Source organism: Furipterus horrens, unplaced genomic scaffold (genome assembly GCF_987537825.1).
Source record: "Furipterus horrens unplaced genomic scaffold, mFurHor1.1.pri manual_scaffold_12, whole genome shotgun sequence".
In the NCBI taxonomy this organism is placed as follows: Eukaryota; Metazoa; Chordata; class Mammalia; order Chiroptera; family Furipteridae; genus Furipterus; species Furipterus horrens.
In genome coordinates this window covers 18365174-18509352 of record NW_028327182.1, presented here as the reverse complement: position 1 = coordinate 18509352, position 144179 = coordinate 18365174, and the positions used below count along the sequence as shown (strand labels likewise).

At 37.5% G+C, this 144179-nt stretch overlaps 1 protein-coding gene across 5 annotated transcripts; it reads left to right on the top strand.

Annotated features, from left to right (window-relative positions):
- The first annotated feature begins 36991 nt into the window (after positions 1-36991).
- Positions 36992-139688, top strand: SCEL (sciellin). 5 transcript variants are annotated; one of them, XM_090258303.1, is made up of 32 exons: positions 36993-37130; positions 53006-53067; positions 53739-53853; positions 56574-56633; positions 60388-60456; positions 63501-63569; positions 64143-64181; positions 65251-65331; positions 70536-70601; positions 87176-87256; positions 89664-89729; positions 91714-91773; positions 95548-95592; positions 96760-96819; positions 97125-97184; positions 99187-99246; positions 100174-100233; positions 101400-101459; positions 105145-105204; positions 105827-105886; positions 106752-106811; positions 110476-110535; positions 114457-114516; positions 114659-114718; positions 114860-114916; positions 122604-122666; positions 127660-127752; positions 128411-128482; positions 130964-131038; positions 134297-134405; positions 136434-136536; positions 137937-139688. In XM_090258303.1, the coding sequence occupies exons 2-32, from the start codon at positions 53025-53027 to the stop codon at positions 137951-137953; spliced, it is 2043 nt and encodes a 680-aa protein (XP_090114429.1). In that variant the 5' UTR covers positions 36993-37130; positions 53006-53024; the 3' UTR covers positions 137954-139688. The 5 variants fall into 5 exon arrangements, with proteins under 5 accessions (XP_090114430.1, XP_090114431.1, XP_090114429.1 ...); XM_090258302.1 differs by having other exon boundaries at positions 110473-110535; XM_090258304.1 differs by lacking the exon at positions 101400-101459 and having other exon boundaries at positions 36992-37130; positions 110473-110535.
- The last annotated feature ends 4491 nt before the right edge of the window (positions 139689-144179 follow it).

Genomic DNA, 144179 nt, shown 5'->3' with positions numbered 1-144179 from the left:
CGTATTTCTTCTAGTCTTCTGCTCTTGAGATGACCATGCTTTGAATAATGGAAAAGCCTAGAACTTTCAGGTGTAATATGACAATTGCTCTGGGCTAACACTAGTTCGTGGGAGGGGGAGACCGGTTCAGAGCACCATTGTGCCCTATCAGTCAGAGTGAGGGCTTCGGGGGCCAGGTAGTAAATAAGGTTTTACACTAAAGCTACCTCAGTGGCACCTGGGCTCATTTCTGTTTCTTTACTCTGTTCCTGATTTTATGATTGAAATGAAAACTCTCAGCAGCCACAAAATACCCTTGTTGATTTTCTGACACATGGAATAAGGGTAATTATGGTAAGAAGGGCTGGGTGGAATCCCCTGGAATTCTTCTTCCTAATGTTTTTTTTTTTAATACTATTCATTAATTTATTCATTTATTCAATAATTTTTATTGATTGCCTGCTGTGTGTGAGACACTATGCACTGGTAATTTATTAGTAACAAAACAAAAAAGAAAACTGCCTTAGTGGAACAAAAATACTAAAAGAAGAAGACAAATTAGTAATTGAAGTGTATGCTAAGTCAGGTAGTGATTAGTGCCATGGGAAAAATAAATCTGGAATGGGGTTTGGGGGTGAGTGGAGAGTTTGCTTCATTTCTCAGAAAGCAAATTGGGATTAGAATCAAGGGTATGGGGACTGAGGTGGGGGTTCTGGAGCTCTTATGGTGACCAATGTAAACATAGATTAAGGGGATAATAAAATAATATATAATGCCATATACAAAAAATAAAGTAATTAAAAAGCCAATTTCAAATGGCAGTAAGAATCAGAAAGTCACCAGCAGGGACTTAAAAGATGCAGGGTCATTGTTTCCTATCTGATCTCCATTTAGTTTGTCGATGCGGCAGATGCAGGAGGCAGACGGGTGTGGGAGAAAAAAGTGTTTGTGTTTCTATATTAGGATTTAAGCCAAGCATGCAACATAGAGAAGCCAACTCATTGTAGGTGATCGGTAAATACCACATTTTATCTTTGAGTCCTCATCCTAACTGGTACTTTGAACTTTGGCACAGATCATTTTGATCTTAATTTTAAAGTGCTGAGCAGCTCAGCAGGTCTCCATTGAGTGGTGCTAGAGAGTCAAGTACTACATAGTATTTGACTATTCTCAGCTGTAAGCTTGATTGATTATTACATTGTTCATTTCATGAGTGGCTTCCCTTTCCACTCAGTTTTATCATCATTAATCAGCAGGGTAGCCTGTTGGGTGTTGGTGTCTAAACTGAAATTAAAATCTGTTCAGGATGGTTTCATGGAAGCTCAGTACAGCAAGAGAAGAATGATTTATGCAAACGTTTATCTTTCAGTGAGTTTGTTTTGAGAACTGACCTGGTTTGATTATATAGAATGCGTTAGCTTTTGTTCTTGAGCTGAGTAACTGGATTTGAGCACAAGCATCAGAGTACAAAAAGAAGATTCCCTCCTATTTAATGTTGCTTTGTTAACGATATTAAGAAAAATGATGTCAGTTCATGCTTCTGCAAAATATGGCAATTGTCCTGAATTAATCTACAGTAACTTTCTTTTATTTTTGTTGTATTTTTTATTGTTACAAAATAAACATATTTATTACAGAAAATCTAGAACACCCAGAAGAGTGGAAAGGAAATGTATTAATTTGTTATTGATGCATGAGAAATTATGACAGGCTTAGTGGCTTAAAACAACACATGTTTATTGTCTCCCAGTTTCCATGGGTCAGGAGTGTGGGCACAGCTTAGCTGGGTCCTGTTCTCAGAGGCTGCTCTCATGGAGTTGGTCATGTCTGTGGGCTCATCTGAGGCTCAGGGTCTGATTCCAAGCTCCAGTGGTTGCTGGTAGAATTCATTTCCTACAGCTATAGAACTCATGGTGGCTTGCTTCTTCAAGGCATGGGAGCCTCTCCTTTAAGGAAAGTTCTAGGTCTTTTGTCAGAGGGCTCATTGATTAGGTCAGATCCACCCAGGATAATCTCCTTTTTGATGAACTCTAAGTCAACAGATTCAGGACTTTGATCACCACTGCAAAATTCCTTTATTTTTGCAAAATTCCTTTATTTTTGCCAAATAATGTTGTCTTAATCACAGATAGGGTATCTCATTATATTCATAGGTTTGGTCAAAACATGGGTAATCTCAGAATTCTAGTACCACAGGAAAAAAATTCTCAAATTATCTCCAATAACAATCTCAAAAATTTAAGAAATTTATTTCTCATGTTTTTACCCACATAGTGTTCTTAATATAGCTGGTATTAAATATTGCATAACATTTTTCTTTTGTATTACTGAAAATTTTAAATATACATGAAAGTAGAGAGAAGATTAAACTAATGAACTCCATCATCCACGCGTATCAACAATAAGCATCATTCTGTAGTGCGTAATATTTGAAGTATACTCCTTTATCATTATTATATCATAACAATTTCCCCAATTTATTGAAACAATTTCAAAACAGCATACATTATTCTATTTAAGGAATTTTAGTGTATTTATTAAGTGCTGACTATACTAGGGTATGATAGCAAACAAAAGAGATATTGCCCCACCTTCCAGTAAAAGCAATTTTAATATAGTGTAATGTGTATTACTGTGGTACAAACTATTAGTGCTATGGGAGGAATAAATACGAAACCCAATTTTGGGGAATCACAGGAGGTTCCCTAATGGAAGTGTTACCTAAACTGAGATCCTCTTAGCTTTCCAGCTCACTTCCTCTAGTGCAGGCTCTGGAACCTACCATTGATTATTCCTGTTAGATTATGACAATCCACTCATTTCTTTCCTCATGACTTTTTTCACTAGACTTGGCTTCCATGGAACGTCATTATGTACTTATTATAGAACTGAGATAAAATTCATATAAAAATAATATAGAACAAAAGTGTTACAGAAAATGTGGTACACAGAAATTGTTTTGCTGTTAAGAATTGAATTGTAGAAATATATATATTATGTAAAAATTATATCCTTTCATTACAAAGAAAGGATAAATTCCCAGTAGAGGTCATGAATTGACTCTGACATTATTTAATAATTTAATTAGTGAAGAACAAACTATATGAACACATTGAGATAATATTTAAATTTCTTGCTAACATGAAGAATTAATAGTATTGACTATGATAGAGAATACTATAAGATGACTTAAAATTCATGTTGCTCCAAATCTTACAGCCTAAGAAAACTTGACAAAGGTTTTCCTGAACTTTAGGAAAACTAGGTTTTTCTAAAAATTTACATGACGTTACTAATGAGAGGTGAAAAATAAAGTTTTCTAAATTATCAGAAATTAAAAATTTTCTGAATGTCCATGCTAGAGGAGAGACTACATTATTTATTTTTCACTCAAGATAGTGATATTACAAATTTATTGTCATATATAAAAAGTGATCAGAATATGCAGCCCAAAATGTAAAGAATTATATAGATTATAGATATATTAAACAGGGGTCAGGCAATTGATTACTGAAAGCATTGTGTTGTATTTCTGGATTTTTGTGATGTTTGCAATATTTGTCAAATTTTTGAGATTTTAAGATCATGGTTCATTATTTGTTGTAAAGATATAGTCATGTCTATATCTATATCATGCTTTTGTGTTTTTTTTCTTAAAGAGGACGCCTAGACTCTAGTCTGCATTGTCTCGCTGGGCTTACTGCAGTAGCCCGGGGGGAGGGCCCTGCTCCGCCACTGCTCCCTTATCCCCTGTTCTAGGCACCGTGGCCAGAATGATGATTTTACTAACATTTCAGAAAATATCATTCCTCTGCTCAACCCTACACCGATTTTCATTCTCCTTTGAGTAAAATCCTAGCCATATCGAATTCCCCAAGAACCCCTCCACCTCAGGTCCTCTCCTGTCGCTGGTCTCTGCCTACAGCATTCTCCGCCACAAATCTACTGAATTGGTTCTGTCATTCATGCCTTTAAGTCCTTGCTCAGAAGTCTCCAACTTAGGGAGAATCTCCCCTAGCAAAGCGCTCAAGGTAGTAACTGTGATACCTGGTACTCTCCGTTCTCTTCCCTGCTCCATTTTCTTCCTCCCTTAGCTTCATATGGTATACTGTATACAGTATTTTACTTTTTTATCGTTTGTTGACTCTTTCCTCCACTGGAACTTAAGCTTCATGAATTCATGGTGTATTGTTTGCTGCTCCACATACACAGTCTAAATGGACACTCAATACATATTCGAAGAATGAGTAGAAACTACAGTACTAGAGCAAAAGAAAGGAAACCTTGGTGGGGGGTGTTGTCCTGGGATGATGTTTTCTGAAAAGTAGAAGATAAACAATGTCCTAGCAACAGAAGGGCAGGACTCACACTGTTATGTTCGCAGCACATCTACCCCCACTGAATGGAAGTTCTAAAAGTTAATCCTTGTTGTTGATCATTTACTTTCAAAATTTCATTACATATTAATGAATATTTTTGCCATCAATCTTACACTGCTTAAGTATTATTTCCATAGACTAGAGTTCCAGAAGTAGAATAATTGAGATGATAATCTGAACATTGTAAAGATTTAAAAAATCAAAAGACTTGATTTGTGTATCAACCAGGGTTCAGTCAGAGAACAGAGCCATACAGAATAAAAGCAAAATATTTATAATAAGATATTAAAAGGCTTACAGAAGTTGAGGAGAGAGTCTAGATTGAGCTTCCAGGAATAATACTCAATGCCATACCCGGAACTAGGCCAGTGAGGGGCCTGGCACCTCTTCTAGAAATGGTCAGGAAGCCCCCTGTGGAATAGAAATGTGATCACCAGCTGTCAGATGCAGAACTATACTCTGCTGGCTAAAACCCATGCCAACAGTGGGTAACCCCCATATTTGATATCCATAAGTGAAGGGACATTGGCAGTTCTCCTCACTCTGTCATTGTAAACCCAAATGCCTCCACATTTATGCTTGCAAAAAAAAAGAAAAGCTTGTCTAAATCTCACCAAGGGCCTTGACTTGTACCAACTCAAATCATATTAGAATTGCAGCTGTGAAGAAATCTAAAAAATGAACTTTCAACTTTGTGGCTTTGGCAGTCTAGCAGGTTAGAAAGCTATTTTAGTCAAGAAGGAGGTAGGAGTGGCTGTTAAGTACCAATCTACCACACCCACAAAAATATATGCTGTCAAATTGCTTCTAAAAAAATTGTACAGGGTGTGGTCCCATCAGGAAGGGGCCTGATATGGGCAAGTGCACATTTCATTGCACTGTACCCTATAGTTGAATATAGTGCCGTAAAAACCTTTGCAGGAGGTAAATTTTTGGGTAAACTACAGAAGAACTACACGGCTTTGGCTGGGCATTTTTTGATTACTCATGAATTTGATCACTTTCCAATATTTGATAATAAGTATTGTTTTATTTTTGAAGTAATTAGTCACCTCTTTGTCATGAATCTATTGTGTTCTTAATATGTTTTCCTAGGGAATTTATATGTATATTATTTTTACTGAGGCAAAATATACATAATATGAGATTTACCATATTAACCATTTTTAGTGTACAGTTCTGTGGCATTAAGTATATTTACATTGTTGTGGATATGCTTTAAATGTATTAACTTTTTATTGAATTGGTTGTAAATGTTTTTCCAAATTTGTCATTTAATTGTGTCACGTACAGTAACTTTGCTACCAATATTTATAGCACTTATATTTTTAAATGATTTAATTTTTAAATTTAGATCTTTTAACTACTTTTTATCTATGATATGATCAAAGTTCTACTTGTTTATATATAAATATAAAAGATATATTTATATTTTAAGCAATGATTATTTTAAATACTATAGTTTTATAATATATTGAAATATTATATACTATAAATCTTTGTTTTCAAAATTTACTTTTATCTGCTTGTTTATCCTGAGGTAATATCAAAACTTTAAAGAATTACCTGCCAGTTCACTTACGCTATGTAAACATGCATACTAATGCTCAGCTATAATTTTATAAATCTTAATTTATCCATACAACCCTTCTGACTGTTTTCCTTTGCACTTGGAGAGGATTAGCAAATATTATGAAAGTATACATTTTCTGACAAGAAAGATTCTCAGCTGCACTTTATATGGCAGTTGCTCTCAGGGTACATATTTATGAATTGCTTTCTTTTCTTTTCATATTACTAGTATTTTTAGTTTGCATTTTAGCATCATGGTTCCTTGAATTCCGCACACTTGGCATTTCCAGGTTAAAGAGGACTGGGATGTTATTTGGATGATTTGTGCCAACACAACATTGGCAGCACTTTATTTTAGGGCAAAACTTAATCTACCTAAATAATGAAAAATTCATATTTTAACTGATCTGTTTTGCAATCACAAAAAGTTTATGATGCAACATGGATATTCTGCTGGGGTGCAGAAAGCAGGGAGATGTGAGTCTAGGCAATTTATTTTAAAGCTTGTATAAGAAATCCCAGCCAGTGTGGCTCAGTTGGTTGGAGCATCATCCTGTAACTGAAAGGTTGTGGGTTCAATACCGCATTCGGATGCAGACGATCCCTATCCGGGCACGCGCAGGAGACAACCAATCAATGCTTCTTTCTTGCATCAATGTTTCTCTCCCTTCCACTCTCTAAAAGCAATGGAAAAAATGTCCTTAGGTGAGGATAAAAATAAAAATTTCTGTGAGATTTTTAATTTTTTAGACATGCTCTCATGTTTGAATGGGGAGGTGACACTAATATTTATTTATTCAGCTCACATGTATCCATTGAGTGCCTAGTCTGTGCTAGCACATAGGGCAGCAAAAAAGAGGCACCATTGTGGCTGGAAAACCCTGAGCAAGGAAGCTTTGACTTCAGGATACTTGATTATTTGTTTAAAGTGTGAAATTCATGACAATTTTGTGGACATAAAATTTTATGTTTGTTTTAAGTGTTTTTACTAAAGCATCGGCCAAAAATACATCAGATTTTTATAAAGTCACTACCCTGGCCTGGGCTCTTATGCCATTGTACAACACCTAACTTTCTGCTTTATCTTTTCCTGTTTCATTGTTAAATTTTCTGCATTATCTTTTCCTTCCCTCTACATTTCAAAAATATTCATGTGTGCATGTGTGCAGACACACATACAGACATGTTCAGCCTTTATTATCCAAACCTTCCAATGCCTTTTTATCTTCTCCGTTGAGGCAGGAAGTATTTCATTCACCACATTTCAAGCTATATATTAAACAAATGTATCTCTAACTTCCTTGCATATGCATTATTTCCTCAGTAAATTTTCATGATTTCTTATCAACAGTTTTGAGTTTATTCAGCTTACTTTAACTCCAATATACATCATACTCTCATTGCACTCTTGAAATTATAAATATTTCTTTTGTGTGCATATTTTTCTACTTTCTCTTCCATATTGGACCATAAATCTTTAAAAGATTCCATTTTACCACAGACAAGAAATATAGTGATGTAACTATTAGTATCTCCAGATACTATGTTTACAAAGTACCAAAATGAGTCATATTATTTTATTTAGGCGCCTCTCATTTACAAGGAACAGATGCATTAAGCTGCCCCATATAAGGACATAATTAGGGATTTCATGGGAATCTGAGAAAAGGAGCTCAGGTACAGCTGGGAACTGGGTGCCTCTTGCGTATCACACTTGTTCTCTCTCTGTTTCTGAGTCTTTCTCTCCAGGACTGTTCATTTCTCTTTGCTGGTGTGTTGTATATTATCTCCTATATGTGTACACTAAGCTGCCTTTATGTGAAACCAAACTTGGCAGCAAAGTCATATGGCCCAGGTTTCAGTCTTGCTTTCTCACTTCCTAGCTGTGTGGCAAGTTTTTGATTCCTTTGTGACCCAGTGTTCTCGTTAATAAAACGGTGGGGGTAGACAGTTGTTCATCACAGTAATTACTTTGTAGGGTGAGTAAATTAAGTGAAATACACGGTAAGTGGTGGCTCTTATTATTTATACATCTGATTCTACTTCCTTAGAACTTCAGTTGCCTATGGCCTACCATGGTTGTCTTGATACTTTCTACAAGATAGCTGTGATGCTGTTGCTAACTCCGTCCCATGTGCTCAAGAGAAGAGTTTCTTTGGCTTAGTTCATCTTTTTGCATTGTTATCAGTTCTTGGTAAGCCAATGGATTGGCTAACTTTTATGGAAGTGCCACGCTCTGGTCCAATCCTACTATGTACAGAGATCTGAGGTGGGACAACCTGTTCTCAAGATGACTGCAGTCTCTCCCCAGCTGTGATCAGTCAGTTTCCCAGTTTCCAACCAGTGGACACTGTCAATGTGTAGTGGCCAAAGATTTAAGTGACTAAGTTGATGCAAATAGTGACTGAAGTTTTAGTGAGTTTTTACAAATCAAACCATGATTTTCACTGACTTTGTAACTTCAAAGATAGAATTCATGGACATTTTACTATTACTAACATAGATCCTTTAAATCTAGTAAAGACACCAGAGTGTTATAGAAAGAGCAAAAAGTTTGGATTCAGGTAATCTGGATGAGTTCTGGCTCCTGCCCTCAGTCACTGGTTAATTCTGGACAATGAGTGATCTCTCTGTGAGCATCACTTTCTTCATCTGCAAACAGGGACAAAAATCTATCTCACAGAGTACAAGATATCAGTTATAATAAATACATGACTTTATAAGGAGTAGCTTCCCTGGGTAGTGCCTTTTCTGAAAAACTCAGCATCAGAACTCAGAAATACAAAGTATGTCATGAGCACAATACATAAAAAGCCTTTTTAATGTCTGTATTTGCCAGAATCAAAAGGCTAGCAACACAGAGAAAAAAATCAATGGTAGAGTGAAAATAACACTAAAGTATAAGATATTAAAGAACAGCAGCTCAATACTGAGCTGGAAATAATAAAATTCCAGCAGTTTCCTTAGATCAAAGACTTGAGCTTCATAAAAGAAAAAATGGAACTGTTTTTGAGAATTTGAATATATTGGGCTCAGGCATAGCAGGGCTCATTCTTACTAACCTCACTTTAAAAATTACAAAATTAACTTATTTTCTAATATCCATATTGTATATTAATAGGTCAATCATAGTTATGTACAGGATTCTGATGGAAGAACAACTTGTACTAACTGCATGAGTGTCTAAAGAGTGTTATTTGAGGGGTACAGATCGTTCCATTCCCCAAATCCTCTTTAATAAACTGCTCAGTTTGGTATTCTCCTCAAGAATACACGTTTTAGTTAGGCTAAGGATTTATATTTGTGGAAAATGTGATTATTTGATAAATAATGCCAACTATATTTATTTCACAAATATTCCTGAATGAATGGGATGTATTTGTAGAACAGACTCACTTTAAGTCAGGCTGCCTTCTTTTGGATTTCAGGTCCATGATTTACCAGCTCTGTGACTCAAACTTTTATCTTTTAAGATGTGTGGTGGGGGTAATTAGGGTACTTCATTGTCATGTACTTCATATAGTTGAATGAGAGTTATAAGTATATATAAAGTCTGTATAAGTATCAACTCCTAGTATGTTAATAAGATGAGAGGAAAACTCTGGAGAATGGAATTATACCTTAGCTCTTTCTCACATCAATGCCTGGATGTAGGTGTTCATGGCTCTGATGGCAGGCAGCTCTGCTTCCTGAAATGCACGAGGACTCAAGCTTTTCTCCTGGGGCTCCCCCATCTACAGTCCCCATTTCCCAAGTCATGCCAGCATGTCCTCATCCAGACATTGGGAATGAAGAAAGGAAGCAGAGCATGTTCCCATCATTTAAGGACGCTTCCTGATATTTCACACAACACTTCACTCCCATCCCACTAGCCAGAACTTAGTCACAGGGCTATGTCTATTTGTAAAGGAAACTGAGAGCTATATTCTTTATTCTGTACAACCACGCGCTAAGGAAGAAGGGAGACCAGCTATTTTGGGACAAATAGTAACCTTTGCCATCCTGGGTCTAGGGTGACTATGAGTCAACCTCTAAAATAAGATACAATGTAATATGAACTTAAATGTTCATTTATTTCAGCGACATCTCTAATTGCTCAGTTTCCTAAAACATAGCACTTAATAATGATAACAAAAGAGGCTCATTTACTTCAATCAGTGAATTAGAAGTTTAAGCTAAGCAAATGTAATTTTAGTGATCTGCTTGGCTTCCTAAATCCATGTTTGTTAAATTCCCATAGCAGATCCCCAATAGGGTTATGTACATGTCTGATTGGAGGATTAATTCTATTATATATGAGAAGAAATGGAGAAAAATCTAGGTCTATGGCATGGATACTCAGTAGCATGACACATGCTATAGATTTCTCTCTTAAGACACTTCACTTGCTTCTAAGCTTTGACATTTTCTTAAAACAAAACAAAACAAAATAAGCTCTTACCTTGAACGTCATTAAATGGGTCCTCTAGGACCAAAGTTCTCATCATTCTTCTGTGGGAACAAGTGCCCTAGGCCTGTCTCTGAGGTCGTGTCAACATCTGTCCCTGATGTCAACCACATCCAGCTTTACACTCACTGGAGTACCCTGTACTGTGCTCCTGGTGCTGAGATACCCAGCTGGTACCCTTGGCTGAACCATTAGTGCCAGGCTGCAAGGCACTACCTGGAGATTTCTGGGCTGCTTGTTCTGCTGGGGCGTCTTTATGCTCTGGGTTTCTGCTTTCCCATTTCAGCCTCTTTAAGGAAGCATATGCCTTTATGTGCCTAATGATCCACATGAAAAGGGAGAGGTTCCCTGATTCATTCTAAGTCCAGTTTGCATGGCGCAAAGCTCCTAAAACCTAAGTACTTATGTATTTGTCATTGTAGAGACACAGTTCAAGATGGAATGGCTGGCAGTGGAATGACACTACTTATGGTGGCAGCAGTTGCAGATTAAATTGGAGCTGATAGATGCCTAATGTAAAAGGATTCCCCACAAGGACAAACATGTACACTTGTCAGAATTTGTCATCATGTCAAGACAGGTACACTTGAGATTATTGGTGATTCAGTCCAAGATAAATAGCATCACTTTCTGCAGCAAGCCAGGAATGGCTTTTTGGCTTGAGAGGGGCTTATAAAAAGGATCATTAAATGTGCTCTTTATAAATATTCAAAAGAAAATGTACTCTTTCCTTTCAGGAAAGGAACTTTCAAGGCAGAGTGGATGAGCATGGGATTTGAATTCAGGGAGATCCCCGAGAACCCTGACCGTCTGCCTTATCAGCTCTGCTACCTTGGGAAAGCTGCATCATCTCCTTAAACCTCAGTTTTCTCATCTCTAAAATGGGTAGAATAGTAGTACTTATAGGGTTATTGTGCATAGAAAAGAAATAAATCATTTATAATAAATAGTGTACTATCTACACATTGCAGGCACTTATAAATATGTCTTCAAAAAGCAAGGAAGATACTAATCTAACTACAACTTCATTGGTGTGTTTAAACTGAGCAGGTGGGGAGTTGCATATCAGATTAAAAAAAAAAATAGTATGATCCTCCATAGTACCCATAGTGCTGTCTAAGTTTAAGGTGTCAGGCATAATGACTGAATTTATAATATGAAATGATTACCACAATAAATTTAGTTAACATCCATCCTATCCTATGGACACTCAAACCAAAAAAAAAAAAAAGTGAAAGAAAATAAATAATTTTCTTGTGCTGAAAGCTCTTAGGATCTACTCTGTTAACAACTTTCATATATATTGCACTCCACTGTTAATTATAGTCACCTCGTTATACATTATGTCTTTAGTACTTGTTTTATTACTGGAAGTGTGCGTGTTTTGTCCACCTTCATCCAATTCCCTCCCCCTAACCCCTGCTTCTGATGACCAAAAAATATGATTCTTGGCATCTTCTACCATTATGTTGTACTGACATTTATTACTGTGGTATTTATATTCTAGTTTTCAGGGTGGTGAGAAATTGAAGGAATATGCCAGCTCCAATAAGGAAACCCCTAGGGAGGTGTTCTGGAATATTTGCATAATTATTACTCCACCAAAATCCCAATTCTAATCTCCTAAATCTCACTTTAAGCCTGCTTTGATTTCTGGAACAACTGGCTATTACCATGTCTGTTTCAGGCTGGTGAAACCTGAAAAGCTCTTGCTTCATTTGACAAAGTAGAGAGATGCATTTCTTACCTGGTATTTCAACAGGTATCAGGTAAAGCTTTGCCACACACAGAGCAGTTTGTATATCAGTATGTCAGCATCCTCCAAGAGCCTGTGAGAAATGCATAATGTCAGTCTCCTCCCCTAAAACTAAATCAGAATATGCTTTATGACAAGATCCCCAGAGATCCATCGAGCTGAAGAATATTTGACACCATGTATTATATTTGTATTTTAAAAATAGTTATGTCATAGTGATGGATCTCACTAATTCTGTCTTTCCTCTCATTCATTAGTCATGAACTTTGGTCTTGCCTCCAGTGAGAAAGTAACATCATGGTTTAAATTACTATATCCCATATTTTGTTCCTTATCTTGGCTTGAGCTGGAATAGTGGTAAAGCCTGCAAGCTCTGGGTTAACAGAGATTAACTTCCACCTCTGCCAGTTACCTCTGTGTAAACTAGAGTAAATCTGTTTTCTCTTCTACCAAACGGGCGTAATACTAATGGTTCTTTCCCCATGTAATCTTGCAATGACTGCCACAGCTTCTAGGGCTAGATAGCAGACTCTGTGTGATCAGTCCATTGCCTAGGGAACCCTGAATGGCTAGCTCAGACTAACCTATAAATGAGTCATAATATTTAGAATTTATGCAGTTTAAACACTCCTATTATTTATGTTTTAAAGATGAGGACAGGTTTTCCATTTTCCATTGCTGAAGCCCAACTTAGATTCCAAGACTGAGTGCCCTCCACGTGCTCAGCACTGTTACCAGCGTTCGGAACACCATGCTGAGCAGGACAGAGAAAGCCGCTACTCTCGTAGAGCTTACCTTCTAGTTATAGCTGTACAAATTGTAAATGTGTTTGCAATATTTTTTTATAACATTCATTTCCCCTTTCTGTTTCAGATAGATGTCTATAAGGCATGGCTGGCTGCGTTTCTATAACTTTTATTTAAGCATACAAACACAAAACCCCAACTAAAAGAAAAATGCTATTATTATTATTTTTTATTTTAATTCTAATAACCCATAAGATTTATGAGAGCTGTTAACTTTGAAAACTCAGGAATAAGTGAAACAAGGTGCAATGTTACCTTGTCAGTCATTCTATTCATATATGAAAAAAAAATTAAGGATCAAATTTATACCCATTCACCTCTGCAAATAAATACCAAATGTACACCAGAACTCAAAATACATATTCTTTGTTTTTACAAAAATAATTTATATGAATAAAATTGACATTCATCTCTTTGTTTTTTTCTATTTTAACAATGGCTGGCTGTTGAAAAACTATTAGCACACACCTTGCATACATACATTTTAAAATCAGGTATTACTTCACCAAATACTTTGAGTAAATTTACTGGGACCCAGTGAGGTTTGTCCTTCCTTCCTTCCTCCCTCACTCCCTCTCTGCCTGCCATCCTTCCTTCCTTCCTTCTTTCCTTGCTTCTTTCCTTCCTTTCTGCTCAGTGAGAATAATCCCCAGTTTGAAGTTTGGTGGGGTAAGGCCAGTTACAAGTTCAAACATTATCACCTTTTTGTTGTTGTTGTTGTTCAATTACAGTTTTTCCCTCATTGCTCTCCCCTGCCTCCCCCATCAGAGTCAATCCCCACCCTGTTGTCCATGTCCGTGGGTCATTTATACTGTTCCTTGATTAGACCCTGCCCCTTCTTTCCCCTGTTACCCCCCTCCCCAATCACCTCTGGTTACTACCTTTTAATATCAAATGAATTCTGAAATTCATATGTGTGTGTGTGCGCACACGTGTGTATAAACATGATTTAAAATAATCACTGTGGTAGACTTAGAAGATGAGGCGTTCTTCATGTAAAATTTTGCTGCATTTGAAGATGGAAATGGACAGCACATGGGAGGGTTAGAGACTGTGAACTCCCCAAAGGGCTTAACGACACGTGTCATCATTGACAACAAAAACCGCAGACGGATTTTCTTCATGGGAAGTTGGTGATGAAATGTGTGCACTAAGTTGTGATACATCTTTTTCTTTTATTTCTGAAAGATGCAACTTCCTATTGGCACACTTAAAAAGGACGCGGAAGTCAGAAATGGGTTGTTGCCTCCTGTTATTAATAACAGTCAAAAATATGTTCTTACATGTAATTAGAAAGTAATTTCTTAAAAAGAATTTAAATAGGCCTTTAATAATGAGCTTGTGTAAGTCAAACCCTTCTCTAATCTGACTTACAACTTCACCATTTTTTTTTCTGCCTTTATTGGAGATAATGGATCTTCTGAGGTTCCAGCTATAGATTTGTTCCTGAGAAATGGGATGGAAATATTGTGAAATAAGATCTAGTCTGCTATATTTTGAAACCAAGCTACCATTTGAAAGCTTTTTCTCCCCTAAAGTAGCAGAAAAATACATTAATAAACTACAAAAAAAAAAATGTTCTTTTAACAGCTTAATGCACTGGACTTCCTTTTTCTTACTTTGTTTCCCTCTAGTGCCCTGAAATGAAAAGTGCAGGAGGGTTTTATACAAAGGCACGTCCAACTCAAAGGTATTTGCTCATTAAAAAGGAGCTAGGGGGTCTGGCTGGTGTGGCTTGGTTGGTTGGAGCGTTGTCCCGTAACCAAAGGGTTCAGGTTCGATTCCTGGTCAGGGCACATGCCTAGGTTGTAGACTTGATTCCCAATCCAGGCGTGGCAGATAGAGAGGAGAGTAACTGATCGATGCTTCCCTCTCCCACCATTCTTTCTCTCTCTCCCCTTCTCTCTCTCTAAAAGCAATGAAAAAATGTCCCTGGGGGGGAGGATACTAAACAAACAAACAAACAAAGAAGAAGGGACTGGGAATATTCACCCTTGAGGTCCCTTTGGGAACCTGGGAGCTATTGCCCCATTCAGGATGATGTGTGGGCAATGCTCTGGAACTCCCTCTTCTTCCCAGCTCACCAGCACCCTAAACACTCCTTTTCCTGCTAGTACTCAGATTTCAAGGGACCAAGCCATGATCATTTCCATGTCTTCTCCTGGCCCTGGTATTCTGTCTGAACTTAATAATTATACGTTTTAATGATATGCAAGTATTAGGTTCCACTTGGAACAATTTTTAGCTTATAGGTTAATATAATCAAATTAATTTATAGGCTTAATACAATCAAATATTCACTTCATTGTACCATAATAATACATAATATTTTTAAAAGGGGAAATTGGATTAATATATGGATTTCAGCGGTCAAACACCTATTTTTGACCCAGAGTCTCCTACCTTGTCATATTTCTGATCATTCTTGAATATCTGAGGCAATAATCATCTGCTTTACCCTTGGTCTTAAAAAAAATACTTTGGGGGAGATTCACTACCTTGTTGATATTATACATGAGAAAGAATATGCTTTGCAGTCACTCTGGGCTACTGCTCTGGAACTGTCATTCAGAGCCACTTAAAATTCTTTTTGGCAGGAAATAGAATGTATATGGCCAAATTTTATATATCTAAAAAAAATATATACATATATATATAAAATTGTTGACCTTATCACATATGTTGCCCATTCTCTCCCTCCCATTTGTTTCCCTCCAGCCAAATGCTATTTTTATAGCTTTTCTAGGGTTTGATTATCTCACAGTTCAGGCTGGCCAACTCCCTTCAATGACAGGTTTGTTCATTAGAGAACCTAGGTCTGACAACCAGTTGATGATGCCTTTGTCCTCTTCTCAGAGAAGAAGGTACTGGACAAGCCAGCAGGGAAACTCATAGAGACACTGTGAGCTTATCAAACCCTGACATTTTGTGGTCTTAAACATATGGCCAGGCACTTCAGCTTTACACCCTTGCCTGTTCTCCATCACATGATAACCAGGAAACACAGTAAAACAGCATCATTTAGATTTCAGTCAATCAATTTCCTAATTTGTTTTTACAGTCCAAGGTAGAACTGCTGTGCAGCAAGCGCCATCCTGGGTATTTAGAATTAGAACAGGCAAGGTTGAGATGAAGTCAACCTGGATGAGTTTTCTTTGGCATTATTTCAAAGGCACTTGGCAGTGATCTTCAAAAGAGGGGGTGTGTTTATCTTTTTTGGCATGGCTTTTATTTTGCTCATTCTGGAGCCCCACCTTTTATTAGGGGTAATATTTTCTCCAGTCTCTCTGGCAGCTGTACTGACTGACGTTGCTCACAGTGCCAAATAATCTGGTCATTTTAGGGGAAAAATGGATAATTTTAATTTTTAGCATTCATTAGAAAAATTATTGCTTTGCAATTCAGAATATCGGCTGTTATGGTGAGAAAACCATAAAGCAATGTGAACACTCCAAAATGCATTTTATTTTGCTTTAAAAATTATTCCAATTCTCTTACCCATTGCCACCAGCTTCACTTTTAATGGAAATAACAAGTGCTAAAGGCAGCAATTTAGGATCTTCAACTATAACATGACTGTAGATCAACATTTATGATGGAGGTATTTGAGAAGAATTCATTTTTAATGTAGATATATACTGGTCAAGTGCATGGTTTTGGAAGTATACAAACTTAAGGCTGAACACATGCTGCACCACTTACTAGTTGGGATAACTCTCTGAGGTTAAAGACTTCAAGAAATTAAGTTTTTTTTTCTTTTATGCCATTCTGCCTTCTGTATTTAGCAAAATTGCCTAACATGTATTTTAAAAGCTCAAATACAGTTAATGGCTACATGAGTGGTAAGGTTTTTTTATGTACACAAAATTCTTTTTGAGTTAGTGTTTGTGTATATAAAAAGACTGATCCATTGCTCCTGTCTAAAGATTAGTTGGTTTCTGCAGTGTATTGTACGCTTGAGAAGATGAAACATCACTCAGAAATCTGACATCCCTTGCTTCCTGTTTCCTGTTTTATTGCTCATTGTTGAGCATGCCAATTAAGTCGTTTCTGAAACTAGTTCTCTATTGACTGTGTTATGACATTTTAAATGAAGAAACTCTCAGGATTCAGAGCCTATAACAGAAAAGCCATCAAAGCTAAGGCAAAAGGTTTTTAATCGTCAGTGGGTTTTCCCAGCACCAAAATTAAACTTGTGTCTTATAACCAAAGAAAATTTTGAGAAGTTGTTTCTCAAGGTCTTTTATCAAATGTATGTATCTAGAATATCTTGAATTAACTCCTTTAATTTCATCGACCTTACATGAGCAATTTCTGTGGGACTGGCCCTGAGCCAGGCATTGGAGCAATCAAAAGCCAACACAGATATTTCATATCCAAAAAGTATATGCTATAATTTAGGCTAGTGACATGAATACAAACAAAATATGATACCTTGCAGTAATGGAATGTGTACAAAATGATGGCAAGTTTCACAACAGGAGGGTATTCTGAGACTGGTAATTGCCTACCCAATATTAATCCTTCCCCTTTTTCTTATAAAATAATTCCAGTTTTATACCAGGTAAAAAAATGCCCAGTTAAAAACTCCATTTTTTATCCACCTCGCAGCTAGACATGGCCATGGGACTAGGTTTTGGCTAATGAGATGCAAGTGGAAGTGTTGGAATTGGACTTCTGTGAAGTCTCCTTAATGTGAGAACAATTATCTGGCATGTGGATGGGGTGAATGCCTGGAGCTACAGGGGCAATATTAAAGGATGATGTGACCTTGAAGATGGAAGCCATGAAGGAGTGCAAGGGAGGAAGGTCACCGATGACACAGCAGAACCCTGAATTGCTTCTCCCTTCATTTTGGGGTGGTAATGTATATCTGTCTTGTTTAAGCCACTGCTATTTTCACACTCCTATTTTCACTTCATTACTAGAATTTAAATACAAGTTCAGATGATAAGGAGCATGTAGTTTTGCTTTGTTTTGTTTTGTATGAGCAAGAAAAGTGGTAGGCAAGGTAACAGAGAAAGTAATGCTCCAACCGATTATTTTAAAGGATAAATACGGGTTGCCCAGATGATGGGAGATGAAGAATACAATAAAAAGAATAATCACTATCACCACATACTTCATTGGATGCTGTTTTCTTTAATGCTTTTTTGTTTGTTTGTTTGTTTGGAAATAATTTCAAACTTACAAAAACATTGCATGAACAAGGACAATACAAAAAACACCTCCTATACTCTTTATTCAGATTCATTTATTGTTAACATTTGACCCATTTGTTTGTATGTGTTAACTCACTCTCCTTATGTATTTTACATTAAATTTCCAATAGTATTAAATTGTATACATCATGATCTTTTACCCCAATACCATTTACTCCTAAGTTTTTCACTGCATATTTTCTCAGAATAAAGATATTATCTTTCATAACCATAGTTCATTCATCAACTTCAGTAAATTTAACCTTGATACAAAGCTTTATTCAAGTGATTGTCCTTATTCATTCATCCCAGTGATGCTCTTTATAATATTTGTCCTTCATCTTAGTACCTAATCTAGGGTCACATATTGTATTTAGTTATCCCGTATCTTTAATTTGGAAGGTTTTTTTTTTCTCCTTATTGAGTTTATTGGGGTGACATTGGTTAATAAAATTACATAGGTTTCAGATGTGCAATCCCATAATACATCATCTGTATGTTGTACTATGTATTCACCGCCCCAAGTCAAGTCTCCTTCCATCACCATTTATTCCACCTTTATCTTCTTCTACCTGCCCCCATCCCCTTTCCCTCTACATTTGAAACCTATGTAATTTTAGCAACCAATGTCATCTCAATAAATTCAATAAAAATTTAAAAATATAATAAAAATACATTAAAAAATAGAACACATTGATTCTTAAAACACTAGTTGAGGAAGACACATGAGCCTGAAATAACCTTAAGTGATACTAGTTCTGGATGTTCACAATCATTCCTTGTCTTTTATGCCAATAATATTTTTAATAGACTAGTCCTCATTGGCATGATGTTTCCTCATAATTAGAGTCAGCTTTTACATTCTAAACCAAACACTTTCTTGGTAATATTGTGTTTGTCTCAAGATATCCCACCTGGAGGCACACATGGCTGTGACTCCTCACCATTGACATTAGTATTAATCACCCGGTGAAAGTGTTGCCCAACTTCTCCCCTGTACAATTACTTTTTTATCACTTCAAACTAATTAGAAGTTTGTGACAGGTGTTTTAAGTCAATTCCAAGTTTCTGATTTTCAACAATATTTCTTCTAGGTCAACACGATTCTTGCCTGATCTCGTTTTTACTATGATGCTGCAAAATGATGGTCCAAATCTAGTGCCACTTTCACATTAACCAGTCAGCACTCAGCATTCTGCCTTAAAAGTGTGAGATCTCCTTTCTCTTTAATTTACATATATATTTTCCTAACAGGAATGCTCCTTATCTCATATTTTCCAGTGGTTTATAATTCATTACTGTACTTAATATCTTGGAGCTCCAATGATCTCCAATTTGATTTGGCAACTGAAGGTCTTTTCAAGTTGGTTCCTTGTATTTGTTGCAAGTCCTGTCATTTTATTTTAGGGCACTTTTTCACCTTCAGACATAACAGTATATTCCTGATTTATTTGTATATAGAGAATCTAGCTCCTTGTGGGTGATTAGTGAGTACCACTTTAGGATGTCTTTGAATCCTCAGCCTAATTGATACTGCAAATCTTTGCAGATAAAGTTGATATTAAATTTAAAGTATTTAGCTTAGCATATATTCATAAAGTAGAGCCCTGGTTCTTTTTAGTTGGAATGCTATTAAAGGACAAATTTTGGAATTAGGTATGCTTATAGTTACTCAGGTGGCTTTGCTTCTTGGCTCTTTCAGTACACAAAGTTGGAAATATGTATATATCAGTATACATATAGCATTTATATATTTGTATATAGGTATATGCATACAAACATATATGTGTGTATTTGCATATATAGGTGCATAAACACATGTATATACACTTTCAACATATTTTAGAAATTAAGAGTCCACATCGATACTTTCGATTCCAATTCATTCCCAAGGTTCTTGCCTTTCACTGTCGCACATTTATATTTCTCTTGTTCCTTAGTGACAACTCTAGTTCTCAACAATATAAGCACATTTACTCATTTCTCAGTCCTATAAAATATCTCAATTATTTCAGAATCACTTCACCTATATCTCCACAATAAGCGTATCTACTAAAAAGACTTTAGAACTTCTTTGCAAATTTTCTACCCCTATCTCCCATCCAATAAATACTGTAGTAATGGGAGAACAAATTTTCAAGTCACCAATGTGGGACTTCTAGTTACTATTGGTCTAAGACCATAAATTTAATGTGGGAATAGTCTTCACTACTAACTTCAGTGTTTGGTATACTTGGCACATTCTTGTTGTTGAGCGTAAATATTCAACAACTGGTGTGTAAATGTGTGTGTAGGTGAGATAGTTTATTGGTAAGGCACTAAGACTATTTACTTTTAAAATTAAGTGTGTCCTCTTTTTCCTTTTCTCTTTCCACCACTGAAAGAAAAATAGCAAGTTGCACCTTAAATGCACAGTGCAAAGTGAAAGAAACCAATCTGAAAAGAGCTGCATACTATGATTCTAACTATATATCAGTCTTGAAGAGGCAAAACTATAAAGGCAGTAAAAAGATTAGTGGTTGGTGTGAAAGGGAGAGGGAATAGGTGGAGCATAGGATTTTTAGGGCAGCAAATCTATTTTTTTATGTGTAATGATGGATACATGACATTATGCATTTTTTAAATCCATAGAATGGTACAACACATAGAATGGCAATCTATGGACTTAAGTTAATAATAATATATTAATATTGATTTGTCAACTGTTACAAATGTACCAGACTAATCCAAGAGGTTAATAGTATAGGAAATTAAGAGGGTAGAATGGGCAAGGGAGTATATGGGAACTCTCTATTTTTTGCCTAATTTTTCTGTAAACATAAAATAAAACTTTAAAAAATGAAGCATATTAATTTTAAAAATAACAAGTTTCACATCTAGAAAAATTCAACTAGAGAAACAGAGAGCCTATATATTATTATGAGCTTTTAAAACATACTCTGCACAGACATTAATTAATTTATCACTTAAGAAGCTGATCTAAATATTGCAAAAGGTGTTTTGGTGATGCTTTTGATCAATTGTTTTTGGGGTTTCTTTTTCTTTCTTTTTTTTTAGAAATTATACAAATTTAGAGATTTTAAAAGGTAAACAATTAGGGTGGGGCAAAAGTATATTTACAGTTGTTTGTATGGGAAATAATACAATAATTAATAAGCAATAATCTAAGAAGAAACTCCGTGTTTTGCATTCTCGCAACTGTAAACCTACTTTTGCCCCAGCCTGTATTTTATTTGGCTTTCAATGAATGATCTTCAAGCCATCTTTAAAATAAACTCTTACAGGTCTGCTAAGGCAAATCATACTGGAATTACCTAGTTTCCTCCTGCATTGTGTACCTTCCTGATAGCTACAGTGCTGGGAAGATTTTTCTGGACTGTTCTAGAATCTGAGTTCAGCCCAGCAGACCCCTAACTCGTACTCTCAGGGCGGTGCCTGCTCCCCGTGAGCCTCCTTGTTCTCTAACTGTGGAGCAGCAGCCACACTCCTGCGCCTGGCTCCTGGGAAGGTACACAGTCTTTATTCGCTTTCTGCAGCCACGGAAAACGTGGCTCAGGTAACAAACTTGAGTCCCTCTGACAGGTGGGTCACATTTTTTACTAGGACAAAGAATTCTCTTTCTCTGTGTCTTCAGGACAGTGACCTCGAGCACTTAAATCAAATAGAAAGGCAGTTGCTCTATGATCCTCAGCAACATTCTGGTACCAGGTATTTTTCACTTAGAGAAAAATTCAAGCATAGCCATGTAGCTGTGCTATGAGGCTACGTGTCCTTGTTGCTTAGCTGCCTCGATGTTCTGCTGTTAGATTCTCTTGGTTCTGAGTGGTAGAGAGAGTAGCAGCATGGAAGGGGCGGGTTGATGGGGAATGTGGTTTCAGGTTGGTTCCAATGTCTCCTGCAGTCTGTGATTCATGTCATTTCCCTAGTAACCATTTCTGGTAACAGCGGCACGACCTTTTCATGTTTTATAGCCTCGCGAACATAAAGGAATATTATTTAGCTATTAATAATGACAGGCTTCTGAACTAATGTCAACATAATAAATGCTAATTACTAACAAAAAAGGAGCAAATGCAGGGCTGATGTGCACATTTGCAGCAATCAAGTGAAATGTAATTTTCTGAGAAGATTGGAAGAGATTTTGAAGAGAGAGTTTAGAATCTACTAATATTTATCAGTTTCCTTTTCTCTATAACAATGCCAAAGTAGCTGCACAGATGTCGTTCTGCAGAAGGTGCTAGTATGTTTCAGTCTTTACTGTACTCTCATGTAAACTTAGAAATATGGAAGACTGCTGTTAGAAATACTTACAGCTTTGTGGTTTAACAAAGTTAAACTTTCGTGTGGGTTTTCTTCCGTGGTATTTGTCCAATTAATCAATTTATCTATCCTGATATATCACTGCATTAATTACTACAGCTTTATAACAAGTTCTTATACCTGAGGGCACAAGTCCTCCACCTTTGCCCTGTCTTCTTATTGAGAAAGGTCTTGGGTATTCTCTCTTGTCTATGAAATCAACTCATCAACATCTATGAAGCACTCTGTTGATGTTTTGATTGGAACTGCATTAAGTCTATAGATTATTTGGGGAAAAATTACTGTTTTTCTAATATTAAATCTTTCTATCCAAGAATACAAGATGTTTCTGTTTTCTTTAGATATTATTTAATGTCCTGAAATTTTTTATAATTTTCTGCGTATCTTAATTTTCTTGCATATCATAATTTTCTTGGCAATCACAATTTAGTAAGAAGCATAATGAGGTTCATCTTCCGTTTTAATCTATGTATATTTGTGAGATGTCTTTTTTAGCTCTTATAGCTATTAAAAGTAAATACTGAAATAAAATGAATTTAAAATCAGATGTTAAAATTATGTGCTATTAATCGAAAAGGATTAATTACAAACTAATATTTTATCGAGAAAAAAGTTTACATGCTATTTACAAAATAAAACAGTATTTATGTTATTGTGTTTTAGTTCTGTGATGTATGCTACTAAGGAATGCTTTATAAAGAATACAAGTCAATCAAATTTCTGCTAAGGAGACAGAAAGACTGGGAGAATGAAGAGCAGAGCTACTGATGGCTTCCAGGAATCAGGACTTGCAGGAATTGCAGGAAATGGTAGACTATGATTCAGCTACCTGTTCACTACTGAAATGAAATAATTCAAGGGAGGATGCCCAGAAGCTTCTGGAAATACCTTACATCTAAAATCAGCCAAAGTACATGACATGCCTTCCAGGGACAGAAGAACAACATTATGATTTCAGCTTTCCTCTCACCTGTCAAAGCTCGTGTGAGAATATAACGTAAAACCTTGCTGTGGGGATTCTGAGACATGTAGGTCCCAGCCTTTTAGCCCTTGTTAATAAGAGATCTGGGGAGGTGAATATTGCTGGGTTAACCACAGCTAATCTGCACAACAAAAAATACACAGAAGTACAAAAACAAAATCAATATATTATATAGGTGGTATGTACTCAAAAAGTTCTAATGCTGGTAGAGATATGCAATAAAAATGTTTTGGGTTGTACTTTTCTAGAGCCCAGCAACTCTCTTACCCCTAATTACTCTCCAATTCACAATCCTTCTCCTTAACATCTTGCTTTTTTATCACATCTTTTAAAAAAGTGACTTCAATAGATTTTAGGACACAACAGATTTATAAGATACATCAATTTCCTCCTCCTCCATCCTGTGCAGGTCCCATGACGTGTAGTTGATCTTTGGCTGTGAGTATTTTCCTTCTGAAAATTAACCTGGGAAATATAGACAGTAAAGGGTACAGTTGAGTGGGCAATGCAAACCACTTTTCATTGATATTTTTGCTCCAGCACACACACACAGACAGCTTTCTGTACCTGAGGCAACTCTAGTCTACTCCCAAAGGGTTCTACCCTTCTACACACATTTTGTATGACTTCTTTCTTCCAACATCCTTAGTGTCTTTTAGTTTGTTTTTCTGGTCTCCAGGAACTGGTTAATTGTTTCATTTACCCCTACCTATGGACAAGTCAGTCTTCCTTATTGAAAAAAGAAAACAAAATAACAACACCAAAAAAAAACCCTTTAGTGCCCCACCCACCCAATGCCAGCATTCAAGGGGGTCATGCCTAGTTCAGGGATGATTCACTGGGCCACAACAATGGACTCCCATTGAGAATTAACAGGAGGCTCAGCCCTTTGCTCAGAGTGACAACTCAGCTCACCTCTTCAGTCTCTCAGATTATGCACTCAGCAGAAGATTCCTTCCCCCCCCCAGTAAAGAAGGCTTTTTACAATTTGTAGGCCAACAGAGCACCTTTTAACCCAATATTGTATTGTGTCCAAAGTAGGCAGAACCACAACAAAAATAGAAGGATAGTGACTGACCTCATGTGGGGTCTACACGGAATCCTCAAGATAAAAAGTAGGGGCTGGAATCAAATTCCTCTCAAGCCTTTGACTTTTCCCATTACTAATGTGGCCTGTGGAAAGAAGTTATAGTTAAGGAGGCATCATTATCTCTCTATCACATAGTGCCCCTTAAGATTGAAAAAGGGTCAAGGGAGAGTCTATTCTGGGCCTAAGGCCTATTGTGCCTCCTGGAGTGTTAGAGGCCCCTGCATCATCCTTACTGGGTTTCCACAATGCACCGCAAATGTCAGGAGCTCTCTGATGTTCTATGAAGGGATGGAGGAAAGAAAAGAGGGAAGTAGATGTGATATTTATGCAAAGGATACTGTGTTAGTTCCATTCATTTCCTGGTTCAGTACAAGCGACATTTGCCAGAGTAAGTTTTATTGTGTTTGGATTTCTGTTTCAATATTTTAAAGACATCAGTAGCAAAGGAAAGCTAGGTGACAGTCATTTCAACGTAAATGTGGATTTCTGGATGAAGACAATTTAGCAGTGTTTTCTTCTAGAGAGGCTGTAGGAAACCCTTTGCCCCTGGCTGAGGAAAGTAGGAAACCCTTTGCCCCTGGCTGAGGAATGTCTCTTATGACATAGCTTGTGAAGAAAACATAGCTGTCAAATTCCTCTGTCTTGCCTTTGTCAGTGTATTTGCTCAGGCCTTGCTGGTCTGGCTGTGAAGGGTGGGTCAGCCCACAACAAGGGCTGCATACCTTCCCTGGGGAACCCAGGAAGCAGCCAGCCATCACATGGCAATAGAAACTTCAGGTACAACATCAGGGTTTGTTTACTGTGGTTAGGCATTTGCCCAGAGGTATCTGAAGTGCTTCAGTGAGATCCTCTTGATGGTAATTTTTTTTAAGTTATTTTAAAATAACTCTGTTTGCCCTCAGTAAATTACTTCAACAACATAACTTTAACATTTCTTGATTTGCCTCTGCTATTTTGGCAAAATACACAGTTGTATGAAATATGTTGGCCTTGTTTCCTTCTAATATTCGCAGTTGACACTCAGGAAGCCCCTGAAAGACAACCCCCCATCCCACCCCCACTGTTTCTCTCTGCCATTGGCTCTGCTGGGTGAGTGAAAGGGGAAGGAAGGTATTTAATATGCCTGTTTTGACTATATGACCCATTGTTTCACTGTGCTAGTCTTATTGTACCTCACTGAAGATTCCCATGGGCTGCCTCACCTAACTTGACTCCAGATTTTTTGTTTCTTACTATCGGAGAAATACAGATTTGGATGAAAGAGTAAAGGACAATAAACACTTTCAAGCAGCTTCATTAGACCCACTAAGAATTATCCTTGCTGCAAGACAGAAGTTTGCTCCCATTTAAACCCATCTATTTTAACAGAGGCAAAATGGGGCTTGGTTGGGAAAGGAAAGACAGAGAGGAAATATATGCTCATAGGTTTCAGCCACCTGAGGATCATGCATTCTGTATATGCCGTTTTCTAAAGTCTGAGATGAAAATTAAAGTGGATAGACCATATAACTTCTTAACTAAATGGACAAGTAATGGTGGCTTACATTGATGCATAGGATTTATGAAGAATAGTACTTAATTCTGTGACATGAACACATCATTTATAAAACATTTTCTTTTTCAAATAGCTTGGCATTTTGCCTGTGATGGCTTTTTCTTTTAATGGTGGAGGCTTCAATTTTGAGACTTCCCAAACATTCATAAAGAAATACATTTATTCAGGTAAGTGTGCATTGAATGTCTCTTTATTTCTTCCTACGTTTTTTATACCTACTTGTTTGACAATAAGACAATAGGACTTCTGGGAAAATAAAATGGGTAAAGTGGGCAGATGCTACTGTAGCACAATGTCATGGGTGCTGGAAAGGCCTGACTTTGTAAAAGAATCATTATCTCTCTGTACACATAGTGCCCTTTAGCCATGAAGCAAAAAAGAATTACAGTCTAGTTTGTCAGGGGCCTTCCCTGGATGCCTAGTGACAGTAGGTGGACACTGGAATAAGCCACGAGCTGCTCCAGGCATCTAACAGAGTAGGAGGGACACCTACGTGGGTCTTCTCACATTGGTGTTGCGCAAACAAACATCAAACACTTACATTTCTCAGCCTTGCTGTGCGGGGTTGGCCATGGGTGTGTAAGTCAAGGTCCACTCCCTGTTTCTGTGTTGCAGAATTAGAGTTAGACTGGATTGACAAGTCAGGTTATGTGAGTGCCTCTGAGGGGGAGAAATTCCTAACCATGACAGCTTAGGTCAAATACAACAGTGGGAAGTCTGATGTTGGCTTCCAAGGACAGAAAATACATGTGCTGAATGAGAAGGCTTTTTCTTGAGGGGATCAGGGGACAGCATGCAGTGGAAAGTGGAAGGGTAGGCATGGTGCCACAGCAGCAGCAGGAGTAGCAGCAGCAAGTAGCAGTTAAAAACCCTGACTTCCCTCTACCATGTGCCTGCTGCGAAACTCTAAGCATGTTGCTTAACCTCCCTGCAACTCAGTTTCTTCATCAGGGAAATGAAGGTGATATTAGTACTTTAGAAAGTTGTAAGGATGAAATCAGATAAGATATAAGTGCTTCTCAGCTTATCTTACATAGTAAGTGGTCAGGAAGTGTTCCATAATTTTGAATGGGCTCTGGTCTTACTTCCACACAGATGAAGTTGTTGGATCTTCAGCAAGTCACCGACCACTTAGAACCTCAGTATTTTTGTCTTGAAAATGAGGCTTTAACTAAGTGTTTAAGATCTTTTTAGCATTTCCCCTCCACAGGGAGAGGAGAAAAAATAAGAGGTATGTTTTTTCCCATAGACTTAGTGGCACAGACCAGAGGCTGACCCAGAACTACCTGCTCCGGTGACTGCAGTCCACTCTTCCCATGCCCATTGGTTTCTTTTTGTTTGTTTGTTTGTTTACCATATTATTTTTATGCTACAACAGTAGAGCTGAGTTTTTGGCTATTGCTTATAAAACTGAAAATAAAATATTGAATATTTACTGTCTGGCCCATTAAAAACAGATTGCTAACCTGTGGCCACAGAAAAAAGAACAAAGAGGAGGGTTGATTCTGAGTTGTATCAGTTATGTTAATAATAAAAGCTTTTTATTTTTATTTTATAACATTTTTATTCTCTTCGATGCTATCGTATCAACCTTTATCTCTATCTGTGGTCAAAGCCAATGGGTGTTACATTTTATTTGCTAATGTAGAATTTGTGAACAAGGGTCTTGATGGTTTTTTGGGAATTTCCCCTGATTGGGAGGAAATGTTCTACAAAATGCACTTTTTTTTTGGTAAAACTCTCATATTTTACACAACAGTGACTTTGGAATTATAGGTCAGTAATGCCTTTTATGTATAAAAACAGATTTAATTGAGTCTTTAGATTGCTTTTTATCCTGCCATGGGAATTTAATTGTTTATTTGAACATTTCCTCACTTTGTTTACTCTTCTTCTTTAGGTATTAGTTGTAGAGCTGGTAAAATTCAAGACATTTTTTTATTAAGACATATGACTGTATAAACATATACAAATTTTTAAAGGAGTGGACTGAGGTGTTGGCATGGGGGAATTATTGTGAAATCAAAGCAATACTAAGGTACACCAATTCCAAAATATTTAAAAATTACTATTTTCTAGGAATATTATTAATATGAATTTTGTTTCAGTAAAGGATAATCCATTAGTTCAAATAATGTTTGGAAATTAAAATGTTTCTAGAATCTCTGCTCTCTTCTGCAAGATTTATACTTTGATTCTACAAAGTAAAGAAAATAGGAGACTGGAGGTGAACTGTGGGGAGAAAAATGAGAGGAAAAGGAAGTGGGTGGGAGGAATGGGTGCAGAAGTGAGTGGGAGAGGCTGAAGGTATGGTCAGTAGGGACTTCCCAGATACTGTGTGTGGAGAGGGAGCAGGGCACAATTTGGGAGAGACTTGGTCAGAATGCATAAGCGGTGAGGGAAAAAGCAACAGAGACATAGACACGAATGAGGAGAACTGTTTGAACCACGTTTCTCTTACCTAGTCTGTCAAAGGCTGAGACACCGAAAAGGTAGATGCAGGAGAAGAAAGGGCGTAATTATTTCATTTTCTTGTCAGGTGTCTTCCATTCTGTGTCCACATGTGTCACATGGTAATGTGAATATGTTACTAAAGAAACAAACAATGAGAACTGGCTAGGTCAGGCCAAGTGTAGCTACTTGGGCTCCTGCCCTCAAGACCCTTCCATTCTAATAGGGAAGACAGATACAAGTGGAGCTACTGACATGTGCGTGTTTGATGTATAAATTTAATATGTATGTGCTCTATATATGTAAATCTAATGTATGCGATACATGCATAAACATATGTATCACATGTGTAAATATTACTATATGGAGGTATGTATATGTGTTTACACTGGGAATACATAGAGCTTAGGTATGTTTTCCCCAAGAGTTAGTTTGAAACTGATACTCAAGCATCCAGTGATCATTTGAAAACATGTCTGTTAAGTTAATATTGTTTATATATATTACTCATCAGTGAAATGCAGAGAATGACTTTAAAATATTGCATATGTTTTTAGCATTTTATGAGATTTTTAATATATAAAATTTTAGATGCAACCCTAAAGCTGTCACCCATTTTTATGAGCATGGATTTTTTTTGTGTTTATTTACTAAATCAAATAATTACATGCATTTTGAACTTCTGTTTACATAAGAAAATGTTTAGTTTTTTTAATTGTAAAAGTAGACCAAATTGTAGAGAACACTGAGAAATAGTAAACATATATGATAGTGTAGTAGATTGAGGAATGCTCTCCCAAAGATGTCCACATCCTAATCCCTGGAAACTGTAAAAATGTTACCTTGCATGGCAAAAGGGACTTTGCACATCTGATTAAATTCGGGTCTTGAGATGGGGAGATTATCTTGGATTATCTGTGGGCCCAATGTAATCACTAGGCTCTTTAAGAGACAGACGCAGAAGGGTCAGAGTCAGAAGGAGATGTGATGACACAGCAAGAGGCTGGAATGACGCAGGGAGGAAGTTGTGAACCAGGGATGCAGGTGGCCTCCAGACCCTGAAAAAGGCGGATGTGGATTTTTCCCTCTGAACCTCCAAAAGGAACCAACCCTGCCAACACAGTAACTTTAGCCTAATGAAACTGATCCCCAGAACTGTAAAATATCAGTGTGGCTTTAAACCGCTACATTTGTGGTAGTTCATTAGAGCAGCAATAGGAAACTGATATGAGGCGTATTATAAAAGGAGAAATAAGGTAGGTTTCCAGAGAGAAACAGAACTCTACCATGACAGATATGAAAACACTGAGTACGGGAAAGATTGGAACTAAGAAGAGAGAAATGCCAAGCTAATCAAATAGTAGAAAATGTAAATAACAAGTTGTCATCTAAAAAAAAAAAAAAAAGTATTAAATATGACAGTTAACACTGCAATACACATGAGCACCTCTCATTCTATTGTTTATAAATAATCCTTTCTCAGTCAAAAGATTAAAGTTTCTCGCTTGATAAGTCTTTTAATGAACCCACCAATAATTCATCAATAAGTTCCAGGGAACTGTATCTTGAGAGGATTCTAGAGGAGGAAAAATAATTTTTCTTCTACCCTTCTTAATTCTCCTACTGGCTGGTCTAATAATCAATTTGACAGGAGACAGATTAACTGGAGAAAATAACCAAATTTATTAGTAGTATTCCAGAACGCCATAAGAATACAGAACAACATAGGCAAGTGAGGCTTATTTGCCATTTTGAGCCAAGGAGAAAAGGGGGTGTTGTTTTGGCCATCAAAGGGAAAGTAGGCAGTTCATAGGTAGATGAGAAGGAGCAAACATTCGCTAAATAAATTCTTGCCACGCCTCACAGAAACAAAGGGACGTGGGGGAGAGTCTCCCAAACAGACTCTGCTGGATTCCTCCCTGTGTGCCTCACTTAGTTCACGTCATGCTAAGGTGACGGCTCCCCTCCTTTAAGCAGGTTTTTCTATGTGAATTCCTCAGACAGGTGAGGAAGGGGGAGGTAAAAGGCTCTTTTTGAGTCTTCTGTTCCTTAAAAAATAACCAACTTACAATAATCAAAAAAAGGCATATTTTGGGATTGCAAACTCTGCTCCCCCTCAGGATGTTCATAAACCTTCTAAAACCCCAGTTTAGTCCTAGACAACTAAGTTTACATTTTTCATTAAAGAGTGGGGTTATTAACTGTGCTTACATTATTCTCAGATACATTTCATGTGTGAATAAACAAAATGCATTAATATTTTACTAATAGCTAATTTTTAGGTAGCACCTTACTAAGTTCCAGGACGTATTCTAAGAGCTTTTTCTGTATTAATGCAATTGATTGTCCCAGGACCCTATGTAGGAAATATTATTTTATTACCCCCATTTTGATGATGAAGAAACTGGGGCAGGAGGAGCTAAATGACTAGCACAAGGTCACCCAAGTAGTCACTGGCAGCTGCTGTATGGCACCTGAGTTGTTCTCTTAAGCACCAGCCATACTGTCTTGACTATAAAGGTCTTCTAGAAATGTGTGTGGCATGCTGGTACAACTCGTTTATCATGTACTAGTTAAGTACTGTAATAGAGGCATGTGAGGTTTCCTTGGAGCAGAATGGAAGGGGTTACCTGCTTGTAACTGGGGAGTAAGATGGTAAGAAAATCTTCACAGAGCAGGTTATGTGTTTGCTGGGCCTTTAAAGGTGAGTGAGAGATTACCAAATGCACAAGAGGCAAGGATATTTCAGGTCACAGGAATGGCCTAAAGACAATTATTAAAGGCCTAAGCTCTATCGTGTGTTCAGGCAACAGCAAGGATTTTTACGTGGTGAGAGCTTTTCTGTGAGGCTGCATGGGGGGAGGTGGTGGGAGATGTGCCTGGAACTGTTGAAAGTAGCTTTAAAAAGCCATCTAGATCAACTTCCTGTTTATCTTTTCTGTTCTGTCCAGTATGGTATTTGCAACGTGGCTAGTAAAACTACAGAACATAACTTTAAATTTTATTTATTTAAAATTTGAAAAATGTAAATTTCAACAGCCACACATGGTTAGTGTCTGCTACATTGGACAATATACGCAGTACTATGTGGATATAAGGTGTTTAAATTTTATGGGACATGGGGAAGCTGTAATGAGTTGGAAACTGGGGAGTGACGTAATTGCGTTTGTTTGCAGAAACATCATTTTAAGCTGTCTTTACTAGGGAGAAAGTTACAACTTGATGTGCGCTGTGTCTGGGACCCACTTTGAACATTTGCAGGGCTTAGGGCAACTGTGCTTTGAACCATGCAGTGCTGTAGCTTTAGTCACAGCGGATTGATGCAGGGTAGGTGTCTGAGCAAACCTGTCCTCTATGGCTCTCCAGAAGCCCCAGAGGTGGCCTGGTGCAAAGCTCCACCTACGGGAACTGAGTGTGGGATGGAGGCTGGCTACCTCAGGCAGATCTCTCTCAGGAGATTTAAAATGATACTCTCAGAGACTGTTAAATTGGTGACAGGTTGGAAAGAAGAAGCAATAAGACAATCAGAGGCAAGGGAACTGAGTCACGGTAAAGAGACTCAGAGTTGCTATTAGCTGCCCAGAGTTGCGCCAAGTAACTAGTGATTCTTTTGAAAAGTAACAAGCAGGAAATACTTAATTGCTAAGAAAGGCTGCTGACACTATATCCTGTCTTTTCAGTGCCCTGAATCTTTATACTAAACCTCCTGTGCTGTGAGTTATGTTCAGCATCTTAGATATTCTACAAAAAATAAATGTAAATGAGTCAATACTGTTTAATATCTATTCTAGCTTTTTTATTCTGCTTCTGTTTGTTTTTTAAACAGACTTGTAATATTTGGCAGTGACCGTGCCTGAACATAATAAAGTCTGGTTAACAGGAAAAAAAAAGAAAGAAATACGCACAGCTCTGACCTGAAGCATACTGATTTATAGTGTTGCTTTGTAAGAATGTACCCTAGAGTTTCAGGATGGTTTGTCAGCATTGTTTACGGATAACAGTGAGACTGATGATTTTTATTTGGTGAGACTTCAGAAGGCAGGAACATGCCTATGTGACCAGCAGGGCGTAAGGAGTTCCAGCTGAGCCTCCATTTGGACATTCTGTTCACAAGTCAGTGGCTCTTTCCTCCCTCCCTCCCTGCCTCCCTCCCTGCCTCCCTGCCTCCCTTCTTTCCTTCCTTCCTTCTTTCCTTCCTTCCTTCCTTCCTTCCTTCCTTCCTTCCTTCCTTCCTTCCTTCCTTCCTTCCTTCCTTCCTTCCTTCCTTCCTTGTTTTCTTTATCTTTTCATTTGAATTTAGTGGTTCTGAATCTGAGAGAGAAAGTGCATCCTGCAAAGATACTTTCCAAGAGGACCCCTGGAGCTGGCAAGTGGCTTCTCTGGTCCTTTACTGTGAGACAGCCTTTAGATGTGATGCTTCTCTTTAAAGTGATCACTGCATCGCATCTCTGTCCTGTAATAAACTGCAGATTTCTAGGTATCATTTTGAGGACTGTGGGTCTTCCCTGTTGAACTGCCACTGTTACTGTGCTTCTGTCCACTGAGTTTTCCACAGCTTATCTCTGACCTTTACGACCTGAAAGAGACTGACCCAGTAGGGGGAAGATTTGAACAGGACGAGCCCAGTTTGCAGGTGACTGAAGTAGTGTTCCCCTCAGATCTTGAGGTTGGAACCAAAGAAGGGATGGTGGAGGTCAACGGGCGGGGACTGTTAGACTGAATTAAGAGGTATTTAAAATTGCCAGTGATGGGCCAAGGACCCGTCACTAATTAAGAGGTGAATGTGAAGAGAGTGTGGGGGGGGGCGGGTTTCAACCTTGGGCAATAAATTCAGCTATGGTAATTATTATTTGAGCAATTTCCATATGTAATTGAAAGAAATCTCTTGTTTTTAAGAGAATAATGAGTGTTACACTGAGTTGAAGAGCTAATTTTATAGTCTTTAGTGTGGCATAGTATAGTCTTTACTTTAGCCAGGGATATCGAAATGTCTGATAAGAAAATCAAATTTATAAAACAGATAAACCAGATTTTTGGCAAACAGTGAATAGCCTTTGTGTATGCACACTTACTGTTTATGGTCATTATTCCTTCATTGAAGAACCGTTGCTGAGTGCTATTATGAGCCAAGAACTGTGCTATGTATTTAGAAGAAAGACAGATTTGAAGGCCTGGTCTATAAAATATTTGGCAATGAAAATACTAGTGTAAAGTGGAAGAATTGACTGTAAACTGAAAAAATCAGAAATGATGATCATAAAATTACAAACTACCTATCCAGATTTAAAAGTAAGCCTTTAATTATAAAATTAGATTTGCGATTTTATGTTGTTCAGCGGAAGAAAGAGCAACTCTTCCCATCTTTGCAGAATTGTTTATTACAGCCTATGGGGCCAGGAGGATTATAGCATTTTTGCTGTAGCTCATGCTTCTCTAGCCATGAGACTAGGAAAATGTAGACACATAACTACCTGAGTTCTGCTGGGCGGCAAAAATGCTGGATTTGGTGGGTATTGGAATGAGGAGAAAAAGTTTCAAGCAGGCTTTCTCAACATCGGCACTCTGGTGGAGAGCCTGGCTGCAAGTCCTGCCTACCCAATTGTACCTCTGTTCCTACTTCTCTCACTAACTGGAGAGAGCAGTGATTGCTCAGATTGCCAAACCGTGAATTATATTCATAAGCAGAAATCTGGAAGATGTTAGGAAGATGACCCAGGAAGGCAGAGTGAATGAATGACTCTTTTTCCTCTTGACTACCTAATTACTGTCCACTCAAACTTCAAAACTCAGTCAATAGCACCTCCAAGGCCCAGGTAGAATTCTTCAGTCTCTCTACTATACCTTACCCAGCCTTGAAAATTTTTCTGCATTATTTTATTCTGGTGTATTATAGCTGTTTAATTTAATGTTCTTCTCCACAAGCATGGTGAATTCTTGGAGAGCAAGCACCAGGTCTCACTAATTTTCCTGTCCCTTGGGACTGAAACAGTACTAGAAGCATATTGGATGCTTAATAGCTGTTAAATGAACAAATGATGAAAAAGCAAATGAGAATAAAATTCTCACATTCTGGAGGCTGGAAGTCTGATATTAGGGTGCTGGCACACTTGGGTGAGGGTTCTCGTCCTCATTCATAGCTGGGGTTTCCTTGCTCTGTCCTTACATGGTGGAAGGGGCTAGAAAGCTCTGCAGGGTCTTCTATAAGAACACTAATCCTACCCATTAGGGCTCTCCACTCTTGACCTAAGCACTTCCCAAAGACCTCACCTCCCAATACCATCATCTTCGGGGATTAAGATTTCAACATACAAATTTGTCAGGATATGGGTGACCACTTATCAGTAAGACCACAGCAGGAGGAAACAGTCCTTTAATAACAATTATTAAATTAATATATGAAAAGTAGTTAGAAAAATGCCTGGCACATTCGAAGTGTTATATAAATTTTGCTATTTTCATTATTATGTAGTAATAAGTGCCCTTTTTGGCTGATTATTTCATTGGCTCCAACACAGAGAAAAAGCACTGTCCTGTTTCAGGAGATAGGGTCAGCCAGCACTCCCCCATCTGACCACTGTGGCAGACATTGCTAATTAACCATGGCTCTCTCCTGCATAAGTCTGAAGCTGTCTTATGAACTTCATGGTATCCCTCCAGGCAGCCAGCACCAAGCAGCCCAACCAAGAAAAACATTTGCCATCCCAGTCTAGGACCTGATGCTCCGAACAGACCTTAAGAACTCCGACGCTCGCAATGAAATAGGTGTGGTGGAGTCAAGTTATTCTAAGTATGCTCAGGCTTCCTAGTTCAAGGCCTGGGTGACACCAAGGCCAAACCTATTTGGCCACCTCCACACACCCATGCCCTTGACTGACCTCTTCACACTTTGAGATTCTTACATTTTTAGCAGATTGTTTGCTGAATGTCTGTTTAGTTGTAAGAAGGTCTGAATTTTTCCCAAGTGTTTGGAATGAGCCCTTTTTTTGAATCAAAGATTTGTTTCTAAATGAAAGGATGCTGGTGTGGTTTAGTGGTACGGATTCCTAGTACGTAAAATAAGAAAAACCCTCAGTTACAGGCAGAAATAAGTGCTTAAAAGCTCAGGAGCCTTAAAGGTGCTCTGAGCAGTGCATTTTACTTCATTACATGGTAAAAAATTATTTTTCTGGTTCTATATTTTATGGAGAACAAAAGCATAAACATTCTATATAATGGAAGTTACTACCTGTCCCTACAAGCCAGTCTGAAATTGTTTGAGCCCTTCAGTTGGCCAAATTAATGCTGAATAATAGCTTTTAATTTATTTTTTCAGTTCAGCCACATCATACCTTGGTTTTATAACTTTCTCATCCAACCAACATTTACAGGCATTACAGAAATTTTAAACATATTTCTAAAATATTTTGCATATATAAAATTCCATAAAAGGGCTGGATAAACACACATGCACACCCATATGTGTTACTTTAAAGAACATATTCCATTTTAGATGTTCAAATCCTTAGCCTAGAATAAGGGCACATTAAGGAACTGATGTCCCAGTTAATCCTGGCTGCATATTGCAATTGCTGTGACCTCCAATTTGAATCTTTTACTTCCTGTTATAGTCACTTGTGTGACTATCTCAGCTGAACCGTAGTTTTCAGAAGCTGTCTTAAAACTAGGAGGGCTGGTTAATTGCTGGTGTGACAGATGAACAAAAATGACCCATGAAATTCTAATTTCCCGACTTCTCTCAGCAATGTTCCAGACCTGGTAGCTTCTTTAGAGCCTCCCCAGCCATCACAGAAGGTGTATTTCAGAAACTATGTATCAGGAGCTCCCTTCTGCATTGTTCCTTCCTCACCAGAAGCAGGTGTTGCCAGCAGAGTCTGCCGCCGTCCCTAAGATGTGAAAGGAGTCCTAAGCATCCTTTCCACATGTGTACATGTACATGGTGAAATAATAAAAGGATCAGAATTCTTATAGTTTAGAATATAGTTTTTCCTCTGTTAGTTTTACAAAATATTCCATGTGTGGAATTTGTGTAACAGTTTCCTTTCACATTTCTGATCTTAGGGTTCTGAAGGACTTTTCTCTCCTAAAGGATCTTGATTCCTATGAGCAGTGTACTTTCTGTGGGTGTTATCTGTACCCCAACCATCAGGCACTATGGGCAGAGAGAGATTTCTCCTACCTTGAGTTTTTTTTTTTTTTAAAGAATCCAAAATAGGTTGGATACTATGCCACCTTGTCAGTGATAATAGTCATATGTGTTGTTAAAAGAGTGATAAAAGCAGCACTTTTTTTTGTTGTTAAACAGGGCCATAAATTATACGAAGAATTCACCCAACAAAGATGGTAGGTCCATGAGTGAGCCTGTTTTAATTGAATTGGTATTTATACAAGGTGACACCCTCTTTCACACCACCCACATCCTCCCTGAATGACTCAGTCGCTGAGGGAGAAGCCTCTGAACTGTTCATTAACACAGTCAGGTAGAGGTGGAAGCTGCACTCGGGAAGCTCCAGGTACACATCAGTTTCAGCTGGAACCACCTGGGGAATCACTGCAGGCTGTTTAGACAAAAAGTCCTGGCTTTCTGCTTGAGAGGTAAGTTGAATTATATTTGCAAACAAAAATATGTCTGCTTTACTTGCATAAGTTTCTCTGTTTTCTAAGCAAATGGTGAAAATTAGATCTTACTGTGTTAACGTTGTCTTTTTTCCAGTTACATCTTGACAACTTTCCAATGGGCTGTTCTGCTTGTTGACAGCTCATTATTCCTTGTGATTTAGATCACATGGCTTTAAACTCCTGGCTATTTTACACATCTGCAGGCATCCCAGAAATAAATGAGAGCCTTTTTGAGTTTCTGTTTGGGAGCTGTCAGCCAGGGAGTCCCGTCCTACATAAGATAGTAAACTCTTTCAGTCACCAGATCAGCACCCCCTGGCCTATTTTCTCAAGTGCCTATAAAAACATTTTTTTAAAAAAGGATCTCCCTGTTTTTATAGGTGATGCTTTTAGTGAAATGATGACTCCTATTGTTTTATAGATAGTAAGTTATATTTGGGGTGTTTTTTTGTTTTTTTTTTTTGACTGCTAAAAACATTACAAGTGACTGAGCTGTGAGAAAGATGCCAAACCTATTCCCCATCCACTCTATTTTCCCTGTTAGGAAAATCGCATATATTGCTTTAATGCACCAAGGAACGGAGCAATTTGGGGTTAAATAGGGTGTGTGGTTTCACAGGGATTCCTGTGCATTTGGTCAGCTTCTCTAAGTTATGCCCTGACTTCTAACTTAAGAATTTATTAATGTGTATGGGGGCAATTTCAATTTCTATTCATATCCTCATCCTGCAAAACCAGTTTTGGAAGCCCTTTGATAAGAATAGAAAAGTTATTTTAGTCAGGCTTTCCTGTATAAATACTAGCTAAATTGACTTGTCTGACTTATGTTCTTTTTCCCCCACCATTTCATTCATGAGAGAGAGCTGCAGGAATCAAATGCAGGGGCCACTAAAAGTTTGCAACTAGCAGCTCTGTGACCTTCAGAGAGGAATTTCCCGTGGTGTCGCCAGGCCCTACTTTAAGTTCTAGAGTTGTCATTGCTTCCTTGTTGACCAAGTCATGTACTGTCTCAGGAGGGTTTGGGGCTCAGTTCCTGAAGGTTTACTGAAGAATTTTATAACTTGGCTTTCAAACATTTATAGTAATCAGATAGCTCAAGTTTAACATTTATGCATTATAATTATACTTTGTATGAAATGTGATCAAATTTAAAACTGGCTTTCACTTCCACAGTTTATAACACATAGTCTTTCTGATATTTGCTGTACTCCAGTGTTTAAAACATCACTTTGAGAAATCCCTTTGAGAAAACAGAGATACCACAGCAGTAAAAATTTCAGTAAAACATTTGGTTGATGCTAAATGTCAGGATAGAAAGGGAATGTAAATAAACAGGCCAGAAATTTTATTAAAATTTTAGTTTTATGTAAATCTTAGATCCAATTGACATCATTTTCAGTTAGGAAAGGCATAGGCTCATCTAGTCTAACTCATGAATTTTCTAGATGAGAACAACAAAATCATAAACATTAAGCAAGTTGTCAAGATCAGAGTAGAAGAACTTGAATGAGAAGCTAAATCACCTACCTGACTTTTGTCTTACTAAAGTTCTGCAATGATTTTTCAAACTTCTTTCACATTAAATATGTAGTAGTAATAACTGAGCTTTCTTCTGCCTTCATAAATGGACTACAAATGATATGGAAGTGAGAATTCTTACCCAGTGATACTTGAAAATTTATTACAGTGTGCATAGTATGACTATGATATTATGGGGTATATTTTTAATGTGTGGTTTATGAAGTCAGGCTTGTTCTTTAGCATACTGATGGGGTTTTAATCTCAGTAACTCTTAGCTCCTCTGTAGGAAGGAAATGCCTTTTATTTCTTTTGCTTGCCTAATTGCTGTGGCTAGGACTTCCAATACTATGTTGAATAAAAGTAGTGAGAATGGGCATCCTTGTCTTGTTCCTGATTGTATAAGCAAGTCTTTCAGCTTTTCACCTTAAAGTATGATATAAACTATCACCCTGTCATATATACCTTTTATGTAAAGGTACACTCCTCTGTACCCACTTGAGAGTCTTTTTCACATTTGGGTATCAAATTTTGTCAAATATCTTTTCTGCATCTATTGAGATAATCAGATGGATTTTTTTTCCTTTTTACTCTTTATTTTGTTAATATGGTATATCACATCGACTGACTTGCTAATGTTGAACCATCCTTGCATCCCTGGAATGAATCCCATTTTATTATGGTGTATGATCCTTTAAGTTTATTGTTGATTTTGGTTTGCTAATGTTTTGTTGGAGTTTTTTGCATTTATATCTTCAGGGACAGCATTATTTCTTTATCTATAATTTTATTTTCTTGGGGTGTTTTTGTATCAGGGTAATGCTGACCTCATAAAATAAGTTTGGAAGAACTGCTTCCTCTTCTGTTTTTTGAAAGAGTTTGAGATGGATTGATATTAATTCTTCTTTGAATGTTTGGTAGAATTTGCCAGTGAAGCTGTCTGCTTCTGGACATTTGTTTGTTGGGAGGTTTTTGATTAACCACAGGAATTTTGACTGCAATACCTGAGACATTTATTTTTCTGGTGACTTTGTAAACAAAACGAAGAGGATATGTTTTGAATGACTGAAATCGTCGGCAGCCGTCCGTCTCGAGAGACGATGGTGTAGCTTCTTAAGAGTCTATCTGCACTGCCGAGAATGGCTGTGCAGTCCGACTCGGGAGTGACACGGTATCTGTCTCCTCCTGTGTTGAATCGACATCTTGCGATGACGCTGGAGTGTCCTCTCCAGTGACGCTGAAGCTACAGAGCCTGGGCAGGGTGATATGGAGGGTCTGCTGTTGCCCATGCAGCAGACCCCCCCTCTCTTCGCAGCTGAAGGGTCCAAGGGAAAGATGGAGTCAATACAGCTTGGCTTCAGGTGCGCCGCAGGAGTTGCCGGTGTTGACTACAACGTCAAACCGCCTTAGGGACTCCGGCTCCGGATTTTCTGTCGGGGTTTACTCCCTTAGCCTTTCCCCTGAAGAGGTATGCCGCAAGGCAGCGGAGGTTTTTTGGAATCAGAGTTTTCCTTCTCTGATGTGCCCTGACTGGAAGATCGAACCAGCGACACTTAGCTCGCAGGCCGACGCTCAATCCACTGAGCCAAACCAGCCAGGTTTGCATATAATTCACTAAACAGTTAACTAAAGCAAACATGACTTAGCTGATAATGTTGCATTTGATTTAGCCATTAACTTAAAGTGTTCTTTGCAAAGAAAGTGATAAAACCTTGTCCAGAAGTCCAAGGGAAATCTTTGTTGGTTTCACTTAGCTTATTGTTGTTATTCTGCTTCTAGGCCATTTGTTGATTTCTTTTCCCTTGCTGAGAACTTTGAAATAAGGGTTTATGTATTCATTGCTGCATATCTGTCTGCAATTGCTTTGTTCACTCTTTACTTAAAAGTCTTTATCAAAGATATTTAAGTGTTTCTAGTTTACTGTTGTAAAAATACATGTGATTTCAGAATTAGGAAAGGTCTTTTTGCAAATGGATGCTTTGTCAAATGACAACTACATTTTTTAGGTTTGCATTATATATTAATTGCTATACTTTTTAGAGATATAAATCATCCTTTTGCTGTGATCATTAATTGGAAGAATGCACTTTATAGCTATCCATTAAAGACAACTGGCTTACTTCTAGACATGAGAACCAATTTGAGTCCTGAATACTCATTGTAATTGTATACTTGAGAGCTCTAAATATCTAAATATTTTATTATGTGTTTCTAGACCCAATTTCTCTGGCCTAAAATGTGATTACATTCCCTTTATATGGAACCTTTGGGAGAAATCAGTGAACTCTAAGCCACACTTTTAAACTGGGATACACGCATCCTGAGAGACTACGGCAGTATTCCAGCAATTGCACAGAAGCTGCAAGATATGCATGGAACATCTACATTGAGAGTTAATTTTAGTTAAAACATTTTGCAGAAAACTGTTCACCTAAAACTCGCCCTCTTCCCTACCCCTTCCCAGCATGCTCTCTTTTGTCTTCAGTTAGAAGTTTGAAAAGAGGCTGGAATCCAGATAGATGTGGATTGAATCATGACCCCTCATTAGCGGTGGGTAACTTTGCATGGTTATGCTTGTCTCACAGCACCAGCAAATGAAAGGAAAATTTGGGGTTCTTAGTGATATATATGTCATATATATATATATCATATGATATAATGTAACATTTTATATTACTATTTCTTTCATAATAGCACTAAGAAATGTAAAAAATCAAGAAAAAAATTCTGCAAGAAAAATGTGGTACTCACATGAAGAAAATAAAAGTATTTACTAAAAGACATAAAGATTTTCTTGAATAAAAGCTCCTTTGAGCACTGGTCCTGGATTGACAGAGTGAATATAACAAATGTCAGCTCCTCCCAAACCATTATATAGGATTCATGCAATTCTAATAAATAGTCCCAATAGAATATTTATCTCAATATTTTGGAACCATACAAAATGATTTTAAAGTTTATCTGAAAGAAATGAATAAGTGAACATAGTTAACAGAACTTCAGCAAAGGAAACTAATCAGGGATGTTTGCACTAGATATTAAAATGGATTATTAAAAAAGAATAATTAATTGATTTCTTGAATAGAAAAGACAACTAAAACCATATTCTAGACTATATGAGAGTTTAATATGTGACAAACGAAGAATCATATATCAGTGAGCACCAGCCATTACCAAAGTAAAGCCATATAGATTAGAGAGGAAAAAAGTGTGAATATTTAACTAATCTCATTTGTCCAACAAATATTCCTCTGTAATTGATTATGTGCCAGATGCTATGTAAGTTTTTGAAATCCAGCTGCAGAGAAGATGATCTTGATTATGCTCTCAAGATGTATGTGTGTGTGTGTGTGTGTGTGTGTGTGTGTGTGTAGGGGGTAGGGAAAGAATATCCAGCCACACAAACAGGCAGTCTGTACAGTGATATTGTAAAGAAGTACCCTTTGCTATTTGAATACTTAGTAGGGCCTGGGGAGGTAGGCGTGGAACAGGCTGGGATGATGTCACTGAATGCTTCCAGGAGAATACCTAATGCATGACTTCTAGTAGAAGTCTTTCCTGACAGAGATTAAGCAGTGAATGAAATGTTTTAGACACAATGAATAACATGAGCTCAATGGCTTAAAGGTGACAAAAAGAATGGAGCCCTCAAGGAGCTGTAATGACTCACTATAGCTGAATGAAGTTAGAATTTGAGTGAAAAAATGGGAAGTGAAAAAAAAATGAGGCTGGAGAGTATGGACTGGTAAACCTTACTAATAATTTGGATTTTATCCTGACAAAAATAGAGCACCATTGAAGAGTTTTAAGCAAGGTGTTGACTGCTGTGGCACCAATGAGAGTGGATTAGAAGAGAGCAAACCTAGAAATTGGAGATGTAGCTGGGAAGCTGTTAAAGTAGTAAGAGTATGGTAACTGGAATTTGTGTCTTGAAAATAAAGAGAAATGCAATCCATAGATACATAGAAGGAGGGTTGTAGGATTTGGTGGATTTAGAGGTCAGAAAGTCTCATGACTGGGTTACAGGGATTTTTAAAGAGTACAAGACTCTGTAAGAGGAAAGGCAGAGAATGCAAACTAGAAAGCTGCTGACCAAAAAAGAAAATCACAATTAGAAGCTCAATGAAAAACTGCGGAAATATAGATGAGTATTTCTGATAAACAAAGAAAATAAGAAAGTAATAAAAAACCCATAATAATAACCAATGTAAAATTAGAAAATATGCAATTGAAACAAAAACAACATTATCATCTATGAAATTATTAAAGAGATTAATAAATGATCATTCAAACCTGGCAAACATATGGGCACTCATGTGGATTATAAATTTCTGTAAAGTTTATGGAAAGAAATTTGAAAATTTGAAAATAGGGATCAGGAACATTTTTAAAGTTATACTCCTTGGCAAGTAATTTCAACTTAATGAATCAATTCAAAGGAAATAACCAGAGATGTGTTCAATGATTTTTGTATGGTTTTGTTGCAAAAAAAGGAGAAGAATTAAATTGTATTAATAAATAGACTTATAAGAAGGAATATTCTGTAATTGCAGAAGAGATAATTTTTAAGTGGTATTGAACAATGTGTACCTGTAGGATCTAATAGGCAAGAAAATAACAATGATTGATGAAAGGTGTCTGATTTTTCTTTGTGTTCTCTTGTATTTTCTACACTCTCTTTAATGAGCATGTGTGACTAATATGATGAAAAAGACATAAAATTGCTTATATATAAAATTGGGATAAAGAATGACCACATGACAGAAATGTTGTGAGTATGAAATATGATAAAGTATTTAAGATAACTAACAGGGTTATGGCCCAAGGTTTGTGGTCAAAATTTGGGTTTTCACTCATTTAACAAATATTTTCAGTTAGAACTAGCAGGTTTGTGAGGGACTCTGATGATAGATAATGTTTATTAGATAGCATTCTTATTAATGAATATTAGGCCAGCGTTTTTCTCAAATGAAACAGGCAACTATCTCAGAGAGTAGGATACTTTATGCTAATATTTAATATTACCATTTTGCAGAAAAATAGCTGGTGATAACATGGGTGGGTGAGGGTCTTTTATCAAAATTAAGAACCAACAGTAAGAAATTTTTATGGTTGGTGGTTCTCAGACTCAGAAAACTGGTAGCATATAGACCTCTGGCTAGCTAAACTGTTTCCTCTGTGTTACATTCTTAACTTTTTCACCATCAAGAGGCAAGTTTTCCAATGTTAAACTCAGACTGTAAGGCCATGTGACTAAAGAAATGGTCAATTTACAACCATTACAAGACACAGGATGGCGGAGGAGTAGGTAGAAGCTACTCTAACCTTCTCCTACGCCCAGTCTGGAATTACAACTTACAACCATTGCAGCAGGTTAAATGAGTCTGCCAGCCTGATTATTTTTGATTTCCTTCTACAATGCATATTTAGAATAAACATGGTCCATTAATTTAAATGGACTTATTGACATTTACTCTTCATGAAGCCCTGTTTGTTTCCTCCTTAGATAATATTTCATGTTCTTTTAGGTAGTAACTAGTTGTTTTATTTATATTCTAGAAGATAATGCTTCTGTTCATTGGTTTGTAATTATTGCATCTCACATATTCTTCTATTGAAAATGGTTTAATAGAATTTGTCCTTTTGAAGTTTTTAGGAGTTTTCCCTATTACCAGTGATTTCTGACATTCAAATGCTAGTGATTTTAGCACTATTATTAGTCTATGAAACCCTCAATACTTTTCATACACAAAGGTGAATACCACCAGGGTGTGTGTACGTATGCTATTTCCAATATTTTTGCTGTATTTCTTTCCTTATTCTTAATTAGCTTTTTAATATTTTCTATCATTATAAACATTTCCCCTAGGTGACTATTTATATTTGGTCTTTTCAATAAAGACATTAATTTACATAAGCTTTTTAGAAGCTTGATAAATTGATTAGAAGAGTTGGGAGCAGTTAAAATATTCAGTTATCACTTGTTCTGATCTCATGAGACTTTAGTAAAATGATCAAAGAAAATCTGCTCCAAATCTCACTCTTAGTTAAGGTCTATCGCGAATCTGTACTGTAAAGGGAATGTCATTCTTCTCACCCTTCCTTTCAGTCTGGTAACTGTGTACCTGTTGGCCCCTTTTTGTTTCCTGGGCTTCTGCGACAGGAACTTTGGTATCAGGCTGGTTTGGGTTAGAATCCCAACGGCACAGTAGCTATGTAACCTTAGGCAAACTACTCACCCTAAAACCTCTCTCCAGAAAGCGTTAGTTTCAACCACTTCCAAGTCCTGCTCTAGTCTTCTACAAAAAGACTCTGACTTCATTGAAACCATTGGTCAAAAAGTTTCACTTAGGTTTACAATGAGAATAATAATAGTGTTTGGCTCAGTGGATTGAGTGTCGGCCTGCGAGCTAAGTGTCGCTGGTTCGATCTTCCAGTCAGGGCACATCAGAGAAGGAAAACTCTGACTCCAAAAAACCTCCGCTGCCTTGCGGCATACCTCTTCAGGGGAAAGGCTAAGGGAGTAAACCCCGACAGAAAATCCGGAGCCGGAGTCCCTAAGGCGGTTTGACGTTGTAGTCAACACCGGCAACTCCTGCGGCGCACCTGAACCCAAGCTGTATCGACTCCGTCTTTCCCTTGGACCCTTCAGCTGCGAAGAGAGGTGGGGTCTGCTGCATGGGCAACAGCAGACCCTCCGTATCACCCTGCCCAGGCTCTGTAGCTTCAGCTCCACTGGAGAGGACACTCCAGCGTCATCGTAAGATGTCGATTTGACACGGGGGGAGACAGATACCGTGTCACTCCCGAGTCGGACTGCACAGCCATTCTCGGCGGTGCAGATGGACTCTTAAGAAGCTACACCATCGTCTCTCAAGACGGACGGCTGCCGACGACGACGAATAATAGTGTCATCCTTAAAGCACTGTGTGAGTCTTACATGAAATAGTACATATAAATTTTAGCTCAAATAGCTATGACTGTCACATGATTCAGAATATCAGGAGTCAGAACAGAATCCTCTTTTGTCTTTTTCTCTTCTTTCTCCTCTATTTTGTTCATTTATTTTTGTTCCCCTTGTTTTCCTTTTCTATCTTGCTTTTCATATTCTTTTTTCTTTTTGCCCCAGTTAATCTGGCTTCTTTGCTCATATAATCTTTCTTAAGAGAAAATTAGTAAGGAATGGTAAAGATATTATTATAAGGCAAGCCAAGAGATGCTTTGCCCTTGGGTGAGACTACAAATTTTTTATGTCTAGAGAACCCAAAAGATGAAGAATAAGATTGTAATTTAACTGGGAGGTGGCCCAGGGAATTCTTGGAATTGGGACTGGGATTGGGCTATGGTAATAGCAGATTACCTAATGGGTCTGTATGGTCCCAGGGAAGTGCTATTATTAAAAAGAGAAATATAGTAAAGAAAATTGAGAAAGATGATAAGGATATAAAGAAAATCTGAATAGAAGACAAAGTTTAAAAATAGGAGATGTTTGACAGTTTCAAATACATCCAAAGAGAACTAAGTATTTATGATTTAGAACTTCAGATGAGGAGTTTCATCTAAAACCTAAAGACAGATGTCTTTGGGCAGAAGTGGTAGGTAGTTGGCCAGAAGTTGCAAAGTTTCTTTTTTCTTCTGTCCGAATTGACTTTGACATCGTGGTTTCACATCAGAGTTTCCAACAGTGTAGTCAACGCTTTAAAGGGAAAGAAGGTTTTTGTAGTTTCCAGCATAATAAAGATACACAGTTTTCATACATATTTGCCCATAATATTCCACATTTAAAATACAGTCGCTGGTGTCTGCCGTTGTTAGTCATATGGACTGGGAACAGCTTTTGGAGGAGCCAAGCAAGATTAGAGTTTCATTTTTCTTGTCAGAAGTTAAAAACTTAATTAGAATGAAACTGAATGAGCACACTTAGAAATAAGCCCAGCTGTCTGAATTAAGGCTAGTAAAGTGTCATTATTTGGGTGTTGAGTAGATTTGAAACTCAGAATAACGTCAGTCCCTAAAATAAGTAATACCTTTGAAGAATAATATAAAATTAATACTTTGCTGCACATATTTCTTAATATTACCTATTTGAGAGGTTTGTAATCTCTAATTCACTCTATAAAAGGCTATTTTTTGACAACGGCATTATTCACAGAAACATATGCTGTTGATCCATTTTTAATATCAAGAAATATCCATGTATAAAAAATACTGCTTTATTGTCTGGGCGAGATGAAAAGAGTTCCACTGCAGTAAAAGTTCTGCGGAATTAGGGGTTGATGAAATAGGGGCTTGTATTTTAGCAGTTCTAGATTGGAGTTTCTAAAAATTGTTCTGGGGCCACCCAGTGGGTTCTCATGAGGAGATGGTTAGGGTAAAATGGCTTATGGGTTCTAAGGAGAGAAAAAAACCCAAGCAGGTGGGACCAAGAAAGGTTGTACAGGAAATGTAGGAGAAATACACATCTATTTGGTGTGAAACATTTTACTTTCTCACAACGATGGTCATTTGCATTAAAAAACTTCTGCATACTTATTAAGCGATTAATGCCTAAAATGAGAATACACTATAGTTTCCTTTCTCATTTACCTTCTGTCATTGAATAGGAAAGAGTATAAACTATTATCAAGCTATCTAACAAGGCTATAGATCCAGGGGTAAGGGAGTGGTCACTCATCAGTGCTGTTCCTCCCAGCTACTCTCCCATTATCTTCCATTTTGGGGGACTCCAAGGCTTTCCGTGAGTGTCTGGCATTGACCATCTCACATGGTTCTTTAAGCATCATAGAGTATGGTGTGCTGAGAAGAGCCCATGGGGCTGTAGTCCTCTATTACTTCTAGTTCCTGGTTGTGCCACTTACTTGGGCAGGCTATTTAACTTCTCTGAGTTTTGGGTTCCCATAATTAAATACAATAATACTCACCTGGGGGAATTAAATAAGATAACATGCATTACACATATGGCACAATCTGAAACACATAGTAGAGACTGAACAAGTAATCCTTGCTGGGAACATCAAACAAATAAACATATTGTTAGAAATAGTATTTTACTAATAAATGAGGCACTGATATCTTATATGTTTTAGACCTTCTATTTGCTCCACAATGGCTTCATTATGGGTAGAAAGAATATTAGGCTTGAGTAAATGAAATATGGAAATATAATCTCTTGAACAAATTAGGAGGTTTAGTTTTCTCTTGCAAGGAGTTCAGAGATTGATAATCCAGGGCTATTGTGGCAGCTCTATGACACTGTCAAGGAACCAGGCTCCTCCTAACTTCCTGCTCTGCCACTGTTTGTGTTGACTTTAGTCCTTAGGGTTAGTCCATGGACCCAAGTTGGCTGTGCCTACCTTCTGCAGGGATACTAGTTTCAAAGAAGAGGAAAGGTGAAGCCAAAAGGCCAAGGGACTTTCATGCAAGAGGCAACATGATGATAAAACTGGGAAGGCAAGTGGGTTTGTTGGGAACTATTCCTAGAAAAGTTATCAGAGACTCTGGGGTGGAGCTAGTGAGGTGTTATAGGATACCCAAGTCTATTAATTGGCAGGAAGAAAGAGGTTAAGAGCCATGTGCTTGTTTGGAAGTCTTATCTCATTTGATTCCACTTAGTTAGGCCTTCTGGAGAATGCCTAGCTACCAAAGGCAGGAAACTATCAGACCCTCTCACAGGATGTTGGATCTGATTGGAGCCAGCCTTAAACATAAAGAGGAGATACCTGCTTTTCTCTATACAACCCTCTGTAGGAAGTGCTGACAATCTGGAGTCTCTGGCATAAAGGGAAAATGGTGAGCCTACTCAAGCTGATTCTCTGCTTCTGTATCTGCACAGGAGGGATTATGTCATTCTTAAAATGCTGTTGTGAAAACTAAATAATATCAAATATAGATTACTATAAAATCATCTGAAGTACTGGTATTGTCTGAACTTTCTTCCTTATCCAGCAGAGCCTAAAGGGAGGAGAATTAAGGTGGGATACCAAGGAAAATCTTAAAAACTACATCCATATAGAAACATACATATGTCATCTTTTATGTCTGTCCACTTTCATCATTTAGCATGTTTCAAGCTTCATCCATGTTGTAATAGTTATCAGTACTTCCTTCCTCTTTATTGCCAAGTAATACCATTATACGGAAATAATACATATTATGTATCCATTCACTCCCTGGAGGGCTTTTGGGCTCTTTTCATTTTTTGGCTGTTTTTAAATAATGCTGCTCTGACCATTTGTGCACAAGTTTTTGTGTTGACACATACCAAGGGCATATCAGGGAGGACACGAAAAGGCCTCTCTGTGAGGGTTTGTCTGCGGAGATTCCTAGAGAAGCTGCCCTGGCTCTCCTGCTTCCAGGCACTGGAGGTAGAAATCATGGGACTTGCAAAGAGTGAGATGTCAGGAGTTAGAGAGGCCCCTGCTGTGTGCGTTCCCTCTCTCACTCTAATGCCAGGACACCAGTGTGCACTTTCAAAGATCCATGATAGGTATGACTGCTGGTTGCTGAAGAAGGAGTGGCTTTGGTTTAGAAGCTAGATTCTGCTTCTTACCACCTTCGGCATGTTAGATACTCTCTCTGAGCTTCAGTTGTCTTGTCTGGAAGGAGAAGGCAACAATAGCTATATTGCGGAGTTTATTCAAGGCTGAGAGACAATGCCTCTGAGGTAAACTGTTCAGAGAAGGTGCTCAACTAATGGACATTTATATTATTAGCAATTGCCCTGTGCAAGTAGGACCATTGAAGACACAAGGGTATAGGTCAGAGACAGTGTGGCCCAAAGTTCTTGAAATGACAGCGCATAGAGAAATGATTAAATCACATTTTCCATAATTACTCTACTGTAGTCCCTCTCTATATCATGGTTCACTTAGCGCGGCCTCACTGTATCACGAGATTTTTAAAAATATTATATTTAATTATTTATCGTGGATTTTTTTGGTATATTGCGGGATTTTGAGGTACTGTATATGTATGTTATTAAAGTTACGTATGTTTAAGAATGTAGAATATGTTTAAGAACATAAGTAGTGTTTATAAAAGTGTGGAAAAGATTAATAAGGGACTGGGAAAGGTTAATAAGGGACTGTGAATGGTTTATAAGTGTGTGGGAAGGGTTTATAAAGCCTTAAAATATATATAAATACTAAAATAAATGTAAGGTTCCTACTTGGTGGATTTTCACCTATCGTGAGGGGTCTAGACTAGAATGTAATACCTGCGATAAGAGGGCTACCATAACAAAGGACCCCAGACTGGGTGACTTAAATAGCAGAAATCCATAGTCTATAGTTTTGGAGACTAGAAGTCCAAGGTCAAGGTATTGTCAGGTTTTGTATCTTGTGAGGCTTTTTCCTTGGCTTGCCAATGTCCACCTTCTCTCCATGTCCTTGAATGGCCCTTCTTTGCCCACACATGTCTCTGATGTCTCTTTGTGTCTCCAAATTTCCACCTCTTACAAGGATACAAATCAGATTGGATTAGGGCCCTTCCTAAAGGTCTCATTTAACTTAATCACTTCTTTAAAGATACTATCTCCAAATACAGTACAGTCACATCCTAAGGTACTGAGGGTTAGGGCTTCAACATATAGATTTTGGGGTAACACAATTCAGGCCACAACAAGCACCTACAGAGCACCTACTCTGGGAACAGAGAAGAGAAAGACTTTGGCCTTGCCTACAAGAAAACCAGGCTTTTGGGAGAGACAGACAAATAAGCAGGTAATTATTAAATGTCTTTTCTCCCTTCATTCTACCCTGTATCTCACTATTGAATTTGCAATGTCTGCAAATGTATCATCACATATACATTCAGCATTTTGACCACCTTAAAACCAAGTTCAATCAGCTATAGACTCTCCAGATCTTTTACCTACTCAGAGAAAAATAATTTATCAGAGCCCTGGTTAGAAACAGGAAATATATTAGCCAAGAACTCAGAAAAGCAAGGCCAGACTGAGGCAAAATGAACAAGTAGCTGAGATTGAAATTTGCCATTACATACTTCTTTATCTCTCTTTCTGCCAAAGTTTTAGCAACTTCAAAACACAGACAGCCAGGGGCTACCCAGACTCCCTGCTTGCCCAGGGCCCAAATTCAAAGCTGCTCCACATCCCTGCCCCCCACACCCAACCACACCTCTCTGTCTTGGTTCTCTGCTTTCTGAGGTAATAGAGGCATGGAGTTAAGAATTATTGAGCACCTACTGTGTGTTGGGCAATAATTAGACACTTTACATGTCATCTAATTTAATCCTCAAAACAGCTCTATTTCATCAGGTGGCTGAACTATATAACATACCCAAGGTGACAAAGTCTGTAAATAGCATCCTTAAATGCAGCTCTAACTTCGGAAAGACCTTCAAACTCTCAGTTCTTAGTAGAGTGAAGAGATGCTTGTCTCTGTAAAGATAAAGCCTAGACTGATTACACTGGTTGTTAGTCTTAGGTTGGGTTCCTTAGATGCAGTACCTGAGGATATCTGAGACTATGCTCTCAGAAGAAAGGAGAAAGGGAAGCGGGAAGGGGAGGCAGGGAAAGGAGCTGAGCAGGAAGTGCTCCCTGCTGGTCTAGCTTCAGCTGGACCCCATGATGAGCTCTGAAACACAAATCACTGCACAAAGGCTCTACCTTGAGGCAAGAGAGTGACCTTTTTAATCCTGTGTCAGTCAGTCACCTGCTACAGGTTGTGGTGGCTAAGGGCTGTTCCCTTGAGCAAGTGCAGCCTGAACTTATAGGCCCTAAGCACCAGCCTGGTAAAGGGGATCTGTCCTGGGCATCAGTATCTCCCATTTCTCACTAACTGTAGGGGAATTTACATTCTATGTAAAGATTCGAGGGAAAATAAATAATGCCTTGATCCAAAGGATTGTATCTTTACTGCTTTAGGTTGTATGACTAATTATTGTAGGAGGTACTTTTGCATCAGAGGATGGGAGATGGGGGATTTCAGGAGCCCCAAGTTATACCTATAAATGGCTATCTGATAATAGTACCTTAAGTCCAAACAGCATTTATTGTTTAACAAAATGATTTTTGTGTACATTATTCATTGACTCATCACGAAATCCATATGGGGTCCATGGCAGGTTTCATTAGCCCCATTTGACAGGGAGACTAAATGTTTCAGTTACAGAACTTGGATGTGATAAAGCTGCACCTAGAACTTGCTTCTGACGTGAGATCGAATGCCCCTCCAACATTCCATACCTTGCCTGGTTGGATGAACTCTGCAAATACAGAATACCCCATCTAGGGCGAGCAGACATCTCTGGTTGCCCAAGAATTTTCCAGTTTTAAAACTGAAAGTCTCACATGAGGGGAAACAGAGGCCAAATTACCCATTGAATAGAAAAGGCAGTGCCTAGGGTCCATGATACCTTGAGGAGCCCACAAAAGGGTTCTAATACTAATTTCTTTTACTAGCAAAAGAAAAATGAAAATAATAATAATAATAATAGTGAAGCCAGTCTGGATTATTATTCATCTTCATACTAACATGGTCATAAATATAATTTTTAAGTGTGTGTGTGTAAAGGAAATTTCTAAAAATCTGATCTGTCCTGGTATGTTATCAGTTGAAATGTATGTTACAGAAAAAAAAGTTAAAAAAAAAAAAAAAAAAAAAAAGGTCCACAAAAGCAAAAGTGCCTAGGATTCACAAAGTTGTAACAGAGCCCTGGGAACCCAGTCAGTTCCAGGCAAGCTGGAACGGTGGGTTGCCTTAACCCCTTAACAGCTTAGAAGTGGTGATTAGCCGTAGCTCAGAAACTTTGGGCTTTCCCAAGCAGTGGTGACCTGTAATTATCCCTGTTTCCCAGATCTGTGACTTCCATGCCTCTAGCTGCTTTCCTTCTAATCACACACCAGTTGCCTGGGTTCCCGCTGGCTTCCCCAGAGGAACCCGGAGCCCTCCTGAGGGCACTGCATGGTGTGCTATCAGTTCCATGTATTTTTTTTATTGACCCAACCAGACACTTATCTTACTCATCTTTTATCCCCAGCTTCTGGCTCAGAGCCTGGCATATCATAGGCAGTCAGTGCATATTTATTGATTGAATAAATGGGTTAGCTGATGGCCTGATTCAGCCAATTATTTGTTCTGTAACATCAGGACACTGAACCCTCTGGGCCTCAGGTTCTCCATCTGTAAAACAAACACGGTGGAAGAGATGGACTCCCGGGTTCTCAGGGGGCACCTTACATCATGTATTCATTATATGAGATCCTGTGACTTTGTCAGTGTCATTATAAAATGTGTCTCGGTAGCAATGGAAGAGTCACTTGTACATTCCCAGGGTCATTGTTGTGTTTCCTACCCCTATTTTTCTTTTAGATCCATACTGGAAGTCAGCATGTCCAATTTTGCCCTAAGAAAAGCATCTCCCACAGGAAATGGTAATGTAGATGATATTTCCCTTACTCAGAAAACTTAAAAATCTGGGGAAAACAACTCTCAGGTCCTAATTATGTAATATAGATACTGAATGCTTAGAAGCAGCAGCCTAGTTTAATTAGCATTGCTACAATTGGGCTGAAGAAAAGAAGTAAGAATGCAACAGCTTTTACTCATATAATTGCATTTCAAAGATTTTTACATTGAATCACTAAAAATGTCCTGTTTTGCATGTGATCTTTTGTGTTTCTGGCTCCCATGAGATCAAAGAATTCAGTTATGTATAATCAAAAGCACCAGGCCCTATTGTATTGACTATTATTTTACTAGGCACTTTTAAAACAGTCTTGTGTGCGTTCTGAGGCCTCCCCACTAAGCCTTGCCCTGGTTTATCCTGGGCCCATGGTTCCACATTCCTGGGTGCCAGATGGGGCCTCTGTGAGCTGCATGGGCAGTTTCAGTTGGCACCTGAGCAGTTACATGTTATCTTTGATGATGGGGTGTGGGATTTGTTGTTTCTTGCTGGTGCATCCTACTTTGAAACAGTACTGGTCTTGCCAACCTAGATTGATGCTGGCCAATCAGATGGGCCTTCTGAGACTGCCAGGTTAACAAACCCGCGCTTCGCTCCATGCCTTTACATCTCCCACTTGTTTTGTTTTCCTGCTGATAGCTATGACGAGTACTACTCAGGGGACCACACAGAGGCAACAGGGCTTTCTTGAGGTGAACAAAAGAAGGACATTCCTGCAGGATAACAGCTGGATAAAGAACCGTCCTGGAGAAAGGTAAAATGGTATGGAGTGGGTGGATGAGTGGCGAGAGAGCTGGTCTCTGTTTGGGAGGCTCATGGCCGTCTAAAAACTGAATACCTTCATTCTAAAACACTTTGTTGCATGGCCTAACTTTTGGGAAGATTTATTAAGCAGAAATTGGTAACATCAGATTTTCAAGACTATTTCTACCATTTCTAATATTCACATACCAAAGAATGTGAGTCGTGAGTGAGAGAAAGTAGGGTCTCGTTGTTGTAACTAAACAGATGCTTGTGGGAGGGATAGTTCTGGTGCATGTTGATCACATCAGTTGAAGCAAACACAGAAGAGTATGATTGTATGTTTAAAAATGTAATAATAATTTAAAATGAAATTACTTAATACAAAAGTGAAATCAATAAATTCTTAACTTATTTTAGTCCCTACTAGCCATGTACCTCAGATGGTGGTAAATTTGGTACAGTATTGCTTAGGAAGGGAAAAGAATTAACATTGAGAGGGTTTTGTCTGCTTTGAGCATTGCTTCAACTATGATTTTAAAGCGATGCCTATAGACATGTCACCTTTTTGCAGACATAGATTTACGCTAGACATTTATCCAGCCCAGATATACATCTATTATGAATTATGTGTATACATATGCACACATTTTTTGATACCCTCTTCTGTGTTAGGCTTGATACTAGGTACTTCACATGTTAAGCATTACTAAATCTCTCAACAATCACACAAATAAGTATTATATCCTTGTTACACAGATGGGAAATCTGAGGCTCAGAGAAGTTAAATAGCTTGTCCAATGGCACACAGCTCTAAAGTTAGTCAAATATAGAGCATAAATTTGGGGTTGCAAATATTTGCACAGATGGGTGTAGTTGAGATTTTAATGTGATCCTTATCTTCCCATGATACCAATGGTTTTTAATCCAGTCAGAGCAATTTTACCCCTAAGGGATGTTTGGAAAGGTTACAAGAGACATTTTTAGTTGCCATCTAGAGGGTAGAGGCCAATGTTGCTGCTAAACATCCTACAAATCACAGGACACTTCCCAGAACAAAAAATTATTCAATCCATAGCATCAGTAACACTAAAGTTCAGAAGCCTTGCATTACAGGATACTTACTCTAAATTTACTACCAAACTGTCTATGGATGGTTATTTGAGGAGTGTACTTGTAGCTGTTAAATAAAAATGGTTATTGATTTTTGTTATTAAAGATTATTTTAAGGGACTGTTGAAGGTATTTGGAGATTCACACTGCCTTTTAGAGTTAACACTCTTGCACAACAATTGATTCCGTTTATGAAGCAACATTTATTACTTCTGTCAGAGCCTAATATGGCATTTCTGTGTTTTCATAGTGGTAGAGTGATATCAAATATAGAGCACAAATTTTGTGTTGCAAATATCTGCACAGATGGGGGGAGATAGAGATGTCTAAGACAAATGATTGTTGGCAGGAATGGTGGCTGTATGTCTGGCAGGCCTCCTTAGAAAGACCCAGGGAAGCCAGCTTGGGTGGTATACCAGCTGCTGAATGAAGGAGAAATTGGCCCTGATGCCTCCCCTGCTCCCACTAGCCCAGTTCTGGGCTACGTGTTATAATTATTCTTCAGGTACAGACATGCCTAGTGTCTGCTACTCTCTTGTAAGTTCGGGGAAGTATACCAAGGGAGATAGAAAAGTTCCCTTGGGATTCTTGAAGGTATGTATTTGCTGTAGCTGTTTCACTGTTCTTTCTTTTTAATTGTCTATGATAGTTTTTTTAATAGCTTTATTTTAAATGGTTTCAGAGTGTTGAGTAATATTAGTGGAGCAGAACCAGGAGGGATGTGGTATTTCAGGTTTGATTAGGTTGACATGAAAAAGGATCAGGTACTTTCTGCCTTGGCTCAAGACCAAAGGCTCTAATACATGTTTTGACATTTCCTACAATTGCATGTACTTTCAGTCCTGCTGTACATAGTAAGAAGGACATGGCTTTGGGGTTTTCTGCCTGAAGGTTTTTTACAGGGTTGACCAATAGGAAAAGCAAAGGTTTGGAATAAAATGATCTGGATCCTAGACCCACCTTTGTCACTTGTTAATCTTTTGGTCTTAGGAAAGCCACAAAATCAACTTTCTTATCTGTGAATTGGGTATGATGGTGTCTTCCCTGCCTAATTCATAGGGTTATTATAAAGGCTATACAGAGCAAACTGTATTCTCATGGTTCAAAAACAAGTTACATCTCCAGTGAGGAACCAACTTCTTTAACCACAAATATTAATAATTATTTCCCTCCTCTTACCAAGGAAAAATATCAAGTCCATAAAATGAAAATATCTAGACATAATGGGATTAATTAAATTTAGAGTATTTTTATAGAGAACTTTTGCCTTTTTGCAGAAAATGATCCTTCTAATATATACAAAGTAGATGGCCTCATGTTCCCACACTCTGATGGAAAATCAAAACAAAACAACCAACACTAATTCCATTGTTGAATCACTTGGAAACCTTGTGGGGTAAATTAGAATAATGATCATTTGTACTGACGAACGTGTTTCTTTTCACCATGCTCTTTCAAGTGGTGACTGGTTCAAATAAATATATAGTTGTGTTTTTATGCCTGAAGTAATATGAACTAACCTTGCCAGAAAGTGTGAGCTGTCTCATGTCTCCCTTATTTAGTGCTTACTAAATACTGTGGTTATTTTTCATGTGACTTAATTTTGTTCTTTCTCTGCAGAGATGAAAACTATGGTAGGGTGGTGCTCAACCGACATAACTCCCAGGATGCCTTGGACAGGTAAGTGTTTCAAACAAGTTACATCATTAACAGAAACACAAAGGCGTAGTTTTGAGAAGACTTGTTCAGAACAGACTGAATATTTGTGGCTACCTTCAAGCTTTCCTTGACGTCCTGGGCACGTGAAGGACACTCTGATATCATCGGGGGTTTCAACAGGGCAAACTCTGTGCTGCTTCAGCTCCAGACTCCCAGAACTACAGCTTGGAGAGTAGAATTACCACTGCCCTATTCCTGACGGGAAAGGGAAAAGGGCTCCCACAGAGACATCACCACATAAGAAATCTCTGAACCTTAGGGCAAGGAACCCTAAAATATAGACGTAACAGCTCCAGAATTCACTTGCTTTCTGGGATAGTACACTTGTTTTTAGAAATTTTATAGGCTCATAGAAGTCTGCTGTGGTCAGTGCCAGGAAGACTAAAGCCAGCGAGGGAGACATAAAGGGGGTTGGGTGGCCCCGCAGCACCGATTTGCATTCAGGCATTACACACAGTGATGACCTACAGTGTGATTTTACTCTGTTAGGTCTTTTCCTTTCCTTCTTGCTTGTCTTAACTGACACTATTCTCTTCACTCTGTTTCACTGTGGTCACATTCACGTATCCTCCAAGGTCCAGCTCAAACAGCACCTCAGTCGTAAAGCCTTCTCTGATTCCCACCTCTGGAAATAGGATTTCTCAGCTTAGAGCTTCCATGTACAATCAGTATATGCTAATCAGTGGGAAATAGACTGACAAAGACAAATTAGTAGGAAAATACAGACAAAACTAGTAATCATAATGATTTAAATAAGCTAAGGCTTATCAAATAAATAGATAATATTCTTATTAAAACACCTTTATACTCACACACATACAACCACACCCATCAGAAGAACCCAATTAATTATCAGACACAAGTTTTATCCGGTCTGGTAGCCTGTGTCACCAAAAGGTACCTAATAAAGGAGTGTGACTTTCTTTTATGGTGTGGTCTTTAAAAAGTTGACATGTTGAATATGTCTGTTTTGGAAATTCTTAGTTATGAATTTTTCTAAACTCTTTTAAACCTGGTCACAACTTTGCCCTGTTGTGAGGGTACTGAGTTTACAACCCTCTACACAAAGTATCTGGTTTTCTGGTTCCCAGCCTTAGTTCATCTGTTTGAATGACTGTTCCATGATTCGGCAGACACTACCTGTGCCTTCTCCTTGGTCATCATGATTTTGAAGACCCCATATCACCAGACAAAGAGAGTCTAATCTTTTGAGTTGAGCCCCCAACGGAAATTTTCCCCTCCATTTTACTGTCCTTTCAGTGGACAATAAAACAAACAGCCTTGTTTGTAATTGTGACCAAGAAAACCAAGCTTCTCAGTATGTTTTAGGCTAACAGGAGCTTAATACGTTCTGTGCTTATTTTATGTTAAACTCTATTGGTGTCCTGAAACTTCCCTGCTGGTGGACAGCATTTTGGCTAAAGCAGCACACAGAGCTTTTAGCTTCAATAACAAAAAATTTTAAGCCTGAGACATTTTCCCTTTGACCTACATCTAGTGTTTCTGAAACTACATTTTCCCAAAAGGGTAGTATAGATTATTTTTTTTCCTTGTACTTGCCCAAATGAAAGTCTGCTTGACACTTTTGGCCCCTCTTGCAAAGGCTGTTTCCACTTTGGTGTTTACCCAGTACCACTTTGAAGCACCTACTATGTGCTGACATTGTGCCAGGTGCTGGCAATACAAAGGTGCATAAGACACCACCCATGACCTTAAGGAGCTCTCACACTCACGACAAGTATGGATCTGTAAACTAAAGTGCTAAATAAAATTTACCATGAGAAGTGCTCCTGTAGCAGAGGGAAAAGTGGTGGCGGGGAGGACTAGCCCCGCCTGAATACAGGAAGTGGCCGTTCATGGGGGTGCTGCTGCTGGCAAGGTGAAGAGGAAAGATTTCCAAGTAGGAAGGGGTGGCTGGCAGGCATAGGGCAGAGAAAGAAGCACTCCGAGCAGGAGTGACAATGTGTGCCAAGAGCTCCTCGTGAGCAGAGACTGAAAATAAAGGAAAAAGGAAATAATGCGTTCTCATCGCCCTCGATAACAAGCTTCATCTTATCACAAACTAGGAAACTTTACTATGTACTTCGCTGCCAGATCATTAAAACATGTCCAATAAGCACAAATGATACCCGCGCAGAGGCCTGCTGTGAGCCAGATGCCGTTGTCAGGTCTGGGGACAAAACAAAGTCCCTGCTGTCATAGAACTTGCCTCCCAGTTAAAGGTGGAGGAAGGAGAGACTGGAAAGAAGTAAACGCAATATAATATGTTCTGTTGTGGTCAGTGCCGGGAAGATTAAAGCCAGCCAGGGAGACATAAAATGACAGTCTGAGAAGAGGCTGTGTTATGGCAGGGTGTTGGGTGGCCCTGCAGCACCGATTTGCATTCAGGCATTACACACAGTGATGACCTGTAGTGTGATTTTACTCTGTTAGGTCTTTTCCTTTCCTTCTTGCTTGTCTTAACTGACACTATTCTCTTCACTCTGTTGCACTGTGTTCACATCCACATATCCTCCAAGGTCCAGCTCAAACGACACCTCAGTCGTAAAGCCTTCTCCGATTCCCACCTCTGGAAATAGGATTTCTCAGCTTAGAGCTTCCTTGTACATTCAAAGCCCCTTTACAACTCTGACCACTCTGTACCTTTGGGTGTTGGAAGGTATCTAATTTGTCCCTCTGGCTCTGTGTATGTTGGGTCCACAATTCATTCTTGATTTTCTCGTGGCCATCAGTAGTGTGCATTGTATACTGTTTACCTCCAAATATTTGCTTAATCACAATATATGACATCAAGTTAAAAATTAAATCTTTACTATACTGTTTTAGGACTTTTGACTCATTTAATGCCTTCGATCTGTGTTCGCTCTGATATGTAAACACAGTAAATCATGGTTTAATTCCCCAATGAGCTTGCTTTCCCTATATCACAGGGTCATACAAGGTATTAAATAGAATATATATATGATTGATCATTCTGATCAAGATATTTCCAGTGCCTTGGTGATCATAATTCATACTATTGAGGCTTCTGTCCTCTCTTTCCTTATGTTTTCTTCTTCCCTCTCACTTTTTGTATCTGGCTTCTTCAACTCTCTCTGCCTTCTGTCTCTTCTCTCCCTACTTCTCCATATCTCTCCTCCCTTCCCTCCTTCCAACATCCATCTGTTTTCTCTTCTCCTGCTTTCTTCTTTTCATTTCTTTCCAACTTTTCCTGTTTCTCTCTTTTCCTTTCTTTCCTGTCCCTCCCTCTCTTCTGCCAGCATTATCTTTCAACCTTGTCCACAGTGCTGAACTTTAAATAAAGCAATTTGTATTTAGCCTGTTGTGCTGCCAAATCCTTGTAAATAAAATATAGTTGATTGTAAGGGACTGGAGTTCCTATTGTGTAAAAATCAACATTGAGAGATACATATTAGTAACTAACCATTTTCATGTTGTGTTGTTTCCCCAATGGGAGTATGTTACATTCTAGTTAGAAAGAGTGAATTTAGAGAAGAATTCCTATATTAGCATGAGGAAATGGGTTTGCCATAATTTATTCTTTCAAATTCAAATTTAGATACTTGAAATATTTGGATACTTCAAATCTGTCTTTTCTTGGGAATATATGTACCTCCTACCAAATAGGCCAAATTTTTACCAAATGCGTGATAGGTTTATAAACTATATGTTCTTGGTCATTTATTTGATATGTCTTTTATTATCTTTGCTACAGGAAAACAGACGAGAGACATGAGCTGAAAGCCACACTTAGCCGGTACAGATCTGATGACACTTTAGACAGGTAAGGCGTTTTGAACTATGTCAGCAGAACGCATGACATATTAAATCCCATTTCTTATACAGCATGAGGTATTTAAATGTTTATTAAGATAAGCTCTGAACTGTGATGTTTTATATGCAGGTATAGAAGGGCTATAAGAATTGAATTATCTTTTTCAAAACTTAAAATCTTTATTCGATAACACAGTTTTCCTAAAGCCTGCTAAAAGTAGATTGATAGAAAAACTTGAAGAAACTGGTTTGAGTATAGGAAGAGTGGACATTGTGTGGAATCTGGTCCATTTAAAATAGAGAATATAGTCATTTTTGTGAACATGAGTTGTCAGTCCTTTCCATCCCAATGATGGAGAAACAATAGTTTCTGCATGACTACTTTATGGAGAGACTATACATTTTAATAACATAATAGTTTGGATCCACTCTAGGATGAAGACATTAGCTCTTTACATTAGAAAGTGAAACTATTCTTTCAGCCCTGGTATTACCATATGGCTTATAGAATGAGTCCATTATGTTGTGCCTGTTGTTAGTTTGCTCTTACAGGGAAGGAAAGGACTCATCTCTATAGAAAGAACTAAGAAACATCTATTCAGGTTGAAGTGTAAATGCTACGAATCACGTTTAAATTTTATGTTGGATAGAGATGCGTAGTAAGCACAAGTGAAGAGCAAAGTTAACACCTTTAATTGGAGTCTAGACACAATGGACACCTGAGTCCACTGATAGTTGGGGTCACTTCCTACAGCTAAAGCTGTGCTATTATTGTAGACAAAAATGCTACCCACTGCGTTTTCAGCAGATATGCTGAAACCTGATATGTAATTTGTTCTGTATTCAGACTGTGCCAGTGTTAATTACTGTAGCAAATGTATGTACTTTACTCATAGGTTTTCATAGTCAGTCTGCCTAAAGGAGGACAGTTAGCACTGATGTCCCTAAGGGGGTGGCGTCTCTCCTGGAATTAATAGCGTTGACAGGGATGAGTTTGTAGAAGTACAACGTATGTATTAGATCTTGTCTCCACAGCAATGTGTGGAGAAAGGAGTCAAAATACCTCTGCCATTCACCTTGGCCTTGCAGGCTGTCCTGTTGCCTTTTTACATGAGATGAAAACACTATTTCTAAGAATGAGTTTGAAAGTGAGATAATGATGCCTCAAGAACAGTAAATATGTGGGAGACCTAAACCCTCGCAGGCTGTGTGTCTGAGAGTTGATGTCGGGTCAGTGGAGATAGACCCTAGGAACATTAGCAGCGGACCAGACCAGAGCACGCTGGCAAAGTAGCTGAGTCCTCGTCAGCCTCAGCTGCAAATTAGAATGACTGAGAGAGCTTTTAAGCTTTACTGATAACTTGTTCCCACCACCTTATCCCCCAAATTCTGATTTAGTTAGTCTGAGGTGGGACATGGGCATTTTTTTGAGCTTATAAAGTAATTCTAATGTGCATCCCAAATTCAGAACCACCAATATAGCCCAAAGCCTTCATTTTATACACTAGAAAAAATGAAGCCAGAGATTACCTACTTTTTTACACAGAAGTCTAGTTGGCATGTTTGGAAAAAATATCCTGGTCAGCTCATTTCCCAGGCAGTGAGTCCCATATCCCAACAGGACACAGGATCAGTGTAGAAGGGCAAGCCCTGTTGGTAGGATTTGTGTCCCATAACGCAAGCCACTCCAAATGCAACATGTGAAATAATTTTAGGAGGAAGTTGATCAAATATATCTGGTGCGTGTATGTATGTGCATTTCAATAATAATGCATTTATTTTAAATGAATATCAATATGACAAAAGTACTAAGTTTACACATGAAGAGTTCCCTTTAAAATATATGTATGTAGGTAAAAAAATATATGAGGTGTTCTAAAGAAACAAATAAATAACTATGTAGCATGTTATATGGCCCAAAACCTGACTGTGGTTTAATGACTCATTTGGAAAAACTAGGTTATAGCGACCTCTAGTGTTTTTATGTGGAAGTGAACGCCCCTCCCCGCACATACATACCTTTTCAAAAAATAATATGGCTGATAACCTTGTTTGGGTATTTCCTGTCTCCAAGACTGATCCCTATTAAACAACCTATTTCATATCTCAAGTTGGAAGAAACTTAATTTCCAAGGGAAGCACAAAGTTAGTTTCTGTAAGTAATAAGACTGTGACATAAATATGTTGGAATGGTGGTTTAGAGTTCTCTCCATGATCATTCATAAACTAGAAGAAATAGTGGAGATGAAGGATAATAACTGAAGGAAGACATGAGGGCTGGCACAACGACACAACAGACTTAGGTGTATGATGCCATGGGGCGCAGCTGAAAGGAGTTTGGAGATAGACTACCTCTTCGTTGCGTGGCCAAGAGAAAGTCATCCACCTTCTCGGGTACTTCACTTCTTTACCTGTAAAATGAAATAATACACTTATATTGTAGGGATGTTCTGAAGAGTAAAGGAAAATGTATAAAGTGAGCAGTAGAGAGTAATAGGTAGCTATTTTTATTACTACAAGCAGTATTGCCTACATAGACTTACCTAGTAGAATTTTTATTAAATTCATTTAATTTTAACTTCGGAACTCACCCTTTATTTAAACCTTGAGAATGTTTGGTATTAAGGTTCTGTTTGTTTTAGATCGATTGTTGCTTTCCGTGTTCCAGAGTAGCAATTTCCCAAGATGATTTTTATTTTATATGAAGGTCTCGTAGACAGCTATAATGTGATGTATTTTACCAACATAAGAGGTACTGTCATTGGCTATGTGTATTATTAAACAATAATGAATATAAAACAGTTAATGAGTTAAACGCTCAATGAGTCAGAATGGCATGAACTTTAAAAATTCCAAACTCTATTAAAATTGCCTCATAAATAGATTTTGCCACAAGTAGTTTTTTATGGTGAATTTTTCTAAAATGTAACAGCTGAAAAACAATTCTTTTTGTTATAGGAAGGTTATGTTATGAAGTTATTCTAGCATAAAAGAAGTTTAAAAGGAGTTTAAAAATGTAATGTTCATCCTCTTTTGTCTTGTTTCTTTACAAAGGATCTCAGACAGACATGATGCAGCTAAAACATATAAGGCCAATCCCTTGGATAACCAACTAACCAATAGGTACCAGTATCTACTAACTTTGGAAAAGGCACAAGTTCTGTATTTTTCTAAGCATTACTGATTTACTTACTATTCTTTAATCCTACTTAATATCTTTCAGTAAATTTTTATCCTTTTTTTTTTTAACACAAAATGTTTGGAGAAAAATATTTTACTCCTGCTCATGGTTTGAGAAAAATAAAATATTGGTGCCTGGCTTAAAAGTCAAGAGAGCTTATTGCTTCAGGCCATCATTTTTACCACATTTATGTTTCTATATAAGTTATCCTGATAGAAAGATTATGAAATACATGTGAATATCAATTTTTAATTCTTATTGCTAAACAAAATTACTGAAAAAAATACTTAATTTTCTGAAAGAAAACAGTTTTTTTTGCAATGTACTAACAAGACATGAAACAACTATAAATTCATGTTACTACATTTATGCAAATACTGATGCTTTCTTTTCTTTTTCTCAGATAATGTCTAACCCTTAATACTTGTAATTCTAAATTCATGGACAATTTCAAATAGATGCAAGTATTAATTCTTCACTGCTGCTCAAACTTTTGCCTTTTCTTTTCTTACCAGACACACGTCCACATTTAGATCACCAGAAGCAACCAAAACGTATGTACTTTTCTAACTGAAGTTACTTTTTAAGAATAAAGTGTATTTCATTGAATGTTATCAAGAAAAACCAGAGCATACTGCCCTCAGGCCAAACTTTAATTGTAATATAGCCGTAGCCCTACCATATAGCAGAGTAAAATAATAGAAAGACTGAAATGGTTTTTAAATTTTCAAATATTTACTGTGTGAACTTCAACAGAAAAAGTTTGCTGACCTCTGTTCTAACCCAACACCAGAGCTTAACCTTTTTTTTCTTTTATTTTTAATCTATATTTTTAGTTTCTTTCCCCAGAGAACCTTTTTTATTTTTTCTTACTCCAGTGTAATTAACTCATTCTTTCTACATTTCACACGCCTCCCCAAACACCCATCACATCTACTACTCAATGAGTCATGAAATCATGGGTTTCTAACAATCTATTTGGATGGAATATATTTTCCCTGGAATGTACTACTGGCAATTATAACCTACCCAAACTAGGTCAATTTTTGAAAACTCAGTTAGTTTTAAATTTGTATTTATATATAAAGTGATTTTCACACTGGACCGAACTTTTCAGTAGTTGAAACAGGTCTGGATCATTTCCATTTTTTGAGGGTCTGTGCATGTTGAATACTAAATAGAGACTTAAAACTGTGTGATTTTAAAATGTTTTCTTAAAAAAAACTAATGCTTTCAATGCAAAAATATTATGATATAATTTTTGCTTACAATAAATATAATTACAGGATTAAAATACATGTATACATTATATATATATATATATGTTTCCAGAGCACACCTGAATTGATCAGTCTAGATTTCAGGCATACAATTAGTCATATAATGAATGATTTCTTCATTCAATTCCTTTGGTTTTAGCGATTTAGACGAGAGCCTATCAATTTATAAAAAGGGTAAACTGAGGAAGAACATTTTTGTTGTTTGTTCTTCTACCTTCAGGTGAAATATTTTGTGGTGGATAGAGGGCAGATGGGAGTATAAATAGATTATACGACCTTCAAAGGTGGGAGAGAATGACAAAGTTCCAGGAATGTGAAGATTTGTTGTTCTTGTTATTAACAGGCAGCCTGGGGGTTTTCTGGGTGCGAGCACCACCAGCACCCCAGCTTCCACCTCTGCTACAACTCCTGTGAAGAAAAAGAGGTACGATGGGCTCACGTGTCAGCCTCTTGCTGATACTCTGTCAGGATTCTTCTTTACTAATTTCTGAACCCAATCGTCTACCGAGGCTCCCAGCGGCATTCAGAAGTGGCTCTGCGCTTCCTCCTTGTTCCCGCCCTCACTTCCCAGGGATCCAAGGCCTAGTGAATTCTGTTGTCCTCAAGGATGCAATCTTTTCTCCAGTTCGCTTAGGGTCAAGAATATCTACCTAATGTTTTGACAGTAGAGCTCAGATATTCAGGTACCACATTTTAGAAGAGTCCTACACAGTGAGTGTCTCACCCTGAAATAATGACCAGTGTGGCAATATGTTGATCCAGAAACCAGCCTGCATTGTGGCTGCCTCTGCTGCTCTGTGGGTTGGGCTGATCCTTCTTCCAAGGAGAGGGTCAAAACTGTATCTCCAGACATTGATCTGTGCTTGTGTGATTAGTGCCTCCTCCTCCAACTTCTCCTATATGGCCTCCCTCATTCTGTCTGCATCGAGTTCTGTTTATCTAGTGAGCGTGGAGAAATAGCTAGACCTGTGGGGGCAGAATGTTCCTCAAGGCTGAACGTGATAGTGAAGGGGATTTTTCCGTGTTGAAGAGAACACAGCACTGATGGAAAACAAGCATGTGTGAACCTCAGTGCATTTAGCAGTCGCTCATTTTCTCTGCCTGCACCTAGGATTGTGCCTAGCATAGGGTAGGTGCTCGGTGTTTGTTGATGGAGCCGCTGACGACCCTGGCGTGGCCATTGTCCTCCTGGAGAGAAAAGGCTGATTCTATTTGTCCTGAAGCTGGAATTCTGTGTGTACCTGTAGAGTCTCAGCAAATGGGATCATCTTTCTCTTGGACCTACAGTTCATATCGCCCTGACCCTTTGCTTGTTAGAAAAAGGTTCCTGAGGTAGGAGAGGAAGTTTAAGGTCAGTAAGTTCGGTCTCGTACCCAGTGCAACAGTCATTCCTCTGACAGCCTAGGCATAGTTCAGGACCCAGGAGTCAGCAATACGACTCTCACTTTTGTCATACACCTTTGACTAGCTCTCATGGGTAACATCTAAGGTGAGATGGGAGTAAATCAAAGAAGAGTTCATCTCATCTTAGTCCAGTCCTGTGGTGCCTCAGAGAATAAAGCTGTTTAAGACTTTTGTTTTGTTTTGTTTTTCGGACTTCCTTATTTTTTAAAATTTTTAAACTAATATATATATACATATATATATATATATTTTAGATTTTACTTATTTATTTTTAGAGAGAGGGGAAGGGAAAGAGAAAGAGAGGGAGAGAAACCTGACTGTGTGGTTGCCTCTCATGCGCCCCCAACTGGGGACCTGCAACCCAGACATGTGCCCTGACTGGGAATCAAACCGGTGACACTTAGGTTCGCAGGCCGGTGCTCAATCCACACCAGCCAGGGCTGTGTTTTTAGTACTTCCTTTTTAATGACACAAGAAATAGTTAAGAGAACAGGTCTTCTCTTAGGAGTGGAACTTCTCTGTTTCCAGACCAAAGTACTTTAGAAAAAAAACCTTTATTGTATTTTTCTTTTCCATTACCATTTAGTCTCCTTATACCATCCTCCCCCCATGTTGTCCGTGTCTGTGAATCCTTTTTCCTGGCCAAGGTACTTTATAACAGCACTGGTTGTCCAGGGGTGACAGAGAAGGAGGAAAATCCTCCAGTCCTGAAACTTCTGAAGCTCAGCTTTCAGCACTGGCTGCAGCCCTGGGTGTCACTCACGGCTCCCTTTTCACGACATGCCACATGCTTTTCAAGTTCCCACTTGCTTCTTAGAGAGGACAAGATGTGGCCTGAGTTCTGGTTGCTAAGGACAAGCTGAGCCGATTTAACCGTGCATTCCTTTTCTAAAAGATAAGCCAGGTTGTTGCCTTTTCCATAGTAAATGCCAGAAAGTCTGGGTCCTCCCCACTCTAAACAAGTACTTGTGCTACAACATTGAAATCATCTTTCATTTATGGTGGAAAATCAATTATTTTATTCGGTCACTTTTGCTGCCTAAGTCAGAAGTCTTGACAATATGGAATATTATTCTGCACAGCACACCATCTTATCAGAAACTTGGCTTCATTTTTCTCTTGATAATAATGGGTATTTAAAGTGCTCCTGACTATTGGATGATAAAGAGAACTCTCATTTTTCTAAGTCTTTCTTTCTTTTTCTTTTCTTTTCTTTCTTCTTTTTTTTTTTTTTTTTTTTTTTTTTACAGTGACCCCATAAGATGTATATCTACTTAAGGGTGTTTAGAAGAGGATAATGAAGGAAACAGATAGGACTTTGAAAGGAAAAACAAACATCTAATCAGATGTTTCTTGCAGACCCTTCAGTGAACCAGCACTGAAAACCTCCAATGTACATATATGACATTGGAACCTCCGCTGTGATTTTTTATACCTTTAACTTGTTTTGTGCAGCAGAATTTATTTATTTATTATAGTTGATGTGCAATATTATATTAGTTTGGGGTGTACAGCAGAGTGGTTTGACACTTATAGTCCTTACAAGGTGATTACCATGGTAAGTCCAGTACCCATCTGGCACAGTGCGTACTTAATACAATATTATTGACTATATTACCTAAGCTGTACTTTACAACCCTGTGATTGATCCTACAACCAGCCGTTTATTTTCCTTTTTATGGGATTTATTGGGGTGACACTGGTTAACAAAATTACACAGGTTTCAGGTGCACAATCCCACTGCACTGTGTGTTCTCCACCCCACGTCGAGTCCCCATCCATCACCGTTTATACCCCCTGTACCCTCCTCCTCCTCCATCCCCTCCCCAGCAATCCCCACACTGTTGTCCACATCCATGAGTTTTTCTTTTTTACTTTTTTGTTCAATCCCTTCACCCCCCCCCAGCCCTGTAACCCACCCCTGTTCCCCCACAGCTGTCAGCCTACTCCCATCTACCAGTCTGTCTCTATTTTGCTGGTTACAACTGGCCGTTGGAACGTCCCAATCTCCTGCACCTCTTTTGCTCATACTCCCCACCCCCTTCCCATCTGACAACCATCAGTTTGCTCTCTGTATCTATGAGTTTGCTTTTGTGTTGTTTCTGTGCTTATTTTGCATTTTAGATTCCACACCTAAGCGAAATTATATGGTACTTGTCTTTCTCAGCCTGACTTAATCTCACTCAGGTCCACCCATGGTATTGCAAATGGCAACATTTCATTCTTTTTATAGCTGAGTGATATGCCATTGTATATATGTGCCACATCTTTATCCACTCATCTATCAACGGACACCTAGCTTGCTTCCATACATTGCCTGCGGTAAATAGTGGTGCAATGACTAGAGTGGTGCACATATCTTTTTGAATTAATGTTTTCAATTTCTTCAGATAAATACCCAGGAGTGGGATTGTTGGGTCAAATGGTAGTTATATTTTTAATTTTACGAGGAAGCTCCATACTATCTTCTATAGTGGCTGCACCATTTTTCACTTCTACCAACAGTGCACAAGGGAGCATCTCGGAAGGGGCTCTGGTGCAGGCAGAGGCCAGCCACCACGTGTGTGGGTGTGTGGGTCTTGGGACTTCTTGGTAGGAACTAGAGTGCAAGCTGAAGGCAGCCGTCACTTGTGTGGAGCTTGAGGGTGTTCGAAAGAGACGGAAGTGTAAGCAGAAGCCAGCTGCGGCTTGTGTAAAGAGTCTGAAGCCTCTGGAAGAGGCTCTGGCTGGGTGAGCAGGTTGGGCAGGGCCAGATATCTCAGGGAATTGTTGGGGACTGGGAAAATGGTGTTAGTTGGGTTAATGGAGAGTAACAGATTTTGCACCTACCTGTTGAGAGACAGCCGGAAAGGAGGAGAGCTCAACAAAGGAAGAGCCTGCCAGAACTTCCTTCCCTTGAGCGTGTATCTAACAACTCTTGCCCTCTTCCTGAAATCAGTCAATTTAATTCTTTTCCCATATGACCAAGGCAATTCTCAGACATTTGTCTCTGGGCTGGAGCTCGGAGCTGGTGAATTTGTGTCTGTACCCTCAAAGGCCAGTGTCTCAGTCTCCCACAGGTCTTTTCCTCTGTCAGATATAATCCCTGCTAGATGTTATGGGGACTTTGTTTCCCAGCACAGGTGCCCCAAGCTGAAGAGCCTGGTGGGAGGCTCAGACCCATTGCTCCTTCAGGGGGCAACTTTGAAGCCAATATATTTCATTCATTAATCTTGGGTAAAGGACCTGCCTTGCCTGGACTGTGTCTCTGCCCCTCTTACCTGTCTTGACATGGTTTCTTCTTTACATCTTTAGTTATAGGACTACTGTTCAGTGAGTTTCAGGTGGTTCTCAGTGATGGTTGTTCTGTAATTTAGTTGTAATTTTCATGTGTTCGTGGAAGGCGGTGAACTCAGAGTTTACCTACTCTGCCATCCTGACTCTGCTTCATGCTTTAGGAATTTAAAGCCAACTCTTCTGTCCTCCTATCCATACCTTTTCTTCTCCAGGCTACATTTCTCTTCTCTGCACAACTTCATTTTTGGTTCATATCTTAGTCTTTTTGACAGAGTCCTTAGCTATCTCCACCAACTAAAATTATGCCCCAGTAATGTGAAAACATCTTTCTAATTGGATATACATGTATATGTATATAAACTCACACACACACACACACGCACACACACACACACACACACACACACACACACACACATATATATATATATATATATACACATATATAAAATCGAGGTTAGCAATGCTGTGGTATTCATTTATGTTTTCGATATTCTTACTTATCATAGTTTTCTATCACATAGTTTTCTTAAAGCTATAGTTTGAGTGGAACATGAGATTGTTATTTTTATTCTGAACTATTTCAGATATGCAGAAAGTAGAAAGGAGGTATTTTTATGACAAATACCCATGGACCTGCTGTCTAGACTTTTAAAGTGTTATTATTTTCTACATTTCTTTTGGCTTCCTTCATAAAAGAAATGTCCACATTGCTTAGTGCTGAAGGAAAAGGGAAAAGGAGTTTCCATAGGGGAGCAGATAGCCTGGTGTGTAGGGCAGTTTCTTTCTACTGCATTTATGAAATAGCTTTTATTTTTCCTCTGAGGCCTTGTAGAAAAGTCACCTTGTTGCCTTTTAGTCTGATTATTTTCAGCTTTTCTGGTAGACATGTGGATGGGATCAGGTCTTTCAAGCACCATGCTTATAACTGATGTCATTTCTTAACAGGCAGTCCTGGTTTCCTCCGCCCCCTCCAAGTTATAATGCCACTCCAAGCACGGGAGCAAGCAAAAGGTAAGGGAAAGGTGCCAGAGGTAATTACTATGTAATTTGATGGGAGAATGTCTTAGATATTGACAATGTATAATTGCGGCAGCTTTGAAATAAATAGGAGACAATTTTGTGAACTCTTTGGCACCGAACAAGACAGTGCCAATGGGAGTGAGGCCAGTGAAAAAGTGTCCCTGATAGGAGATCTGACAAGCTGCGAGAAGGAAGTCAGTAGCTGTATTAGTTTACTAAGGACTGCTGTAACGAAGGACCACCAGCTGGGTGGCTTGACAAAAATTGACTGTCTCATAGTTCCAAGGGATAGAATCCGAGGTCAAAGTTCAGCAGGGTTGCTTCCTTCTCAGGGCTCTGAGAGAGAATCTGTTCCATGCTCGCCCCAGCTTCAGGAGGTTTTCGGACAATCTTTGTCATTCCCTGGTTTGTAGAACCATCATCCTGATCCCCGTCTTCATGCTCACATGGTGTTCTCCCTGTGTGCATGCAAGGACACCAGTCTAATCAGATACAGGGCCCAGTCCACTCCAGTATCACCTAATCCTAGTTTCACTGATTACATCTGCGATGAGCCTATTTCCAAGTAAGGTCACATTCTGAGGCACTGTGCATTAGGGCTTCAACATATGAGTTTTGGGGGCACAGTTTAATCCACCAGAGTGGCAGAGGGCAGAACAGAGTCAAGCACCAGTTGGGGCTCCAAGGTGGGCTCCTGGCGCACAGCAGCTTCCAGTCTGCTGGGAACCCAGGTGACCACGTGGGGGTATGTGTGGCAAGTTCTCTGTAAACTGTAAGTGATAGCTGAGTGTTTTCCATTTTTATTTTTTGTTTGTTGAGAGCAATAATTAAACTAACAGTATAGACCATGTTGGGGGTGTGTTGTTCTACAACTTTCATAGGAATGCCAGCAACAATTTGATAGTATTTATAAAGTGATTACTGTGTGCCAGATATGGTTCTAGGGTCTTGGGATATATCAGTGAACAAAACATGGAGACTACACTCAGGCCTTCAGAGCAACAGTCGCAAGTGTGGAACGCTCCATTAGCATATGCCATCCTTAACATGAAGGGACATAGGTCTCCTACTTGGTTTTGCTTTAGGGTATCAAAAAATTGTTTTCATACATGTCATTAACTCCTAGAATATCTTTACCAAATATTTCTATGTTTCAATGGGACTTATTTTCCCAATTCAACAATTAGAATAGAGAGTTATTAAATGATATGCCTATTTAATATTAGATTGTTTCATTTCTTAAAAATGTTCTCTGCAATGCAGGCTTTTGATGTCTCTTTTTATTTCCAAATACTAGAAATATTTGGAAATAAGTATCCTTTATTATAATTTAGGTTGGATTTATAAGGGCATAAACTTGAGTCCATAAATACACGCAAAGAGCTCAAGTTGCTTTTTCCACACCTGTTGTTGCATCTATATATATGTGTGTGTGTATATTTATATCTATTATATTGATAAATAAAATTATTGAACATGCTGAATAATCGCAACTTGGAATTATATCCATCTTCTGTTAAAATGTTTTCTTTTTAAACCTGCTTATCAGTAGGTGTCTTCCAATTATATGAACTGCCAGGAACAGATTATATTTCTAGTTTAAAACTTTTTTCCCCCCTGGCTGTGTTTAGATATTTCTCTGTGAGTGATGCCTTTCACAGAGCTACCTAAGTGGGGAAAATTTTTACCAGAAGTTTTGCTAGTTGCTATTGTTTCTTGAATATTATAAGATCCATCTAATTTTGTCTTGATAGATAATAAATGGTACTTAGAAATATATATTACACTTATTTTGAAAATAACTTTTTGTTTTTGTCTTCTATTCGGTATTCCAATATTATTGCAAATTATCATTATAATAAGCAACTGATTATATAACTATGTAAAAATATGGAAGGATTATTCATGAGTTAACATATCATGTTTCCAATAACCATTCAGCTTGTGGATCTCTGCACAGAACTGACAGTTCTTGGCTCTGTGCCCTTACAATTAATGCATTGCTGGATGTAATTTACATGGGAGATAAAATGAGTTACAATGCTCCCATTTCTGGTTCCTGGCTCAGATCCATAGCACCAGAACTAAAGAAAAGAGAAGATTATTGAACTAGGTTGATCAATTTAGACATCCATTCCTTTTATAGAGCACAGATTATTAATATAATGGTTAAACTGAAAGACTTCTCTGTGAGGATCAGAGCTAAAGGCATGCCAAACTTTCAAGGGGAGAAGAGCATGATAGCAATATAGCAATGTCTTTGATTTCTAAAGTGCTTTTCTTCGGGAGTGCTCAAAGTACAGCTTCTGTTTCTCGCCTTTAATGCCAGTGCATTCCCAGGGCTAAAAAATCCCTTTTTAGTAAAAGCTGAAAAATAGAAGCAATTATTAAATGATGAAAAGAAGCAGAAGCTTCAAAAGGAGATTTTTGTCCCCAGAAGAGCCCAAAGAAAATGAAAATAGGTCAAAAACAGATAAGAACATGATTTTTAATATTAATAACTCGATGCTAACCTTATTTTCCGTCACCATTCACTTATATACTGGTCTCCTTCTCCTTTTTCTCTCCCCTCCTGTCTTCTGCTAAGAAATTTTCTCGTAATACTGACACTCTGACTCTCTTTTCTGTTCTTCATCTGTGCACCTTTATTTTTTTTCCATTACACTCTTTCTCAGAGATTTTGTTTCTCCCAAGCACCTCTGTCAGTGCAGCACATTTGAAAAGAACACAAGACTTCCCAATCGTTACAGGAATGAGTATTTTTACTGAATTTTTAACCCTTGACCTCTCCGTGGCCTTTAAAACCATGGATCATCCAATCCCTCCATTGCTTCTTTCTTTGACTTAGTGTGAAACAATCAAATTTAGTTGTGTTTGGATTGAAAACTTCTGTTGGTGTTGTGTTTGGGTTAAAATCTATTATAGGCATTTTGTAAGCTGCACCCAAAAGGTTTCAAGCTATTTTTATCAGCAGAAGAACCCATGATATCACACCTTTATTTCTGTGTGTATATATAGCTATACCTATGACTATATAAGTCTGCGTTTATATCTATGTCTACATCTATAACTATATCTACATATAATTCTATATATGCAATTAACATAAGGCTGGTAAATTCAACTAGAGCTTAAAAGATAAAATTCAGTTTTTCTAAAATAGTCATAAAGTATAGCCAAAGAAAAAAAGCAATATCCTAATATGAGTATTATTTTATGTATGACATACATTAGTTTTTCAATGAAAGAGTTAAGAGCTGTGTGATCAAGCAAAATTTTAGAGTTAAGAATTGAATATCTTTGAAAGCCTCTTGCCCCCTTTTTGATAAAACACAATTAAAGAAGTGGTAATTCACATCAGCAAGACATAGCAGGCAAAGTCAGGAACTCAAATGAAACCTCTGCTAGCTGATTTCTAAGGTAGCTCTGTGGTCATTGGGATATAAGCGTCCTCTGACCTCCTTTTCCTTCTCTTGTTGAGAAGGAAATAATCAGCATAGTGTTTCAAGCGACCAACCTATGTCAAAAAAGTTATTTTTTCTGAAATCTTCTATCAAAGGCCATCAGAACTTTGCATTTCTTTTTATTTTAATCAAGAGCGAATCCAGACTTTACCTGTTCCTCTTTACATTCATCTGTCTCCCTTCCTACCTCTAGAATCAATCCCCAGCTTCACCATTTTTCTCCCTTTTTCCATGTTCAAATCCCTTTCATCTTAAAGTATTGTTCCCTAAAAGTTAATAGCCTAACCTCACCGAAAGAACACCACAGTGTTCTCAAAACTGTTGATCATACCTTCCATCTCCATTTTCTGGTTACTACCGCAATTCATTCCTGGATGCAGCTCTTCCCAGATCACCGATCTTGCTGATAAATTCTTTTTGACATATCAGTCCCTATGACTATTGGACCTTTCAGAAGGCATCACTGTCTATTCATGCTTTTATGAAATCTCTCATTGATTTTGAGAAATTCTGCGCCACCCTCAACTCTTCTGGATTTTCTTATCTCTAGCCATTCTTTCTCAGTCTCCTTTACTGCCTCATCATCCTCGGCCAAGCCACAAAATGTTGATGTGCCTAAAGGCTCAAAGGTTTGCTTCTCTCCTGAGTCCATGCTCTGCCCTTGCCAACATCATCTATGCCCAGGGCTTTAGCAGCCGTGTATGTGCTCTCAACTCCCCCATTTATACCCATCCCATACCTCGTCTGAGTTGCCTTTGGATAGCCCACTGCTTGCTTGGCACCTTCACTTGAATACCTGAAAAGCACTGCAAACTCAACATGTTCAAAATGAAGTTCATCATTCTTCACACTAGCCTGGTTCTCCATCTCAGTTAGTACCATCCTTCTGCCAGTTAACACCACTGAAAACTTGAAGTATTTTTTATACTTGTCTATTCTTAACCACCAATATTTAATCCACTAGTAAGTCAGTAAATCCTGTCAATTTACTTCCCAAATGACTCTTGACTCTGAATACCCCTTTCCATTTCTATCGTCGTATTTCTTCCAGACCGCAACTGTAGCTAATTAAGTATTCTCCCTTTATTCACCCTAAAACCCACTTCTTAATCTCTTTTTTACACGGTCACCAGAGTGATATTTATAAACGATAACGGGAACATATCAGGCTCCTAAATAAAAATTATGACTTACTATTCCTAGAATAAAGATCCAAATCCTTAGCATTGACTGCTAGCCCAGGTCCCTCATAACCCCCCTTTGCTCTCTGTTCCACTCACATAATCTGCACTCTACTGTAACCTTCCCTAGATCCTTAGTACATAGGTTTACTCTGCTTGGGATGCTGTCTTCTACCCCATATGGGGCACTTGAGTTCTTGTGGCCAGATTTTGACCTGATTCTTAAATGTCAGTTTCTGGCTTATCTTTGTTCTGTTGTTCTCTCTGCTCCACACTAACTCAGGCATAGGCCATAGCAACTTTTTTTCCTTGGTTTGTCCAACTGCCATTTGCATAAGATTTTAATAAAGATGTGCAATGGTGAGAGCGGTAGTAATACACTGTAGAAGCACAGACCAAAGTATATAAAATGTCATATTACACAGCCTTATTTGTAAGTTTGTTGGCCACGCCTGTTACTGGTCATTTCTCATTGGCTGACATTTCTCTACAGGTGGGACCCTGTTGCTAGTTTGCTCAGCAGCTTCTCACTCCTTTTTTCTTCCATCTCCCTTTCCCTCCTCTTCCTCCTCCTCTCTTTTTTGCATCCCCACCCCCCAATTCCTACAAGTTACTTATACTGGTATGCTGTCCCAGGCTATCCTAACAGAATAGTGTCCCCATAACTAAACATGTTATACTCACTCTGATAGGCTCTCTATGCTGCCTTTCAAAATACAATTATATTTTTATATCACAATAAGATAAACATTGAGTCACATACACTTAAAACATCAAAACTGTCATTGACCTCTCTGTGTCCCTTACTACCCTTATCCAATTGCTGTTGAGTCCAGGGATGTGCTGATCAAGGAGCAGATACGGCCCCATGGTGGTGGCAGCACATTACAGGCTTCATTTGGATGGTGCTCTGACAGGTTTTCGTGGGGAGGAATCACTAACAGCGTGAGACTTTCCAAAAGGGCCAGCACCTGGAAGCAGAAGAGGACAGGGAACTCCTGCAGGACAGGGGGATCAGAGATGAGGCTCACATGTCCAGGTGATACCACTCAGCAGTATGGTGGGGAGTTCCTGGGTCAGAGAACTCCAGCCCAAAAGTTGGATAATGGGGTTGCACAAGTAATCATAGTCAAGATCAACTGTGGGATCATGAGAAAAACAGCAACATTTTCTGGGAGCTCTGATGTGGTAAGGAAAGCTTCTAAGGATGGATTCAGGGGGGAAAGTGCCCTGCAAGAGGTGGACGGATGGAGGGAGGAAGAAGAGAAATTTCACAGTGCTAGGTTTTCAATCCTCGGGTGATTTTGAGCATAGTGATGTCACCAGTCAGTGGGGGAAGAAACAGGAGCATAATGAGGAGTATACAAGTGGTCTCACGAAGCTGAATGTGCATTGATTTGAGCAGCTAGAGCCTGGGATATTGAATGGATATATCTGCGGAGGTAATTTTCACGCAGTGAGAAATGAGGGAGGTACTCAAATAAGAGGTTGGACAGAGATCTAGATTTGGGAATGAGCCCCCAAATTTAAAGGCTGTACCCTCAGAGCGACGTTACCTATGGAGAAACCAGGAGAGAATGGAAGTTGAACATTGGTGTATGTCTACACATGAGGTGGTAGAGAAGGAACCAGAAAAAGAGACCTTAACGATTGCAATTATGTGGTAAAGGTGAGGTGCAATGAGAGGGAGGGAGGGCGGAGGCAGAGTAAGCAGATGTGTTCTACCATCCAAAACCAGCCCAGTCTTCAAAGTGGGGCAGGGCTCTTACTTCCCTTACAGAGCTTTCTCTGCCAAAGGGCTTGTCTTTTTCATCTGAACTCAGAAAGCTTTGTCTGCAGTGCTCACCTGGCAATTCATTGTGCATGGCCTTAAAACATTACTTACTGTTGGGGTATACTCTTAGACTAGATAGCCGCATCTTATAATCCCTTGAATTATTGATAAATTTGTCTATAGTCATTTGATAATAAGTACATTTTGATTAATTAATTTTAATATTTCAAGATAAGGAATTTCCCTCAACCCAATATCAGATTTGTCTCTTTATAGTTAGGCTTTGTTCTGTGTGCTTAAGTTACGATGACTGTTTAAATAAACATGGCTCTCTCTGCTCTCTCTCTTCCCCAAAACACTTGCTGAGCCCTGACTGTGTGCTAGGAAAGCACCTTGCTGGAACCCAGGAGTGCAGTAACGTGTAAGACCCGGTCCCTATTTCAAGAAATTCCAAGTCTGTTGGGAAGTCAGTTTGAGCTAAACATGAAGGCTCCTCGCCTGAGTGGTTTCTTGGGGGCATGATAAGCACACAGGTAGAGACAGCCACGAAGTATGTGGAAGCATGGAGAGGGAGGCAATGGAGGTTGTGTTTGGGGTACAGGAGGGTCAAAAGTGGAGATCTGTGAGGCTTACCTTGAAGAACGGGGACAAGTAAGCCCGGAGCAGAGGTGAGGTGAGGGTGGAGCCATTCCCAGTAGAAAGGAGAGAAGGAACAGAAGTTCTAATGTCAGAGAGCATGGTGTGTGTGTGTGTGTGTGTGTGTGTGTGTGTGCATATGCATCCATGTGTCTATCTGTGCATGTAGAACTATGGATTTCTGTTCAAGATGACTTCTTTACATTCATCTTTTATCAGGTATGTTTAGTAGTAGCAAGAAATCCAGTAATTCCAAGTTCGATGTCATGTGGAAAACTGTTATTCAGTACAGAAAATTAGGGGTGGTGTCATACTCATTTGTGATAAGCTTTGGTATCTTTTCAGAATATTATTTAAAAATTAATGCTTTTTGTTATGTAATTTGAGTTCTGACTATGTGCTAGAGACTATGATGCATATTTATAATACATACTTATTTATAATATATATTAAAAAAATACAAATGTAATCATCATAGAAAATTATTAGAAGGTCAGAGCCAGTAGAAGTTTCCCCCTTCCCATTTCTTTTATTTGAAGACATTAAATGTCAGGCACAAAAATGGTTTGTCACCAATCATTAGCATATGTCTTAATTTTCAAAGTCTTAAACCTTTTCTCATCTTTGAGCCCTTCAAGAGTGATGCCATTTGCCAGGCTTGAGCCAACAGATAATAGGTGCCATTCATGAGAAATGTTCAGTTGCATCACAATGAAATATGGAAACAAGATTTCTGGGAGGCTGATGTTGAAATCGCTTCTGATTTCAGAACATACTATGGAATACTGGTATTCTGCTTATAGTAAATTTACGTGATTTAGATGCAGTGGTTAAATGCCATGTGAGGCTCATTTAAGAAATTCACAGAAGCCAAATTAAGGTACAGTAGTTGCTTAACAGACAATATGAATGCTTATGATTGCTACCCATTCTAATGATTCGGGATTGGTAATGAAGCCGCCACCACCACCAGTAACAACAACAAAAGAACAATGTGTATATATTTTTCTGGAATCATTTTCAAAGACAGAGAACAAAATATATAATATCTGATAAAATTAAAATCATGGAAACACACCTAGGAAAGTTACCATATAGTTAAATGCTTGCTTGCTATATTCTTTCATAATTTCTCATCCATATTTGTTTCAGACTCTTCTCCTTCAGTGGCTTTTCATTTTTGGTTAGCTGATTGGTAGGTTTTGGGGAAAAAAAATCCTGATTGAGCAGGGAGTTGCCATGGCAACCTTGCACTACAGTTATAGTTTTCTGTCTGTAACTATAAATGGCAAAATGTAACCTTTCTAATTATGCTACAATGTTTTTTAACTCTGTTGGTACCAAAGCCTCTACAAAGTTTGCTGTCGTCCTAAATAAAAAGAGTATATTTTGTTTTCATCTCAACAAAACTGTTCTTTATATTAACTAGGTTCTGTTTTGTAAGAATTAGGATTCTAATACAGTCAGTAAATGTCTACGTGCAGTGATTATAAAACCTTATCTGAATGCCTAGAATGCCCATTCTAAACATTCAAAGTAAATAAAACTGTATCTTGAGTAAAAGTTTATTATTTCAGAAAAGCATTGTTCAAATAAAACAAGGAGGAAGCTAATTCACAATGTGGAAAGGAAGGGCTGACCCTTTAGCAATCAGCTGCTTTTTCCTCAGTCCTGCGGTGTCAACACAGACAGTCTCTGACCTGCTCATGCTAGTTTTAAATCACTCATGAGAATGAACAGCAATCGTAAAACATCCCTGTTTCCCCTCATTCCAGATTCCCCCTGCTCCTCCCTCCGGTGGAGGCTTGCTGGCTCTGCCGTTGGCAGGGGAGCCCAGTGAAGTATGACAAAGGAGGGAACCTTCAGGTTCAGAAGCTGGAGCAAACAAAAAGCTGTGAGACTCAGGCTACCTTGGGGCAAGCTTCTGCCCAAAACCTCACCCTCCAAGCTGTAGCTCCCTCTCTGCTCCCGCCATAAAACCAAACTCTTTGATTAGAAAAACTTATTCCACCATATAATATCATTGCCTGAAGGTCTGTTAACTAGAGATTATAAGTCTCACCTCAGTTAATAGCATGAACATCTGACAGGCTAAAGGGCTGTGTATGGTCATTCGAATCTTAGTGTCAGTAACATAAATCAGGTTAATGCTGCTAAAACTGGACAGAATTGGAGTGCATTGAGAAAATGGTGGTTTAGATTTTGTGGAGAGGAGATGGCTTTGGAGCAGGCCGACGCTGGGAGGCAGGGAAGCCTGGGTGGGTGTGCTGTCATGCAGGTGACAGGAGCATACTGTGGCATTGGGACTGTACTTCCGTGACAGTGGGACTACCAGGTTGGGGTGCAAGGACTGATAATTTACTTAGGGCTGTCCTCATACTCAGAAAATTGGGGACACATCTTCCTCTTAGAGATGAACAGAATGCCATGTAAGTGGAATCACACAGTATACAGAGTCTTTGAATATGGCTTCTTTCACTGAGTATAATTCATGAGATTCATTCATGCTATTGCATGTATTAATAGTCCATTCCTTTTCATTACTGAATAGTGTTCCATGGTACGGAGATAACAAAACCCATTTATCCGTTCACTAGTTGAAAGACATATCTTTTGTTTCCAACGAAGCTTTAAATGTTCACATATGGTTTTCATATGAACATATGTACTTATTTCACTTAAGTGCCTGCATGTGGGATTGCTAGGTCATATAGTGAGTGTATGTTTGACTTTATGAGAAACTGCCAAACACTTTTTAAAGTGGCTGTACCACTTTGCATTCCCACTAGCAATGAATGACAATTCATGTTTTTTTACTTTCTTAACATCACTTAATATTGTCAGTTTAAAAAAATATATTTTAGCCATTCACATAAGTGTGTAGTGTATCTCATCATGGTTTAAATTTGCTTTTTCCTTAAGACTAATGATGTTGAACATCTTTTCTTATTTGTCAGGTATCTATCTTCTTTGGTGAATTATCTGTTCAAATCATTTACCTATTCTTAAATTTATTTTTGTTGTATTTTTTCCATTACCATTTATCCCCTTATAATCCCTCACCACCCCCCACAGTTACCACACTGTCGTCCATGTCCATGAGTCCTTTTTCCTTTTTGCTTGATACCTATTTTTTGATTGGTGTTTGTTTGCTTATTGTCTACTTCTGAGGGTTTTTAAAAGTATGTTCTGTTTACAAGTTCTTTGTCAAATATATGATTGGAAAATATTTTTCCTTAGTGTATGGCTTGTATTTTTATCCTCTTAATGTTATTTGCAAAGAAAAAATTTTTAAATTTAATGAAGTCCACTATATCAAGTTTTTAAAAAATGAGTTGTGCAGTTGATATTGTACATAAGAACTCTCTTCCTACCCCATGGTCACAAACCTTTTTCTTCTAAAAGTTTTATAGTTGTATCTTTTACATGTAGGTCTATGATCCATTTTGAGTAAACTCATTTTTAATGCTGAAAATGTTTACAATGTTACCTGATAATAGTTGGATTGCTCTTGCTACATCTTTGAAAAAACATCTAAGGACCAAAAGATGCTAGGAATACCTAAAAATTTGTATTTTTTAGTGTCTACTGACCAGCTAAATAGTTTATGTTCTTATAAATCCAACATAAATTATATTAATTAAGATTGTATTAACTACAACAGCATCTGCATACGTTTGGAATATGTGGTATATGAACGTGCAAGATACTTAGTCTACGGCGTATATTTGGGGCTCTGTGGAATTGAGGATTCCTTACAATTACTCTGCCTACCTATAATCATGTAGTGGTTTGAAGCCACAGATGTGGACCCATTTTTTCCTTCTGTGTATAAATAAGCAGAGGTTCAGAGGGCATCAGTGCTCTTTCCAGGTCCTAACTGAAAGGTAGTGACAGCACTAGTCTGGAGTCTGGAGTTCCAGCCCACCGTATGCTCCATTGCTGTGTTATGATGTATTGAAGTGGCCACTGGCTGCTAGAAAGTGAGATGTCAAGAGCAATCATTCTTTGAACATGTGCCTTGCACTCTGTAAGCTCTTTGACAGCATGGACTGCAACTTTTTTTGAATCATCAATTTGGCCTCATACACTGCTGTGTGTCCTAAAGTATAACAGGAGTAATTGTAGAATATGTACTCCTTCCTTGGTCAGCGAAAAAATGCAAAACAACCTGTTGTTATTAGATTTTCATTGGAAATACTGAAAGAGTGTTGTTTGGATACAGTGTGACACAGAAAAAAATAGCGTGGGATTTGAAGTCAGAAAGGCTAAATTGAACCCCTGGCTGAGCCAACAACTAGCCACGAGATCCGGGGCAAATTACTCAACATTTTTGAGACTCAATGAATAACAATTGTAGTAGTAGTAGTAGTAGTAGTAGTAGTAGCAGCAGTAATGGTGGTGGTAGTAGTAGTAGTAGTAGCAGTAATGGCGGTGGTAGTAGTAGTAGTAGTAGTAGTAGTAGTAGTAATGGTGGTAGTAGTAGTAGTAGTAGTAGTAATAATACAGTGTAATACAAACTCCACAGGATAGATGTGTGGATTAAATAAAATCATGTATGTGAGAGCCTGGCAAACTGGCATGTTGCCGGAACTCAGTAAATATAAGTTCCTATTTCTTTGTCATTATTGGAATAAGAAAATAAATTTTGTAGGATCCAAAAGCTAAGTACAATGGAAAGTGAAAAAGGAACTCACAATTAAATATTAGAGTCAGTTATTGTTCTTTCAACCTAGACCCATGCCGCAATAATAGAAATAATCTTCACAAAGTCAGTTTGGAGCAGAATTCACAGAGCTAAGTGTGTTATTCAAAAATGCCACAATGAAAACAAGTGATCTGTGCAGAGCACATGAAAATGAAGTAATATGAAAAGCTTTACGCTGTGATTTCTATTAGCTCTATCCCTTGAGCTACTGTTTGCATGTTTTTGTATGTCTCTGGTGCATACTGCCATTTTATCTCTGAAAGTTATTCTTTACAACTGTAGCCACTAATGTGGTGGCATTGGTCCTGCAAAGGTCTGTGGGATTGAGGGGAAGATGGAGGGGAGAGCTGGCATCAATTTATCCAAGCTTCAACATTGCGTCTCAAAGTGGTATTCAAACAGGATCATTCCACATGAATGTCTCTTGTTTCCTTCTCTTCAAAACATTCCGGACCCCAGCTTCCCGCTTCGCTCTTGCATTTTAATCCCCTGCTTAGCATCACATCGAGCTCCTGGCACGACATGAATGATTTCTCTCATTGCCCCGGAAGGCTTGGGTTCTGTCATCTGTGGCTGTCATTGCAGACATGCAAATGAAACTTCCTTTGCAGTGAATTGAAGTGAACGTGGCATCGCCTGGCCCCTGGCCAACAGGGGTGTAAATGCATTACCCTCGGAAATAAATACGCTCCTCTGCTTTTCTTGGCCTTGACAACCGCACACCCACCTTTTCTTTCCTGGGTGTGCTCCAAAGGAGCTCTGCACTGGGTGCTCAAATCTGCTTCTCGACCTGTCTTCCTCCCAGGCACACCCAGTCAGTTTTTATTGGCCTTTTTGAGGACTTAGCCATTCCAAACTGGAAGAAACTTAGCTTTTCACCGGTGGGATTCTGGCATAAGTACAGTTTGGCATCATCTTTTTTTAATCCTCCTTTTCATCTTGTTTCCACTCTCCTGCCTGTTCTCAGAGATCCAGTGAGTGCCCTGTGCAGATCCATTATTACCCAGGGCTGACCACCTTCTCACCCCTCACCTTCACCCCTGGGAGAAAAGCATATACTAAGCTAATCCACACAGATACAATTAAGACATTATCATGTGGGTGACATCACATTATCCCTCAAACAGGGATATTTTTAAGAAGAGAAAATGATGGCAACAAAATAAAGTACTATCTAATTGGAAAACCTAACTCTGAGCCAGAATGGGAAGACCATTGTTATGTAAACTGGTTTTCCAGGCATATCATGTAACACAATACTCACCTGAGCATCTGGCACCTGCTAGGTATAGAAGTGGAATCAGCAATGGGCTTCTCCCATGGTACAGCTAAACTTGAAGATTTTGGAAGTTTCAGACTCCTCTTCAGTATGCATTTCCTTCTTCAGCAAATAGAAATTCGTCTAATCCCTCCTTTCATTCATTTCATGCATCTTTATTGGACACCCATGTCATACACAATTCTAGTACTTGAGATATAACTATCCTTTCAGGAGTGTTTAGTCCAGCGTGGAGACAGAAAATTACATGCAATCCAAAATAGCGTGATGTGTTCTGTGAAGGGGGTGTGCTATGGAGAAACAAAACATAAGGATGCATCCAGCACAGCTTTGGGTACCTCTAGAGATGGTAACACCCAAACCAAAGTCTGAAGGGCAAGGAGAAAGTGTCCAGGTAGAGAAAGAAGGCAGTACTCCAGGGAGGGGCCAGAATATGGTGATGGTTGGGGCAGGTCGGAAATGCAAGTAGTTTAGCACAGGTACAGTATTGGGTCCACGTGGGGAAAAGAACAACCACGGCACTAGACATTTGTTGAACGCTTACCATGAGTCAGACAGCGTTCTCATGCTTTGCCTAGCCTTCTGGCTTCAGTACCCTATCAACACAAGAGTCAGGAGACCCACCATGCTCCATTCTCTGCTGTTTACTGCCCGTCACCCAGAATCTCACTACCACGCTCTGCTGAGAAAGCATCAGGACTAATTAGCTACATTCTCCATTATGGGGGCTGTGAATCCCCATGGGAACCACAGTCGTTTCCTTTCTTTTCACCATGACCATCCCCACAAAGCTGTGCATCACTTAACATCATCCTGATCTCGAACTCTCCACGGTGCCTCCCTGCATTTGCTACCCAGTATCACCAAAACTTGCTGCTCTTTAACCTGGCCTCTGACCAAATGAACCCTCACTTCTTTGTTGAGTTCTGGCTGAGACCCCTGCTTCCATGGCCTTCCTCTCTGCGAGGGCTGTTTTTCTCCTAATCCCACACATCACAGAGTTCTGCTTACTTCTCATTGCCACTTCCAGTCCATTTTAACTCCCTCCTCCATAACAGTCCTCATCTTCTTCAAACCACGCCATGATGAACATCTCTCCCTCATTGGAATTACCTGAAGGTCTCTGAGGCACTCACTTTTCACTCTTCGAAGATTTTGGCACGAGGTTCAATGCTTGTTGATTTCCAAATCTGTGAAGAGGATCTTTCCCCACCCTGGCCTCTCACTTTCTTGATCTCTCCTTCACCACACCTGAGCCACCCATAGGTCTTGCCCTTGTAAATAACCATGTAGAGTACAAAATTTTAATTTCAAAGCTTTCTCTCTCTGGCTTTCGTTTTCTTTGTGTCCAGCTCCCTCCCTCCAGTTTTCTGACTCTAGAAATTCCTCAACCCCACCACAACCACCAATCCCTTGAGTTTACCATCTTTTCACAGTTCTTCACTTCCTCACTCCTCCCTCTGCCATATCCTCATTTCCTTCCTTGTCCACCTTAGATCTCACGGTCCCTCATTATAATCACTCTCATGTGCACCCCGCCTCTCCCTTGCTATTATTCTTTTGTTGTACTCACTTGGACGAATCATAAACTTTGTTAAATCTAACTCTCTGTGTATTCTCTTGCTGCCCCCAAAGCAGTTGAATATGATAAAACAGTGTTAACTAACCTTGTTTCAATTCCATGAGTACTAACCCCCACTGAGCCATTAGTGCTGCCCAAGGAGCCACTGGGAGGCAATGTACCAGGGGGAGAGCTTACGGAGCCAGGTGTCCTGGTCCGGAGTCCTCACTTTCTGCACCATCAGATTTAGCTTGTCCATTGATTTCATTCCCATTATCATATCTAACTATTCAAGTAACATTCCTTGACCTCTCAACCTTCAGGTAGCTATACAATTCTCACTTCCCTCTTCACTGCAAAATATCTCAATGTCATTACCTCCCATTTTATCTTAAATCTCCTATAAACTTTTTCATCACTGCTCCATCAGAACTGCTCTTATCTGGGTTACCGATGACCACTATATTGCCAAAACCACGGTAACTTGTCAACCCCGTTTTATTTGATCTATCAGTAGCATTTGGCATGGCCAATGACTGCTTGGAACACTGTTGCTCCTTGATACCACACTTCCCTAATTCTTTTCTCCTTGGCCATTTCTCCCCGCCCCCTTTTGCTGTTTCCTTCTCATATTCTTAACATCTAAAAATATTGCAGGGCCCAGGGTTTCACACTTGACCCAATTTTCATCTCTGCTTACACTGACACCCTTGGTGATTTTGTTCAGTTTCACGTATTATGATTTCTAAGCTGATTGTGCCCATGTTTACATGCTCTGCCATGGATGTTCTCATGGTTAATGTCCTTCAGGTCTGGCTCAAATTTTACCTCACAAAGAGGCCTTCGCAGGCCATTCTATATAAAATACTATTCCTGCTGTATCACTCTATCCCCTTACTTGGTTTTATTTTTCTTCATAGTGCTTTTCTTCATCTGTCATATATATGTGCATTGAAAGCTTTTTGTGAACAGGGAAATTGTCCACTCTGTAGAATGCTTTATACATAGAAAGCTACCAATAAATGTTTGTTAAATAAAAGCATGATCTCATTCAGCTCTGACAACACCCCAGCATCCTATTAGAAGGTTTACTACAGATGAAGAAACTGAATTAGGTTAAGTCATCATCACACAGCTGACAATTCAGGCAGCCTGGGTCTACAGCCCACACACTCACCTAGGGTGCTGCAGAAGCCAGGAAGGTACATGGAGTCTGGGTCACAAGGCTACTTGGACTATGTATGGAATTTTATCTTGAGGATAATACGGAACAACTGGGGTGGTTGTAGTAGTGAGGGAGTGACGTGCCTGGGTAAGATGCTGACTCCATCCAAAACATGCCCGTGATTCTCATAATTGCCTGACTCTGGTTCCTAGGTTATACAATCATACCAGCTCAGAGGCTACCTGGGCACCTTGTTGCAAAGTTTAGGCTGACAGTATGTGTCACAGGAGAACATCTGCTTCCTAGCGTCAAACTGGCTTGCATTGACAATATTTAAGTCAGGTTTAGTAAAGAGTTTCAAGTCAACTTTACCTTGAGGTCTGTGGAAATGAAAACCTTCCTTTCTGTTTCTGCAGCAGCCTGATAACTGACATAATTCCTAAAGAAGCTTATATATTACTGCCCAAGAACCATTTACTATGCTCATGCACTGCTGACCCAGAATGCCATGACTTCAGCTAGATAGTCTAGCAAAATAGTAAGCTGTTTAAAAAAAAATTATGTTTCAAACCATAGTTAAAGAAGATATGACTTTTAAAAATGTGATTAAATATTAAAAATATCCCTAATTTAAGTATTCGATTTCTTCAAAGTTTACTGCTTTCGGTGACTTCATCTTTGGAGGGTTGTTAGATGCAAAAGATATTTTCATGTAGGTAATAAATGTATTCGATTAATAGATGCTGAAACATGCCATGTTTCCATGGTGAAATGAACTGTTATTTTCTATTTTAAAGGGAACCGGCTGTTCACCCTCCAATACCTCCAAAGCCTACTTCTCCTGCTTTATCTCCTAAGCAGCTGAGACGAGATAATAGGTATGACCCAGCACTCCAAAATTCCAAAATGAAATACTTCAAGGGGTATATATGAAAGCAATCGAACTGTGGCCTGTTTTGGGTAAAGCATGGCTTTCTTTTGTATGTACATTAATTGAAGAAGTACTTGTAAAGCTTTTCTACTTCTTTTTGTCAACACAAGTGTATGTTTATGTTTGCCTTTGAATATTTATGACTATTACTTGTCTCTAGAAATACACTTTCAAGATAGAACCTGAACAATATCCATGTCCAGAAAGTGTTCATGTTCAGGTTTATATAATTTATGTATTAGGGACCAATATGTAAGGAACCTCTCTCTTTCTTTCTATAGAGATAGATATGTCCATATATATACACGTGTATTTGGCTTATACTCACTCGAAGTTAAATTTCCCATTAAGAGCTACAATTTCTGATGAAAGATGTTTTTAAAACTTTGTGTTACTGCTCAAACCCTCCCTTAGGTTAAAAATACCTTTTGGTAGTTCCTTAGTCTTGTTTTAGCTAAGGAATTCATAATTTACTTAAAAATTATCACAAGTTTTGAAAAATGTTCTAATTAACTTGTCTCCAAATCAAGAAAAAAAGACAGACTGCTTTTCCACTTTGAATCTCTGGCACTCTATAATTAATACTGAGAAACAAATTCAGAGATCTGAAAATCTCCCAATGTGTTCCTATTAAACTATTTAATAACCTCAAATCATTTTCCAATATGTACATTGCATAGTTCCATCATTATTGTGAAATTTTAACATGGTATCTCAATGAAGAAAATACATCATATCTATCCACTTCACTGCCTACCTTTATTCTTTTGTATTTTTGCCTTTTTGTGCTGATTTTTTTTTTTGATACAACATAAGACAATTCTAGAACTATTCTTCAGTAAGACAGTAACTTCAGCTGAAAATTGCTAATTAAACAATGGAGCTATGTAGCATTAAGTGGTCAGCCTATTGAGTTAAAAACCCAGATTTGAATTTCTATTCAGTGAAACTTCATAGGTCCTTTTGAAATGATGTCCTTAGGATATGAGGATACATTTTTTAATGAGTCAAGAGAATACTTCTTCCTTGAATTAATTAAAAATATAGGACATATTTAAAACTTTTTATTTGTACAGTGGTTATAATTATACTCTTAAACTAACTTCTTAAGCTTTTTATCTTACATTATATTTTCTTTTATAATATTAACCAATTAAATCTTAATTTGAATAACATTTTTAGGGGTCTAAAATAAATCAGATTTAGTACTTCCTGAACTCTAAAATCAGTGACTCCAGAGCAGTGAACTCATGTAGATTCAAAAAAACTGAATTTCATGGAAATTAGTCTAATCCATTTTTACTACTCTAATTTATTTCTTCTACGAATGATCTTAAAAATAAAATTAGGACAACTTACATGCTTTAAATCTTGATTACTTTAATCACAGCAAGATGATTTTAATAAAAGAATATGAAAGAGAAATGTTTCCTAAGTAATTAACACATGTCCTCAGGAGTACAAAAAAATAGTTGAATATAGTTTCTTGAGAACAAGCAAGAATGTATAAGTAGGTCAATAAGATACTTGGGAAAAGAGCAGAGCAAAGCCTTGTATCATAAATTGTGACAGAACCTAACATCGTAAAATTTTATTCTGTCAACTCAGTGTGGTAATTTCTCAGTATAGTGGGTATAACGGAATTTTTAAGTGTTTCCCATCACATCTGAGAAGTTATATTTCTTTATAGTATTCAAATGGAATGTCTTTCAGGAAAAAATCATCTCTCTGATGCCTAATAACAAAAAAAAAAGAAAAAAGATTCTTAATCTTTCAAAAGGTATCATTATCTAAAAGAGATAAGTATGAAAATACTTTATTGATGACTGGAAACTAAGATAAAATAAACATAAAATGGTCCTGGACAGTGTGGCTCATTTGGTTGGAGCTACATCCCATAACTAAAAGGTTGTGGGTTCAATTCCTGGTCAGGGATCGTGCCTGGGTTGCAGGTTCCATCCCTGGTGCGGGTGCATATAGAAGGGAGCTGATGAATGCTTCTCTCTCACATCAGTGTTTCCCTCTCTCCCTTCCTTTCTCTAAAAGCAATGAAGAAAATGTTTTCAGGTGAGGGGAGAAAAGAACATAAAATGAACATACTTAGAACAGATATTTTCATATATATTCAGTAGTTAAAATATATTAAATGAGATAGGCTAAATTGCACAGTTAGTATATTGGACTTTATAATCTCAAATGAAATATGTGGTTGAGTTCTAGTGATGTTAGTTATCTCAAATAGTGTACCAATAAACTTTGATATTTTTGAACATAAATGCTTTCTTATAAATTTAAACTTAACAGAGAAGTGTTTTCTTACCTAACAAACATTATCTTTAACTTTTAAAATACAGGCAGATTTGTCCACCTAAACCAGGTGTATATACAGAAACCAACAGACCTGCTGAAAGAAATCTAAGGTACAATGAACTATTTCTATATCTATGTAATTGTAGAAATGATAAAGTATGCCTTATTAGAACACTTAAAAACACAAAATGATTAATAAGAAAATACATAAATGAGTTTTCCAACTGACTTTAATATTTATTAAATATTTAATATTTTTAAATGTACTTAAGAATTTTATTTCTTTAATTTTACTCTAAGAATTACATTAAGAAAACAACCAAAATGGTCTGAACATGATAACAGAATAAGATTAAACCCCTTAGACAGGAAAACACCTCTTCATTCCCAGCACTCGTCCAAAGGTTGGTGTTGATATGTAAACGAATAGGTGGAAATCCAGTCATTCGATTGAACTTGTTCTGCAAAAACTTTGCCTAGAAATTTCTGTAAAATAAGGTCACATACCATTCCACCTGCATCACCAGGAAAAGGCTCCCAAATTGTACTGATTACTTTGGGGACGGTTTCCCCACGACAGTTCTGATTGAATCCTGTTCTTACACTTCTCTAGTTTAGTATTTGTTATGGATATATTGTCATGATGTTTTTTGAGAAAAAGAAAACTATTTTTGAAATTAGTTTTTGAGCCAGTGCTATTTTATATGAAAGGTGATTTATTCCGATATCACATTTTCATGGAGTCAAAGACATATTTCAAAGAAGAGTAGTTAAAATTTAATACATCAATACAATAAGCCAATTTTTATTATGGTAAAAAACAAAACAAAACACCGTAAGTTTAGTATTTTAATCATTATAATAAACCAGTTTTTTAATCAAAACTTTTTTTTGACTGAAAACATTTTCAAAGTTCAAAAGTCACCTATTTTTTATTTTTTTAATCATTGGCACTGACTCTCAGAACAGCATTTGAAACATACACCACACCAATACCTTATCTTTGGAGAACATCGTGATTCTCTAGTACCTAGGAACTTAAAGTGCAACCCTACCTCTGCACTCCCCATATTGTGCCCCACATGCCACATGAGTGGATGTGTGCTGTGGAAGAAAGGGTTAATGGCCCCGTTTGTTGAGGAAATAGAGTTAAATAGAGGTCTCTGACATAAAGATTTCTCAAAGCCTTCAGTGTGCATATATATCTTCTGAATCTCCTAAAGTTGCTTACATTTCCCAAATTTACTAGACTACATTTTTCTTCATGGAATCCTAACCTTTATTAGAGATTGTTTGTGAAAAACAAGTCTTAGTTACAGGGAAACTGATAAGGATTTTCCCAATTATTTGTTTTCACGATCTAGAGCAGCGGTTCTCATCCTGTGGGTCGCAACCCCTTTGGGAGTCGAACGACTCTTTCATAGGGGTCGCCTAAGACCATCGGGAAACATATATATATAATTACATATTGTTTTTGTGATTAATCACTATGCTTTAGTTATGATTAGGGGTCACCACAACATGAGGAACTGTATTTTAAGCGTCGTGGCATTAGGAAGGTTGAGAACCACTGATCTAGAGGGACCCGCGTGGATTTAAGCTGTCTATGTGCTAGCCTAGTCCATAGTTTACAGTATACTTTCTCTTCCTGTGGAAGCCTGACAAGACAGCTCTTTCCCCCGCACAAGAGGGATGAATTTATCATCTGAATGTGTTGCTTCATGTTCCTTGGTTTCGGTAGAAAAATTCTGAACACACTTCTGTGGCTTACTGGTGTAGTTAACTGTTTCTTCTTTTCCATATCTTTTCAAAGGTATAGAACTTTGTACTAGCCAATTATATCTTTAGGAGATACTGTAGTTATTTCAGTGAGCACTAGATGGCAGAATCCATGCCCAGGTGGAATGACGGGTGTGTGTGTGTGTGTACCATGAGCTGATATTATGGAACTGTTCTGTTATTTAGTTAGACTAAAAAAACTCCTAAATAACACATAAGCTATTGCTTTCTTCATTGAAAACAGTTGAAAAGTTTTAGCTGCTTCAAAGGTAGCTCTACTATCACTGACTTGTATTTATTTTTCATTGCTTGAAGGAGTGAGGACCTTGAGAACATCATCAAAGTGGCTACTTCACTTCAGAAAACTGATAAGGGGTAAGATCTCAGAGCTTTCAGCTTGGTTTTGTCTTCTGTCCATGCTTCAGAATGCTTAATCAGTACCCTAAATTTCCCACTATGACCAAAATTCCAATGCTGTTTATTACATAGAACATAAAAGAAGAGTGAATCAGTGCCCGTAGATGTGTCCCTGAAAACCAGGTGGCACAAATATTTATAGGTACTTTTCTCCTTCTGCTCCCTCTTCTGGAAACCATACGTGTCCTAATGGCCTCAGCTTTCATGGTCTGGGCCACCTTCCAAACCACCAGTCCTGTAATTATGTTGCTTGTCCGGGTCTCTGTCTGTCTGTCTCCCTCGCACTCCCATTTAGAATGTCCTAGGACATATTGAACCCCCTTCCCAAATATGCTGTTTCCTCACTTCTCCTCTGTTCTATTATTCACCTTTCTGGAATCATTCTTGATCTGCCCATGTCTTTGTCCCTCTATATTGTATGAGGTATGTATGGATGAAATGTTTCAACTGTCCCTCATGGCCTCACCTGTCTTCAAACTCCCACTGACTCCAGCATTGGTTACTAGAGTGGCTGTCCAGATTGGCTTATACTCCTCCTGTCTCTGCTCCCACTCAAGCATTACTACCCATCACTGCCAAAATTCTCTTCCTAAGATTCTGCATGAACAATACTCCGCAGTCTCCCTATGGCCCACTCAATCACATAAAACCTCCGTCAAGGCCCTTGCTAACTGGGCTCTAACCTAATGCTCTAGAGTTATTTCTGACTTTGCCATTCCAGTTACCCTACATTCAATACCAAGTTAAATTACTTCCTTTCTATAGTTTCTAGATTCTCTTCCTTTGTTCATGCCATTCTACCCAAATGGTAGCCACTTCCAGCCTCTAGATTACCATAACCAGTTTCTTCAAGTGCCGACTCCTTTTCAAGATCCAAATCAGATATCACCTCCTCTATGAAGTCTTCCCTGAGTGATCTAGTGAAATGTGACTTCTGCTTCTCTAGGCTGTTAGAGCCACACTATTTATATTTCATAACAACTAATCATATTTGGGTCTGTTTTGTGTTTTTATGTAAGTGCCTCATTGTCTCTGTCATCTCTTTAATCTCTCAGAGCAGATCTTTTTTTTACTCATCATATGCTGTTTTCTGAGCCTGACCTGATGCTTTGTACAAAGGAGGTGTATATAAAGCAGAGTATGGTAAAATAATGATGAGCAGTGAGAAAACCTTGAGTATAAACATTTGATAGTTTAAATCCCACGACTACAAATTTGTCTTGCTTCATGGCATTTGGCAATGCTTAGAGTGTTATTGGGGATTGCAGTCTCAGTCAAAGAACTGTAGAGAAGAAATAGAAGCAACACTTAGCTCTTCTGTGCAAATTCATGAACAAAAAAGGAGCTCTCAATCGAGAGGAGACTCTAGAAAGTATCCTCAATGTTTAATTTCCATTTCTCCTCTCATCTAAGTGCCTAGATCTCTAATGTTATGTATTGACTTTTGTTTGAGGTAATATTTTGTTCTTAATAGGGATTTAAAATAGTTTTTGGTGAGTGAAAGGGATGTTTATGATACAGGTAAGTGAGTGATACTGAAGAGAAATTGTGGTTTGGCATATGTCAAACAGAAACACTGAGAGCTGCTGTTAGTTTAACTTTCCCATCCACTCTCCCTCTTCATGATGCGTGAACTTCACAGCCGGAGAGAAGTTGCTGCTTTGATGGAGGCCGGGGAAAACGTTTGCTGCATCCGTAGCTGAGTATTGTTATTGTGGGACAGTCATAGGGACTAGAAATAGCTTTATTTACCCCAGCTGCTCTTTGTGATGTCCCTTTGTGAAATGGACTGTTACTCTTATCTGATTAAGAGCATTTAATTTATTGCAAATGCAATGGTGAAACTTAATATCCAAAGCTTTCATCAATTTAAGGTCATTTTAAAAGCTAAACTTTTTCATTCAGGATGCAATCTCCATTTTATTTAATTTACCACAGAGGGTCTTCTCATGATTTATGCTAATTTTCTTGTGATAAACATGAGCAACCCCCAAGCCTGATAATCTCATCATTGTGACTCATACCAGTCAGAAAGGTCTGTGGCTAAAATTTACAGCATTCTTAGGTTTGCTCTTTCCCTTGGGGACTTGGGCAGATTCACAGCCTCAGAGTTGGGAGGTAGGATTTCAAGCAAGCAAAGACAATGGGGCATTGTGTCAGGGGACTGGGTAATGTTTGTCCCCTACAAGGATAGAACATTAATCAATTTTTTTTTACACACAGTACCTTTTCTGTTTCAGTATTTTGTCTCAGTCTTCAGTCCTACCATTGAATACATAATATTACCTGGAAGGATTCATGTGATGCTTGTTGATTTAACATGTTCTTAAGGGTCTCTAAGAGGACAGCCCCACAGCTATTCTGTTGCCTCCTTGTGTAAGGCATCTTCAAAACACACAAGTGATTCAGCAACTGTCCCTTTCTAAAGTGAAGCCAAATCCTTGGCATTTCTGAACACAGTTAAAAAATAAATATAACAGCCACTTATTAATGAAAAATTTGGTGACTGTTTAATATAATGGCCAAAATTAATTTATGGCTTGCCAGGCACCATAATAAGCACTTTAGATTCATTAGCTCATTGATTCTTTTCTGAGGTGGGAAATTAGTATTCTTATTTTACAGATGGGGAAGTCAAGGCAGCAAGAGGTTAGAGAACTCACTCAGAGTCACCAACTAATAAGAGGTGAATCCTGCATTAGAATCCAGGTATCCCTCACTTGGGAGCCTGAATGTGTCACTACTGAGTCACTGGGCCTCCCAGCCTCCTGGTTAATACCAGTAATGAATCAAGAAAAAAGAAAAAAAAGAAATATTGAGAAAGTGTGAAAAATGTGTGAGTCTAGATCAGGAAGAAGAGAGAACCAAAATTTGTAAATTGAAACACTAGATGAGGAATGCAAGAGAAAGGAGTGAAGTGGGTGGACAAGACAGGAAAAGACAGGACGTGTTGTGTGGAGTGGAGGAGAAAAGTGAGGGAGAAAGCTGAGCTCCTGTGGTTCTAAGGGATATCTGGAACCCAGGGGACTCGCTTAAAGAGGTTGCCCCTAAAGAAGCAGCCAGTAAAAGCTTGACAGTTCTCAAACACGGAAACAGGATACCGAATTCAGTTGACCTGGAATGAGGTTGAGTAGAATTCAAAAAAGTAGTCAGACTTACCAAGGAACAAGGTTTTTTTTCAATAGCTGCTTTGTACAAGTACATTGTGCAAAAATAGAATCTATAATTAGTCAATGTACCTGTATTTTTTTATTCAATTAAAAGTTGGTATTAAGCACCTACTAGATGAAAGACATTATATTAAAGACTGAAGAGGATCCAAGGTAAAATCCAGTTCTAAATTTTAAGTGGTGAGTGTGTGTGTGTTTATGTGTCTGTGTGCATGCTCATATGTGTAGGAGCAGGAACATTAATATGAGGACAGGTATGCAGTTCTTAAGTTAGATGTACAGTAATATAAGTGTCACAAAGGAGATGCAAAAAATCCCAGAAGGCTGCAAGGATTCCAAAAATGGAGGGGTCTCTATTCAGTCAGAGGACTGGGAAAGATTTCTTGGAGAAAGATGTATTTGAGGACAGCTTTGAAGGATAGACAGGATTTTCATAATTAATAAAGGTGAGACATGTGATATATTTCAGAGAAGTCAGAAATAGTTGTTTTAAGGTGAATCTGCCCTTTGACTCTGAGCAGGCTTTTACTGATGTGAGATTTATTTTTTTCTCTTCCAAAAGTGAAGAATTGGATAATATCATCAAAATGAACAAAAGCTTGAATAGGTAAGATTTAAAAACATTTATTTTTGGCTTTATTACTGAATTACATATTGTGACTTCTTATGCCTTTTCAGTAATTAAGCCTGAGGACCCATATTCTGGTCTAGTCAAAAGTATCCTACAAATGTTGAATAAAAAAACCTGCAGAAATGATCATTTTATCATTATTATGAGTGGTTATTACAACCCAAAGATTCTAATATTACAGTGTCTTTGATTTTCCTTTTCCATTTGTTTCATAGAACAGTTAAATAAACAATCACATTTCTCTTCCTGAAATATGACTATGTTAGTATGTAAACAGATTGGTTTGATCACTAAATGCTGTTAGTTTAACCATTACAAAAAACATTTACTATCTTAGTTAACATTATCTACTTATTTTGAATAAGTTGTAATTGCTTACTTTTAAAAAATTGAGGTTTGTGTTAGAGGTGTGTGGAATTTTAGTTATCCCTCTGTTACTTTGCATTCTAACCTATTAAAGGGACAGAGACCAAGTAAAGGAGAAACAAAGCAAATGTCAAATGAGTTCATTGATCAAGAGATTGGTTTTCATACTCTTCTGACAATAAGGATCCATATGATTGACTATCAACAACTCACTTACATTTGCTGATTTTCAGTTTTCTCATTTATTTATATAAGGAGCGGGTATTAGATCATGAGCCACAGACTCCATGGCCTATTGAGGCCGGGCAGGAGTAAATGAGTGAAGGAAGCTGACTGGACGAAATGTAGGGGAATGCCCTGTCCAAAGAGCCCAGCTGTTTCTTAGCTCCAGCTTATTGTTGCCACATGAGAATTTGAGCCAGTGTTGCAGGACGATTTCAGGGGGCACTGAAAATTCAGATTTCTTTGTTTCACAGCCATCTTGTACAATAAATATTGGCTCACATTAGAAATAAAAACACTTCATGAATCCAAACAACACATCTCTGTACCTATTACGGGTTGCATATCCCCAATTTTTAACTTTTATTTAAGTTCCGCTGTGGTTTAAAATTTAATTCCATTAAAATATCTGTTTGGACTAAAACAATTTCAAGAATTGTGCCTCATCTTTCCCAATAAGCTTCTACTCCCTGTCTTAGATGTAAACTGGCCTGTGTTTTTATAAAGTATCCATTATTACCATTGACAAGGTTTTTTTATTTAATACAATTGAAGAAATCAAGGTCTTGATGGCATCTTCAGAACAACTCCTAAGGCAGAACAAATAGAGAAAAGGTAAGTGCATCTGTCTCTAACCTGAAAATATGATCTCCCAGATTGCTTGCTTTGTTCTTTCATACATTAGCTGGACGGGAGTTGTAGTCCTCTGGCATGAAAATGTACTAGCCAATGGGTTAGTGCCCTCAGTATTGTATGACTAATTCAGACATTTTTGCTCAGAAGGATTTCTGCTCTTACATTCACTGAGTAAATGAGCAATTCATGAAGAATATTTATTGTATCTGACCTTTCAAGAAACAACACAATTTTATTTCAATATGCAGTTTGTATAATAATTTGAATTTCTTTCTGTTTTACAGAGCCCAAAGCCTTGAAAGTCTTATCTTTCTGAATACCCGGACAAACAAAGATGGCATAGGGTAAGGTCTGATTAAGACTCTTACAGACCTCTTTGATTGAGTCCTAGGCTGTATATCCTCTCCTGGGGGAGATCTCTTGCTCAGAACAAGGGTCAGGAAGGCTGGTGGAATAGGACCCCAATCATGGTCAGGAGATGGGTGGATATCTTGGGCTGGCTCTGCCACCAACATCAGTCTGGATGACCCTGGGAAAGTCACTTAACCTCTGGAGACCTCTGTTTTCTTATTCCATAAAATGAAGAGTATGACCTAGATGATCTCCAAGTTCCCTCTTAAATCTAAAAAATGGAAGAAATCTGGCTAGTAAAAGTAGTGAACAATAGGCCTGGTTATGAACTAACTATATTTTAATAAGACATTTGTTGCTGGGAACATAGCCCTTCACCACTGAAATTTTTATACTATATTAAGGCCATTTTCAGTTGGAATCTTGGTTGAATCATTTCATATGTATATTTCAAATAATCTATAAATAGTTCAAGGTCAACAGCCATGGTTTTATTTATTTTGTTAATTAATGATCAGTAACTGAACTGATAGTATTTAAGAGATGAAGTTATAGTCTAGACTCTTACTGCTATACTAGGAAATTTTTTTCTTTACTTCTGTTACTGATATTATTTTTTCATGTTGAAGGAGACCAAACTCTCAACAGTTTCATTAAAAAAAAATCCTGGAACAGCCAAGAATGACAAAGTGTAAGGGTTTATGAGATCTCTGATTTTTTCCTCAGATTAGCTGTTTACTTTGTATTTGGTTATTCATTAAGCTTGCCTTCCTAACATGATAATTATTTCTATTGGTTGGTTATCTTTAATAATTATTTGTTTGTGCCAATCTGTGAACAAAATGGTATTCTAGCTTTCTATGCCTCTCTTGGAAGATACATTCCCAACTTTCTCTAATGCAGAACACTTAAAGTCTATTCCGTGAAGGTGCTAGCTAGAATAATCCCACAGACATTGAATGCTTGTTAACAATATATTATTATAATGTAAACATGCAAGTATTATTACATGTTAATTTTTTCAAGTGGAGAACAAATGTGGTAGGATAATAGTCCATTCTCTGTAAGTGATTATATGAACTTTACAGGGAAAAATGAGATCTCAGATATTTAAAAAATGAAGTTTAGAAAGTTCTACAAAAGTAGTAGAAAATAGGAAAACTAGGACGAGCAACACAACTCATCATTTCCTAGGCTTGAAAAGAAGAGAAAAGAAGTGATTTGTAACCTGAAATAACTTGATAGCACCTGGTCTTTGATGCAGGAATGCGATCTTGTCAGAGTAGTTGGGAGAGTTCATAGTTCCTTTTTCTTCTTCTTTCTGCCCCTTTTTTCTTTCCTATATTGAAAGAAAATAAATGTCAATAGTCTTATCACAGTGAAACCAGAGACAGATGAAAATAGCAAGGGGAATACTTGGACAATTGGGGAATTTAAGAATACACTGTTGGCATGTGAAAATTTTATTGGTTATGGTCAATTTATATAAAGTACTGGAACCATCATAGAGATATTTCCACTTTTCCAAGGTTACTTCAGAACCTTGACCTTTTCATTAAAAATGACTTTTTTAAGTCTTCAGCATGTTTATATTTAAAATGTTGATCATCTGACTTCTACCTCTGATATGAATGATTCTTGTGTTTAAAAAAGACAATGTCTCAACAAATGTACTAAAGTTAGCTTTCCACCAACTCACCCATAAAGGACAAAGAAAGAAAAAGCTGAAAGCTGAAAAAGACTCATACTTTTAAATTGATTTAATCACAACTGAATAAGGGTTGGGACCTTACTATTAGGATAATTAGTATATCTTCCCAGCATATTGCATGAGTAGAGACACTTGAATTAAGTATTTCTAAAGATTTCTAATGCTTTAGGTACTAATAACATCTTACTCCTGTTGTAAGAAATCTGTTGTTCTAAGAGACTGAATTGTTCTCTCTCTTTCTCTCTTTCTTTTGCTCTGTATCGTCCTCCCCCAATGTTATAAAGAAATCACGGCCTGGGAAGTCTTATTAATATTAATCAAAGGACTGACAAAAATGAGAAAGGGTGAGTAAAACTCCTAACTTGATAGAGTTCTCTTTTCATCAGGTTAGCTTTTCTCACCTCTTTAGAAATGGGAGGGTTATGTTTTCTGCTATCACTTAGGAAGTTGATTTTAGGCCCATTGGAAATAGTAGGCAAAGGAATAGAAGGAATGGTGTTTCCACATATTTGAGGTGCATTAAAGTAAGTTCAGGAAAACCTGCTACATAATCTCTTATTCTATATTTTCTTAAACAATTTAAAAATGAGCCATATTTTACATTTAAATTAAGAAACATAAAGGACAAAATTGTGAAGTGAGAGGTACGTTAGCAAGTTTTTCTAAAGTAATCGAAAACAAGTACTACTGTGGAAATTAATAAACATAAGCTAAGGATAATTACATCAAAGGCTTTTCTGATCATTTAGCCCTGGAAACATCTGACACCCTTTCAGGGACATTCTTGTTTATACCGATTTCAGATAAAATTCAGATGTGACCTAAGTGGCATAAAGTTTTCGTGGTTTTCCAAAGAAGCCAAGATCTCAAAACAGTTATCAAAGCAAAAGCCAGAGCAGATAAAACTAACAGAGAATAAGAACTGCTTTGATGTTTCTGAATCTTGGTTATTTTATCCCAGATTAATTGTGATTTCTTCTCAGTGATATTGAGGGGGTCACATCTCTAGGTTTGTCTTCTCTCTTCTGTGTCTGATCCCTGTGGCCTTGACCTTCCCTTTGGAGAGTTTACAGCACATTCCATGTGAATTTACATTTATATATTGCCCAACTGAATACCAAATTTAACTATATTATTTACAGACAATTTTTATAATAAAAATAAATTTAATAGTATAATAATTTTCCCTAATATTTTGAATTAATCAATATTATGGAATATACACACACACACACAATGCTTTGAAACTGATCTAAACTATTTTTTTTAAGATGTGGAGACCTTGATAATGTTACCAAAATGAAGTCCAGAGGAAGTGAAAATACCACTGGGTAAGACTTATTAGTGCCTTAAATCTGATTTCTGTGACAATAAGCTAAAATAATTTTGGCATTTTAACTTCACAAACATATTTTATTAGCATGGATTTTGTCAATACTATGGGCCACATGACCTTCTCTCCTTGCTCTCCAAAAAATCACTTCTTTTTGAAGAATTGTCCCAATGTTGCCTTTTCTCCCAAACTTTGGGCTTTGATCTGTCTTTAAGGCTGACTTACTGAATTGCATTTCTTGTGTCTAAAGAAAGCACATCTAGATAATATTTTCAAAGTGGATCTCCAGAATGACAAAGATAGCCAAGAGTGAGGTTTGACTAAAATTCTTGTAAGTCACCGTCTCTAAGGATGGTGGTCTCAGAAGGCAGTTCAGTGGAGAAGCTGAGCAAGTACCCACACTGGGAGTAGGATGTCCTCCCACTTCTTCGCTTTCGGCTGTGGGGACACGGCAGCCATACTCAATCATTATACTTTTGCCATCCTCTACTGTCCCTTTTGGGTCCAGGTTCTGATCATTTTGATGTTACTCAATGAATTTTAATGGGGGGAACATATGTGCTCTGAGAAGTGAGTCATTAATTTTCTACCATCTAAGATTTTTTTTGTCCTTTATAACTCACTATAACCCAATTATATTTAAAAGCTTTGAGTTGGGGGAATGGTTGAATTTATATGAAAACATATATTCTTATTATTATAAAATATTTATTAATAATATTTACTAGTTTTAATATTCTAAACTTATCATTATTATTAGCATTACTCGTATCTAAAAACAGAATTGGCAATTATATCTGACTTGTTGAGTAGAAATTTATATTCTGACTGGATCCAGTATAAAATTTAACTTCAGTGCTGACCGTTTGGGGTATTCTAACAAGACATATCTGAGGGCAAAGTTGATTTTGCTAAGTAACAGGTTTCACATGTACTTATGTATTTTGAGCACCAAACAAAAAAAACAAGTTTCTTGTTAATGAAAAAGGAAACTTAAATGATTTTCAGCTCAAGATGTAAGAAAAATTTCATTTGCATTTAGAGCTTAAAAATTTACAATAATTGAGAAGTTGTATATTTACCAGTTATTTTTTCCAGTCATTGTTCACTTGATTAGTGTTTAATTTTAACAACACTTATTAAACTGTATTTACTTTCTCAAAGAGAACAAGACCTCAATGAGCGTACTAAAGTGAATCCTCAAGTAAATAAAAATATCAAGAGGTAAGACATTTAATGCATTCCCCTACCTTTGTCTGGCATTTGTAGGCACATTAGCATTCTAAGTGCTTGTATTCAGGAGAGTAAATTGAAATTCAAGCCAAAACAGAACTTCCTTTTCCTGAAACACATCATATTAAGCAATTCTATACAACTGATAACACAGAAATGATCTGTCATATTTTATTCTTGGGTGAAGTTTGCTGTCAGGTAAATTTTGAGATATTAAGTGGGAATTTTGACTGACATCTTCTGAGTTAAGTGATTTATTTCTATTTGTGTATGTGTGTATATATGTATAAGTAGTACATGTATATACAAGGTGACATGAAAGTAGGTTTTTTTATAGTTGTTCCTATGGAAACTAATACAATTATTAATAAATAATAATACAAGAATAACTATGTTTCATTTACTCACAACTGTAAACCTACTTTTGCCCAACCCTGTACATGTGTATGTGTGTATACATAAGTGTGTGCGTGTAAGTGCATGTGTATGTGTTAATTAGGGTCCTTCAAAGAAACAGACCAATCATAGATAGATAGATATAGATAGATAGGAGAGAGAGAGATTTATTATAAGGCATTGGCTCATGATGAGTAGTCTTAAGATCTGCATTCAACAAGCTGGAGATCTAGGTCAGCCCATTGTGTCCAAGTCGAAGTCTGAAGGCATGAGAACCAGGAGAGCTGAGGGTGTCAGTTCTAGTCCCAGGGCAGGAGAAGAGCACTGTTACAGATTAAGCAGTCAGGCAGGCAAAGTCCTCTTTTACTCAGCCATTTTGCTCTGTTCAGGACTTCACATGATTGAATAGGACCTTCTCGTGTTAGGGAGGGCTATCTGCTTTACTCAGTCTATAGAGTCAAAGGTTAATCTCATCCAAAAACCCTCTGAATGATGTTTGACCAAATTCCTGGGTACTGTGTGCCCTAGTCAAGTAGAAACATGAAATTAACCATCACAATGTGTGCATGTATGTGTGTATGGAGAAGTAGTGTGTGTACGTACATGTGTGTATGTCTAAGTGGTATATCTGTATAAGTGTATGTATGTGAATGTGTAAGTACTATGTGTGTATATATATGTGAACTGTCTTCCCGTGCATAGTGTGTTTGTGTGTAGCAGGTGTTGTTTATGGAGTGTGGTGTATATTTAAGATGCAGAGCTTAACAAAGTGTACTACATTAAGAGTTCTCCTACCCATGAATTGTCAAGTAAACCTGGAAAGCTTATGCCCTCTTGCTTTTAATTTTTAAAAAAGCAGATGGGATATATTTGAAACTGAGCTGGTTGGCATGTTGCTGAAAACAGTGTACCGAATAATTCCATGTGGTTTTAGTTGAACTCTTTTCCATTCAGTTAACTCAGTGCATGATATTATTAGATTCTGAAATGTGTCACTGATGCCTGCAGGCCTGTCAGCAGAGCCAGGGCTTGGCCAGCTGGGCACTCACTGTCAGGTTGTCCTGTTCTCAGCAGCCTGGCTGCTCAGGGGCTCGGAGACTTGTACAATTTTGCAACCAACAGACTGAGAAGAAAGCATTGATTTCCTTGGCTAGTTGAAGGTTCAGGAGGTAACTTGAGGTAGTGAATGTGAGCAAGGACTCCAAAAGACGTGGGTTCAAGTTCTGACTCTGTCACTGGCTAGCTGTGTCCCTGTGCCTCAGTTTACTCATCTACAAAATAGGAATCATAATACTGTCATGCCTAGCACATAGGTGATACAAGTAACTGTTAGCAGTAGGAAAGATCAGGTGAATTGATGCTTTCTTAATGATTTAGATACTGTTCAAATATTAAATTTACTTTGACTCTAACAAATATCCATGTTTTCTTTTCTGATTTTTATTAAAGAGAGTATTTCAAATCATCACTTACTGTTTTTCTTATGTTGGTATGTATGCATGTACCCATCTGCCTCTGTGTGCATGTGTAGGCATACATGCAAAAGTTTGTGGAGATTCATGTGTGTATGATTTTGTGTATAGTATCCTATAGATCTTTTAAAAGCAAAATAAAAATTATGTTTCCTCCCTTATTAAAAAGTCTCAGTGTTTTCACAATTTAGGTGGAATAAAATCATCACCCTGAGCTATGGCCTTTCACTTATTCACTGAAGTTTAGCCAAATTGATCCTTTTTCTATTCCAGGCTCATTCCTGCCTTATTGACTTTATGAACTTTGACATTTCAATAACTTTACACTGATATGTACTTTATGTAATATGCTTAAAGAGAGATCAAGCTCTTTGCAATATAATCAAAACAAACCCCACAACCAACACTAATATTACAAGGGAGGAGTTACAATGCTTATTGCTGTGTTATTTATTTATTTTTTTTGAGTACTCAAATATGGGCATGGAATCCTAGGAATTTTTATTTTCAATCACTGGCATTTAGATTTCACATACTTGGTTTATGCAAAAACCAACAAAGTGTTAAAAAACCAACAAGTATTCTAGAGTAGAATGGCTTTCTGTCAGATTAGTTTGTTATTTACATGAAAAAGGTTTAAATTCTTTTTGCTGCTTTTAGCCTGTGTATATACATTCTCAGATATCTGGATACAAGTAAAAACTTGAGTTAGCATCTAGTTCCTTCCATGTATCTGTACCTTTGATCTATAGACGCAACCAGAGAACTTTATGATATGATTGTAATAAGGCCACAGGGCATGGAGAAATGGTAAGAAAAGCAAAATTCCATTAAGATTAAAAGCAGATATATTAAACACTAACAATAAAGTATTGATATGTCTTCAGCGACTATGTAGAGTTTTATATTACAAAAAATATATTTTATATTTCAGAACTCCATAGATTTTAATCTTTTTATTGTTTGTTGCCAACACAGAACTAGTCAAAATTTGTAGTTTTACACATAATTAATTATAAGTACCAGATGCAGATACCAAGTTGTATATCATGGACTTTAACAAACTAGTATATTAACTTTAATCTATTGCTGTGATTAGAAAACTCACTAATGAATGTCATTTACAAAATATATATTCTCCAAAGTTCATTTGAAAGTCCCAGAGCATGTTCAAGGTTGATGTTAAAAGGATGCCTTTCGGGCCCTGGTCAGGTGGCTCCATTGGTTGGAGCATCATTCCGTACACCAAAAGGTTGCAGGTTCATCCCTGGTCAGGGTACACACCTGGATTTAGGGTTCCATCCTCAATGGGGGCATGTACGGTGGGGGGTGGGGACAACCAATTGATGTTTCTCTCTCATATCAATGTTTCTCTGTGTCTCTCTTTCCTCTCTCTCTCTTCCCCATCCTCTCGCTCTAAAAATCAATAAAGATGTCCTCAGATGAGGATTTTTTTAAAAAAGATACCTTCTGGAATGTTCCATGAGACATATATATAGACTGCTACAAAACGTTTAGTGTACCTGGCAAAGGTTAACAGTGCAGCATTAAATAAATCATTACAGAAACAGAGTCCTAGTACAGCATTTGCCACTGGTATAATGGCTCCAAGATTTAAATATTGTCTCACTGAGTCTCAGTGAGTTTTAGAGAGGCGTAAATCCCTGCATTCTCTGCATACTCACCTTTAACGGTCTTCAACTCTTTGATATGATCTCAGTAAGCGTTTATACTGAATTTTAGTAAATAGTTTTATCCACTCAGTATTAATCTATCATTAACCTCATTGTTTCTTTAATGTTTTAAAGGGGCCAGAGTCTTGACAATCTCAACCAAGTGACCTCTGGCATGAACAGAAGTAACTCCGGGTGAGGATTATGTCTTATCTTTCTTCCTTCCCCATCAGCATCCATGTGTGGCTCTCATTGGAGAAGCTGTGTTGAAAAATCTTTGAATTGGAATCAGAAAGTCTGGACTCCATTATTTGCCACATGGGTGCCTTGAGCATTCTGTGCTTAGACTTCTTTAGTTATAAAATAAGGATAATAATGTTTCTTTCACCTTTGTCACTTGATTATTTCAAGAATCAAGTAAAACGATGGGTGTAAAATTATTTCAAAGCCAAAATTCACTATAACTGTAAATTATTAACAAAACAGAGTATAGCTATAGCATTAGTTGGGATACATAGAGAGACCAGGTAAGAGTTTTTGGCAAATCACTATATAATTTCTGAATTGATTTTTTTAAAGCCCAATCTTGTCTATTTTTATGGTTTTATTTTGAGGGTAAATGAGAAACTGAACCAGTATGTCAATGATTTGTATAGAGGTCAAATTATTTACTCTTTTAAATGAAGGGCATAGATTGGTATTAATTCAAATACCAAAACTTAATAGTATAATTCATCTTGAATACATATATTCTTTTAAATTAAAATAGTTAATTCCTTTTTTACTTACTGTGTGTTTGTTGCTCTTTTGTTTGAAGTTCCAAAGACCTTGATAACCTCATCAAAGTGAGTCCAAGAACAGAAAAAAGTGTGCGAGGGTAAGATTTAATAAGCTGTTCTTTTTTTGTTTCATGCTGACCAATGCTTAAAATAAAATTAAATGGTCATTTCAGCTGACTAACACTGAACTCAGTGAGAGGTCAAGCAAAGCCATGTAACCTCCACAACTTCACATCTAAAATATTAACAACTTTGGTCAATTAAGTGAATAGTTTTTTCAGGATAGACAGGATGCTTTTATTAATTGATTTACTTATTTTTCTTCATCATAGGGATAGCACAGAAGAGGGGACCCCATAGATGTGGGTCTAGGCCTGGCTCTACCCTTATTAACTGTGAAGGGGATTGGTCACTTCCTCTGTTTGGACTTCAGTTTTCTCATCCTCAAAGTGAGGAAGTCGGACCATGTGTTCCCTAGTTACGTCCAACGCTAATTATTTTACTATGTTCTAATATGGTGGCTGGAATAATGGAAAGTGCATGTACTCTGGAGTTAGTTCCCTTAGCTTTAAATTCCAACCCTGCCACTGTTGGCCATTTAGGAAAATCTTAATCTTTCTGCATCTCAGTCTTCCCCTTTGTGACATTGGGGTGATAGCTCTCCCTATGTCATAGAAGTGGCATAGGAATTAAATCACATGAATTATGTATCACTTAGTGCCTGGCACATCACACATTTTCTAAAAGCATTAGTTATTGTTTATTATTTCTATGCAGTTATAGTTAGGTCTAAAATATACATATTCATAGTCAGCACAGAAAAACTTCAACCCTTTGAGATGATCTATGTTTTAATAAGTATTTCATAATAAAGTTTTTACAATAAAAATGTATCTAAGTTTTAATATTTGTAACCACATGATGTAAAATGACCACTGATTTGATCATTTTTGTGTTTTAAAGGGGCCACGGTCTTGACAGCTTCATCAAAGTGTCACCTGAAACAAACAGAACTAACCAAAGGTGAGATTCATAGACCTCTCCTGTCTCTTCTCTCTTTTTTTTCTATTCAACTTAAGAACATTATAACGTTCATTGCCCCATCATAGAGACAGTCAGTGATGGGACCCAAAATCAATAGCTCTGTGTCAGCAATCTGGCCGTGAACTTTAGTGGAGGAGAGAGAATTCTCTCAAGTATCTCTTATCAGTATGGGATTCGTGTTCTATGCTTGGAATTTCCTCAAAATGAAGTGGGATGCCCATGAGAGGGAACATCACCCCAAAATAATTTCCTTAGAGCTGAGCAGTCAAAAGAAGGTTTTCTTGTGGAAAAATTTTCTCCTTCCTTCTTCCTCCCTCATTTATTCCCTTCTCCTTAATGTCTACCACTCAAAAAACCTAAAGTTGGGAGATCATTTTAAAAAATTATTCTTAGTTCATTGAAATAATAAGGAATACAAAACATGACATTTGTTTTTTATATAGAGAGGATTCTCTAAGGCCTATATTGTTAAGTAAGCAAAAAGATGACAAAACCAGAAAGTTGCAAATATACATTGTTACGGTAGTTTGAATAGGAGTTAAATACGAAAGATACTAAGGGATACATCTTCTTTCTGATAGATTTCCTATCTTATTTTGCATACAGGAATGCTCTTCTTTTACACTCTATAGCTATCATATGAAGTTTCTTACGCTAGTCTGGCCAATGTTGCTCAGTTAGTAGGAGCATCACCCCATAACCAAAAGGCTGCAAGTTTGATTCCTGGTCAGAGCATGTGCCTAGCTTGCGGGTTATCCCTGGTTCAGGTGTGTACAGGAGGCAATGGGTTGATGTTTCTCTCTCACATTGATGTTTCTCTCTCTCCCTTCCTCTCCCTAAAAAGCAATGAAAAGAATATCCTTGGGTGTGGATAAAAAATAAAGTTCCTTAGTCTAGACCAGGGGTCAGCAACTTTTGCTAAAAGGTCTAGACAGTAAATATTTCAGATTTGGGAGGCCAAAACAGCCTGTCTTAGCTAGTCAACTAGCAGCCAGAGAGAATACATTATAAAGAATGGGCATGGCTGTGCTCCAAATAAACCTTTATTTACAAAACCAGACTGCAGGCTGCATTTAGTTTGAGGACCATAGTTTACTGACCCCTGGACAAGGTAGTAGTTTATGTGGGTGGAAGAGAACGATCAATTCTAAATGTTGTTGGGGTAGCTTTCAAAACATAGCCTGCTGCTCACCCATCCTCACCCTTTGCATTAGTTTCATTCACTTTAAGGTTACCCCAAAATTTCATTACTTTTTTATCTGACTATTTAGTGCTAAATTGTCCTTCGATTTTCTTTTCACCAAATGAGAACATAACATTGCTGTCATTTTCTGGGGGTTTATACTGACTCTAGAGACTATGTGATACTTTACATTGCAGATTAAGATTCAGTGGAAGGTCTCCCTTGTCCCTCTTCCAAGAGGATTTAGTTTCTAAAGCTGAAGATGGCCTTGATTGTATGACCTTTCCCATGTAGTGTTTGAGCCTCTATTTTAATAGCTGCATCCTACTGTATATTGCATCAGGTCATGTGTCCATCTCTTCCATTTGAAAATGAATTTTTTGAGTTAAGAGAAGACTTACTAGCTGTGCAGTCTTGGACAAATGGCTTCATCCCCTTTAAGCCTCAGCTTCTTTATCTGTAAAGTGGGGATTATCAGAGTTACCTTTCTCAAGTTACCACAAAAATTAGATCAAAGCAAGTCTGGAAAGCACTCAGTGCCAAAGTACTTATCATACATTATCTATTTGTGTTATTGTTACTATTATATATTTTTCTTCATCATTGGATCCCTATAGCACTACTCAATACTTAATTCAAAGTAGATATAGATAGCAAAGAAATTATCCTATTGTGTTGAACATTGTGAAATTACTGACATTTATCCATTTTTGACCCACCAAATGACAATTCTATATAGTTCAACATAGTGTGCATGGGAGGATATGTACATGATACAATGAGTTTATTAAGATTAATCCTAAAATAGTTAAGTGATATAAGCCTTTCTGATCTTTTTTTCTCCTCAGGATACGTAGCATATTGTCCCCATAATGAAGTATATTATGTTAGGCTTCTTGTTCAGAATTTTTGGTACTAGGGTTTGTATGAGAGCCCAGTGTAATAATAGAAATGTCCCTTTTGAGCTATGATTGCCTATTTAAATGTTTAGAATAAAAACAAGTTATATAATCTGAAGTCTTACTAGTTCTGATTTAGCATTGCATGAAGTACGATTCTGAAGTGATTTGATTTATATCCTGGAGTAGCCTCAATATTACATATTCATGTTATGTATATTACCTTAGAATCAGAAAATAATTCTTTTTTGTTTTTTTGAGAAGAGGGAAATAAGGAACACAGAATTGATGAGCAATTTTATATTTTTCTCTTATCTATTACAACCTCCAAAAATATTCTGAATGCTAACTCTACTATAAAAATATAATATGCACAGTAAGGAATTTATGAATAATTTAAATTTGAGGCTGTCTTTAAAGAAATAAAATGAAAATGAATTTCATATGTACAAAATTTTGCAAGAAATGAATTAATAGTAGCAATATGTTTTTTCCTAGGGGAAAAAAGAGAATTCAAGTAATGGTGAACTTTTAAATTAGCAATGATCATTTAATTAAATATTAAGGTTGAAAAATATACAAATTATTGATTTTAGTTGGTTTTACCAGCTATTGAAACTTACATTATTGTTTTAGGGATGAAGACCTAAACAACCTTATCAAAATGATCCCCTCAGCAAACAAAAGTTAAACTTATTAAGATTATTCAGGACTCCTGATATGAGAAATAAAGAAAACAAATTGATTTGTTGACGTGTAATTATGTGTATAATTTTTTCTGTTATTGTTGTTCCACTTATTTCATTAGAATATTGTTTAAAGTGATTATATTGAGGCTAATTCTGTATAAATACTACTTGAGAAATTAAGTTCGACATGAAACAGCAAAAGTAGCTTATTACTGTAAACTTATAGTTAGTAACTATTAATTTTGTAAAACTGAATAAAGAAAAGAGCATTGGCTTTCTACTCCTTCACAAACCCAAGAATTAATTTTTAAACGACTCCTCAGAAAATTAGCAACATCACATGCTCATACTTGATTAGAATATTTTTGCATGACATCGAATTTGCTTCTGTCTTCTTGAGAAGTTAAGACCCATTATACACTGGAGATAAGTTAAGAAACCATGACAGAGCAGCTCCAAGCTACCTTTCAATTCTTGTGAAGATAACATTGGCAAAAAGCACTGTGAAAACATAAGGAATCATTATGAACATAGAGAGGAAGGATGTTAGCAGAAAGGAACATGGGGTTTGGGATCCAGTTGCCATGGTTTCAATCCTGGCCTACCCTCAGTCACTTCTTAGGAACCTGGCCGCAAGGAGTGTCTGAACTTCTCTGAGGTTCAGTTTCTTTATTTATAAAAGAGAGTTCTGCTAGTATACATCTTATAAGGGTGTTTCAAGGATTTTAAAAAGGTAAATAATGTATATAAAGTAGAAGCAATACATTTATCACTTTTCATCCAGGATTTCATTGAATGATTCAAATGTCAAAAAAAAAGTGCCAGTTATAAAATTAGCTGAATTTGACCTTTTTTATATTTTGTTTTAGCAGTGGATCAGGTCTTGATGAACTTATTAATCCAAGCCCTAAAGCTGTCAAAAACATGTCTGGGTAAGAGAAGGATTTTTTTTCCTTTTCTTTTCTTTCTTTCTTTTCTTTTCTTTTTTCTTATCTGAGCACAATATGAATATAAATGACATAATCATTCTATTTATAAATTGAATAAGTCATTTAAAAGCATCACAATTTGTATATGTCCCTGGAAATTTGGATGATCAATTTGTAAATAACAAGAAAGAAAGGAAGCTGAAAAAAAATATGGTGGTGGCTTCACTTTTTTTCAGAGAGTGATTGTGGTAGGAACATAACTAGTCTGTGTGCTCTTTGTTTTGTAGAACTGACATAAATACCTTTGTCTCTCAAATTGTCTCTGGACATTTCCTTAGATTCACCACCAGCAAATATCATTCACCTTGTTTTTGAAGAGTATTTCCTTGTAGTTTAGTGGAAATTTTATAAGGTTCATTGTCTTTCAGATGTTTGCTGCTCCCAGCAGAGTAGTGGACCTAAATTTTGATAATTCTTTAAGTAGTACCTGTAAGATGGTGAAATTCACTTTTTGACTCTGGTTACATGAAGATTTTTATATTATTATATACTATCATTTTATATATAATATATAGTTTGACAATGTTTTCATAATTTTTCTTCTTGAGTTTAGTTGATAGATATTAAAATTGCAAAATTTTAGAGGTGGAGTCAAGGAACCTCAGGGAATCATAGCCTAGTTGGCTCAAACAATTTTGAAAACTTCAGTTTCAGCTGAACCTAATCAATATACAAAAGGGAACTTTAAGATTCAGGAAGATTAGGTTATTTGACCAGGGTCACAGAGAAAACTAGTGGAAGACTGATAGTAGTTCTGTGATTTGTTAGGCACTGAATAATTACTGAGCACCTACTGGATTTGAAGAGTATAACTAGGCGTCATGAGTAGCCCACTAGATATAATTATAGGCCATGGATGCCAAAAAGAGGATTCAGCAAACTGAATTCTATTAACAGGTGGCAATTATCATAGATTAAAGGTAATTATGTACCAGGGGTGAGATGTTATTCCAAGACAATAATAGGTTGTCAATTTAATATGTTACATTTTGGAATATTCATGTACTGCTTGCTTGCTGGATATGGAATGCATTGTTAGTGTGTTGCATTAAAAAAGAAAAAGAAGCCTTGACTAGCTAGTTTAATGAACATGACAAGTAGTATGTTTCAGATTCATAGACTCCTAGGAGTAGATGTTAGAGACAGAGAGAGCCTTAGAGATGATCCAATTCAATCTCGTCACTTTACAGATGAGAATACTGAGCGCAGGGACAAAAATCTCAGTCTTCTGTGAGCTCTTCTCACTTCCAGCCCAACGCCCAGCCCAATTCCCATTCTTGAAACCATAGCACACAGACTTTGATCTTAAAATAAGGGAGAGTTAATTGAGAACCTCAGGAAAATAGAGGAGGCTGTAAAGCTAGGATTGTTGCTCTTGCCATGGGACAGCCGAAAGTGTCTTTCACGGCTTTATGGAGTCACTGGAATAATCTACTTCATTGATGGCAATAGCACAAATGTGAAGCATTTTACAGCTTTTAAACTACATGGAAGTAATAATACCTAAATATTCTAATGTGTCCCTTTCCTGCATCCTTAAAGCTAAATAAATGCAAGCAGTAACTTGAGTAGAAAAAATGTTACATTTTCCCCGATAAAATGTAGATGTAAGATTCCAGTGTTGCAAGGGACCCAGAGACTGGGGTGGGGTGGGGGTGGGGGGAGTCTGTAAGTTTGTTGTTTTCAATTTATTGAGATAAATTGCATGATGCTTTCAATCAAGACAATTCAGGACTGTTACAAGATGCTTGTTTTATTGACACAGAGTGCTATCCTTTTGGAACTAGTGATAGAATGTAGCATACATTTATGTTTTCTAAGTTAATGTTTCTCAAACTGTGTGTTGCAGCCCATTAAAGGGTTTTGTAATTAATTTGGTGAGTGACATTTTCCCCAATTAAATAAAATGAATGAAATATAGTAGAAAATGAAAGTTCTTATGTTGTGAGGGTATTATTTCATGAAATTTATGTTCTATTGTGTGTGTGTCTGTATGAGAAAAGAGAGTATTGAGATGTGATATAAATTATATTTGTTAATGGGATTTATAAAACAATTGTTTAAATATCACTGTTCTAAGTATTTGGATTAATCAAATTTCCTATGTTCAGCAGAACAGTCAAAATAGAAGTTCTCATGTTTGTGGTTAAGTTTATATTTTGAAAGGCTATGACTTTTGAACATATTATCTCCACTACAAAGTTTTATTATTTGTATATTTTCTTCTAATATATGAAATTAACCTAATTTTAAAGATTGTTATCTTTCAGGAACAATTTAGCTTTATGACACATTTGGCCATCAATTTATACAAGGAGTGCTGGCCTATGAACCAAAGGGTCGCCAGTTTGATTCCCAGTCAGGGCACATGCCTGGGTTGCAGGCCAGGTTCCCAGATAGGGGCGCACAAGAGGCAACCACACATTGATGTTTCTCTTCCTCGCTTTCTCCCTCCTTTCCCCTTGCTCTAAATAAATCAATAAATAAATAATAAAAAATTTTTAAAATCTTAAAAAAAATTATATATTGGATAGTGTTCATATTTTATTTATTTGTAGAGAGAGGGGAAGGAAGGGAGCAAGAGAGGGAGAGAATCACCGACGTGTGAGAAACACCGATCGGTTGCCTCTTGTGTGCACAGTGAGGGGGGAGAACCTGCAACCCAGACGTGTGCCCTGACCGAGACCCGAACTGGCAACCTTTCGCTTTGGGGAATGACGCCCAACCAACCGAGCCACACCAGTCAGGGCTAATTATTCTTTTAGCAGTATTTGTAGATACCAATTGATTATCTTTGAGAATATTACTCTTGAAGATCATTCAAAACAGTGAAAATCCAGTGAGGGCTGTCTGTCTGCCACAGAGATCTGAGAGAGGTGACGAAGGGGTTAAGCTGAGCAAGTCCGTGAGCTGGGTGGGAAGCACATCCTGAGGAAAGGTTTAGGGCTGGGGGAGCGAAATGCAGACCTTTCTCAGACCTTTTCCATGACTGACTTCTAAGTAGCTCCCCTTCACTTTCTAACCTTGCCTCAATGTTATTAATGGGTAAAATACATTTTATTTTTATATGATTAAAAAGGATTGTTGGAGGGAACGTGGTGCAGGGAGGTTGCTGTCCACGAGGGCACTGGAAACAGATTCTATTGGTCCTGTGATTTCTTGACATGGAGGCTATTGTATTTTTTTGAAAAATATTTAAAAAGGGGTTTAGAGGACACTGGTAGAAATCACAACTTTCTAGGGCTTAAAACAAAGCATTGTACTGAGGCAGTGAATGACAGCAAACCTTGTGAGAGGAAACGTTATTCTGTGATAGGGAAAAGAAACTGGTAGGACTTCAAATAGGAATCAGACATTTTTGGAGTATGTAACCAAAGTGACCGTCAACAACTGAGTTTAATATGGCTTCATCATAGAGGGAAGAAAACTCTATTTTGATGGATGGCTGGAATTCACTTTTGCCAAATCTTAGGTGTCATCCCAATTTTAGAACTTATAGTTTTTTAAATGTATTTAGTTGGTGAATATGATTTTAAAAATAACAAGGATGTTAGAATCAGTTTGTATCTTCATAAAGTAAAAACATTTCAGAGTGAAAGTTCTTAATCACCATGTTTGCTGTGAACAATTAGTCAGTCTGCTCTGGTAATATGCACTGGCAATAAAGCATGTGAAATCAGTCATTTTCCCTCTGATCCGGCATAATTCATTTTCCCCTGGATTGGTTAAAAAACTTATTTCAAGGCTGTTCTATAACAAATCAGTATGTCTCAAACTAAATTATAAGATAGCAAATCGTTTCTATTTCCAACCATCTTAAACGCTTATTATTTCTAACCTGGTTTAATGTTTTCCCACTTAAAGAAATCAAGGTCTTGACAAGCTCATCAAAGTGAATCCTGAAACTCTCACCAATAACCGAAGGTAATAGAACTATATTAATTTTTGTGCTTTAGCCATGAAGACAACAGTTTTATTAGTACTCTAAGCAAATTTATAACCATAGTGATACTATCAAAAGAAACCTTAAAATTAATTGTCTATCTTTCTATTTTTCTATTTAAAGAAACCAGGATCTTGATAATCTCATCAAAGTGAATCCTGCAGCAATCAGAAGCAATCCGAGGTAACCACATAAAAGCAGTCATTTCATGTTTTCATCTGTCTGTTGTCCCTGGGTGGGGCAGGTGTATAACGTTTCTTTGTTGAACTAGCCCCACCAAAAATCCTACCACTAATCTGAACTTGTTTTCTGCTTTTTGAATAGCCAAGACTTGGACAAGCTCATTAAAGTGAAACCTTCAATTCTCAGGAACACGGAACGGTTAAGTGACTTTGCCTAACTATCTTGACATGTTCTCAAGGTTCTGGGTTAGGTAGTGGTAGTTTCCTTCTTTTCTCTTTCCTTTTCTTCTCTTCTCTTTCTTTCTTCAAGCCTTTTATTATTCTTTAGTGTCAAATGGGGACACATTTGTAACCCACGTGTCTCCTGTTCAGCAAGGAAACACGTTGCATTCTTCTGGAGTCAATCGTTGATTTTAGACTCTGTTCTGTACTTCTTATTTGCACTAAGACAACTTAGTTTGTTGTTTTTAGAAAATAGAGTGTCAGGACTGAGATGAAAATGAGTGAAATTAAATAAGAATAAGTATTTTGGAGAAGCTGAACCAAACTTCTGGTTTACATAGATACCTGTAGAGATTAGAAGGGTATTCAGAGTTTTCAAAATTACAGATCCATAGCTAGTGTGGGGTCACAAAATATGACAGCGTATTTCAGCCTTGGACTTCCATTTGAGTTCAGCAAATATCTTATAATTCACTGTCTTTATGTCATATCATTCATCTAAAGGGCTTTATTGATAGTTAAGAGATAATGCATCAGAGTGCATTGTGTTAGAAGTCCAAATTGTCCTTTTGATTAGAAATTTTATTACAAGATATATTTATATAGGAATCATAATCTCAAATTCTGTGGTGAAGAAAGCAAATTAACATGGAAAAGTGCTTTAAATCCACTGGGGGAAAGAGGACAGGGACATATACTCACTAATCTTGTTCTTACATCTCCTAGTTTGTTTTCTACATAAGTGCTTTATTTTACTTTTTCTGTTTTGTATATTTTCATCATGTTGTTGGGGTTTCTGAAGCAGGAAGGTACAAAGGCAGTCGTTACTTAGAGAGTGGCATTTATTAAGTGCCTCTGATGTGATTGGTAATTTATATACATTTAATCCTCACAAAGACCCCATGAGAAATATAATCATTTATTATCCTTTTTTAAAGAGGAGATTATAGATCAAAGATATGAAATAACCTTTTCAAAAAAGAAAACACACCCCAGATCTAAACACAAGTCCTTCTGGTATCACTACCTACAAGAAAAACAAAAGTTCTGTGGCTAAAACAGCTCAGACTCTCCTTTAATTCTTTATACTCTACAATCCCTTCCCCTCTGATCCCTCTTCTTCCTCTGCGGTTAAAGGACTACAATTAGAAACATTTATTCCAGAAATTATTGTTGAAATGAGAGGGAGAAGAGAAAGCACTTGTCTCCTATAGGTTTTCTAATAGCTTAAATGCCAGCAGACTTTGGGTGTCGCCCCTGCCATTAATAATCGTATAAAAATATCTCTGTTAAGTAGAACCATTTCTTCATAGTGAACTGGTTGGGGCAGATTTTTTTTTGATTAGTAGCAGGTTTAGGTTTCAGCCATGTTTAATAATCACATGTGGCTGCAGTAGCAAACTCTTCCCTCAGTGGACAATTCCATAAAATATCCTCTCTCTCTCTCTCTCTCTCTCTCTCTCTCTCTCTCTCTCTCTCTCTGCTTTTCTCTCTCTCTCTCCCCTTCCCTCTCTCCCTCTCCAACCATCCCTCATCCCCTTTTTCTAACTTTCTTCTCCTTCCCTCCCTCCCTCTAATGAATGTGCTACATTGACAGACAATGGCAACTTTCTCATGAGAATTTTGCCTTTTGTTTTCTAGAAGAAGTTAATTTTGTAAAAATATTGTTTGTATTTCAGAAACTCAATAAGATATCTATAAAAAGAGGACAGTCTCCTTATACAGATAGGATTTCTATTTAAAAATTTTTTAAAATGTATTGGCCATGATGTTATTTTAAGATGGCAGCTTGATCCACAAATGCAACCTAAATGATACCTGATGATTCTTCAGTACTTACACAAGATTTGATGATAATCAGCTCAGATGTTAAAGAATTATCCCAGAACAGACACGCAATAAAGAATAAGCTGCCTATTTTTTAAAAAGTGACTCCATTCGGTTGGTTCAACCACCTACATTTATAATGCATCTACACTGACTGCTTGATTTAAGTAACCAAAGAGAAGGGGTATTTTAAATTGCCTCTCAGTGGGAATAAGAGCCACAAGGAACTTTTACATCCAATTCAATGTGATGTGAACACTGATTATTTAATAATGCAACAGCAGTGAATTAGAGCTCTTTTATATGATTTTGCTGACATTTCCAACAGCTGTATATTTAATTCAGAATTAGGGGCGGAATAAACTCCAGTCATTGATCAGAATGTAAGCAGGTGTCCCTGGGCTTATTCTAGGAACACAACAACCCGAACAAATGCAGATGTGCATGGAATTTCCATTTATTCAAGGAGAAACTGCCTGGCTTTTAGCAGTGACAGTTTTGTATCTTCGTGAACTAAGAGAGATTAAAGAGAGACATTCAATTATTTGTAGCCTATGAGCTGCTGCTCTTAAATGAAAGTTGAAAAGCATATAGTGACATTTAGGCCTTTGCTTTAAAAAAGCATTTTGCATCTGAAATAGAAAAAAATGACCCTCTGAACTATTGGTAGTATACTGAATACTTCCATCTTTTTAAGGGTTTCCTATTTGCTGAGACATACCTCCAAGTTTTTAGTATTTAACAAGAGTCCCTTCCTATTGCATTTTTAAATATTTCTGCTCCAGACAGAAAGCTGGGGAGAGGGGAAGAGGGTGACATTGATTCTTTCCATTGCTTCATCCACCCTAATCAATAGGTCACTTGGGATGCTTCTGGTTATCTCAGGAACTGAGACACTTCATCATCCGCACTACATTAGTCTAGATTACTGGTTAGTCTCCTAACTAGTTCCTCTGGTGCCTGTCATACCTTCTGTCCTCCAGTCCCTTTGCCACGTTGTAGCATGATCTTTCTAAAATGCCACTCTGATCACGTCGTTCTTCTGATGAAATCCTTCAGTAGCTTCTCATTGCCATTGGTTAATGCCATTGCTTCTTAAGCTGGTTTCCAAAGCCCCCACCTCATCCTGCCTTCAGAGGCATTCTCACCACACCCTCTCTTATGTTCCACAGATGCACCCCAACTTTCGCACACTCCTCACTCCTCCTCCATCATTATTGTGTGGGTAACTTCTTCTCATCCATTTGGGTCTCAGCCTGGGCATCTGTCTCTCAGGTTCTAGCAAGCCCCACCCCACACCCCGCCCACCACATCTACATCAGGGCCTTCCAGATGTTCTCAAGCTCTCTACACGTTCTGCCCCATAGCCTTTGTCTCTTAGAGGGAATGATATTTAATAATCTCTCTTTAATTATAGGATTTTTAATGTCCTGTTCACTTCTTTATCTACAGTGCATAACACTATGCATGTCTCATATTAAGGACTTAATAAGTGTTCTGTGAATTAAAAGCTAAAATTCAAACTAATCAAAGCCCTATAATAATGCACCTAGATAAAACCTATTGCTTTCTGGCTCTAACATTCTGAGACCCTTGAGTGAAACCAGAATGAAGAGCTCTGATATCTCCCAAGTGGTCTCCTTGAGCCAAAGACTATCTCCTGTTCATGACAAAACCTCAGTGAACCATGGTGAATTAAAGCTATTAACATTCTTGGTCACATCTTATATTTAAAATACCTAAATTTTTCCATTTCTTTGTGGACCTGTTAATTTCTTCAATATATAATCTTCAAGACTCCCTCACTGAAAAGGATTATGAAAAATATAAAGCTGGGCCCACTTGGCGATGTCAATAGAGTTGAAGAAATACGGTCATCTCACTGTGTTCTCTGCTCCTTTCAGAGACAGATGCTCCTTTTGAACTAAAGTTAAAGTCTAAGATTTTGTTCTTGGCATAAAAAAAAAAGTACCATAGTAAAATTTTTATGTGGAGACTCTTAATTTTGCAAATGTGTTTGATACTGTGAAGAAGCAATTTCAGTAAGCTGTAGTGGGAGAAACATATTGAGGCTTTTAATAAATACCTCCCACACCTTCACGAGAGGAAGAGCAGTTGGGAGTAAGCTGATAACTTTCTCTCATACAGTGCTTATTGTAGGAAAAGTTGTATAATAAGAGACAATAATTGAAGGGGTTCAAACCTATGGTGATGGAAGGAGACTAGATTTTGGGTGGTGAGCACACAATGCAATATACAGATGATGAATTATAGAATTGTACACTTGAAACTTATGTTATAAACCAATGTCACCCCAATAAATTTAAGTTAAAAAAGAGACAGTAATATCTTGGTCCAAAAAAATCTATTTTTCCCTTAATCTGCTCTGTAAAGCAGTGTAATATTCCTTGAAGAGACAGTAAAAATAAGTTACATGACAACATAGATAAGTGCTTATATTCAAAGGTGTGCTCTGAACCTATAAAACACATCTCATATTTTCTCCCAAACATATTAAGACCTACATAAAGAAAAGCATGTTAGTAGCTGTGGTGAACAAAATTTCTTTTTAGCATTTGTCACTGTATCCACAGAGATGTGATGATTTTTCTTAGAGTTAATTCCAGCTGCTCATAAACTATAACATTATGAGGGCTTCCTTCCCTGCCATGGGAAAGAGTTTGGAATGAAGCCTTTGCTCCACCCTGAAGCATTTGGCTGGGCTTCTATTAAAATCTTTTTTCACACTTTGACTCACAGCTCTTCATCTTCTACCAGAGTGTAAAAGACACGATGCAATAGGTGTGATCTTAATTACAGAATGAAACTTATTTTTACATCCTTCAGCTTGGAAAGTTTATGAGCAATCTGAACTTTTTTTATTGGATCTTCAAGTGGTCAAGACATTAATCAGGATGAACAACCAAAGCAAATACACATTTTGTCCTTTACATAATCTGGAACTTTTTATTTTGCTTTAAGTATTAGTATAGACTATTCAGAACTAAATCTTATAATCTGCCCTACCGAAGTTGACATGTGACAGTATTTAATAACAACAAAAATTCTATGAAACCACCAATAATATGGCTTATTTGATGATTCACTCTTAGCCCACTTTGGGAGTGTGCATCTTTGAAGGCATGCATATGTTCCAGCTTTGAGTTATCTACCTGTATAGTTGTTACATGTGGAAGATTGGAGTTTCTTCTCTTTCCTCAAATGCAAACCAGTCCACATTCTGCCTCACAATAGCTAGGGTCCAAAAAGACTTGGGGGGAGAGAGAGAAGTGGTGGTAGTAGGTGGAAGGAGGAAGGAGTAGGAAGAGCAAAGACACAGCAGTCAGGCTTGAAAAATGCGAGAGGAAGTGAGGATGTTCACCGTCAGGCTAAGAAACTAAACATAATCATGTTGTGAGAGCAGAAGCAGATCTGTATTAGTTTGCTAGGGCTGCCGTAACCAGAGCTACAGATTAGGTAGCTTAAAGCAGAAATTTATTTTCTCACAGTTCTGGAGGCTAGAAGTCCAAGATCAAGATGTCAGTAGGGTAGGTAGGTTCCTTCTGAAGGCCATGAGGAAAGGGTCTGTTGTGGTCTCTCTCCTTAGCTTGTACAGGGCTGTCTTCACCCTGTATCTCCACATTGCCTTCCATCCGTATGTGTCTGAGTCTAAGTTTCCTCTTCTGATAAGGATACCCCTCATATTGGATTACAGCCCCTTCTAATATCTCATTTGAACTTGATTATCTCTGTAAAGACCCTTTCTCCAAATAAAGTCACATACTGACATAATATCATTAGGACTTCAACATATGAATGTGTTGGTGGGGGTGGTGCCACAATTATGCTTCTAACAACATCCCAGAAAAGGAAACAAAGCCAGAGTTGGGAAATGCGTAAAAAAGGAAAGAAATGTGTTCAGTTCAGGAATGAAGTCAGGCTGATTCTGGATGGTTGGCACAGATGGAGGTGAAATGCCCAGCACTGGCTTTACCGATTTTTTCTCGGTCATGGTGCACACCATGTATCTAGATGTGCATGCAGCTAACTGCCTTAAAGGTCCAGGGTCTAATATGCTTGCCCTTAGGGCTCCTTGAGTGTCTTTCCCAGATCTAGGTAAGGTAATAATAGATTTCGCCCAGAGAAGGAGAAAAAGAGAATTTAAATTAATTTAGTTTAATTTCCATAGGTATTTTTGGAGAGGTTACTATGTACATGGTGATGTTAGGTCAGGTTCACGTGTCTCTGTTCTCAAGTTGTAATGAAAAAATGCCACTCTGTTCATCCAAGGTTAGCAATGGAATGCTGACTAACTTGCAGACTTATCAATTATTGATGATTTGGATGTTATAAAAAAGAATGTTAAGTCTTATTCCACATATAAGAGAATTTTAATATTATTTTTCATCCTTATTAATATTAATTTTGTGAGTGAGAGTTCCTATATCAATTCTATGTAAAATAATGTTATTTAAATCTACTCTTTAGGCTCAGAAGGGAGATTTATAAAAACTGAAGTTAATTCTAAAGATGTGAAAAGTTAGGGCAGAAAGAAAAGTGAAATGCTATTCCTCAAAATTTTGGAATGAATAACTCCTGCTGCTGGATCGCTATACTTCTATTAACTATGATTTATTTATTCCTATTCAGTTCACCTATAATTGCAGTCATTGTGCCTACAAAATATATTTATATAAACTCATTTATTCTCACTGCAACCTTCTAAGTTTAGATATTATTATTCTAGCTTACAGAAGGAAGCTTTGAAATGTCAAACTAGCCCAAAGGAAGTAGGGGAATAGATGGCCTCACTCTGACTGTTAAACCATGCTCCTAACCAACAAGGTTCATGACAAAGGCTTTTCTTTTTAAAAAAAATTATTTATTGTTTTTCTATTGCACAGTTGTCCCACTTTTTTCCCCCATTGCTCCCCCTCCACCCTGCCCACCCCATTTCCCACGGTCAATCCCCACCCCGTTGTCCATGTCCATGAGTCGTTTATACTAGTTCCTTGACTAGACCCTTCCCCTTCTTACCCCACTTCTTGCTCTCCCCCCTCCCCCTAGTCACTGTCAGTCTGCTCCTTGTTTACTTGACAAAGGCTTTTCCAAACTCATGAAAAAAAAATCAAGAACTACCAGTGTTATAGCGAAGATATGCTGTAAATAACTAAATAGAAATAACATACCAGAGGATATTCATTGTATCTTATGAAAGTGTGTCAACTCATAAATGTAGCCTACTTAAAAATCTAATTGTCCCATTTATCCTTCATATCATGAATTATTAATTCAGATTTTGGGCTGACTTTTCATATTTCTGTAATCCAAAAAGCTGGAATAAAATCTCTAATTAAATATCCAAGAATTGACTTCAGTTGGACAGGTGGCTCAGCCTCAAATCTTGACTCTTTTACAAATTAGTTAATTGACCTTGAAAAATTCACTTAGCCTTTCTGAGCCCCAGATGCTGTCCTGCAAGATTTTGTGAGATCTGAATGAGATAATCCCCAAGGAAATACACAATTAGTGTATTTGTGACACAAAGTAGTACTCATTGAATATTAGCTGAATGTGAATGTCAAAGGTTTCTTTCAGACCAGTTTCCCAAACCTTCCAAAAATTAGATTTTTCTCTCTCAACATCATGCTCTCATGCTTGAGTTGAATAGATCAACAGATCAATGTCAGATTTTCAACGTCCCATATCCTTATACCACAATAACTATGTCCAAGATTATGTACTAATTTTAAAGTTTTTATTTTGTTCTTTTTATTTCCTAAAATGATATGGTAACTAAGAGTACATATATACAATTTTTATATTTTTTTCTATAGAAATCGAGACCTGGAAAATTTAATTGAAGTAACTTCCAATGTGTCTAAAAACAAGAGTGAAAGGTAAGACTTATTATAATTTACTTCTGTTTTATGAATTCTATATGAGCCTGCATAAATTATGTAAACTTGGAATATTTTCTGTGGAATTAAATTATAGTATGATATTTAAATAAATACGATCTCAATACAAAAAAATGTACTGGGTGATTAATAAGCTGGTCTAGAAGAAACTTAACAAATTTCAAATTCTGTTAAAATGTCTGACTAAAAGCCTGCTGTTCTATTGCTTAGTGTAAAAGGCATCATGGAAATTCAAATTTATGCACTTGGTCTGTGAAGACTTATTTTTACCTACTGTTGCTTGGTAGATTTTCAATGGTGCAGAAAGCACCCTGAGAATATCTTCCTTGGATGCCTAGTGCTAAAAAACACACAGATTCATCAGAGCCACAAAACAGGACCTAATTTTGACATTTTTTTGCACCACACAGCATAAAGGCTTTACAACTACTGTATCCTGGTTGCTTTTATAGGAAGGTTTGGGTAGAGGCTATACTTTATGGTTGTTACAGGCTGTTTAAATTAGAAAGAATTAAAAATTATTCCATGTTTAGCAATTCTTCCCCCAACATATGTAGGAGGGGACCCTAAAAACAACAGGGTCCTATTTTGTGTCTTTCTATGTTTCACCCGCCTCTTCTATTTAGGAATTATTTTTAATGTAAAGAAATGATAGTTTATATTTTGTGCAGAGAATAGAAAATTAGAAAAAGATCTGAGTTACTTATTTTTTTCCTAATGTGTATAAAGACTCTTGCATGTACCTGGTAGTTTCTTTCTGTTCCTTTAGTTCCCCAAATCATCTGCTTTCTTTGTGTGTGTGTGTGTGTGTGTGTGTGTGTGTGTGTGTGTTGTACTAAGTGAGCCTTTGACAAAACACGATATCAAATTTTCAACAAGATCTGTTTATCTTGGAAAAACATTCACTACGTTGAGAATACTGCTGGGCTTACAATTATTTGGAGGTGATCACAGTAAAAACAAACAAACAAGTAAATGATTAAGTATAGTTTAGGAACTTCCCATTTAATATGATTTGAGAGGTGCTTTAGTTTCAGGTGGGCTTGCTCATGAAATGGAGGTTTATTGGAAGGACACACGAGGGAATAGTGATAGAATTTCACCAAAACTTAAGAGCAGCAGTGGTAGCATGGCCAGGCTTCACAGAAGCCTCAACTGGAAGGTTGTTCATTCTTGACCAGAGGACAGTCCATTAGGAAACCCTGGACATTAACACTAGTTTTGTTTTGGTCATTAGTAACTTAGCTACTTCCTGGCTGTTGGTTTCTGCCTGTTTTTCTCCTGCTCCTTTCTCTACTTCTTAGCTTCCTTATTCTCTACTCTTTATCTGTTTAATAACCAAGAACCTTTGCTGCCTCCCAGCTTCTGCTTCCTCACAACTTCAGCTTACTCCAGCTTTCCGCGCTGTGTCGGGTACCCTTTAGCAAGGCCGTGTGGGCGCGGCCATCTGCATAGAGGGTGTGGACGTGGAAAGCAACACAGGGGACTTGAATGTGCACACACTGTCCTTTCCCTTCTGCAGTTTCATCTGTGCCTCCTGCTGGATATTATCCAGCTACCACATATACATTCACAAGTGCACCTGGCTCTCCCCAGTGGGATGGTGGTCACCACGTTCAGTTACCACCTCCAGGGGCTTTAACTGTCCCCACTGCAAAACCGCTGTGGACCCCTGAGTTCTATTTCCAGGTAGTAGTCATTCTCCTGCAGTTCTATCACAGTCACATACAGGTACGATTTCTCGTGGCTCTGCTATTTACAGATTCAATGGTAAGTGTAGCCATGGCCCAAGCACTGGCAGAGCAACACAATAAAACTTTTCATTTGAAAAAGAATGAGAAAAGAAGAAAGCTGTGGCCTCAATCCTTATGCCTATGTATTCTGACTACAGAAAGGGAAGTTCACTTGACTGTCAAAATGAGTAAGTAACTGAAAAAAACTGAGGTTTAGAGAGTCAGAGAAATGACCAGGTTAGTAAATTACAGCAGTGGAATGAGCCCAAGTGTTCTGGCATCAAGTTTTCTTTGTATTTTTCTACAGTAGTTATTTTTATATACTGAACATATAACCTTGACAGTTTTATAGAAGTAACCCCTAACATATACGATACAAAATGGTAAGCTCTTAATAAGCTTTTATTCTTTATGCAAACAAGATTTATAAAGTTTGCAGTGATAACGGATGTTTATTGGTTGAAATTAATTTTGCTGTTTAATCTCAGGCTGTTAAAGTAATAAGACAATGGAAATCTAAATAAGAGTCCTGGGCCAATCTACTAAACTGAGACTTGATTCACTTTATGGACGTATTTACTTTGTATAATAATTGGATGCCCAAGTAAATACATGTTTTCTAATTAGTACCTTCTGATAGTCTCACTAGCAGTATGAGAGAGTTCCAGATAGGTAAATTTTCAAGTTGAGATTCCACTGCAGGAAACATTTTCTCAAGTGTAATTCCATTTGGATTCTGTGAGATCCAACACACTGTTTGGGTTTATGTTTCATAGAGTTGCTATTAATAAAGGAACAAAACTATGACCATTAATCCTAACTCACAATTTCTCAATTTGTTTCAATGAAGCATAACTTAACAATGAAGCTGTCAGGGGACAAACATTATGAGGCATGTGTTCTCTTTTATGAATACTATTCAAAGCATTTGGGAGGGGTAATTTGGCAGTGAGTCCTCTATTGCACTGGTTCCCAGATGTCAGTGTGCACCAGCATCACCTGCTGGCCCAGGGACCACGCTGTGAGAACCTGTGCTCATTTGAGTAAGATATTGGACTGTCCAACCTCCAAGGTAGTGGCTCTCAACCTTGACATGCATGTCAGACTCACTGGAGTGGTTTAAAAGAATCCCAGTGCCTGAGATGTACCTAAATCAATTAACTCAGCATTTTAAAAAGCACTGCGGGTAATTTCACTGGTTGTCAGAGTACTGTCTAGCTATTACCACGGTTCTGAATTAAAAAAAAAAAAATTAGTGTTACCACTTACTGGCATCGAGATAGAATTTTCTTTGTAAAAACTATCACCATCTCATGAAAAATAAAAAGGCTTGGAAATTATTACATGATGATTACATCGGAGTGGTATCCTGATTTGGATTCTGGAAGTGAGAAAGGACGTCAATGGGAAAATGAATGAAATACAAATAAGCTCAGTAGTTTAGCTAAATGTATAGTACCAATGTTAACTCCTCAGTTTTGCCAAATGTACCATGGTTATGTAAGATATTAGCTCTAGGAGAAGCTGGGTGAAGAGTATATAGGGATTTGTAGTACTATCTGTGCAGTTTTTCCATACATTTTAAAATATCACTCCACTTTAAAAAAATCTATCATCCCCCTAACTTAGCTGAGAAGAAAATTCCCTCAGATTTTGTTGTTCTGCATTCCAAATTTATTTAACATTTGGTTTTAATTCACACTATAAAAATTAAATCTTTTGTGAAGGCATTGTCATTAATCGCAGTATAAACCCAACTAAGAAATGCTACTTTTATTAGTCTATTCAAGCTGTCATAACAAAATACCCCCGACTGGGTGGCTTAAACCAAAGAAATTGATTTTCTAACTGTTCTGGAGGCTGAAGTCCAAGGTCAAGGTACTACCAGGGTTGGATTCTGGTGAAGCCTCACTTCTTGGCTTGCAAATGGCCACCTTCTCACTGTGTCCTCAGACGGCCTTTCCTCTGTAAATGCACAGACATAGAAAGCGACCTCTGATGTCCCTTTCTCTTCTTACAGGGAAACCAGTCCCGTAGGTTTAAGTCTCCATCCGCCCTTATGACCTCACTTAACCTTTATTATCTCCTTACAGGCCCTGTCTCCAAATCACACTGGGAGTTAGGGCTTCCACATATGAATTTGGGGGGGACACAGTTCCGTTCATAACATTACTATTTGCAAATTATTTCCCTCTTCTATTTGCAGTTTTTACCAACTGATGATATTTGATTTTACACTTTTAAGGACCATGCAAACACGTTTCAAGCTCACTGACAACCTTTTTCCTTTGAAGCTGTTTCTTAAAATTGGGTTTTCTATTGGAAATTTTTTATTTGAATATTTCCAAACAATTCCTAGCTAGGTTTATTATTCCCTGAATGACATATTTTAAAAATCACATTAGAAAACCTTCTAATAATATTAATTTCTCATTCTCATTACTCAGTATCTTTTTAACTCAGCTGTATGTTTTGTGAAGCATCTACCTTAAAACTAGAAGATGATTTTCCATATGCCAGAGATGATAATATGTGTACAAATGTTCCCCTCTCCTTTAAGAGCTTTATGGAAATGGAAGGAACAGCCCATTTTCAAATGATAAGGTGTGACTAAGATCTAACCAGATCTAACCTTTCCTTTGGTTTTCATGTCTCTTATATTAGAATTTACTTATATGGAGGAGGAGAAGGAGCTAAAGCTTTCACTAGTCCTGCATTCAAATTTTCCTATTTCTAGGAAAAAGCAAATATGCTTATACTTTATTAAGCATAGTGACATTTTGAGATTAGCAGAAATCTAGGTCAAAGTTCTCCTGCAATCTTCAAAGTATTGCTTTCCATTAAAAATAAAATGAAAACTAGAATTTCTCCAAGCAACCCCTGGATAATTTTTATTAAATTGATAAGCTCTCAGATATATTGTACACGGAAAGTTTTCTAAAATGGCACCGTTGCTGTGAAAATGTTACTGGAACCAATTTCAGATGGTTCCTGCCCCTAATAAAAAGTCTATCCTAGCATTAGATAATGTGTCGCGTGCCTATAGATTTGTCTTAAAGCTATGACGGTGCTCTCTGTGAAGAAGTAAAATAGTCTGTGCATTCTATTTGCATGTGCAGAAAGCAGGCAAATGTAAAGAGGTTCATGTTACTTGAACAGAATTTTAATTTAAAAAGTGCAAAATAAAAAATTCTAAGTGGCTTTGGTTTTAAGTGCCAAATGTTTGTTTGCTTTCTCAGGCAAGATGGTCGCGTCAGTGGCCCTACCAGTGCTCTGAACAACCAGTCCACTAAAATGACTGCCCATTCTTTTGAAGCCAGGAGGAATTTCAGGTAGTACCATGGTCAATTACAAGCCAAATGATAGGGCTATTCTCCTTCTGTTTTTAATAGACATTATATATCAACCTGATCTTTCTTTTGAAATGCAGAAATTTCTGATTTTATTAGTGGTGAGTGAGTAACTTGGTCATTGGTAAATTGTGACATCTGCATAGGAAAATGTGAAATGTGATTTTTCCTTAAAAAGCCTATATTTAAAAAGAAAATGATTGTGACCTTGGCATTGACATTCTCTAGGTAGATGACAAAGTTCCATTAAATAAGATGCTGTGTTAGTTAAGGCCCATTTTTGTTTGAGGTTTGTGGGGTCAGTATGGTTCAGAAATATGAATGGGACATCAGGGAAACAGACAGTAAAACATAGTACACAAAATATTCAGAGTCATCTTCATGCTCTACAACAGACTTAGTGAGTGGCCGATTTTCATGATAGTATTCTATAAGTAGGCCAAGCCAGGGGAATGCAGGAACAAAATGGGAAACTTTAGGAAATTTTGCAGAAGTGGATTAATACCACTTTAATGTTTATATTTCAAAGGTTATAGCTTAGAAATAATATAGCATTTTTGCATTAGATTGAATAATAGCCTTGTTATTTTAATTATTCTTATAAACAAACTTTAAACATAAAATAATTTTTTTCCCCCAGCTCTGATGCTGATACCAGGCCTGCAGGACCACAGGACACCGTTGTGTACACGAGAACATACATGGAGAATAGGTACTGGAAATTCATTTAAAATATTGTTCTATACTGATAATGTTGAAATGATCTATGTTTAAGAAGAAATGGAATTATTTTAGAGTATGCTTACTGTTTTCAAATAAAAAACCATTTAAGAGTACATTAGATTCTAGGTATATGATTACGTATAATGTTTCCAGTATTAACTAGTTGTCAAATAATCATAAAAAGTCACTCAATGGACTAAATAATATTTTAACATAGTACATGTATATGTATTAGGATAGCCATTTGAAAGTTTTCATATAGTTTATTTAAGAATGTGACTGTATGTCTATAAATAGCTTTATAAAATCACGCAAAATTATCTATGCTAATTTAGGGTTGCACTTTAATTAAATGGTTTTGTCTACCATTATTTACCTCTTATCTGAAATAAGTGGTATATACTCTGGCCCAAATTACAGGAATTAATGTCCCACAAAATCTGCTGGTTGTGTGATAGATGTTGAGGAAAATGTCAGCTAAGGTCAGGGATGGACAATCCATTTTCAATGAGAATAAGGACAAGAATTAGCCCGACTGTGGAGTAATGTGATGGTAGGGCATGCAGGCATGATATAGTGACATGTGTTAATCAGAACCTATTGCTCAGACACCCAAATATACCGCTACACATGAATCAATTCCACCTGAGTGACAGCCAGAACTAGTTCAGTGGCTCCAACCCTCCACGTGCCCTGCACATTGATGGTTAAGAAAATACATCAAAATAGGTAGGGAAGGCTGAAACACACTTTTGCCATAAACCCCACCTCCAGCATAGCACCTTACAATCAGGAGGGAACCCTAAGCTCCCAGATTCTCCCTGAAGAGAAAAGGGTTTGGACCACAGGTTCTATGCCCCAACTTTTACGGCTGCTATACAAGGCACAGGCCCACAGATCACCTACCTCTGATAGCCAACAAGGCTCAGCATTCAGGAGTCTCACAGAAACTAAAAAGAAAAACAAATTTTGTTTTAAGGAAGAAATAGAAGAAGAAAGAAAAGAAAAAAAGAGAGAGAGATCAAAGAGCAGAGCATCCGGGAGGGCTTCTTGGGGGAGGGGACTCCAAGAAATTCAGTTCATTCAGTGTCAGAAGGTGAGCAACCATCCAAAAAAAAAAAAACTTTCTCAACCTCACACATAATTTACCTTGCAAAATACACCCCAGATTTGATTTTTCTGCTCAATCCTATCCCCCCTAAAATCTACACTGATAGTGTAGTGCAGAGGCCTGAGATTCAGACATGGGATTAAGTCTTTGTCATTTACTGACTATGTGGCCCTGGCAAAGCTACTTAACCTCTTCAATCTCAGTTTCCTCATTTAAAAAAAAAAAAAAAAGGGAGTAATGATATATGTGTCCTGCATAAACATGTGCAAACTCTTATTTAGCGTTGTGGACTATACGTTCCATAAAGTAGATTCTATTTCTGACAGCAGTCTGCCTATGGGCACTTTGGAAGGAAAGAGAGATTTCTCATTAAAAAGCAATTCCAAGTGGGGGCTGTGGCGTTATCACTCACAGTGTAAAATCATAGGCACCTATTGCTTCTAATCCCAATATGCGCACAGATAGCATATGTACTTGGGAAGCGCTTATGAGCAGCCAGTTGGTTAGTGCATTACAGATTTCATTTGTCTCCAGGAGAGAATGACCTTTACAGACTGGAGCTATGGATCAAAGAGAACTTCTTAAAATTACACTTTTTGTTTTTTGCTCTAATGCTAAACTAATCTTTCTTGGATGTTTTCAAGGAAAAATAAACATTTTTATAGCTTTGTGTAAAAGTTCAGGAGTCTCTAGTTCTCCGTGTGAACGGTGTGTCTGTAAATGTGCTCACCCTGGCCCTCGCTTTACTCGTTTCCTTTATGTTAGGCTACGTGTAGCTTTCCTTTGGTGGGTTAATGAGGGAAGTTCAAGCATGAATTTCATTAAAAAGTACATCTCTTGCTGTGTACCCTTGCCCCGCACCCTTGTCCCATTCTCTGTTTACTTCAGAAGAAATGTCAGCCTACATCAACTTGCAAGTGGCTTGTGTATCAAGTTTTCTCCAGATTTAAAAAAAAAAAAAAAAAAAGGTATCACCCTGGCTGGTGTGGCTCAGTTGGTTGGAACATCGTCCTGTAACTAAAATGTTGTGGGTTCTGTTCCCAGTCAGGGAATATGCATAGGTTGTATGATCTAGATCCCCAGTCAGGGAATATATAGGAGAGAAACAATCAATGCTCCTCTCTCACGTCTGTGTTTCTCTCTCTCCCTTTCTCTCTCCTTTCCTCTCTCTCTAAAGCAATGAAAAAAAAAAAAAAAAAAAGGCCCTATATTGTCCTGGCTTGTAACATCACATAGAATATACTAATAAGGCTGTATGAGGAGGTGCGCGTGCTTTCTCACCTGCCTGTGGGTATATACGGGTACGTTAATATTAGGGAAACAGCGCAGTTCTCACGTGTCCGTATGTCTTGTTTCTAGTAAATCGCCCGAGGATGACTATCAGGAGAATTTCTCTCGAAAATACATACAAACTGTTTATTCGACTTCAGATAGGTGAGTATGTCTATATTTCGATACATAACAGTCTATATACACACACATGTATGTATATTTTATATGCATACATATTCTTGCTGTCTGTTGTACTTGGAGATGGCTCCTGATGGTGGTTATTGTATGTAAGGTGGAGCAAGGGTAGGTTTATAGTTGTGAGTACATGAAACACAGTTTATTCTTGTACTATTATTTATTAATTATTGTATTATTTTCCATACGAACAACTTAAACCTACTTTGCCTCACCCTGTAAGTGTATGAAGTACAACCTCTGCATTCAGGAATTTGTTCCTTGGCTTCCGGGCTGTTGCTAACATGCTTTATTCCAATAGAGGTTTCTGTGCCTTACAGTTGCCTCCTGGGCCAGCCCCTCTGCTGTGGCTGAGTCCCAGGAGTCCCCAGAACAGCCACATTATTAGTCTAGGCTGCCTTGCATCACCAGACTGTGGCCTCCGGCCCTCCCCCGCGGTGGCTTCCCAAAGCCATCTCACCTTACAAACAGCTGCGTGGATGTGCTGTGATTGCCCGCTCCGGGCGGCACTCAGCTCCCAGGAGGGCGCTACAGTGAGTGTCAGTTATGTGCTGGTAAACTGATCCCAGGCTCTTGCTGTTGGTGATCATCTTTTACCACTTAATGTTCAGCAGGGCACATAGATGACACTCATGAGAGTGTGGCCAGCTGATTTCCAGTGGAGGAAATGAAAATAAATAATTAGCATTTCATCCCAACCATTGGGAACTAGCTGTAATGCAAATGCCTGATGTTCTACTGCTGGTGTTTCTCTATCGAAGGGGCTGGAAATAAGGCTCATTGAGGGTAAAGACATACCTGATTTTTATGTACAACCTCATTTTGTGATGCAGTGATTTACAAATTGACACTTAATAAGTGTTTTCTGCAAAAATGAACCTGTGTTCTGTTTGCTAAGGAAAACATGGATAAACCAGGCACCAAAATTATATCCTTTTTCTATCACTTTTATAAAATCTTGCCCATTGCCAATGTTCTCTGGGTGTTCTGCCTTTAAGTCATTTCCCTTTGAGGAGTGAAGTCATCTATGCAAGCATGAAATACAAACACTGTCTGGGTAACCAAATACCAGAGCTAGATTCTTCGTAATACTTGGAAAAGATCTTTGACTAACAGGATGGTTTTAACAAGGACAACACCAATATCAGAGCTTTCCCCAGGCTCATATTTTTATCATGAATTTAAGGGAGGAAAACATTCTACCTGTATGTATTGCTCTTAATATGAAGAATTTCAGTCCTGCTCTTCAAGTGGTCCTTGAAGTTTTCTTAGTCGTCAGAGCAAAAGTCAATTTTCTGTTAAGACCAGTCATTCACACCACTTTTTCTGTTGATTATTGTGTGAAATGAGCCGTGTCCCCACAGTTCTTATCTAAGCACCTTAATCCCATTTGAAGTGGCTTCCCACTTTACAGGATAAAGACAAAGCCCTCTGCACATTATCTATGGGCCTTCAGAACCTGCTCCTGCATATTGCTGACTGTTTAATCACTTCAGACACCCTCCTCGTGTCACACTTGGGTACAGCCTGTTCGCTCCGCTTGGAATCTCCCATCATGCCCCGCCCCACCTCACTGAGCTCACCTTGAGAGCTCCTTCATCTCACACGATGCTTTCGACAAGCCTTTCCTGCCTTCACCGCAGGGATTAGTTGCTCCCTTGGCTGTGCTCTTCTCATTCCACGCGTCTATAAAATGCTGCGGTCATCCAGTCACACACCTGGCTGCTCTAGTGGATTGGAAGCTTCTTTATATTCCCAGCTCCTAGCTTTTTGCTGCTGGAATGGAAGAATGATAGAGTGTCTGTTTTCTACTCTCGAAGTGCTTGCCTGGGATATTTGAGTGTGTGTGTGTGTGTGTATGAATAATCCATAGGAAAATATTTGCCGGCAGTACATAGATAAGCCAGTAGCTACAGATTGAGATAGAAGAGGAAAATTTTATTTATATATATATATAAGGGTTAGGAAGAAATTACTAGAATGGCTGAATGTGTAAAACCAGACAGAGTTATCTGCTCCAATCCCTTTCCTCTCCCACCTCCTCCTCCCTTCCATGTTCCGCCCTCTTTGCTACCAGTCCTGAGTTGGATGACAGGATCATGACTCCTGGGCATGACTCATTTATTTCAACGAAGTAAACCCAAAGGTCCTCATGGGCAGGCCCAAAGATAGCACAGTGACTCTGGCAGCATGCTGCCTTTATTCAAACCCTGCCTCTGCTCCTCACTAGCTGCATGACAGACACTCTTCTGTGCCTCAGTTTCCTCTCCCATAAAATGATGATAAAAACAGTAGCATCTGCACCTCAGAGATATTGTGAAGGACAAATGAGTTTATATAAGCAAAGTGCATGAAAAATATACTGTACATATTAAGCAGATTAGAACTATATAAGTATTGGGTATTTTTATTTCACCACCCCATTATCTACCAATTCTAGAAATTTTAGGCCCACATGCCAGCACCCTGAAACTAGTAAAGTCTTGAAGGTGCTATTTAAGATAGTCCTAAGACCTTCTAAAGGAAAATAATCATGGTTGTTGGCCTTTCTTAAGGCTCTGGTGTGTCCCAAGGTCTTTTGGACTTGCTGATTAAATATCTACAATGCATTGAACATTGTTTTTCAGAACTTAGTAATAAAGCTCTTTTCTCTTCATCAGATTTTTCAAGGGGTGATGTTTTATCATATTGGAGAATATAAATTTTGTTATAAAAGGTTACCCAGTGTTCTGAATCTTATAATGACACCAAGAGTATTGTCATAGGGGAGCCTATTGGTGACTCTAGACCCTAGACTCTTGAATGGATTTCTATTCTTGTCCTAGTAAATGTTTTGAGAGTTTAAATTTTATATTAATCTACAGTATAATTTTTCTATGATGTATGTAAATTAATAATTCAAAACCCTCTTCAAGCTTCAAGGGTTACTTTTGAATGAGCTCAATGAGGAAACTGTAATTATCTTTGCCCTTCCCAGCTGCACTTTTGATTGCTAATGAATTAATAATTTGAGACTTTCCTTTATGTTAATTCTTTGATATTATTTTGAAGAATCTGGAAGAATCAATTCTATCACTAGAATAAGTAAATACCGAACTTTTCTTCATTTCTACACAGTTTCCTAAAGTAGCAACAAAATTAATGTATTTCCACATGACTTTATGGAGAATAGATCTGTCTTTTGAATGATGACAAATTTATTTTTAATTGCTTACATCTCTATAGATCTGTCATTGAAAGAGATATGTGCACTTACTGCCGAAAACCCTTGGGCACGAAAACTAAAATGATTTTAGATGAATTACAAATTTGCTGCCATTCCACTTGCTTCAAGGTAAGGATATGTTTATTGTATTTAACTAAATGTAAAACTGCATAATGACTGGAATAAAAATGATTATTTAATGAAATGCATGGGGCAGAGTTAAAGCTTTCAGAAACACACTCTCATCCACATTAATAATGCACTACTAAATATTTCTCAGAGTTCTGCAGACTAATCTCAAAGGTTTATAATTACTGTCTTGGCTTTAGGCTTCAAGCTGATTACTGACACATTTATTCCTCTTACCCTAGAGATTTAAACCTATAAAAAGATAAACACTTGTTTTCTTTATTAAAGTTTTTGCAACATTTTAAAAATTCATGCATTATATAAAATGAATAATGGAGTCCAAAAAAGGAAAAGAAATTGTTGAAAGGAAAGCTAGCAGCTCCTTATATCATTAAGTTAGGACTGATAGGCTTACCAGTAGTTGAAATTCAGTCTGTTTAGGAGAGTAAAAATAAAGCTAACACAGTAGACTGCTTCACAGTTCGTGTTTTCACATTTCATTGCTTTTACTTCCATAATAATATTGGGTAGGTCAACATTATAGTTTCTGTTGTAACTGGATGAGCACTGAGCTGAGAATCTGAAGATCTGAGTTAGAGTTCTAACTCTGCCACTAACTGTGGCTGTGTGACTTTTGGAAGTCACCTAAATTAGCTTGGCCTCAGTTTTCTCATCTGTAAAATGAGGAAGCTGACTAGACTAGGGTTTTCCACTGTGGCTGTACATTACCGTCTCCTGGGTAGGTTGGGAGAAAAATAAAATGCTTGGGACCAGCACTAATTAAATCCAGGATCTCAGAGATGGTGTCTAAGCATTGGTGTTTTTAAAATCTCCTTAGATCTAATGGGCATCCAGTTTGAGAACTATTTGGCTAACTCTCTGGGTTCTTTCTGTGCTGACATTCTGTGGTTGATGGGAATTATCTAATTCAATCAAGCAGCTGTAATACTTTGACAACCAATGGCTTCTCCTCCAGTTAGCTTCAGACAGTGATACATAGCAATCAGAAACATAATGCCTCATTTTGAGCAAAAAAAAAAAAAAAAGTCAAATATTAGGCCATAATATATAGAATACTATGTAAAATATATTCTGAAAATTTTATACTTATTTAATCATGAGGAAATAAAATTTTCTTTTAGTTATTAAAATTTACTCAATAAAAAAGATTATAGTTCTTTACTTAAAATGAGAGTGCAGACAACTTTTTAAAACAAAGAAAAGATCCTGGTTATTGCTTTTGGTAAATATGAATAATTTCCATTTACTGTATTTGGATGAGTTATAAAATACTAGGAAGAATAAAAATGTCCCCACACTCCTAGAAAAAGATGGACTATAACACAGCCATGGTACTAGAGAACCAGGTGGGTTGGTTTACGCATGTCAAATTAGTGATGACAATTTGCTTCAATGAACTTGCCTCTGAAACCCAACCAATCAGTGACAGCCTCATGCCTAAAACTTAGCCAATTAACAATGGACTTGCTCCAATAAACACCTGTCTAAAGCAGGTGTCAGCCCTTTCCTGCCTCCTAACCAGCACAACTCAAAACAAGCTTTCCCCTATACCCTATGTAAGATCAGAAATTGGCTTTGCTTAATGTTTGCTTAATGTCTTGTGTGTCTGCCTGAACAGCATAGGTCTCCTTCAGCAAACAAACCGTAAATACCCTTCGTGTTTCTATCTGAGATATCAAGTGGTGATCTCGTCCTTGGGATAACCAACTTTAAAAAACGTATATCTACTCTATAGTGAGTTAAGGAGAAACTTCAGTGGTAGATATTCCCTAAAATGCACACCCACATAGTAGAGATATGCCATGAGAATATATTTGAAAAGTTCTGCATGTGGATTATAGACAAGGATACTCTCACTGCCCCTGTGGACCCTGATGAGGCTTCATCTGAATGTTAGTATGGAAACTAGTACTGAATGAATTGAAAGGGCTTTCTATCATGTTACACTAAGAATCTAGACTTTATTTGTAATGTAAACTATATATATATATATATTTTTTCCTTTAGTGTGAAATATGCAAACAGTCTCTGGAAAACCTGAAAGCAGGAGACAGTATTTGGATTTATAGACAGACAATACACTGTGAACCTTGCTATTCTAAAGTTGTGGGTAAGTATTAAGCTCTGCAAGAAACGATTACTTTTGCTAATATTAATGAGCATTTAAATTGTTGAAGGATTTCAATAAAGCAAAAATATTTTATTAATTATATTGTTAAATTCAGCTGCAGACAGTATGGTAGTATTTTGTCTTATGATATAAAACCAGTAAACATTTATATTTTCTTCTGATACCAGATCAGACACGGATACAACTAAGGAAGGAGGTTATTTATTATAGAAACTTTTCCATTTTTTTTCTAAACAAAATAGGTCTTCTCTGCTCAAGTGACTGTTGGAATTCAAGTCCATATCTATGAATGATCTTTTCCATATGCACTGAAATATACTTTTTACATAATTTGATTATGCTAAATGCCTCTTAATGTTTTTTTTAATGGGGAATTTAAAGTCCCATGTAATTCTATATAAAAAATAGCATCTAAGTATTTTTATCAGTTTAAGATCAACATTACTATAATTTGAGCTCTTTATTAGCATAAACAATGTGAGAAGCAAACATTAATGACCTGCATTTTTAACTTACATTTCCTGTAAACTTAACATGAAAGCTTTAAAAGTGATTTAAAAGATATGCACAGTACCCAGTAAGTTAGTAAAATAAAATCCTACAAAATTTGATTAGTCAGGATCAACATTTTATTTTTATTTGATAGTAAATAGAATAACCAAGGTGATATTGGAGAGCCGGTCAACCGGCAAGTTTCCTGATGTCTTCTTGTAGTGAATGAGGAAAGTGCAACATTTGTGATTCTTATGTGGGATCCAAAATATGGAATTTAGTGACAAATATGTAACATAAATGAGATTTTGGGAGGCTACATCTGGAAAATGCTCTGAAAAATATTTTAAAAACCCACGTTCCATCAGGCTACAGGATCAATTACCAAAATTAAACAAATTATATTCATTTTTTGCCTTCTATTTTCTACTTTTCCCAGTCAGTTCTCATGTCCCATTTTCTTCCTGATTTAGCAACCCTATCATGATCCAATATTATGTCAAGAGCCCTGATGTATATTGCGGCAGCTCTAAAATTTTCAGTCACCCAGAAGCCCATGATATGTCTTAGGAGGTGGGCCACCAAAAGACGCAGAAGCCATCGTGTCCTCCTGCCTATGTGCCCTCCACAGATATTGCATTTTTATAGTAAATTTAAGTTGTCAAAACATAACCTGGACATCTCATAAATATGAGTACCAGTCATTAGTCCTTTGTATTTATGGTGCTACCAAAAGCCATAGCCATGAAAGCTATAGAAGGAAAAAGTAAAACGCCGACTCTACCATGACCCCCTTGATGAATGATTATTTAAACCATTTTTAGTTATAGGCTTATTTTTTGTACTGCATTTGCATATCTAACTCTTATTTCCTTTAACATTTTCAGCAAAGTGGATTCAGTAATTCTGGTACATGGAAATCAAGATGAAAGCATTCATTAAGGAATTCAAAATTTTATTTTGCGAATATGTAATTTAGAAAAGCTTTTACTGAAGATTGACTTTTGTATACAATTAACAATTCTGCTGGTGCATAAATAATCTAATTGCCTTCAGTAAGGTCATATACATAAAGGGAACCATCTGTTATCTTGCTATATTCAATCATCAAAAATTCAAGTGGTTTCAGTTACCGATGTCAAAGGCATGATGCTCCTGATGGCTGCGGGCATCATCAGCCCTACGCAGGCCCACCTCTGCTCCACATTCAGGTCACGCATCATGGTTTCTACTACAAACAAGTTTCTTACTTTCTCACCTTTGTTTCCCTAAGAATTTGGATTTGTAGACATTATTGACATCCTGACAAACTGTCAAGAAAGCAGGATATATTTCCTTCGTGTGCAAAAGAAATATAGAAATTTTCTTGTAAAGCCTGGCAGAAAAATGGGGACATGTAAAATCATATGGGCCTCAGAAAATCATCTGAACTTTCTGGGTCTCTGTGCTTGTATCTGAAACATGAGGGGCATTGAAAATTGTCCTTAAGGTCTCTTTGTGTTCCCCAAATTATTCTAAAGCAAGTTTTTGTTTACTCTTTAGAACTATATCTAAATATGTATTTGTTAATCATATTGAACTAGAGAGGATATCTAAACAATTTAATCTTTGTGTCACCCTTCATTTTATTGCAGATATAATTTTTAAAAACAGAAAGACATTGATTTATGGGTAATGGGTAAAATTATATGACATGTGTTTTACACATTATAATTTGTTAATTTTTTGCATGCATTTCAAAATCTGGGTATATAAATAATCTATGAGAAAATAATGGTTATGGACTACAAAGACACATTCTTTATCTTGTTACATCTATTCATATTACATAGCACTTTATATTTACAAATGGCTTATAAAAATAAAATGAACTATCGCTGACAGAATGTTTTTGTGGAGTGTCTATAAATATCATTCATTGACATTGATTTTGTCAATTATAGTGATCACAATTTATTATATTCTATACCACACTGATAAACTTAACTACTTAACTGCTCAAGCTATAGCTTTTATATTTAAAGAGCTTTTCTTAAGGAATTGAAAATTCAATAATCATATGGGAGGCACTAGTATTATTATTAATATTGAGAAATTGAATTTGTAAACTATTTTATATGTACATAACAGCTGCTTTTTGAAGGAAGGCATATGGAACGTTGAGGAGGGGCTGGAATTTGGGGGAAGTTTAAGGCAATTATAAAAAACTGACATAAACTAGAGAGATTCAAAAAGATAATCATGTATTTTCCAAATGTTGATAAATTTAAAGAATTATTCTTCTGTATGATGATTTCAAGCATCTGCTCTTCTTAGAGACTAGTCCACAGTGTTAAACACAAAATGCTTATCAAAATTCAGCAATGTATAATTGTTGACATATCAAAAGGGAGCCAGAAAAAAACAATTAATAGTAATTTGATATTCATTAATTCATGCTAGATGAGAAGCAGTGGTAATTGAGCCATATGTTTTATTGTTCTTGTATTACATGCTATCAGAATGGATCAAAAGAAATAATTTTCTTAGAGTTGGAATTTGTGGCAGAAAAGAATGAATGGAATAGTATCCCTCCCTTTTATATAAAGTGTATTAACATCTAAATGCCTTTGTAGTAATTAAAAATCATTTGAATGTCATTTTTAAAGTATTCTACTTTACAATGATTCATTTAAAAAGAAAACCCTAAAAGGAACATATTTCTCATTTTCCTGAGGCTGTTTAAGGACACTTTCTTCTACAATAATGTATTAAATTAAACTAAAAGCTGTTGTAAAAATGGAAGAAATACGAAGTGGAGCAAGAAGGGCTTCTGATTCACCAAGTCAGCTTTATTATGTCTGGGTTTGTTCGCACCATCGGAATGACAGAGTCCTGAAACAATTTGGGAGATCTCCTCATATTGCAGCCAATTAAGAGGTTACTTGAAAAGACAATCAATTGCTCCAAGAGGACAATATCCTTCTAAAAAAATAAAAGCAAAATTTACCCCAGCTGGTGTGGCTCCCTGGATTGAGCACTGGCCTACAAACTGAAAGGTCATCTGTTTGATTCCCATTCAGGGCACATGCCTGGGTTGTGGGCCAGGCCCCCAGCTGAGGGTGTGTGAGAGGCAACCACATTGATGTCTCTCTCCCCCTCTCTTCCCCACTCTCTGAAAATAAATAAATAAATAATAGATGGAAGAACTATAATCATCTCAGAAAGAGAATTTGTTAAAATAGTGTTCTTTCTTTTAATAGGGCCAAGAGATAAAATTTTATTCAAGAAGTAATCTGTACACCCTTTAGTTGTTTGATTGTAGTCACTGTCATAGCTAGATCTGAGTGAGGAAATGGTCCAGTTCTCACTGTGCTTCATTCACTGACTTGTTTACTACAGTAGAAAATCCTGAGTCTTTGAGACATTTTCCTGCTCAGCTTGATTCATTCAGAGCTCTACCAAAACAAGTGACTGTTTGGTCTACAACATGGCAAAATGACAATGACATTTTTTTTTTTTTTGGTACTACTGAATTCACTGGTTATTTTGGTACAATGTAAATAAATGGCTTTTAGAGTCTCACCTAGTCCATATTACACAACAATTTCCAGAGGCAGCCATAAACATCTGCATTAACTTGGCAGGCCATGTCCCTCCTGGGCTTATTCCCCGCTATTTAAAATGCAAGGTTTAGATTATTGGCTTTCTAATACTCCCACCAGCTCAGGCATCGCATGGATCTCTTCCTGCTGCTTACCCCGTTCTTAGGTGGTCTCTCTTGTTAGGTGCCTAGAGCTGGTCAGTGTCTTGTATGTAAATTAGAATTGCTTGTTGACTTCGTCATGACATGAAAGTTGGGCAGCATTCTGCATCTTATTTACTGGATCTTTGTCCTTCCATTTGAGAAGTATGGTTTCTGAGAAATATGACCGACATGTTCAAATGCATGAATTAGGGAATGGTTTCAGTTTTTTCACTGTTCAGAAAACTGAACATCATCATTGCCTTATAAATACCACATGGGAAGGACCTTTTTACTTCATTGCCTCTGTATTCATTTTGATACATTCTTCTCACTGATACATTGAAATGCCCAATTTTTCTAGGCTCTGTCTAAAAGAAGAACCATCACACATTCACTCGTTTTATTATTCAGTAATTTAAAAATCTTCATTTTGGACCTATGTTCCAAATCTTAGTGATGACCAACAGCCAAGGGTCCTGCCCTTGTGGAATTTATATTCTAAACAGAGATTGGAGGAGTAGTTTAAAAGACAGACAACAAACACAACAGCTTCTAAAAGTAAGAAGACCCGTGAAGAAAATAAAATACAGTGATTAGGTGAAGGGGGAGTTTTAAAAATAATGTGGTCAACTGATAAGTAAGATCAGAACAAAAAGCACTCCAGGAGGAGATATTGTAGTATCGGCCAAAATCAGACTGGTTTGGGGGCTAAACCTGTCCTTGCTTGTTTTAAACAAAATGAGATGGAAATTCAAAGATTCCAGGAGACAGAGACCAGTCAAAGAATTTTTAGGCTTTCTCTATTCCTCATGCCAGACAGTTATGAGATATTGCTTAGATAGCTTTCACCTCTCTGCCGTGGGGTGAGTCACACCAAATGGCTGCTTCTTCCTGGACCTCAGACTAAAGTCCAGTCAATCACTTGGATAAAGGAGCTTCCAGGCATGCTCTGGTGATTGCGTCAAAGGTGGGTCTGAACCATCCCTTAGCTGGAGCAGAATTCATGGGCTGGTATGGTTTCCTCACCTCATTTAAGGCACTAAGACTCAAATCCCTTTCTGTTTTCCAAATCGAAACATTTGAAGATTAGGCAGCATCTTTTCAGATTTAGGAGAAACTTCTCACAGGAATTTTGTAAACATGGCATGTTCTCTTGTTGCAATATGAATAATGTATCTAATGGAAAGGAACATTCAGACCTTGATATAACTTTCTTGACAATCACAATTAGTTAATTTTACATTCTTTTCCAAGAGAAAAGGAAAGATTATGAGCTTCAAAAGCCCTTCAGGCCCATACAGTCAAATTGGATTGAAGGTCTCCCACAGGACAGTATTTAGGCCCTAAGGCAAGTATAACTCTGGGTGGTTTAAGAACAGAAAAACTGCCAGAGGGCTGGAATTATGGAACCAGAGAGATGAGGTGAAGAAGGAGGCAGGAGACAGGCCATGGTCATTTCACAATAGATCATTAAAAATTCACATCATTAAATGCATGTTGACATATACTAAAATTCATTTATACCTTTTGGATTTGTGCCATTACAATATTATTAAATTATTAATTTCACAGATAGGTTTACATTATATTGCAATGAATATAGTCTACTGATTATTGACAAAAGTTTTCAACAAATGTAACAAATGGTGCTAGAATAATTTGACACCTATATGCAAAAAAAAAAAAAAAAGAGAAGAAGAACCTACACACAGACCTTATATTCAACTTTGATGAAAATTACTCAAGATGGATTGTAGATTTAAATGTATAATGTAGGACTATAAAATTTCTAGAAGAAAACAATCAACTTGACCTTGAGCTTGGTGAAGAATTTTTAGATACAATATAAAAGCACTATCTATAAAAGCAAAAATAAGTTCAACTTTATTAAAATTATAAACAAACTTGTGCTCTGGGACACTGTTTAGAAAATGAAAAGATAAGCCACAGACTGGGAGAAAATATTTGCAAAACACATGTCTGATAAAGAACTTGTCCCCCATATATGAATAACTTAAAACTAAACAATAAGAAAACAAGTAACTTAATTAAAAATGGGCAAATATCTGAACAGACACTTAACCAAAGATCTATAGATGGCAAATAAGCATATAAAAGATGCTCAACCTCATTTGTAATTAAGGAAATGCAAATTAAAACAACAATGAGATACTACATTATCTATTAAATGACCTAAAACTAAGAATACCAATTGCTGGCCAGGATTCAGAGCAACAGGAGTTCTCATTCATTGCTAATGGGAATGCAAAGTCACTTTGGAAGACAGTTTGACTGTTTCTAATAAACCTAAACATAGTCTTACTGTATGATTCAGCAGTTATGCTCACAGGTATTTACCCAGTAAATATGAAAACATGTCCATACAAAAAGGTGCACATGGATGTTTATAGCGGTTTTACTTATTATCATCAAAAACTGTAAGAAACCAAGATGTACTTCAATAAACAAATGTCTCAACAACTGTGGTACATCCCTATAATGGCGTAACATTCAACAATAAAAAGGAATGAATTGCCCTGACCAGGTGGCTCAGTTGGTTGTTGGTTGGAGCATTGTCCCGTACACCAAAAGGTCATGCGTTTGATCCCTGGTCAGGATGCGTATGGGAGGCAACTGATCAATGTTTCTGTCTCACATCTCTCTCTCTCTCTCTCTCTCTCTCTCTCTCTCTCTCTCTCTCTCTCTCTCGTTCTCTCTCTCTTCCTCATTAATAAACATATCCTTAGATGAAGATTTTTTTAAAAAAGGACTAATTTATCAAGTCTGCAGAAAAAAAGGATTCTTCTTAAATGCATATTGCTAAATGAATAAAGCCAGTCTGGAAAAGGCAAACCATAGACATTTAAGGAAATAAGTGATTGCTGAGGGTTCAGGGAGATGGAGGGTAAAAACAGGTTAAGCACAGGGATTTTTTTTTTTTTAGTACAACTGAACTATTCTATGTGATACCATAATGGTGAATAGATATCACTATGCATTTGTCAAAACCCATAGAGCTTTAGAGTACCAAGAGTGAACCTTATTATATACAAATTGAAAATTTCCTTTAGGTGGTCAGTGGCAGAGGATCGATCCCAGGATGGAATGCAGAATATACCAAATGAATTCAACTGTTACAAATACATGAAACAGCCTTACTAAAGGCTTCTAGTCTATTTGTTTCTAATTAGTTCCACATGAAAGTAACCTTAGCAAAGGCCTTGGATGGTCATAGTTCTCCTGTCTGATGCTTTGCTTATTACTGGCTTCTGTGCTAGGCCTGTCCCTCTCTCCTTCAATTAAATCATCTTTGCAAATTAAATGATTCCTATTATCTGAGGAAGAGCATTTAATGGAAGACTCTGTTACAGTTTCTGAGACAATGTTCTCTCTGGCTCTTTGT

Coding starts and splice junctions, on each gene's coding strand:
- SCEL (XM_090258302.1), top strand. CDS start 53,025: ATGTCCAATTTTGCCCTAAGAAAAGCATCTCCCACAGGAAATG. Junction 65,332..70,535: donor ACTCCTGTGAAGAAAAAGAG/GTACGATGGGCT, acceptor ATTTCTTAACAG/GCAGTCCTGGTTTCCTCCGC. Junction 96,820..97,124: donor GCAGAACAAATAGAGAAAAG/GTAAGTGCATCT, acceptor TCTGTTTTACAG/AGCCCAAAGCCTTGAAAGTC.